This window comes from Pelophylax lessonae, assembly GCF_965119305.1.
Source record: "Pelophylax lessonae genome assembly, chromosome: 6".
Lineage (NCBI taxonomy): Eukaryota > Metazoa > Chordata > Amphibia > Anura > Ranidae > Pelophylax > Pelophylax lessonae.
In genome coordinates this window covers 178974601-179118779 of record NC_138773.1, presented here as the reverse complement: position 1 = coordinate 179118779, position 144179 = coordinate 178974601, and the positions used below count along the sequence as shown (strand labels likewise).

The following is a 144179-nucleotide window of genomic DNA, read 5'->3' as shown; positions in this document are numbered from 1 at the left end:
CCCTCCAATGCGACTGGATTCTCTTAGTTTCTTTTATAGTCGCTCCCACTGTAGGATGTTTGAGAATAGCGTCTTTAGATTCGAACACTGACCATGGGGCTGGGGGGGTTAACTGTCCTGTTTCCTCATTCTCTAAATCCACCCATCGTTTGGTACGTTTATTGCAGTGCCAGTCTACCACCCTTCCTAAATGGACCGCCCTATAGTATCTCAGGATATCTGGGAATCCAATCCCACCTCTTACTTTGGGTAAGGCCAACGTCTGCATCTTAATTCTAGGTGATTTGTTTGCCCAAATATAGGCGCGGAGTATGCCCTTAATTGATTGAAAAAATTCTTTTGGAACTGCTATTGGAATTGTCTGCATTAAATACAAGATACGGGGTAACACATTCATTTTAATAACGCTACTGCGCCCAAACCACGTCACTGCCAACAGCTGCCATATTCTGAGATCTGCTTTAATCTTTCCTACAAGCGGAAGGTAATTCTTTCTATAGAGATCTTCGGGATCTGCCGTTAACTGTATCCCTAAGTATTTGAGGGTATCTGAGGCCCATTGAAACGGAAACGCTATTCGAAGTGCTCTCTCTTCTTGGTCAGGTAACGATACATTGAGTGCCGCTGATTTAGTTACATTAATTTTATAGTTAGAGAACCCACTGTATGTTTTCAGGGCGTCTAGAATATTTGGTAGTGAAAGAGAAGGGTTAGTAGCAAAAAACAGCAGGTCGTCCGCAAACGCGACCACCTTGTGTTGTTCCCCCCCGCTTTGGATTCCCGCTATATCCGGAGAACTCCGAATTCTACACAGTAGGGGTTCCAGGCACAACACGAATATAAGCGGAGATAAAGGGCACCCCTGCCGTGTGCCATTAGAGATAGGGAAGTAGCTTGACCTCCATTCATTTACCCTAACCGCAGCCGTAGGGATGGTATAAAGTGCCAGTATAAATTGCAGCATTTGTGGTCCCAGGCCTATATATGACAGGGTGGCCCGGATAAAATCCCACGCCACCCTGTCAAAGGCCTTCTCCGCATCTGCTGCGAAAAGAACCATCTTCTTCCGTGATGTACGTGCCAGATGTATTAGATCTATGGCTCGAATTGTATTATCCCGGGCCTCCCGGGTAGGAATAAAGCCCACTTGGTCAAAATGGACCAGGTCTGACATATATGGTAAGAGCCGATTTGCTAATATTCTTGCGTATAGTTTCGTGTCTACATTTATCAAAGATATCGGGTGATAGCTACCACAACACAGGGGGTCCTTCTCTTCTTTAAGTAATAAAGTAATATGTGCCCGTAGGGAATCCAACGGGAACGCCGCTCTTCTTCCCACTTCATTGAAATGTGATAGTAGGGGGTTCTTTAAACGCTCCCCAAATTTCTTGTAGTAACTTAAAGTAAAGCCATCTGGGCCAGGTGCCTTATGTGCCTTGGTCTGTGAGATCGCAGCGGCCAGCTCTTCCCCCGATATCTCGCCTTCCAATGTCAATACTTGGTCTTCTGAAAGAGTACGCATGCCCGAGTCTCTAAAATACTCCTCTATCTGCTTCCCCTTTTCTGGACTTTTCTTACTCCCCATTTCCGGTAGGTTATATAGTGACTGATAGAAAGAGCAGAACTCTTCTGCTATGTCAGCTGAAGTGTGAACCTCCCCACCTTTTGTATTTCTAAGACGTAAAATTTGAGTTCGTCTTTTTGGGCCCCTCAATGCTCGTGCCAGCATCGCCCCTGGTTTATTTGCATACTCATACAGGTGTCTTTTCAACCATAACATATTTCGTACTGTCTTTTGAAAAAGTATCTGATTCAATTCCTCTCTTACCCGCATGAGAGGGATCAAGTGAGCTTCCGCAAGCGTTCTCTTATGCTGCCTACTCAGCTGTTCAATTTTAGTTAGATGTTCTTTAATTTTCGCCTCCCGCTCTCTTTTACGCTGTGCACCCAACTGTATCAGTACCCCTCTTATCACGCACTTGTGCGCTTCCCAGACCATAGAAGGTGAGAGTGACTCCGATGTATTTTCTATAAAGTAGTTGTGTAACGCCTCATCTATCTTCCCCTCCGCTTCCGGGGATTGTAATAAGGCCTCATTTATACGCCATGATCTTGGACTAAAGTTTTTCGATTCCCATTCTATACTCACATACACCGGGAAATGGTCAGAGATTGAAAAATCTCCGATATCTGAGTCTGTCACTAACGGCAGGTCTGCCTGGGTAACCAGAATTCTGTCTATCCTACTATATGCCTTGTGGATTGGAGAATAGAAAGTGTAATTTCTCTCTCCCGGGTGCATAAACCTCCATGGATCGATGAGGCCCAGGAGGGAGATCTCTTTTTGCAGCCTTCGTAATTTAGCAAATGACATATATGAGCTTCTTTTGGAGGTATCTAACAGAGGTTCTGGGGCATAATTAAAGTCGCCTCCCATCACTAAGTGCCCTTCCCGGAATTCCAAGACAACCGGAATCATTTTCTGTAAAAACATTACATGCTCATAGTTGGGAAAATAGACATTTACGAGGGTTACCTCGACCCGTCCTATCCACCCCTTCACCAACACGTACCTACCCATTGGGTCAGCCAATTCTTCTTTTAGGGTCCACTTCACAGCACTTGATATTAAGATGCTCACACCCTTTGATTTGGCAATAGGGGATGTAGCGTGGTAAACAATTGTACAATTTTGGTACGGCATCTTTGCGGAAGTAAGTCTCCTGAATGAAAGCTATTTGTGTAGCATCTCGTTTTAGATCCCCCATAAGTCTCCTACGCTTCTGTGGGGTTGATAGTCCCCTCACATTATAGGTCGTGATCTTACAACCTGCTGTCCCCCCCTGGGTCGCTCCACCTCCAGCCACCATTGTAGACGGTCCCCCGCCCCCCACGGCCACACAAGCTATGCAAGGCAAGAAAAAGCAGGACAGATAGGAAAAAAAATAAATAAATTTTTAGCAAGAAAAGAAAAGAAACCCCCTTCACCCACACAAGTATGTATATACTATTTAATTCCCACTACCCCTACCCCCCTCTAATGGTTATCTAAACCAGCGCAACCAGGCGCTATCTACTGAGGGGGCCGTGGTTCCCAAAACCCCGCGAGCAAGCCACTGTACCTGGACACTCTCCTTCAAAAACAAGAGAAGATAAAAAAAAAAAAGCTAAGCTCCAAAAATTGGAGCTAAGAAAATGGGCTCTACTCCCTCTCACCCCTACCGTGGTGTAAGGATGTAGTCCCTATCCTCTCACTGACGGACAGTAAAATTATAGGTTTTAAGTGTCCAGCTAGAGGAGCTCTGTCTTGGTGGGCGATCGCCTCCTTTCACATAATGTCAATGTCCTACTCCCCCCCCCCGCCCCAGAGACCCCCTCTTACACCTCCCAATCTAACGGACCCTAAGTATGATAATGAACGCACTCTAGATTTGACTTTCCCAGCCTTTCCTCCTACAAAAGGTGGCGCGGCCCTATACAGCCAAAACGTCACCCCTCTCCCCTAGGGGAGCTGTTCTCTCGAGGCCCATATGCGCCCCTGGGTTGGAGTACCCAAACTACCCCGAGCCAGGTCGCAGATGAAGGGGACTTGATTACTACATGGTCAGATCCCCTGCTTGTACCTTCTATTCCTATCCCTCTATGGGTTCCCCCCCCTCCCCCCCTCCCCCCCCTCCCCCCCTCCCCCCCTCCTGAGGGCCCCGGGGCCCACTCACCCCCCCCTTCTACAAAAACATTTACCCTCCCCTCTACTCCATCTTAACCCTTCGGACTTGAGCTAGTTCCTGGGAAGATCTCTCTTACTCACTTCTAGTTGCTGTTAACCATAGCTATTCCCTGAGTCACTATACCCTCTGTATACACCCTAATAGTGATTTAAATTCGGTATATTAGGTCTCACATATCTTCTTTTTTGTATTTTAAGCGTGTCCCGCACAAAGTGAGGGAACACTCTCAAGTTACCTCTACCTCAGTGCCCCTTTCCCTCATGACCCTTAAGATCGTGCCCCGGCCCTCCGTGGCTGGCGGGGGCACGAACACAAGCATAAAAACAGAAAGAGAAAAAAAAAAAAAAAACCCCCTTGTGAAATTATAGTTGATCTCTACGAATACAAATATATAATATCTAATTTTCCTGTGAAGCAAAAAAAAATCCAAAAACACACACCACAGTTCCCCCATAAGAAAAACACGATAAAATAAAACACATCACACAAAAAGTAACCCGCACCCCCCCCCCATCCCCTACGAGGGTGACTCAGATGGTAAGGACGTATAAAAAATAACACAAAGAAAATACAAAAAAAAAAAACGCCAATTTCTCAACACAGCAAATGTTCGGGGTGGGTGTGGGGATACCAGGGACCTCCACACATCTTAACTTTCCCCCCTCCCAAAAAAAGGAGGGAGAGGAGGAGATAGGGAGAACCCCAAAAACGAAACAAGGCATGGGAAAAACCGGGAGGAAGGAAAACAAAAAAAAACCCAGAAAAAAAAGACCATGGAATAGGCCAGGAACCTATATGCAACACTTTTAGGTTCGTTATATTATTGTCTCCTTGTCCTGAGCGTCTGTTTTGCTACCACACCTATCTACTCCAAATTTCACCCATGTTGTGTGGTTCAATTCATGTTGTAGTTCACGGAGTTTCCTAGGACATCTAACCAGTCACTCACATGGATTGGGGCACACCCCAAAAATGTAAAGAGCGCGGGAAGCTGGTCTGGCCATTTCAATAAGAACGTTTCTCTGTCTTTCACCACTTTCAAATGGAAGGGGTGTCCCCAAAAATAGGTTGCTCCCACTTTTCTTATGACCTCTAGGAGGGGTTTAATTGCAGCTCTCATCTTTAGGGTCCCCCGTGAAAGATCTGGCAACAATTTCAACTGAGAGCCTTCATACTCGATCTGCCCTTTTGCCCATGCTTATCTCATTATGTCTTCTTTAAGTGAAAACAGGTGAATCCTAATCAAGACATCTGGGATTAGATCTGTTCCCGTCCTTCGGGGCGCTTTAACCCTGTGCACTCTGTCTATTTCCATTTTTTCCATTTGGGGTCTCTCCAACAGACCATTCAAAATACCCACTACCGTGGTTCTGAGCTCTGGGCCCTTTACGGATTCCGGCAAGCCCCGCAGCCGAATATTATTCCTCCGACTGCGGTTCTCAGCATCATCCTGCTGCAGCCGCAACCAGGTGACTTGTTTTTGCAGCTGTGCTCGTGAACTTTTGGATTTAAAAAAAAAAAAGGTGAGAGCTGTGGATTGGGGGTAGCTTTAGATGGGGGGCAGAAGGGAGGCAGAGATAATATGGATGAGGGTGCAGAGGTGAGTTGTGGACGGGGTGGGGGGGGTAAGCTGGAGTTAGAGGGGTGCAGAGTTAAGATGATGGGGGGGGCAAAGATGAATTGTGGAAAGGGGTGCAGAGTGGAGCTGTGAACAGGGAAAAGAAGAGGTGAGCTGTGGATGAGGGTTGTAGAGGCTAGTTGTGGATGGGGACACAGAGGTAAGCAAAGAGATAAGCGGAAGTGAGGATTTGATGGTTACTATTGGGGGGATACTTGATTGGGGAGACCAGGGACATTTTCTGGGGGACAGTAAAGCATACAGAGTTAGTGACCAAGAGTATGTAATGTATGGCACAGCGTGCAGGGTCCAGTGGTGAGAATTTTGTAACACCTTGTATATTACATACTCAGAACTGCTTTACTCTAAATGCTGTGCTGTATGTTACATATGGCGCTTTTCCACTGCATGGAACCGAACGGTTCGGCTCGCTTTTGTGTTTTTCCACTGCTGGTACCGCATGGTACGGTGTAGGAACGGTTCGGTACGGTGCGGCGACGCTTTTCCACTGCATGGAACCGAACGGTATGGCTCTCTAAAACAGTACCACCTCGATTGTGGTTCCAAGAGGTACCATACCGGTACCATATCCCACAATCCTTTGCATGCAGTCACTACTAGCCACTGATTGGTCAGAGAATGGTTGTTATCCCACCCACTTAACTTTAGTACTACTTTAGTGGAAAAGCAAACCATACCAAACCGTACCGAACCACTCCAACACCGTACCATGTGGTACCAGCAGTGGAAAAGCAAACTGGGCCAAGCAGGGCCGAGCCGGTACTTGCAGTGGAAAAGTGCCAATATTAAAGGCCTCTGGATTGTACTCCTTAATGCTCTACTCTGAACAATGGCTTTTGATTACATACTCCTGTGTCCTGCACTCTGTATGCTGGACTGCATATTACATATACTTTACCACGGCTATCTGTGTGCTGGGCTTTATGTTACATATTTCTGACCCCTCCACTGCACTCTGTACACAGGGCTAGATGCTCCATGTTTCTGAGAACAAGGGACGCTTCGCATTCAATAAAAGTACTATCCTGTTTGCTGATTTTTTTATTTCTGCGCCTTATTCACTGCACACAACTGCACAATAAACACGTTTGAGCCCAGTGTGTTATGAAGTCCTGTACTTGTGTGTTACACATCCCTGAACCTTGTGCCTTGTGTGACACGCCTTTCTAAGCCTCCCCTTATTATTTGGGGCCGCTGTACTGCTCTCCTCTAGGGAAGGTGTGTCTGGGGGTGGAGTTTGGGCGTGGCTGAGGGTGGGTTTGGGCGTGGTTGGGGGTGGGGAGAGTGAGTTCCTGCACCTATTTTCTGAGAAAAAAGCCCTACTTTAACCACTTTCATACTGGGCAATTTCTGGCACTTCGCTCCTACATGTAAAAATCATCATTTTTTTTGCTAGAAAATTACTCAGAACCCCCAAACAATATATATTTTTTGTAGCAGAGGCCCTAGGGCAGTGGTCCTCAACCCTGGTCCTCAGGGACCACTAACAGGCCAGGTTTGCAAGATAACTGAAATACATCCCAGGTGATATCATTTGCTGCTCAGCGATTGCAGTACTCTAGTCTTCATCTACCCAAGGTAATCCTTAAAATCTGGCCTGTTAGTGGGCCCTGAGGACCAGAGTTGAGGACCACTGCCCTAGGGAATAAAATGGCAGTCATTGAGTCATTGCAACTTTTTATGTCACACGGTATTTGCACAGAAATTTTTCAAACGCTTTTTTTGGAAAAAAAAAAAAAAAACTTTTGTGAATTAAAAAAAAAAAATACTAAAGTTAGCCTAATGTTTTTGTAAAATGTGAAAGATGATGTTATGCCAAGTAAATAAATACCTAACATGTCATACTTTAAAATTACGCACATTCGTGAAATGAGGTCAAACTTTCGGTACTTAAAAATCTCCATAGGCGACGCTTTAAAATCTTTTACAGGTTACCAGTTTAAAGTTACAGTGGAGGTCTTGGGCTAGAATTGTTGCTCTCGCTCTAACGTTGGCGGCGATACCTCACATGTATGGATTGAACGTCGTTTACATATTTGGCTGCGACGTACGCATGCGTTCGCTTCTGCGTGCGAGCATGCGGGGGACGGGGGGCACTTTACATTTTTTTTATTGTTTATTTTTGCAAGAATGATCAGGCGGCTGAACAGCCGCTTTGATTGCTCTTATGGTCAAGGGAATCGCCAGCTGAAAAAAATGATATCTGAAGGATGCCTGCAGATGCAGACATCATTCATATATCCCCACTTAAAAGCCAGGACGTCATATGACGTCCAGCAGTAAGGAAGTGGTTAAATTATAAATCCAGCGGGTTTCAACGGCACTCTAAATGCCTCGAAATGCTGTGTTTGGGAAATCCCTTCTTAATGTTGGCTACATGCTCCCCAATCCTGACATTCGTAGCCCTTATGGTCCGTCCAACATAATGGAGGCCCCAAGGACAGATGAGCATGTAGACACGATTACGGGATGTACAGGTGATGAATGTATCAATATCAAACACTTTAAGGGTGACTGCAGATTGAAATGGGCTCACCTGTCTATGCTTGAGGCTATTAACTTTACAAATCCCACACTTGCAACATGGAAAAAAAAACCTTTCAATTTATGAAAGACTGAAATCCTTTTGGGGGCATTCAAAATATTTGGGGCTACTTGAAGTTTCAGAGGAACCACCCCCCGACAAATCACTTCAGGAGAATCAGGAAGGGCCTAACACACTATAATTTTTTAATATCTTCCAGTGTCTGGCCATAATCATTCTGATATCAAAAGGTTGTCTAGAGTAAGTAGTTATAAAGGCAAAATTATGTTCTTTCATTTTTCTTTTTTGTGACCTCCCTTTTAGGATAACAGCTCTATCCTTATTTTCTATTTCGACAATTGCTTTAGAGCAATGGGAGAGCATGTGGCCAGCATAAAGAAGGGATTTCCTAAACACAGCGTTTCGAGGCATTATTTAGAGTGCCATGAAAAAGTCCAGCGGGCACCACTTTCATTGCCATCGATAGAGTTACCCCACACTGGAGGGGGGGAGTTATGCAAAATGCAAAATCTTGAGGATTTATAATTTAATGTGTTACGTTCCCCATGGCCTTAATGTTGAATGGGACATCAATTGCATTATTAACCACTTTAATACAGGGCACTTTCCTCCCTTACTGCCCAGGCCAGTTTTCCCCTTTTAGCGCTGTTGCATTTTGAATGACAATTGCGCGATCATGCAACACTGTACCTACACCAAATTTATGTAATTTTCCCCCACAAATAGAGCTTTCTTTTGGTGGTATTTGATCACCTCTGGGTTTTTTCCTTTTTGCTAAACAAATAAAAAAAGACCGAAAAGTTTGAAAAAAAAAAAAAAAGTTTTATTGTTTATGTTATACAATTTTGTAACTAAATAAGTTTTTTCCTGCACTGATGAGCACAGATGAGACTGCACTGACAGGCACTGATATGTGGCACTGATAGGTAGCACAGATATGCAGCATTGGTGGGCACTGATAGGCGGCACTGCTAGGCGGCATTGATGGGCACTGATGGGCACTAATGGGCACTGATGGGCAGCACTGATGGGCACTGATAGGCGGCACTGGTGGGCAATAATGGGCACTGGTAGGCAACACTGAAAGATGGCAATGATGGGCACTTGTGGGCAGCACTGATAGGGAGGGCACTGGTGGCAGCACTGATGGGGAGGGCAATGGGGGCTCCCTGAGCCCTGATTGCCATCCCTGGTGGCCATAGTGGGCATCCCTGGGGTCATAGGTGGGCATCCCTGGGGTCATAGTGGGCATCCCTGGTGGTTCTAGTGGCATCCCCCCCCCCCGAGGGTCTGCACTGGTAATCAATGATCTGATTACCAGTGCCGACCCCCCCTCTGTCAGGGGAGCCGCCAATCGGCGCTCCTTTATTCGTGCCTGTCAGGCACGAACTAAGGAAAGCCGATCAACGGCTGTTCCTGTTTACTATGTGACCAGCCGTGATTGGACAAGGCTGATCACATGGTAAAGAGCTACGTCAGTAGTCTCTTTACCGAGATCGGAGATGCAGGGTGTCAGGCTGACACCTCGCATCACCCCCGGGGGGCGCGCAGAGCTGTATTATCCTGCCGCCATCATATGACGTCCGGTCAGGATAATACAACCACATTCCCGCCGTTAATCTGTTATAGGGCGGCGGGAAGTGGTTAAGAATAACTGAATATATTCTCTCATTGATGCATTTTTTCTTAATTGATATTTGATTGTATATGAAAATGTAGCTCGGATATGGTGCATAATTTTAACTAATGGATTTACAGGTTTGTTTTTATATATATATATATATATATATATATATATATATATATATATATACTAAACAGGCAAAAAATTTGGGGGAGCATACCCATGTATTTCCAAAGCTGCTGCAGCTATGAACCAAAAGACATGTATATTAAAAAAGAATAGCGCGCAAATGCAAAAGAAATTACTACCAAATCTGAAGAGAGTCCATAAATAAAAATGAGGGTTTGGTCCCACCATATGGCCATATCGTGCTCAAGCCCACTACTGCGTCAAAGTACCCCATTATCAGTGGGTCCTACACTATCCATGAAAAAGAGATGAATCCAGCCTTTCTAACCCTTGGAGATAATACTCCTTGCTGGGAAAAAATGTGCAAATGCACTACAGGGGACTCCTCCTATATCCACTTGATGGTGGACACTGATTGAGTACAGGTGTATGTGGGGGGTGGGGAGGGCTGCTCAACCTCGATAGTCTGGTCAGACCAAATACATAATAAACAGGCAAAAAATTTGGGGGAGCATACCCATGTATTTCCAAAGCGGCTGCAGCTATGAACCAAAAGACATGTATATTAAAAAAGAATAGCGCGCAAATGCAAAAGAAATTACTACCAAATCTGAAGAGAGTCCATAAATAAAAATGGGGGTTTGGTCCCACCATATGGCCATATCGTGCTCAAGCCCACTACTGCGTCAAAGTACCCCATTATCAGTGGGTCCTACACTATCAATGAAAAAGAGATGAATCCAGCCTTTCTAACCCTTGGAGATAATACTCCTTGCTGGGAAAAAATGTGCAAATGCACTACAGGGGACTCCTCCTATATCCACTTTACTATATATATATACACAGTATTGAATCTGGCAGTAAAATGTTTTTTAATCTTTGTCCAGTAGATGGAGACTTTTATAGTGTTTCTTATGAAATGTATTTTTCCTGGCCCACCTCACGTCAGCACACAACGGGTTAACAGGACCACCTCTTCCTAGCTAAAAAAAAACAGCCCCTCCCCCAGCTGAAGTGTTCTTCTTTTTTGGTCATGCTCCAGGCCACCTGTGGATTGCGGTTGGTAAGTGATTTTCTGCAAGGATATCCCCCCCTGCCGAACCTACCCCTCGATGTTCAGCCTCTCATGGTGCTGGGAGACCCAGAATGCTGAAAGTAAATCTTTCTAAAAACTGGGTGCCCTGTGTGCCGGGCGCGGGCAAAATTATGCTTAAAGAGCATTGATATTGTACAGGTGTGGTATTATAAAAGCTCTGCAATGTCATCATTACCTCTCCCTTGAGTTTTTTTTTTTTTCCTTTCCTGTCTTGTATATGTAGTGTACCGCACTGCTCTCCCGGCTTTATTTTCAGTCTGAGAGAGGCTGTGAATGATGTCACAGCGAACAGGGAGATGGGGCAGCACAGGATGGTATCCGCCAGGCGCCAAACAATGGCGTAAACACTCTTGGAGGTCTGCAGGGGAAGGGATTTCTCTCCCTCTCTCTCTGCAGTCCTGCCAGGTAAGGACTTGTTGCTGTTGCTCACTGCTGCAGTATGTTCCAAGAGATGGGACTGTCTGACTGGTTTTGTTTTAGATCCTGTCTGCCTCTGGCTGTGCTGTGCTATGCTCTGTATTCTGGTGGGTTTGACGATCTGACTGGTTTTGTCTCAGATTACATAGTTAGTGAGGTTGAAAAAAGACATCAGTCCATCCAGTTCAACCTATGATGTGTGTGTGTGTTTGCTTTTAACCGTACATTGTATACCCCTGTATGTTGTGGTCTTTAAGGTGTCCATCTAATAGTTTTTTGAAACTATCAATGCTCCCTGCTGATACGACTGCTTGTGGAAGAGAATTCCACATCCTTACAGTGAAGAACCCCTTACGCACTTTAAGGTTAAACCGCCTTTCCTCAAGTTTTAGTGAGTGGCCACGTGTCTTATTGTATCTCCTCTCTCTGAATAGTTTGTTCCTTATGCTTGGGTCACCAGTACAGTATTTGTACATTGATATCATATCCCCCCTCAATTGTCTTTTCTCCAGAGAGAAAAGGTTCAGTGCTTGTAGTCTTTCCTCATAGCTGATGTCCTCCATTCCCCTAATTATTTTTGTTACCCTTCTCTGGACTTTCTCCAGTTCCAGCACATCCTTCCTGAGGACCGGTGCCCAGAACTGGACAGCATACTACAGATGTGGCCGGATCAGAGTCTTGTAGAGTGGAAGAATAATCTCTTTATTTCTGGAGTGAATCCCCTTTTTTATACATCCCAGTATTCTGTTGGCTTTGCTTGCGGCGGCTTGGCATTGCATGCCACTGCCAAGCCTGTTGTCTACCAGTACCCCCAGGTCCCTTTCCATCCTAGACTCACCCAGAGGTTCCCCCCCTAGTGAGTAGCTTGCTTTCTGGTTTCTGGCCCCCAAGTGCATTACTTTACATTTTTCAACATTAAATCTCATCTGCCATGTAGTTGCCCACCCCGTTATTTTGTTCAGGTCCGCTTGCAAGGTTTCCACATCCTGCATAGAAGATATTGGCATGCCTAATTTAGTATCATCTGCAAATACTGAGATTGTACTAGATATCCCCTCCTCTAGATCATTTATGAATAAATTAAACAGGATTGGTCCCAGGACAGAACCCTGGGGGACCCCACTTTCCACACCCGCCCAATCCGAGTACTCCCCATTAATCACCACACTCTGTACTCTCCCCTGGAGCCAGTTCTCTATCCAGGTACTCACCTTATGGTCCATACCTACCTTCCTTAGTTTGTACAGTAAGCGTTTGTGGGGAACGATGTCAAAGGCCTTTGCAAAGTCCAGATACACCACATCCACAGGCTTACCATTATCTAGGTGGCAGCTCACTTCATCGTGGAAGGTTAATAGATTGGTTTGGCACGAACGATTTTTCATGAATCCATGCTGATTACTACTTATAATACCGTTTTCATTACTAAAGTCTTGTATGTGGTCCCTTATCATCCCCTCCAAAATTTTGCAGACTACTGATGTTAGGCTGACCGGCCTATAGTTACCCGGGATATATCTCGGCCCCTTTTTAAATATTGGTACCACGTTGGCTTTTTTCCAATCAGCTGGCACCATACCCGTCTGTAAACTATCCTTAAAGATCAAGAATAATGGTCTGGCAATCACCTGGCTGAGCTCATTAAGAACCCTCGGGTGCAAGCCATCTGGTCCCGGGGATTTATTTATGTTAAGTTTCTCTAGTTTAGCTCCAAGTCTATCCTCTGTTAGCCATGGCGGCACTTCCTGAGGTGTATTATTTAGTTCGGCCTTACAAGCAAGGTTCGTGTAGCCCCCCGATTCCTTTGTGAAGACTGAAGAAAAGAAATTATTTAACACTTCCGCCTTTTCTCTGTCCTCTGTGGCCATTTTTCCTTTATCATCTTTTATAGGGCCAATGTGCTCTGGCCTCGCTTTCCTACTGTTTATATACTTAAAGAACTTCTTGGGGTTCTTTTTACTCTCCTCCGCTATATGTCTCTCGTGTTCTATTTTAGCCGCCCTGATTTTGTCTTTACATTTCTTATTACACTCTTTGTAGTGCTTAAATGCTGCCAATGACCCCTCAGTCTTGTATTTTTTGAAGGCCTTTTCTTTAGCTCTAATATACATTTTTATGTTGGAGTTTAGCCACCCAGGGTTTAGTTTTGCTCGTTTAAATTTATTTCCCTGTGGAATGCACTGGCCCACCCCCTTGTTAAGTATGCTCTTGAAGCACCCCCATTTTTCCTCCGTGTTCTTTGTTCCCAGGGTTCTATCCCATTTAATATTTTCTAGCAGCGAGCGCAGTTTAGGGAAATTGGCTCTTTTGAAATTCAGTGTCCTTATATTACCCTTGTGTTTCCTATTACTGTAATTAATACTGAAACCAATTGACCTATGGTCACTGTTCCCTAAGTTGTCCCGTATTTCTATATCCGTGAGCAGGTCTGTATTGTTGGTAATCAGTAGGTCAAGTACCGCATTCTTTCTTGTCGGTGCATTCACCATCTGACCCATGAAATTGTCCTGCAAAACATTTAGGAACTGCCGAGCCTTGGCTGAGTGCGCGGTTCCTTCTGCCCAGTCTATATCAGGATAATTAAAGTCCCCCATTATAATGACATTTCCCATCCTTGCTGCCAATCCTATCTGTAACATGAGGTCCGCCTCACCCTCCTCCCTCTGGTTGGGGGGCCTATAGCATACGCCCAATATTACCTTCCCCACCGTGCCTTTTCTTTGAAGCTCTACCCATAGGGATTCTGCCTCGTCCATAGCTCCATTATTAATATCATCCCTCATATTCACCTGTATACTGTTCTTAATATACAAACATACCCCTCCCCCTTTTTTACCTTCTCTATCTCTGCGATAAAGGGAATACCCCTGAATGGTCGCCATCCAGTCATGAGAGCTGTCAAACTAAGTCTCAGTTATCCCCACAAAATCTAAGTCCTCCTCAAACATCAGCAGCTCCAGCTCTCCCATCTTGTTGGCCAGGCTTCTGGCATTGGTATACAAGCCTCGTAATTTTGATCGGTTACATTTATCCTCATTTGATGTTTTTAGGCTGCTCTCTTCATTTTTCCCCGTACCCACCCTGGGTTTAGGAGCTCCGAACACCCTACCGCTAATGCCCCCATTTCTGCCCTCTGAAAATTGCTTTCCACTGGCTAATTCTACATCTGTACCCCCCCCCCCATTCCCTAGTTTAAAAGCCCCTCTAACTTTTTGCCATCCTCTCACCCAGTACGGCTGCACCCACCCCATTTAGGTGCAATCCGTCCCTACATAAGAGCCGGTGACCGACTGAGAAGTCGGCCCAGTTCTCCAGGAACCCGAAACCCTCCTTACTACACCAGCTCCTCAGCCACTCGTTAACTTCCCTAATCTCCCGCTGCCTCTCTGGTGTGGCTCGAGGTACAGGTAGTATTTCGGAAAATACTACCTTGGAGGTCCTAGTCCTCAACTTAGCGCCTAAGTCCCTGAAATCGTTTAGGACTCTCCGTCTTCCTCTGCCTATGTCATTGGTACCCACGTGTACCATGACAGCTGGGTCTTCCCCAGCCCCACCCAATAATCTGTTCACCCGATCCGCGATGTGCCGACCCCGAGCGCCCGGCAAACAACAGACTGTTCGGCGCACACGGTCTTTGTCACAGATTACACTATCTGTCCTTCTAATAATTGAGTCCCCTACCACCAGCACCTGTCTTTCCTTTCCCTTTCTCCCGGCCTCACTGGAGGAGTTCTTCCCCTGGCAGCTAGGGGCGTCACTCTGCTCCAGCAATGCTGGTTCCTGACTGGTTTCCCCAACATCACACAACGGGGCGTATCTATTGGGGTGCTCCAGCCCAGGATCAGCCTCCTTGCCTTGTCCCCTTCTACCCCTCCTAACTGTCACCCCTCTACTCTGCTCTGATGCCTGCACCTCCGATACTCCGCCCACCTCTGTGCAGACCCCTGTCTGCACCTGACTGGTAAGATCCTGGCTCTCCTCCGGTATGGACATTCGTCTCAGTGTTGCCAGCTGCTTCCCTAGATTCAGGACCTGAGCTTCCAGGGAAGCAACATGCTTACATTTTGCGCATTCGTATTCGCCCTCGATCACATGTCTGAGAAACGCATACATATCACAAGATGTACACCGAGTCGCATCTCCACACCCGCCGGGCATTGTACCTACTAATCTAATCTAATGGGGATACAGCGATTTAAGTCTATCCTATGTGGCTATTTCCTAGCTTCCTAACGCTACCTTCTCACCCTCTGGTATTCCGCTCCACTCACTTGACACTCAGTTGCACAACACTCACAATCTCACAGCCCGGTCAGACGCACAACACTAAGTCGCACAGCCTGGTCAGACGCACAACACTCAGTCGCACAGCCCGGTCAGACGCACAACACTGAGTCGCACAGCCCGGTCAGACGCACAACACTGAGTCGCACAGCCCGGTCAGACGCACAACACTGAGTCGCACAGCCCGGTCAGACGCACAACACTGAGTCGCACAGCCCGGTCAGACGCACAACACTAGGTCGCACAGCCCGGTCAGACGCACAACGATAAGTCGCACAGCCCGGTCAGACGCACAACACTGAGTCGCACAGCCCGGTCAGACGCACCACCCTGAGTCGCACAGCCCGGTCAGACGCACAACACTAAGTCGCACAGCCCGGTCAGACGCACAACACTCAGTCGCACAGCCCGGTCAGACGCACAACACTCAGTCGCACAGCCCGGTCAGACGCACAACACTCAGTCGCACAGCCCGGTCAGACGCACAACACTGAGTCGCACAGCCCAGTCAGACGCACAACACTGAGTCGCACAGCCCGGTCAGACGCACAACACTGAGTCGCACAGCCCGGTCAGACGCACCACCCTGAGCCGCACAGCCCAGTCAGACGCACCACCCTGAGTCGCACAGCCCGGTCAGACGCACAACACTAAGTCGCACAGCCCGGTCAGACGCACAACACTGAGTCGCACAGCCCGGTCAGACGCACAACACTCAGTCGCACAGCCCGGTCAGACGCACAACACTCAGTCGCACAGCCCGGTCAGACGCACAACACTCAGTCGCACAGCCCGGTCAGACGCACAACACTCAGTCGCACAGCCCAGTCAGACGCACAACACTCAGTCGCACAGCCCGGTCAGACGCACAACACTCAGTCGCACAGCCCGGTCAGATGCACAACACTCAGTCGCAGCCCGGTCAGACGCACCCACTCACAGTACACTCAGGTAGCACTAGGTACTCACAGATACTCAGGTACTACCCCCTCAGTCACTGTTCAATCTAAGTCACCAGTCTTACTTACCTAGTGTGTGTCCCTTTAAGCCTATCACTAGCAGTTCCTGACGGTGAGTCAGTCAGTCTCCTCACAGCACCCCGCCTCCCTCGGTCAATCCCTGTCAGCTAGTCTCCTCTGCTCCTCTCTGTGGGGAGGGGGGGGTTCCCGCACGCCGCCCGCAACAAGGGGGGGGTCTTAGCACCGGCCGCCGCCACCGCACAAGGGAGGGGGGGGTTAACGGTCCGCTCGCCGCCCGCTTCCTTACAGGGGGGGGGGTTCTAGCCCGGACGCCGCCGCCGCTCTTCTGAGGGGTGGGGGGTGGGGGGGTACTCAGTCCTTTAGTCCTCCTCTGCCGCCGCTCAGATGATCTGCCTCTGCCGCCGCTCAGATGATCCTCCCCTTCTGTTACCGGACCCCTCGGTTCCCGGAGATCTCCCGTACCGGCTCCCCGCAGCACCTTCTCCTCCTCCTCCTCTCTCTGCACACACGCACGCACACACACAGTCCTGCTTCCGGTTTCAGCAATCTCCTTCCTGCTGGCGCAGGATGCTCATTGAGGGGAGGAGGTTGAGCACAAGAAATCTTCAACAGGACAGAAGAGATCTGGTCTGCCTCTGGCTGTGCTGTACTATGCTGTGTATTCTGGTGGGTTTGACAGTCTGACTGGTTTAGTCTCAGATCCTGTCTGCCTCTGCTGTACTATGCGGTGTATTCCGGTGGATTTGACGGTCTGACTGGTTTTGTCTCAGATCCGGTCTGCCTCTGGCTGTGCTATGCTGTGTATTCCGGTAAGTTTGACGGTCTGACTGGTTTTGTCTCAGATCCTGTCTCCCTCTGGCTGTGCTGTCCTGGCTCCTGTGTTATGCTGTGTACTCCTGTGGGTTTGATGGTCTGACTGGGTTTGTCTTAAGCTGGATACACACTGTACAACTTTTGTTGTTGGATTTCCTTTAGATTTACCTTCAACTATGTAGTGCATGGGCCTGCCTGATTGCATTCAAATTGAAAGTGTTTAGATTTGATCTCATATTATGTGGTTTTGGTAAATCTGAGGGGAAAAAAAATCTAGGGACAATTGCATAGTGTGTATGGCCCATTAGACTCTGACTATGGGCTCTTTCACACGGGCGGTCCGATCAGATCCGCCTGTCAGTTTCTTAGGCGGATCTGATCGGATCCTCCATGCAGCTCTATGGGGCAGCGGGTGTCAGCGGAGGTCACCTCCGCTGACACCCGCTGCCATCCGCATCCGATCCTGTGCTGAAATCTGGACGGATGGAAACCCTATTTTTCCATCCGTTCAGTAATCGGAGCGGAGCGGATCTGATGAAAGCGGACAAGCGGTCCTCTCTCCTCCGATGCCCCATAGAGGGCAGCGGGTGCTGAGACACCTCCCTCTCCGCTCTGCAAGCGGAGACGGAGCTGTCATCCGCCCGGCTCAGCGGGGATCGCGGATCGATCCCCGCTGAGCAACACGGATCCGCCTGCGGAGGCGGACCGTGTGAAAGAAGCCTTAGTCTGCTGTCTGCCTCGGGAAGTGTTGCTTGGGCTCACCTGATGCTGCTTCTGAAGTAAGTGGATGAAGGCAAATGAGTCTTAAAGAGACAGCATACATGTTTTTGGTGAGAAGTAATATATGATTTTGCTCTATATATTTTGTGCAAATATGAGCTTGTCACACCTGTTAGTGGCACCGAAGACTAGCAAAGGTAGGAGGGGGCAACGTGGGACATGTTTTTAAAAGAGTGCTCAAGGTACTGCAAAGAAAGATGTTTTGCATTATTGTGGGAGCAGAGACCCTGAAAGCAAATGCTCCAAAAACATAAGACCCGCCAACGATCTTCTCCTGCCCAGGACAAGCCACATCCAATGGAGTCCTCCACCGGGCGGCTTTCATGCTCCCCAAGCACCCCATGTGGCAATGGCTCCCATGCGTTTTTCAGCATGATAGGAAATGTCTCGGGCAGCTCAGGGTGCATTGTGGGCCTGCATGCAGCTGCAGTGGCAGAGAAATGAGAATGCACAAATTGCCTCACAAGGATGTGGATGTGCAAACTTCTAAGCCCTAATAAGGAGGCTATAGCAGAAAGTACGCTGCAGATGCCTTACCACTACAAAAGCATGAAGATATTTCCAAGGGCCTTCTTTTCTTATGACACAGCGTAAAACGCTCGTTAAGGAAGGATGGCAGAGACCTCTCCAGAAGACCAACTTACAGTAACGGGTTCTCTAAGCTTTATCCAAATAGGATGGCTGATGCATGTTTATGCACTGCACTTCCAGGAGTGGATACTGCCTTCTAACGTCTGGCACATCAAGTGTTTTTGCCTTTTTATAACTCAGTTGCCTTTATAGAAGACTTTAATCCCAGAGAGAAATTGGGAAATTTTTTGCAGATCCTATGGATGGCAAAGTGGACTTGTTCATATCAGATGCAATCCAGTACATTTTTATTCTGCTGGATGAAGGCATGGACAGTGTTTAATTTCCAATTCCAGTACCTAGTTCACACCAGTGCAGTGCATTCTAGTGTAGGCAACAAAGTAAAAAATGTTACATTTTACATTGTTTCTGTATTGAACACATCTGGAAAGCGGCAAAACGCATTGAACTGCATCAAAAACACTTATGCAGAAACACATCTGGAACGCAGAAGTTGTGGTGATCTGGCAATCATGCTTGTAGAGAATCTATACAGTGACCGTTTTTCCTGTCAACCAACAAGGTTTGGCACGGTTTCTGGAGGAGTTCAACCTGGTAGATGGCTTCTGGTTGATGTGTGGATAGACTTAGTACAAGCCTGGCACACTCTGCCACACCCATGAGAGCATTGTGATTACCTCACTGGAGGGCAGATATAAAGTCCACACAAGCCTTCAACACATTCTATAGTGGGAGGTTGTTTGGTCAAACACTGAACAACGCAATTAAGTGAATGACCGGAAGAAAAGATGGGAATGTGGCCACAGACTAGTATGAGAAGGTAGCCATCTTTGACTCAAGCCTATTGAACTTCAGAAGCTTGCAGGAGGCCAAGTCTTATAGGACAGATCACAGTGGAGGTATCTCAGTTACTCTTTACATAAAAGTCCAGAGCAAGTTGCTAAGATGGCTGAAATGCCTTTTTGAAGGTGGGCTCAGATAGTCTTTCCCAGTTGGGGCCAGGAGGCCTGAGTGAAGTTGATGATTGTAGCTTCCTTCTGGAGGGTTTGGACAATGATCCTTGAAGACAGTTAAGTAGGAGTACAATGGAAGATTCCAACGTTGACCACTGAATAAATTTCATTTATGACCAACAGATCTCAGAAAAGAGAATGTTTGGTTTGCAAGATTGTGTTTAAGAATTTATACTGCTACAAGACCATCATGCCAGGGATACCAAAGACATAGAATCCTTTGGGTGCTTTTCTCCTTGGTTTTTCTAGTACTTAAAGCGGAGTTCCGGGCACGAAATTCATTTTCTAATAAATACTGGATTGTGTTCCTTACCCTCCGCTGAGTCCGAATTGGATATTCCCATAGTTTTTTTTTCTTCACTTACCTGTATACAGAGGTTTGTATACTCACCTTTCAAAGCACTTCCTCCCTCCTGCGCCTCGGCTCTCCTCGTCACTTCCGCGCCGCAATGCGTCCTGGGAGCTCTTCCTCGGCGCTCCCATGATGCACTTTGCAGTCACGTGGGCGGCCGACCGCTGTTCTCATTGCGTTATTTCCAAACAGGAAATGACGCGATGTTAGGCGGAGCCCAGCGCGGACGGCGCCATTTTTAAACCTGAAAACAAACTGCTTTGCCAGTAATTCCTTTGTTATGGTTAGACAAAGAGAGAGAGAGAGAGAGAGCGGGTCCTAGCGTTCGGCGGTCCAACTGCAAGCTGCACTAATAAAAATCCAAAAGGTAAGTGCAATGTAATGTAATGCAATGTAAAGTGTGTTACCAATGTAAAATTTGATTACAGAAAAGGGGACAATAACTTTTAATTTTATTTGTAAAAATGGGGCAACAAATTTTTTTTTTTAAAGGGAGAACAACTTTTTATTTTTTTTATTTAAAGGTGACAATAACAGTTACTGCGGAAAAAACTTTTTTTTTTTAAAGGGGACAAGTATTTTTTTTTTTTTTAAAGTGAACATCAACCTTCTTTTTTTTTAAAGGGGACAAGGACTGCAATTTTTTTTTAAAAGGGGACATCAACTGTTACTTTTCTTTGTAAAAAAAAATTTTAATTTTTTTAAAAGGGGCCATTTTTTTTTTTAAGGGGACAACGACTGAAAACGACTGCAATGTTTTTTTTAAAGGGGACAACAACTGTTACTTTGCTTTGTTTTTGTTTTTTAAAAACGTAATTTTTTTATATTTAAAATGGGACAAAAAAGTTTTATATTTTTTTTTAAAGGGGACAACGACTGCTATTTTTTTTTTTAAAAGGGGACAACAACTTGTATTATACATTTTTTTAAAGGGGACAGCAATTGGTACTGTTTATTTTTTCTTTGTCTTCATTTACTACACCCCAAACAAATTGTCAGACCACCTCCACGAAAACAAGTAACAAGGACAAAGAAATAAAACAATGGCCATCCCAACACCCTCCCCCCCCCCTCCCTCCAACACCCACCTCACTCCCCTTCTTATATATTAAAATGGCTAACCTTGCCAAATAAGGACAATCAAGCACGCTGTTGAATGTCAGCATTATACTATTTTCATTACAACATTGCAGGTAAGAAATACAATTTAACATTTTTTTAGACAAAATTCATTTTAATATTCAATTTCTTTTTTTTTTAAAGTGACATGTTTAAAATAAAAAAATATAATATTAAATTATATCATTTTTAAATTTACGATACAATTATTATTGAACCTCCAGACCTATAGCTTTCACTATGTTTTTATTAATTTGTACACACCCACAGAAATACTAAATACACAACCATAGAGTCAATTATTTCACAAATTTTTATTGTCAATGTTTGTAATAAAATTTTACTACTTTTAATTATGTTATTTTCACAATTAGAGGGAAACACGCTTTCCATCCTACAAATACACTGATTTTAATACGCCTCTTCAGGTAAGTAAATGAAATATTTTATTATTTTATTTATTCTACATATTTTATCTAAAAAAATTTAATTGTTTTTTATTTATTTTTTTCTTATCAGATTATCAACACATAAGAAGGAAATACATTTATTTCTAAATTGTCTTTCCTTTGTATTTGTTCTCTTTCATATATTCTTTATAAATGTTTTTTATGTGTCTTTTAATTGTTATTTTAATGTCAACATATTAAATAAAATTATTATATGTTCACAAATTATTGTTATTGTTGTGCGTCTTGTCATTTTACATCTTCTATATATTTATATGTTTTTGAACAGCACCCTTTTCATTCTTTGTCTACATACATAAGAAAATTTTATATTATATATATATATATATATATATATATATATATATATATATATAATTTTTTAAATTTTGAGTGTGTATATAAATATATTTTATTAGTGTGAATAAAATATATATATATATTTTAGCATGTTTGTGTATATATAAATTTATATTTTTTATACTAGTGTATATATATATATATATATATATATATATATATATATATATATATATTTATTTCCTAAAATATTTATGTGTTTGATTATGTGTGTCTATAAATCTTTTTTTAGATTATTATATATATACATACATACATACATACATACATACATACATACACACATATTTTTAATTATTTTTTGTAGTCTAAAAAAAATTATATATATATATATATATATATATATATATATATATATATATATATATATATATATATATATATATATATATATAATTTTTTTTAGACTAAAAAAAATAATTAAAAATATATGTCTGATGTGTGTGTGTATATATATATATATATATATATATATATATATATATATTACCAAGAAGACAAAATCAGAAGACAAAAAGCTGAAGACATGACATGAAATTGTATATATTTATTTATTATAGCATAAAATTTAAGGCACAATAAAGTTTAATAAAAGTTTAAAAATTACATGAAAAAAAAACAATTGGCTATATAAAAAGTTAGAGATATTATATATACACTATGCTTTATAAAAGTTTAAGACCCCCCCTCCCCCCCTTTATTTTCAAGCATTTAATATAATTTTTTTCAAATGCTCATAAATTAGATACAAGGGAAAACCTGATGCAAAAATTTTTAATGGGTGAATGACCTAAGAAAAGTCTGTCTTGATTTATCACAATATAACACAAATATACATCAACCATACAACCCTAAATAAAGCGGCAATCTACTAATCTACAAATTAAACCATTTTTATTTTCTTTATGGAACAAAGGATGAACATTAAAATTTTGCCAAGTTAAAGTGACGGAAAATAGAAACACCTAGATCTATGTTTTGGTAAGTAAGTGTCAAAACAAAAAGATGCATTGTCCAAACTAATACAAACTTTCTCGATTATAGAAATGCCAAAGTGCTTTGTGAAGACATGCGGTTATGTCAACGGACGTAAATCCACACCAGCCAATGTTTCTTTTTTCAAATTTCCAAAACAACCTACTCGCATCCAAGTTTGGTTAGCAAATGCTGGAATGGATGAAAACACGATTCCAGATTTTACAAAATTGATATTGGAAGATGAAAGAGGAGACAAGTTTAGAATCTGTTCCATGCATTTTGATAGGGATTGTTACGTCATCAAAGGAACCAAAAAAATTTTACTGGCAAATGCTGTGCCGACTATTTTTCCACAAACCAGTTCAAGTATACTTTCTGATGACAGCTGGGAAAAAAGACTGTCAAAAAGAAGAAGGACTGAAGACAAAAGCGGTGAACCATGCACATCTCAGTGTAAATGTCCTTGTCATCAGTCCTCACAGAAGATCAAACTCTACACAGATGTGAGTACCCAAACAGTTGACTTTGAATTGGAATGGGAAAAATCCGAGGAAAGTTATTTCAAAGTAGCAAAGGAGGAGAGCATAATTCATGATCACCCATATGTCCAAGAATTTACATATTTTATACAGCCTCTGCATGAGTCCACACCACTCAAAGATATGTTTCCTTCTTCGTCGAAATGCAAGGTCCCTGTCCAATCAATGGACATTGAAGGTCCATCTGCTTCTGTACAAACACCTATAAATGTTTTGTCAGACAATGAGTCAGTTAGTGATTCACCCCTACCAAGCATTTTGATTGAAAAAAAAAAAAGGAAATTAAAGTATGAGCAGGACTCCAGTTTTCACATTTCCGCATGTGAATCACCAGAAAAATTTGAGCATGAGGAATTGTTAGCAAGTCAAGATCCAAACACAGTAATAAAAGAAAAAAAATACATTGTCTTTGAAAGTTGCCTCGACCCCATCTTGATGGAAATGAGATGCCCACGGAGAAGTTGCTCAGCTAAAATTACCAAACTCGATAAAAAATATGTGGGATCGATGGTAATTGTACATTCCATATGCCAATCACAACATAATTTAAAGCTGTGGCAGAGTCAGCCAAAAATTAAGAATATAACCGCTGGAAACATCATCATTGCTGGATCAATAGTTCTTTCAGGATCTAGTTACGCAAAATTTAAGGAACTATGCGATTATGCTGGAATTCTTATGTTTGGGAAGTCTTCGTTTCATAGCAGCCAGCAACGTTTTGTATTTCCAGCTATAGACATTGCATGGAAAAAGGAACATGAAGAGGTCCAGAGCTTGGTAAAGGAAAACCAATTGTTCCTGGTGGGCGATGGGCAATGCGATAGTCCTGGATTCTCAGCCAAATATTGTACATACACTTTTATGGACAGAGTATCCAAAAAAATTGTCGATTTAGAGGTGGTTCAGGTCACACAGACCACTTCATCTGTTGCCATGGAGAAATTTGGGTTCATTAAATGCTTAGACAGAATACTGGAGAACAATTTGGAAGTCGGCACAGATCGACATACCGGAATTAGAAAAGTGTTAAGTGGTCCACGTTATCAACCTATCAAGCACCAATTCGACATTTGGCACTACGTGAAAAATATAAAAAGAAAGTTGCTTCAATTGACCAAGAAAAAGGCCTACAGACCACTAACACCGTGGATTGGGCCTATTCTAAACCACTTTTATTGGTGCAGCAGAACGTCCAAAGGAGATGGGGATTATTTTAAAATGAGATGGGAGTCAATACTTTATCATGTCCTAAATGTACATACATGGAAAGTTGGAGAGGAGGAGTATGGGTGCTTACATGAGGCAAGTTTTCCTGAATCTGAGGATCTCCAATGGCTTCAAAAGAAGAGCCCAGCTTATGATGCCCTATCTCAGTTAGTGAAAGATCCCCAAATCCAGAAGGACATACCTCACCTTACATATTTTTGTCAAACAGGAGCCATAGAGACATTCCATAGTATGATGTTAAAATATAGACCAAAAAGAATACATTACAGGTTTGACTCTATGGAGGCACGGACAAAAGTGGCAGCTTTATGCCACAACAAAAATATTGTAAGGAGACCTGCACTAATAGAAAAAAAAATGGAATCAGGCGAAACAGTTCAATTACAAAGGATGAACCTGGAGTTTCCACGTGGTCGGAAAAAGTGGATAGCCAGACATGTGTACGAAAAAATGACTTTAACACATGTCATTCCAATTTTAGGGGACATGATAAGATTAATTTCTGGACATGTTCATTCCACATGGGTTACTAAAAATAAAGAAATGCCGTGCAATATAGCACCTGAAGAAAGACCGGATACATCTACTGTCATCCAGGAACATCGAACAAGATTTCCACATCTGATAACATAATCTGTGGTGAGTAAATACGCACAATGTAACTAATATCTATGCACCACATCTATCTATCTATCTATCTATCTATCTATCTATCTATCTATCTATCTATCTATCTATCTATCTATCTACCAAACACCACCTACCCACACACCCTAAACACTTCAATAAAAAAATGTATTTAAAAAAAAAAAGTATGTAAATTTTGGGACTAAATATTTAAAGCAATGTTGACAATTATGCTGTGATGTCAACATTGAAATGCAAAGTGGATAATATACACACGACCATAGCAAAAATTAATGAAACAATAATGAATTAGAAATTAGTTCTTTGCAATCTAAATACAATTTATTTGAAAAATATAATAAAAAAACTACTCAGATGCCATTTCAGAAGCATCGTAGTCATTACTACACATGAAACCCACATATGAATCATCAGGATCAGGAAAAGCATGTCTGACGGCATTCACTGCACATGATGGAACTACTCTTCTGTTTCCTTTGCCCAAGTAGCCATATATCCAAGCAGTGAAGCTCCTGTACGCAGTCTTTCTTAGTCTCCTAAAAAAAAAAAAAAAAAAAAAAAAAATATATAAATATAAAAAAAATATAACCACTCTAATAATTAAATTAATTATTTTCAAAAAAAAAAAAATGAAATAGAAGAAAGATGGAATGAAAAACAAATAAAATAAATGTGCATAGAGAACATTGAATTACTTTACATTATACATCATATATAAAAAAGTTTACAAGATATATTATGATGCAAATATTTGACATATATTAAAATTTAATGTTATACCTGTTGTTTTCAGGGTCTATAGACGGTGGATATTGATGGATGGCTATGCAGTTTATTTTTACTAGGTTCTCAGTGGTGCAGAAAAGTTTGAAGGTTTCACACTCTATGATGCAATCTTCACCATCTGGGATGCTGCCCTCCACCTCATTTATCTCCTGGCAGCATACAGATTCCAAAGGAGTAGCCATTGGGATGCAGTTCCCACACCTGCACCAGTCTTTGTTGCCAAGACGAGAGATGTCGCCCTCCTCTTCACTCTCGGATGTGTGTTGGCAAATCTTCTTTTTTGGATTCACTGGAAACGCTGGATCCTGTTCAATCGGTGCATATTCCTTCCAGATTTTATCGATAAGCATTTTGCTCTTTTTTAACCCAAAAACAAAAAAAAAATACAAAGGGTTAACATTTTTTATATTTTATCATTTAAATTTTTATTTCAGATATGATGTGTAATTTATAATTATGTTTGTAAAGATTTTTTTAATCTTTTTTTTTCTAATAAAATTTTGTTTTATAACACATTATAAGCATCTTTATTGAAAAATATAGAGCAATAGCAATATTGATAATTTCGTTATCTATCTATAATATAAAAAATTTTTATAAAATTTTTTAAAAGTTATGCTTACTCTCTCCTCCCAAGTTGCCTTCCTGGAACCACTGCAGGATGGCTTTTCACCTTCCATGTTAGAAAATCTAAAAGAAAAAAAAAATTAAATTCCCTTTCAACTTTTATATTTTGGATAGAGATATTATATATATATATATATATATATATATATATATATATATATATATATATATATATATATATATACATATACATATATACACACATACACACATACACACACATAGGAGAAGGAGTAGAGCCCTTACAGATGTTATGTGCATGTTTTTGTTTGGGGTTTAAATGTGCCCCTTAAATTTCAGTCCAATATAAGCAGAGTGCCCCTTAAAATTGATCCCAATATAAACAGGGTTACCCTTAAAATTGATCCCAATATAAGCAGGGTTCCCCTTAAAACACAGCCCAATATAAGCAGGGTTCCCCTTAAAACACAGCCCAATATAAGCAGGGTTCCCCTTAAAACACAGCCCAATATAAGCAGGGTTCCCCTTAAAATTTATCCCAATATAAGCAGGGTTCCCCTTCAAATTGATCCCAATATAAGCAGGGTTCCCCTTAAAACACAGCCCAATATAAGCAGGGTTCCCCTTAAAACACAGCCCAATATAAGCAGGGTTCCCCTTAAAACACAGCCCAATATAAGCAGGGTTCCTCTTAAAATTGATCCCAATATAAGCAGGGTTCCCCTTAAAACACAGCCCAATATAAGCAGGGTTCCCCTTAAAATGTATCCCAATATAAGCAGGGTTCCCCTTAAAATTTATCCCAATGTAAGCAGGGTTCCCCTTAAAACACAGCCCAATATAAGCAGGGTTCCCCTTAAAATTGATCCAAATATAAGTAGGGTTCCCCTTAAAATTGATCCCAATATAAGCAGGGTTCCCCTTAAAACACAGCCCAATATAAGCAGGGTTCCCCTTAAAATTGATCCCAATATAAGCAGGGTTCCCCTTAAAACACAGCCCAATATAAGCAGGGTTCCCCTTAAAACACAGCCCAATATAAGCAGGGTTCCCCTTAAAACACAGCCCAATATAAGCAGGGTTCCCCTTAAAATTGATCCCAATATAAGCAGGGTTCCCCTTAAAACACAGCCAAATATAAGCAGGGTTCCCCTTAAAATTGATCCCAATATAAGCAGGGTTCCCCTTAAAACACAGCCCAATATAAGCAGGGTTCCCCTTTAAATTCAGCACTTTATAAGCAGGGTGCCCCCCGAAATTTCGTCAAAATATATGCAGGGTTCCACCTAAATTTCACACAAAGATAAGCAGGGTGCCCCTTTAATAAAATTTGTGATGCTGGGCAAGCAATATAAAACATACCTGTGTCCTGTAAATGATCGGTGGTGCGCTCGCTCTCTGTTTGTTTGTCTCTTTGTCTCTATGCTCCTCTCCTGCACGTTGTTGGAGCTTCCGGGAGGCGTGGGTGGATTTATAGGGGCGGCAACTTCCTGTAACATTGCCGTCCCTATGGAAACCAGTACTATGCCGATCGCATAGTACTGGGCATGCGCGAGAATTCGCGCTCGACTCACAGGCCTACGCCCACTGGAATCAGGAAGAAGGGAAGACATTTCCCCAGAACGGACTCGGCAATCCACAACAAAGATGGCGCCGCACAGCAGAAATTATATAAAGTAAGATTTTATTCTTGCAAACTGATTATTTCACCATTCTAACCAGGATTAGCGGATGTATCGATTTGTAAGGGTGATTGTTAGGGGGAGATTAAAAAAAAAAAAACGATTCTGTGCCCGGAACTCCGTTTTAAGGCAGGAGCCTTCTGGTCGTTTTCAGTTTTAAGGAATTGAATGTGTATATATATATATATATATATATATATATATATATATATATATATACACACACACACACACACACACACACACCAAGAGGTTCAAGATGGAGGCCATGCAGACAGTCACAGGGATAGTTCAGCTGGAAGACCAGTTATGCCCCGTACACACGTGCAGATTATCTGAATTTACCTTTTCTATGTAGTGCAAGGGCCTGCCGGATTGCATACAAGTTGTAAGTGTTTAGGTTTGACCTCATATTATATGGTTTTGGTAAGTCTGCAGACAAAAGTCTTCAGATAATCTGCACGTGTGTACGGGGCATTAGTGTTAATTGACCTGCCGACTCATACTCTCAGTTGCAGATCAAGGCCGCGCTCCAGAGGCATGTGGGAATTGCAGGGCCAGATGTCCATTCCAGTTCAGGTCTCTGCCCTTTACAGAAGTGGCACAGCCCCAGGAATCGTTTGGAAATCTTGTTGGCAGCGGTGGTACCTTGGGCCTGGTGGCACATGAGGTAATTTTTAATTTACCTTCTTTAGTCTATAAGCTGGGCTGTCTATGGATCAGAAAATCTTTGTGCCTGTACAAATTCAGCAAGAACTGAAAATTTGGACATCGCTACTGTACTTTTAGGGCATGCCTCTCAGCCCAGGAGATATGATGATTCTGATGGCAGATCCCAGTCTTTGGGGCTGAGGAGTACACAATCTGAAGAAACCAATGGAATGCAGACTCCCCAATTATCTGGAACTGAAGGTAACCTTTTCTAGCATTGCAAGCCTTTCAGTATCTACTTCAAAGGGGCCTGAGTGAAGTTGGTTGACAACAAGACAGCAGTAGCCTAGATTTCTTCCCAGGGAACACCAGAAGCCTTTTCCTGTTATATCTTGCAACAGAATAATTTTGCTGGGCAGAGAGCCACTTACAGTTCGTTAACAGTGGCCTTCTTGCCAGGAAAGCAAAATCAACCAGTGGTTTGGTTAGGCAAAAGATTTTTCAACAAGTGCCTCAAACCAATATTGGCAAAAACTGAATTTTTGTAAAATCTTACCTGTAAAATTCCTTTCTCTGAGTCCTCCGACAGTCGCCGCCTCCTCTAAGTCATCACTATTGGGTATTGACTTCCGCTCCGCAGGAGTAGCTAGGCATAAGACTTAGTCAAAAGAACAAAGGCATTTGCATATACACACCCATGGGGTCTGTCCCACTGGTCAATACCCCCCTGCAGTGACCACTCCCTACTCAGTTTGGTAGCATAGCAGTAGGTAATAAGAAAAGAACCCCAAAAGAGGGGCGGGGGCGGCGACTGTCGGAGGACTCAGTGAAAGGAATTTTACAGGTAAGATTTTACAAAATTCAGTTTTCTCTTACGTCCTCCGACAGTCGCCGCCTCCTCTAAGTCATCACTATTGGGATGTCCCAAAGCAGTGTAGACATGAGGGGTGGGAGACGCAACCGTAGAAAAGGCAACGCAGTACCCACATCAGAGAAAGGAACCTTACACGCACAGTAAGAGAACCTTCTGGGCAACAGAAAACAAGGCTCAACAGGAGCAACAGCCCAGGAAAGCAAACACCAACAGCCAGGGACCCACAAAAAAACACAAGGGTCCTTCGTGGCACTGCCGCACTGAGAACTTTGCGGCCAAAGGAGGCATCAGCTGATGCCAGAACATCTACCTTGTAGAATTTGGAAAAGGTGTGCACCGACGACCAAGTCGCAGCCTTGCACACCTCGGCCACCGATGCATGATGCCAATAGGCCCAGGACGCACTCAAAGATCTGGTAGAGTGCGCCTTAACAGGGAAGGGTGGAACCCGTTCCTTCAAAGTATAAGCCTGTTCAATGGTGTCTGATCCATTTGGTAATAGTCGCTGCAGACGCAGCCATGCCCTTCCGAGGTCCCTCAGGAAGGACAGAGTGAATCCGTCCTCCGAAAGGATTCCATAGACGACAGGTAAACCCCGATCGCCCTAACATCCAAGGAGTGCAAAGCAGCCTCCTTAGGATGCTTAATCTTCGTACAAAACGAGGGCAGGACAATGTCCTCATTAAGGTGAAACTCAGAGACCACCTTAGGAAGAAAAGAGGAATGTGGACGCAAGACCACCTTATCCTTGTGAATTACCAAGTAAGGAGAGCGGCAGGACAACGCCGCCAGCTCTGATACTCTGCGAGCCGAAGTGATCGCCACTAAAAAGGCAACCTTCTTAGACAGCAGAGGCAACGATATCTCCTGGATATTTTCAAAGGGAGCACGCTGTAACACGGACAGAACCAAGTTCAAGTCCCATGGAGGTAAAGGCTCCTTCCTGGGAGGAGCCAAATGTCGCACACCTTGAATGAAGGTGCGAATCAAGGAATGAGACGCCACAGGGCGTTGGAAAAGAACAGCCAGTGCAGACACCTGGCCCGTTATCGTGGCCAGCGCCAGGCGCTGGTCCACCCCAGACTGAAGGAAAGCCAACACTCTCAGTAAGACACCGAGTAAGAGCGAGGGGAGAACCCCCTGGACTCACACCAGGCGAAATAAGCTTTCCAGGTACGGTGATAGATTTTACCAGATGAGGTCTTCCTAGCCTTGATCAGAGTAGGGATGACCTCAGGGGAGAGACCCCTGTCCCTCAAGACCTGGGTCTCAACAGCCAGGCCGTTAAAGCCAGCGACTGTAAAGCAGGATGGAAGATCGGTCCCTGAGACAGTAGATCCTCCCGAATTGGCAGCCACCACGGAGGCGCCACTGCCAGGTGAACAACGTCGGCGTACCAGGACCGGCGTGGCCAGTCCGGCGCTACCAGAATCACCAGGTGCAGTTCCGAGGCTAACCTGCGGAGGAACCTGGATAACAACTTAATCGGAGGAAAGGCATACATCAGACGATACTGATGCCAAGGGGCCACCAACGCATCCGAGGCATCTGCCAGAGGATCGCGCGTTCTTGCTACGAACCTTTCCACCTTTTGGTTTAGACGAGACGCGAACAGATCCATGTCCAGGGATCCCCACTTCGCACACAGCATTCGAAAGACCTCCGGGTGTAGGGACCATTCCCCCTGGTCCAGAATCTGGCGGCTCAGATAGTCGGCCTGCCAATTCTCCACACCCGGAATGTGAACTGCTGAAATTGCCGAAACATGAGTCTCGGCCCAAGACAGAATGTCGGTCACCTCCCGGGCCGCCCAGGCACTCCTGGTGCTCCCTTGGTGGTTGATGTAAGCCACCGCGGTAGCATTGTCCGTCTGTACCCGAACAGGACAGCCCGGAAGTCAGTCCGACCACTGGAAGAGACAGAGCTTGATCGCTCGCAATTCCAGCACATTGATCGGAAGGGAGGATTCCTCCTCCGACCAAGTGCCCTGGGCAGACAGGTTGCCCAGGACTCCACCACAGCCCGACAGGCTGGCATCCGTGGTAACCACTGTCCACAGTAACGGACAGAAGGACTTGCCTTCCGACACCGCCGGGGACTGGAGCCACCACAGAAGATCCAATCTGGTCTGGCGACTCAATGAGACACTCAGATCCAGTCTGTCCCACCTGGCCAGAATCTCCGCTTGGAGAGACCGTGTGTGAAACTGAGCAAAGGGTATTGCCTCGAAGGCCGAAACCATCAATCCCAGGCCCCGCATACAGGTCCTGAGTGACGAGGACGGATTGTCCCTGAGGGACCAGATCTCGTCCTGCAAGGTCCGGAGCTTGTCCTCCAGCAAGAACACCTTTGCCTGAGCAGAATCCAGGACCATTCCCAGATAGGGAAGACGAACCGATGGAGACAAAGTCGACTTCTGTACGTTGATGGTCCATCCGAACTCCTGGAGCGTCTGTACTGTGGTGGACAGATCGCGCAGTAGGTCCTGGCTGGCACTCGATCTTAGTAGGAGATCGTCCAGATACCCCAAGACCGTAATGCCCCGTGCCCTTAGCAGACCCAGAACAGGTGCCAGCACTTTAGTAAAGACCCTTGAAGCCAAAGCGAGACCGAAAGGTAACTCCACGAACTGATAGTGGTCCTCTGCGATAGCAAACCGAAGGTACCTCTGGTGACCCTCGAAAATGGGGATGTGCAGATACGCATCCTTCAGGTCTATAGAGGCCAGGAATTCCCCTGGGCTCAGGGAGGCCACCACCGAACGGAGAGATTCCATACGGAACTTCCGAACGCGCACGAAGCGGTTCAGCGCTTTCAGCTCCAGAATAGGACGTACCTTGCCCTCCTTTCACGGCACAGTGAACAGATTTGAATAAAATCAACCCCTGAGCAAGAAGGTCCTGCACCGCTTGATGCAGGTCCTGCAGACACCCTGGAGGCAAATGAAGATTTGAGGGAAAAAATCTGTCTGCCGGCCGGGAAAGGAATTTGATCTTGTACCCTGATCGAATGATTTTCTGAACCCCACCTGTCCGAAATTCCGAGCAGCCAAGGTTGGAGGAAACCGTGCAAACGTCCCCCCACCCCTGAAACGGGTGAGGGCGCCCCTTCAGGCAGAGGCGGATTGACCCGCCGAGCCGGCATTGCTAGACTTCTGCTTGCCTGCCCAGGGCTTCTTCTGGCTACCTTGGCCCTTGAAGGGCTTGCCCTTGGTTTGGTTCCGAAAGGAACAAAAGGACCCCTGAGTCGAACGAGAAGTGGAACCCCGCTTGCCGCGAAAGGGCTTGTTCTTCGGGTTCTGGGGCAGAAAGGTGCTCTTGCCCCCCCCCCCCCCCCGTGACGCCTTTTACCAAGGTATCCAATGCCTCGCCAAAAAGGCGAGAACCATAGGGAAAATTAGCAACTGTTTTCCGTGATGACTGGTTAGCCGACCAGCTCTTCAGCCAGATCAGTCGACGGTTAAGCACGGCAACACTAGATAGGCGTGCTACCAAAGAGGCCTCATTTAAGGCCGCATCACACAAATACATGACTCCTTGGTGAATTTGATCCACCATAGCCAACTCCTAAGCACCTTAGTCCAATCAGCCACCGCCTGAGCCACCAAGACGGACGCGAAAACAGGCTTGAGCAAGGAACCCGCCACCGTGTAGGACTGTCCGTCTGTCCGTGGGATCACGAAAAATCGGGGTCTCCTCAGTAGGAATCAAGGTAGCCTTGTTTAACACGGCTACAGTGTGATCCACCTGTGGAGGTACACACCATTGCGATTCTGTAGCCGGTGCAAAGGGATAAAGTAATTTAAACCGACTAGGTACCAGGAATGGACGTTTTAAAGTGCGCCACAGTTCATTCACAGTGTAATGAAACTCAGCGGGGCAGGGAAAAACCTGCGCTGACTTGCGGGTCCTGTGTGTCCCAAATGAGGACACAATGCCTGGAGGATTGGGCTCATCCTCCAAATGTAGTGTTTCCTTTACAGAAACAATCAACTAATCCATGGTCGCGCGTTCTTCAGGCGACCCCGGGGGAGAATCATCAACCCCCTCCACCTCCGCTCCGCCATAGACCCCAGCGGGTCTAAAGATGAGCGAGACCCTGAAAAGGGGCACGCCCGCCGCAGCAGCCATATCACCATCTGAATCAGAGGAGAGAGATAATCTGGGCCTCTTTCTAGCAGCACGTTCAGCCATCAGCACCTCCATTTTGGACACTAAGGACGCCACTACAGCGGCCAAATCAGGCATAACAGGGGCCACAGCAGGACTGGGGTCCCCCACCAGGGCTGGAGGGAATTTGTTGTCCTGAGAATCCATTGCCCAAGGTGAAAAAAATAGTGCAATAAAAAAAGGGTACTGTCCCTTTAACACCGCTGCGGAGTGGGCAGCCCGCCGCTATATGAACAGTGACAAAAGACCCCCAATAGGATAAGAAAACTGAGCCAGAAATGACAAAACAGAAGGTTATGGAAGAGACAGTCTGCAGAGCCCCACAGAGTGTTACCACCTAGAACGCTGCTTCAGAGGAAAAGGAAGTGAGGTCATAAGAGCCTGAACTATAAGCTGCAAAGGACTCAGGGAAAATGGCTGCCCATAGAACTGAATGGGAGACTTCGGGAAAATGGCCGCCAAACATGTGCGGAACGATCGTACTGCCACACGCAAGATGGCGCCGGATGGCGCCAAAACAGCATGTAATTCAGCCCACAGTGAAGCCAAAATGCTTGCCCAAAGTAAAGATGGCGGACCGCGCGTTTTTTTTCCCCGCTGCGGCCGCCACACACACAGTCTGCACCCCCAGTGAAAGCACCTAAGTGACACAGGGAAAGGGCTCCCACAAACACACAGCACCATAGCGCAGCGTATGTACAAAAGACCCCCGCAGGGATCACAACAGGGAGGCCCACACCGGCACAGACATGGGGGACACACAGCGACACAGGACTGCCACCCCAGACAGAGGCCCCACACAGAAGTACTTACCTGTACCAGATGACGTGGGGAGCCTCTCAGAATGGAAAGCCGCTGTCCTCATCTGACAGGGAATGCCGTTAGCCAAGGACATTACACTGCAATATCGCAGATGTGTCCAGTGAGGTAGCCACCTCATGGCTGCATCCCTGCTGCAAGCAGGGATGGGTCGTTCATAATGCCAGCACGAACCATGGCTGAACGCTCGATGGCGGGCTGGGGGTCCCTCTGACCCTGGAGAACCAGGGCGGTCAGTCCGATTCCCAGCTCCGCATGAATCCATCTTCATCCAAAGAATCGACTAAAAACTAAAGCTGACAAAAAATGGATTTTTGTAAAATCTTACCGTAAAATCCTTTTCTCTTAGCTCATTGACAGACGTAGTCCTCGGTGATTCAACACCCTCGGGTTATGCTGCCCTCTACAGGAGTAGGACTAGACAGGAAAGAAAACGTTCTGGCCACACCCTAGGGGCAGTCCCAGAGGGTATATCCTCTCACTTCCTGCTCTAGCAAATCAGTTATGTCACAAAGCAGTGTTTAGAGAATTTAACCCAACCCAACTCAAAAACAGAGGGGCAGATACTACGTCTGTCAATGAGCTAAGAGAAAAGGATTTTACGGTAAGATTTTACAAAAATCCATTTTTCTCTATCGCTCATTGACAGACGTAGTCCTCGGTGATTCAACACCCTCGGGACGTCCCAAAGCAGTACCACAAATGAGGGGTGGGAAAATGGAAATCAAATCCAATCTAGAAGGCCCAACCGGTGCCAACTAGAAGTTTACAATGCTAGAGAATTTAACCCAACCCAACTCAAAAACAGAGGGGCAGATACTACGTCTGTCAATGAGCTAAGAGAAAAGGATTTTACGGTAAGATTTTACAAAAATCCATTTTTCTCTATCGCTCATTGACAGACGTAGTCCTCGGTGATTCAACACCCTCGGGACGTCCCAAAGCAGTACCACAAATGAGGGGTGGGAAAATGGAAATCAAATCCAATCTAGAAGGCCCAACCGGTGCCAACTAGAAGTTTACAATGCTCATCCTCAATGATGAGACTCAACAGAAATTTTTCAACAGAAAAAAACCCCCGAGGTAGACCACCGGTCTCCTCAAATTGCAGCCTGCAAAACCTTGCGGCCAAATGAGGCATCCGCCGATGCCATCACATCAATCTTATAAAATTTTGTAAAGGTATGTACCGACGACCAGGTGGCCGCCTTACATACCTGGACCACTGACGCCTGATGGCGATAGGCCCAGGAAGTACTGAGCGCTCGAGTGAAGTGCGCCCTAACAGGGAACGGAGGATTCCGACCCTTAATAGAATAAGCCTGTACCACCGTCTGACTGATCCATGTAGATATGATCGCGGCAGACACAGGCAACCCCCTTCAAGGGCTATCCGTGATCACAAAAAGTGAGTCCGTCTTACGAAAACAAGTTCGTAGTAGTCAAGTGTATCCTTCTGAACCCCATCCAAGGAGTGTAATGCAAACTCCCAAGGATGGCTAGTCTTAGAACACGGGGAAGGTAACACAATACTTTTATTCAGATGAAAAACTCTGAAAACCACTTTAGGATGGAAGGATGGATTCGGAAGAAGAACCACCTTATCCCTATGAACCACCAGATATGGGGAACGACAAGATAATGCGGCCAGTTCTGACACCCTGCGTGCAGAAGTAATGGCCACCAAGAAGGCCACCTTCTGGGATAATGTAAGCAAGGGAATCTCCCTAATATCTTCAAAGAGAAGTTTCTGAAGAACCGACCACACTAAATTAAGATCCCAGGCGGTAAGGGTGCGCGCACTGGCGGAGCCAGTTGTCGCACCCCCTGGATGAAATTCCGCACCAAGGAATGATTAGCCAAAGGTTTCTTGAAAGAAGATTGCTAACGCCGAAAACCTGACCCTTGATCGTGCTCAAGGATAGTTTCTGCTCAACCCCTTGTTGCAGACAGACCAAAATTCGGGTCACCGAATAGGTATGTGGGGGAAATCCAATAGATTCACACCATGCAATATAAGACTTCCATGTGCTGGAAGTCGCTTTCCTTGCTTTAACTGGAGGTAGGAATAACTGAAGCTGACACTCCCTTGTCCTTCAGTACCTGGGTCTCAATGGCCAGGCCATTAAGCCAGCGACTGTAAAGCAAGATGGAAGATCGGTCCCTGAGACCGCAAATCCTCCCTGAGAGGAAGTCTCCAAGGAGCGTCCGCGACTAGCCTCACCAAGTCGGCGTACCAGGCTCGACGAGGTCAGTCCGGAATTTCCAGAATAACTGGAATTCCCTCCACCTCTATCCTGCGAAAAAGTTCCCGCAGCAACTTGAGAGGATGGAAGGCATGCCGTAGCTGATACTGCCCCCACGGGGCGATCAGCGTTTCTGCTGCGTCCGCTAGAGGATCGCGGCGCGAGCTACAAACCTCCGCACCTTCCTGTTAAGCCAAGGTGCCAACAGATCCACATCCGGGATGTCCCAATGAAGGGACAGCTAGTGAAAAACCTCTGGATGAAGAGGCCATATGCGATTGGATCCGAATCGGGCTGCTCTAGAGCTGCTCGATCCAGTAAATCAGACAAAATCTGATCGCTCTCAGTTCCGATACCCTTATTGGTAATCTGGATACTATCGGAAGAAATGACTTCCCCTGGTTGAGCATCGGAGACTTCCTGGTCCGCTCGCTCAACCGGATCCGATTGTCTAGGGAATCGGAATTCTGATTCCATTAAAAAAGAATCTCCTTCAGGAGAATTCGGGTATGAGACTGGGTATACGGTACTGCCTCTAAGAAGGCCACCATCAGTCCCAGCCAATTGACGGACAGCAACATCCGAATCGTTGACTGAACCTTCTGGAGTTTCTCCGCAAGGAGAAACTCTCTTGCCAGGATGTATCCAACCTTAGGCCCAGATAGTTCAGTCTCCTGGTGGGAACCAGGGATGATCTTTGGGAAAGCGAAAAAACGCTGATGTCCTGCGATGATGGGGATATAAAGATAGGCCTCCTAAATGTCTATGGACGCCAGGAAATCCCCCTGATACAGGGAGGCCACCACTGTACGGATGGACTCTATTTCTTCCCAAGTCCAGATTTGGACGCACCTTGCCCTCTTTCCTGGGCATTGTGAATAGGTTCGAATAGAACCCCTGAAACCGTTCAATGTTAGAAGGGAAGAATCGCACCGGTGGAAGTGATCGAAACTTGATCCTGTGTCCTCCAGAAACCGGTGAAGACATCCCCCCCACCCCAGAGATGGGTAGGGGCGCATCAGGCTGTATCTTCAGGTTTGGCTGAGCCGGACTTTTTGTTTAGCCGACCAGCGCCCTTTGAAACCCCTCTAAAGGGGCTTTGGAGGGTTTTGCCTTATCGCCCGCCCTCGCGGAACGAACAACTCTTTATGAGCAGAAAAGGAAGGTCCTCGTTGTTACGAGGTCCTTTTATCCTAACAGTCTGTGGCAAGACAGCAGGTGGTACCGTCTATTCTATAAAGAGGAATTCCTCAAACGGATAGCACCTAGCCATGCATTTGGAAATAACAGGGGTTCGTTTCAAAACGACCCCATTTGGGTAAAGGAAAATCCTTCGCCCTTTTGGTAGGCTAACAAGTACCAAAAAGGAATCTCAGTCTCAGCTACCTCTGCCGGTGTAACCTCAAGACTAAAGGTTTCCCGGACGGACACAACTAGTGCATCCACCACTCTTGTGCTATGGCGGAGGCAGAAACGTGCTCCTCACTGCTGAGGAGATATTACCTGAGACAACAGCCCCTGAAGTATCTGATAAACAATAGGGGTAGGCGGGGGTCGCTTCTTGACCCCCGTCCCTGACAGGCCACCTCCACCCGGGATACCAAAGACTCCAAAACTGCCGATAATGCATTAAAACCAAGTGGGGTACTGGAGGGTCCTGCGGCCACCTTGAGGGGATCAGGTGGGGATACCTATGCGCCAGGGTCAATGATTATACAAGACACTTGCCAGCGACAAAAAATGACAAAGTAAAAAACTTTTTTTTTTTTTTTTTGTGTCCCCCAGTCGCAACAGCGCCCCTCAGTGTTACCTGCCTTTTTGGACCCGAGAGAGAGAGACCCCAAGGCTCATCCCTGAAGCACAGAAGTTTTCATCAGCTTGCTCAGTGCTTGTCTTGTTACAGACAGGAAGTCTTTGGCCCTATTTCCTGGGTAAAGGAGGCGGCTCCGCCCCTTAACACGCCTGCCGGCGCCTCCCCCTGGCTCCATGAGGTGTTTGAGTCACCTCAAACATGGCCGCCCCCATGCTGGAGACACGAGGCTACACCAAAATGCCGGCCTCGTGCGATCTACCAGACAATGGCTGCGGCCTGCACAGAATAGCGGCATGTCTGCAGAAGGATCTCGGCCTCACAACCCTTCACCCTCATGGTGGTCAGCATGGTCGGCGGTACCGGACCCTGGCGGGCCGTATGCGGTCCGTGGCCGTCGGGAGGCATCTGCTTAGCTGGAGGAATGATCTGGAATGCAGTATACATGTATAGACATCGCCCTGTGGCTTCTGACAGGTAGGATACCTTATACTATCACAGTAAAGTTCCAGTACTGCCACTGACTACAATCATTTTCACATTTTTACAAGTAGATTGTCAGCTCCCAAACCAAGCCTCCTGGCTTCTTGTACACAAAAATCACACTCAATTAGGGGGATCTGTGACATGTTATAGGATAGAGGGGAACCCATCCTTACCATTACAGAGAGGGGCCCGCGTTCACCACAAGACCCGTCAGGGGGAAAGGGGGAACATACTACTCACCATACCGGAACCAGGCGGGCGCCAACTCCTGACAGTACCCCTCTCCACCGAGGTAGGAGGGCTGTCGACCAATACGGAAGCCGTGACTCATGGTCTTTGGCGTTTCAGCGAGACGTTTTTTTTTTTCAAATTTTCTTTATTAGAAAGAGAACATCCAAGCATACCATATACCAACAACAGGTACAATCAAATTTCAGGTGTGGTGAGCAGATAACAAATTATAAACAATACAGGCAGCATTCCAAAATTTTTTAACGTAGCACTAAGTCATCCATAGAGCACATCAGAAACAGAATGTAAACCCTCCGTGAAGCCCACGGTCTAAACTTCTAGAACCGAATAGTGAACAGAGAAAATCTCAGGACACCTTCAGGTAGACCCCCCCCCCCCCACCGGCATCCATCTCATGGCCGGCTACCGGGGAAGGGAGGCCCCCCCTAAGCGCCCCAGAATGCCGCGGCAAACACCCGAGGGTCCACTGGCATTACTTCCCCCAAAGGGGCGTCGCACTGCGTTACTCCTGGAAACCGACTGAACGACCTTACAGGGAGCCCGTAGTAGAATAGCTAATGCCCAGAAACGGTAGAGAGGATGAAAACACCTATAGACGGTATGTCTATAGCCTAGATAGAGAAGAAGGAGCTATGGAAAGTAGACAAAGAAAGAAAGAGGGGGAGGAAGGGGACCAGGGTGAGAGGAAGGGGTCAGGGAAGAACCAAAGAGGGGGGTGGGGGGCGGCCGGCCGGCCCCCGCCCATCAACCATCAGCAGGAAATCAACTCCGTGTATTCTGAAGTATATTTAAATTCATGCCAGTAGAACCAGCGTTTCAGGAACTTGTCTCGTGAACCGTGCTCAGTGGCTACTAGATCTTCCATCTCATTGAGGCAAGAAACCTTGCGGAGCCACATAGCTACCGTAGGAGGCTGCGTCTGCTTCCAGAGCGGAGGGATGCAGCTTTTAGCTGCCGTGAACAGAAGTGGTAGAATTGATTTCCGATAGGACGCTCTCGGATATTCATGGTGATGAAGGAGGAAGAGGGCTGGGTCCAAGGTGAGGGAATGGTCTGTAAATTTCCTAGCAATTCGTAAGACCTCCGACCAGAAAGATTGTAATCTGGAACATGACCAGAAAACGTGTAGGTAGGTGCCAACCTCCTCCCCACATCGCCAACAGACATCCGGGCAGGCCGGAAACATTCGATGAAGTCTAACTGGGGTATAGTGCCAGCGGGTTAAGCACTTGTAGCCCACCTCCTGATACCGCGAGCAGCGGGAGGTCTTGTAAGTGAAAAATAAAATTCTCTCAACCTGATGGTCCGTAAAAGATACATTCAGGTCTCTTTCCCATTTGGCAATAAATGGGGGACGGTAAGATTCGTCCGGTGAGGCCAGTGCCCGGTAGACCAGGGAGACCGTGTGGCGAAGAGGGGAGGTGTCAGAGCACAAATCTTCAAAGTATGTGAGGCGTCTCGAAAACAGAGACGCCGAAGGAAGAGCTTGTAGAAAATAAATAAGCTGGATCAGTTGCCAAAAGGACAGGGGGGCAAAGGGCGCCGTGGTATTCACGTGAGAGCGCGAGATCCAAGCCCCATCCCTCACAAAGTGCCGGGCCTGGTAAATCCCAGCGGTCTTTAAAGACCTAAAACCGGGCTGATCTACCCCGGGCCCGAAGGCCGGGTTATCAATCACTGGGAGGAGAGGCGAAGGAAAGGGCGCCAATTGGCCATTGTGGCACAGGCGTCTACCCACCGCCAGCGTGGATCCTATGGTTGGATGGGCATCCAATTCCCTGGGAACAGGGTCCGAGCTCCAGAGAGCGGATTCCAGGGGAGTCCGTACGGACATACGTTCAAGTCGGACCCATTGCTTCATGGGACCATGGCGGTACCAGTCGACTATGCGAGAAAGATGACACGCCTCATAGTAGAGGACTGCGTCAGGCATCGCCATTCCCCCACTCAATTTAGGCAACCGGAGCACCCGCAGCGCCAAGCGGGGGGAGCCCCTACGCCACAGGAACTCCCGAAACACCCTGTTCACCCTTCTGAGGAAGGAGGACGGAACCTTAATGGGCAGTGCCTGAAGCACATACAAGAGGCGGGGCATGATGTTCATCTTAATGATATTGCAACGTCCAAACCAGGAAAAAGTCCCCTGGCGCCACCCCTCCAGATCCTGCTTTATACGAGTCAAAAGAGGTGGGAAATTACAGTCGAAGACTTTCTCCGGGCAACTCGGGAGAGATATCCCCAGGTACTTAATGTGAGACAGGCCCCATTTAAAGGGAAAGTCCGCTTTCAGTAGAGCCGACAGAGAAGTCGGCAGACCCACCGCTAGTGCCTCAGACTTTGATTGGTTGATTTTGTAAAACGACAATGACTCATAAACCCGAAATTCCCGCAAGAGATTCGGAAGGGAAGTGAGAGGTCGTGTCAGGAAGAAGAGAAGATCGTCCGCGTATGCCGCCACTTTAGGCGACTCACTTGCACTCACCGATAGTCCGGCCACATCCACATTCGCCCTCACAGTCCTCAAAAAAGGTTCCAGAGCGAGAACAAAAATCAACGGCGAAAGTGGGCACCCCTGACGAGTGCCATTTGCTATGTCGAGGGAGTCTGAAAGAGACCCATTGACCTTCACCCTAGCCGAGGGCCTGGAATAGATGGCCTTGATCCAGGACAACTGGCGCCTCCCCAGGCCCACATGTGCCATGGTAGCCAGAAGAAAGTCCCAGTTCACCCGATCGAACGCCTTTTCGGCGTCCGTCGACAGGACCAGCATTGGGATTCGGCGGCTATTAGCATAATGGATGAGGTCAATAGCCTTGGCGGTATTATCCCTAGCCTCCCGGGCAGTAACAAAACCCACTTGATCATCGTGGATCAAGCTCGGGAGCAGGGGAGCCAGTCTGGAAGCTAGGTTTTTGGTGAAGAGTTTCAGGTCGATATTTAGAAGGGAAATCGGCCTGTAGCTAGCACACAGCAGCGGGTCCTTGCCCTCCTTGGCTAAGACAGTGATATGAGCGCGCAAGGAATCCACTGGCAGGGTCGCCAACTCGCCAGCCGCATTGTATGCGAATAAAAAATGTGGTGAAAGGACCTCTGCAAAGCACTTGTAGTACGCAAGGGTGTACCCATCCGGACCAGGCGCTTTCCCGGGTTGCATGCCCCCCAGGGCTGCAGTGAGTTCACCCGAGCGTAGAGGTGCGTCCAACTCCTCCACATCCTCCGGAGAAAGGGTGGGGAGGCCGGAGGCCGAGAGATACGATCGAATCTCCCGGATCCTAGCGTCACGTGATGTCGGCGAGGGGTCAGAGGACAGATTGTACAAGGAGGAATAGTACAGGCGAAAAGCCTCAGCTATGGCCGTCGTTGACTGAACCGTACGGCCAGCAGAGGTAGAGATCTCTGGGATAAACGCCCTAGATCTCTGCTGTCGCAGCGCTCTGGCCAGTAATTTCCCACACTTGTCCCCGTGCTCATAAAAAGCTCGGCGACATTTAGCCAGGGTGGCCTTGGCCTGGAAGAGGACCAAATCACGGAGCTGATCGCGAAGAACAATGAGCTCCTGGAGGACAGTAATTGCCTGCGACCGTTTGTGAACCCTCTCTAGGTTGCCAATTTTCGCCAGGAGGGCAGACATCTGGGCACTCCTTTCCCTCTTTCTCCGCGACCCGAGCTTGATCAGGACCCCGCGCATATAGCTCTTATGGGCCTCCCAGACCATCATGGGTGAGCTGTCAGTCGTGGCATTGGATGCGAAAAAGTTCCTCAATTCCGTACCGAGTTCCCCCAGGATAGCAGGATCCTGGAGAAGGGTGTCATTAAGCCTCCACTGCCACTGTGACAGCTCAGGGGAACGCAGGTCTAAGTCGAGGAGAACGGGAGCGTGGTCTGAAATGGTAATAGAACCAATGGAGGCAGCGGAGACCCTGGACAGCAAGGACTGTGGCAACAGAAAAAAGTCAATACGCGAATATGAGTCGTGCGGGGGGGAGAAGAAAGTATAATCCCTATCCCGGGGATGAAGAACCCGCCACGGATCTACCAGGCGAAAAGCATGAATCAACTGCTTGAAGCGACGTAGAGCAGCATAGGACAGCTGGGAGGAACCCCTAGAGGTGTCCACCAGTGGTTCCAGAGCCAAATTAAAATCCCCACCCATAAGAATCTGTCCCGTAGCGAAGTCTGCCAGCTTAGAAAGTACTGAGTCCATATAGGAAATTTGTTTCGTATTGGGCAGGTAGAGATTCACCAAGGTAACAGGGGTGGACCCCAACTGGCCCTTCACAAAAAGGGCCCTGCCAGACTCGTCATTCCACACATCCGAGAGCTTCCAAGGAGCATTACAATGAATCAAGATGCTAACCCCTTTCGTCTTGGAATCAGAGGAGCAGCCATGGTAGACCGTAGGAAAACGCCTGTTTCCCAATTTGGGGATCTTGCCCAACTTGAAATGCGTTTCCTGCAGAAAACCAACATGAGCACGGAGACGATGGAGTTCCGACAGAACAATGGAGCGCTTCTCAGGGGTATTGAGCCCCTTCGCATTTAAGGAGACCAAACGGATCGGGTCAGGGCGGGGGGCGGCCATATCTCTCCCAACCAACGGGTCCAGCCCACCGGTCAAAAACTAAAGACCCAGAGGAGGGGAGGAGGGAGAGGTAAGGAGAGGGGGGAGAGGGAGAAAGAGAAAAAAAAAAAAAAAAAAAAAAAAAAAAAAAAGGGGGGGGGGGGGAGAGCAGTAGGGAGGTAGAGGGGAAGGAAAAGGTGAAGGGAAAAAGGAGATAAAGAGAAAAGAAAAAGGGCGCAACTCACGCGCCTAACTACAAAATACTAAGGTGCCGAAGCACAAGAGAGAAGTAAATCTCAAAGGACCCAAGAGCCCAGCCCACCACCCCCGCAAGCAGGGGACAATGGACGGGTACCCAGGGATCACCCTATGTGGGGAACGAGGAGAGCCACTAACCGAGAGAGGAAGGTGACCGCTCCCCGGCCCCCCAAACCGGCCCACAGATATCACAGGGGGCGGGAAGGAGGGGGGAGAAGTGGAAGGGGAGGGGAAAAGGGGGAAATGGAGGGGAAAGGGGGGGGAAGGGGAAGCGAGGGGGGAAGGGAGGAGGGGGAAGAGGGGAAAAGGGGGGGTGGGAGAGGAGGGGGAAGGGGAGGGCAAGGGGAAAATGGTGGGGGAGGGAAGGGGGGGCAAGAAGGAGAAGGGGGGACGGGGGGTAAGTTGGCGGCGCCATGTAGGAACTAAAGGGGAACCATAGACCCCCAGCTAAACATGCAGCACCATCCAGCATGGATAGGAGAGCAGCACCCCGTCTAATCCACCGCCCGTTACCGGCCCAGTCCGGCCACGGCACCGCCGGGAAGGAAACTAGGGGGAAACCCCACGAGCACACCCCGGGCCATCAATATACTGTATATGTTGAGCCACATGCAGTAATCACATTACAAATGGTATAATAGCATAAGACACAGGTAGAGGCATGCAAGCATCTCGCCATCCGGCAGGGGCAACATCTTCCATCACACAGCGCACTCCAGCAGGGCACCCGTGTAGCCAAATGCGACGGGAGCTCCCACTGCAGCACCCGGGGCGATGCGGGGGCCGTAGTTCCAGTCCTGAGAAGGGGGCCGCCAGGGTAGCGGAACAGGGCACCCGCCCAGCAAGGACAGGGGAGAAGAACACGGGATGAGTCCACAGGGCCCATGAGGGGGTGTAGTCAGAACCATTGCGGACATCGGGTAGGGCCAAGCAAGGGAAACATAGCGGCTCAGTCAGAAGCGGGGGCAGAAGCGGGGGAACTGGAGGGGAGATCGTTGGGAGCAAGGGAGGGGGCCAGAAGGTTACTCACAGTTCCAAGGCAGTCCGGGTTTAGTCCTCCGGGGAGGCCACTGAAAAGTTGGAGGAGCTCAGCCCGGGGGCACGGCGCTGACGGCGCCGACCAGCGGAACCCGACCGCGACGGCCCACCACCAGGGGACCGAGCGTCACGCTCCGGGAGCCTCGCCAACCAGTCCGGGATCGCCATCGGAGTCAAATCTGCAAACCGGAATAGAGCCTGGAGATCAGAGTGCCTACGGAGGACAAATGTCGATCCATTTCTGCGGACTACCAGCTGAAGGGGGAAGCCCCATCTATAGGTAGCGTCTTGACCACGGAGACGTTCCAGGAGGGGCTTTAGCATAGCCCTACGTGTCAGGGTCCCCCGCGAGACATCTGGGAATATATGGATCGTAGCCCCATCGAAGTCCAGAGGGCCCACCGTCCAAGCAGCTCTCAGTACCTGCTCCTTGACCGCATAACGGTGAAGGCGACAAATCACGTCTCTGGGCCTATCAGCATCCTGCGGCTTGGGGCCTAGGGCCCGATGAATCCGGTCAAACTCCAACACCACCGGGGGTTCCGACGGGAGTATCCTGGTAAGTATGGCCCGGACCGTCTCAGGCAGGTCCTCGTGACTCGTAGCTTCAGGAAGTCCGCGGAGCCGCAGATTATTCCGACGGCTCCGATTTTCAATGTCCTCCATAGCAAGCTGGTGCACTGCAAGAATGTCCGTGTGGGCCGCCTGGGTCCGCTCCAGTTGGGTCACCCGAGCCTGTAGATTACCAATAGCGGACTCCCCAGACGCCACCCGCTCCTTCACCTGGGTCACCTCTCCCGACAGAGCCTGGAAGTCCCTCCGGTGTTGTTCCGTGACCTGAGCCACCAGGGCCTCCATGTCCATTTTGGTGGGGAGGGATCGCAGCAATGTCCAAATGTCTCTGTCCCCCCCTGAGTCCCCGGTAAGAGAGGACTGGGACATCCGCGGAGGAGTCGGGGAGGCCATGGAATGCGAGGGAGCCGGGGATGAAGAGGCAGCGGCCGGATCGGAGTCCCCACGTGGACTCCGTGCGAGCGCCCGGGGAGCCGGAGCCGGTGATTCCTGAAAAAACGGACGGATCGGAGCCGAGGAAGTCACCCGGGGAGCAGGTTTGGCAGATTTAGTCTTCCTCCGTTTGTAAGAGCTCATGACAGCCGGTAAATGTGCATTTAAAGCCGATCAGGGAGGCCAGGGAGCGGGAGCACCATAAGAAAACGTCCTCACACCGCCATGACCTAGCCACGCCCTCTCAGCGAGACGTTTAACTCGCAGGGTCAGTCCCCGTCCAGTGGGACTATGTCGCGGCCGACCCAGCGCAGAGCTATGGCCTGCACGCGCTCGTAGGCTGAACTGGGGTGACCACTGGATCTCAACATCCAGCCCGTCGCCCAGTTCAGCTTTCTTGCTTGAAGATCTCACAGGAACACTGGAGAAAAAAGCTGTCTAAAAAATCTTTTCTAAGAAAAAAATCCTGCCAGGACCGAAGATCCCAGCAAGGTATCTAGGTCCTTACTCCTAACTAGACAGAAAAAAACGGAATTTTTGTAAAATCTTACCTGTAAAATTCCTTTCTCTGAGTCCTCCGACAGTCGCCGCCTCTTCATATTCGTCACATATGGGGGGTATTAGACTTTGCTCCGAAGGAGTAGCTAGGCAACAGAATATGTTAACATTAAAGCTTTTAACATATTCCACCCTCAAGGGGTGGTCCCCTCAGTCAATACCCTCCTACTTCCTGCAACCATCTCAGTTTTAGTGGAATAGCAGTAGAGTATACAACCAAACCCCAAAAGAGGGGCGGGGGCGGCGACTGTCGGAGGACTCAGAGAAAGGAATTTTACAGGTAAGATTTTACAAAAATTCCGTTTTCTCTTACGTCCTCCGACAGTCGCCGCCTCTTCATATTCGTCACATATGGGGACGTCCCAAAGCAGTGCAAACATGAGGGGTGGGAAACGCATCCGCGCCGAAAGGCAACGCAGTCTCCGCATCAAAGAAAGGAACCTTACCAAAGGAAGGAACCCAGCTGGGCAACAGGAAAAAACAGGTGCTCAACAGGAGCAACAACCCAGGAAAAGACAAATAACCAGGGGATAAAAGAACTTATCCCAACAGCCAGTGGTCCCCATAAGGGACCCTAGGGAATCGCCGCACTAAGAACCTTGCGGCCAAAAGAAGCATCCGCCGATGCCTGAACATCTACTTTGTAGAATTTTGTGAAAGTGTGCACGGTCGACCAAGTCGCCGCCTTACACACCTGGGCTACAGAAGCCCCATGACGACAGGCCCAAGACGTACTCAGAGATCTAGTAGAGTGCGCCTTCACAGGCACAGGGGGAACCTTCCCCTGCAAAGCATAGGCCTGTTCAATGGTCTGCCTGATCCATTTGGCGATGGTAGAGGCCGACGCCGCCATGCCCTTCCGAGGACCCTCTGGAAGAACAAACAAGGAATCCGTCTTTCGAAAAGACTCAGTCGATTTAAGGTAAACCCTTATCGCCCGAACAACATCCAAAGAATGCAATCTCACCTCCTTTGGATGTTTTGGCTTCGCGCACAGTGAAGGCAAGACAATATCCTCATTAAGATGGAATTCCGAAACACGTTTCGGAAGAAAAGAAGGATTAGGTCGCAAGACCACCTTATCCAAATGAACAACCAGATACGGAGACTTGCAGGACAAAGCTGCCAGCTCCGACACTCTGCGAGCCGAAGTGATCGCCACCAAAAAGGCAACCTTTTTGGACAACAGAGACAACGAGATCTCCCTGATCTGTTCAAAAGGAGCACGTTGCAACACAGATAGAACGAGATTCAAGTCCCAAGGGGGCAGAGGATCCCTCCTAGGAGGAACCAGATGCCGCACACCCTGAATAAAAGTGCCAACCAAGGAGTTGGAAGCCACGGGACGTTGAAACAGAACGGCCAGCGCAGATACCTGACCCTTTATCGTAGCCAGCGCCAAACGCTGATCGACACCCGTTTGAAGGAAGGACAGCACTCAGGAAACCGAGTATGTGCGGGGAGAAAATCCCCTGGACTCACACCAAGCAAAATAGGCCTTCCAAGTACGGTAATAAACCTTCCCCGAGGAAGACTTCCTCGCGTTGATCAAGGTATGAACGACCTCCGGGGAGAGACCCTTCTCCCTCAGGACCTCGGTCTCAACAGCCAGGCCGTCAAAGCCAGCGACTGTAAAGCAGGATGGTATATTGGACCTTGAGACAGGAGATCGTCTCGAAGAGGCAGACGCCACGGGGCGTCGACCGCCAGATTCACGAGGTCTGCGTACCAGGACCGGCGAGGCCAGTCCGGTGCCACAAGAATCACCGTGCTGCGTTCCGAGTGTAACCTGCGAAGGAACCTGGACAGCAACTGAATTGGTGGAAACGCGTACATCAGCCTGTACTGATGCCACGGGGCCACTAACGCGTCCGACGCGTCTGCCCGAGGGTCGCGCGTCCTTGCCACGAACCTTCTCACCTTGTTGTTGAGACGAGACGCGAACAGGTCCACATCTGGAAGACCCCACTTCGCGCACAACATCTGGAAGACAGTCGGGTGGAGAGACCACTCCCCCTGATCCAGGGTCTGGCGACTCAGATAGTCCGCCTGCCAGTTCTCCACCCCCGGAATGTGAACCGCCGTTATCGCCGGGACATGAGTCTCGGCCCAAGTCAGAATGTCGGCCACTTCTCGAGCCGCTCGGGCACTCCTGGTGCCCCCTTGGTGGTTGATGTAGGCCACCGCCGTGGCATTGTCCGTCTGCACCCGAACCGGGCAGCCACGCAGCCGGTCCGTCCAGCGATGAAGACAGAGATTTATCGCACGCAATTCCAGAATGTTGATCGGAAGGGAGGACTCCCCCTCCGACCAAGTCCCCTGGGCGGACAGAACGCCCAGAACACCACCCCAGCCCGACAGGCTGGCATCCGTGGTGATCACCGTCCACGAGATAGGACGAAACGACTTGCCTCCGGACACCATCGGGGACTGGAGCCACCACAGAAGGTCTCTTCTGGTGCGATGACTCAATGAGATTTGAAGATCCAGAGACTGAGGTCGCCCGTCCCACTTGGACAGGATCTCCGCTTGGAGACCCCGCGTGTGAAACTGGGCGAAGGGAATCGCCTCGAAGGCCGAGAACATCAATCCCAGACATCTCATGCACGTCCGCAGAGACGAGTGCGGAAAGTCCCTGAGGGACCTGACTTCCTCCTGAAGAGTTCTGAGTTTGTCTTCTGGCAGGAAGACCTTCGCCTGTACCGAGTCCAGAATCATTCCCAGATAGGGAAGACGAACCGATGGACTCAGCGTCGACTTTGGAAAATTTATCGTCCAACCAAACTCCTGCAGAGTTTGCATCGTGACAGACAGGTCCTCCTCCAGACCCTGGCTGGTCGCAGACCGAACCAGAATGTCGTCCAGATACCCCAGGACAGAAATGCCCTGGGCCCTCAACAATGCCAGAACCGGTGCAAGCACCTTGGTGAAGACCCGCGGAGCCGAGGCGAGACCAAAAGGCAACGCCACGAACTGGTAGTGATCCTCCGCAATGGCAAATCGAAGGTACCTCTGGTGACCCTCGAAAATGGGGATGTGAAGATACGCATCCTTCAAATCGATGGAGGCCATGAATTCCCCCGGAACCAGGGCAGTCACCACCGACCGCAGGGATTCCATGCGGAACTTGCGAACCCGCACAGAGCGGTTCAGAGCCTTCAAGTCCAGAATTGGACGAACCTTGCCCTCCTTTCTGGGCACGGTGAACAGATTGGAATAAAACCCCCGAAATCTGTCCCGATGAGGCACCGGAACCACCACTCCCTGAGCCCTCAGGTCCCGCACCGCCAGGTGTAGGTCCCGCAAACGCTCTGGAGACAGTTGAAGATTTGAGGGAAAAAATCTGCTCTCCGGCCGAGAGAGAAACTCGATCTTGTAACCAGATCGAACGATCTCCTGAACCCATCTGTCCCGCACACGGGCCAACCAGGGCTGAAGAAAACCGAGCAAGCGTCCCCCCACCCCAAAACTGGGTGAGGGCGCCCCTTCAGGCCGCACTGTTATGGGCAGCGGATCCGGATTGACCGGACTTCTGTTTACCAGACCAGGGCTTCTTCTGAGAGCCTTGACCTTTGAACGGCTTGCCCTTGTAGTGCGGCCGAAAGGCACGAAAGGACCCCTGAGGGGGCCGAAAATTAGCATGCTTCTTCCCAGAAGCCCCCTTAGCCTTGGGGAAATGGGGCAAGAGAGTGCTCTTACCACCGGTGATCCCCTTAATCAACACATCCAAGGACTCCCCAAAAAGGCGAGACCCATCATAAGGCAGATTGGCTAAGGTCTTACGCGAAGACTGGTCCACCGACCAACATTTCAACCAAACCAGGCGGCGAGACAACACCGCCACGCTGTGCACACGTGCAGCCAACGGAACCAGGTCCAGGTCCGCATCACACAGATACATGACACCCTGGTGGATTTGATCCACCATATCCAGGGTCGCCGGCGAGGCCGAATCGGCCACTAGGACGCGCCTAAGCATCTGCGTCCAACTTGCGATCGCCTGGGCCGCCATGAGAGAAGCAAACAGAGCCTTAAGCATAGAACCCGTAACAGAATAAGTATGACGGGCAAGAGACTCCAATCTCCTATCCGTGGCATCACGGAACACAGGGGAATCCTCTGCAGGAATCGCAGTGGATTTGTTTAAAACCGCAATTGCGTGATCCACTGGGGGAGGCACACACCACCATTCATCAGTGGAAGGCGAGAAAGGATAACGCAGCTTAAACCTACTTGGTACAGCAAAAGGTTTGCGCAGATTGCGCCATTGTTCCTTCACAGCGCGCTGAAAATCATCATTGCAGGGAAAAACCTGCGGCGTCCTGCGTTTTCTCTGCGTCCCATAAGCCGCCAAGGCAGCGGGGGGACACACTTCATCCTGCAAACGCAGCGTTTGCTTTATGGAAGCAATCAATTCATCCATGATTGCAAGCTCTTCAGGCGAGCCAGGGGGAGAATTATCAACCCCTTCAACATCAGCCTCCACCTCGGACCCCACAAGATCCAGGGAGGAGCGGGACCCTGATAAGGAGGCCCCCGCCATAACAGCCCCATCACCTTCACCCTCAGAATCAGAGGAAAGAGTAACTCTGGGTCTTTTAGTAGATTGAGCAGCCACCAGCATCTGCACCTGAGCAGCAAGGCCAGCCACAATAGTGGCTAAATCCCCCCCTGGGGGGGAAACAGCGGTCCCCTGGCTTTCCACCAAGGCGGTAGGAAATTTGCCCTCCTGAGAATCCATTGCCCCTATAACAATGCCGGATAATAAAGGGTTAACTGCCCCTTTAATCAAGCGCGGCGAGCGCAGCCCACCGCACCTCACACAAGCACAATGAGACCCCCACAGGGAATATTAAACTTAACACAGGCAATGGATAGCAAGAACAGAAGGATAAAACCTGAGGAGACCCTCGCCGCTGCTGCTGCCTCGATTGGTGTTCCTGGAGAAGAGGAAGTGATGCTGCCAGGGCGCTCTATGAAAGCCTATGGGAGGCTACAAGAAAATGGCCGCCATGCATGTAGAACATGCGGCAGGAGCGAGTGTAGGCAAAATGGCGCCGTTTGGCGCCGAAACAGCCGCTCCACAGTACAGTAATGCACACATATCAGCCATGTATAAAAAAACACATGTCAGATCGCCGCAGCGATCGCTGTATAGTGCCCAAACATGCCACAAAACATGCCCCACAGCACACAGCTTCTCACACTGACAAGGCTGACACACACAGTGTCACACAGCTCCCCCCCCCCCCTTGCAGCCCACAGCATGCAGCCGAGAGATAGGGAGACAAACAGTGTGAATAGAGGCAGGTTACACAGTCCCAGACTGACACCCCCCCAGACAGACAGGTCCCCACATAAATACACTTACCTCACATGGCGTGGGGGACCCGCACTGGCGAACAAGCCGCTGCACATGAGGCAGGGAGAGTCGCATACAAGACGCACAGAATGAGGGTTAAGAAACCGCACAGCGTCCAGTGAGGTAGCCACCTCACCAATCATCCCTGCACCAAACAGGGATGGGTCGTTCACTGTGCCAGGAGTGTTACCTGGCTGAACGCTCGATGGCAGGCTGGGAAGCCACTGACCCACGACCTGCGACCAGGGGGATCAGCCCGAGACCCAGCCCGCATGATCCTCTTCATCCGAAGAACTAACTAACGCTGACAAAAAGAACAGCTAAGTAAAGGTAGAGAGAAAACTCAAACAAAAAATCAAAAAAGAAGACAGAGTCTGGGGCAGAAAGCCCCAGCACAGAGAGAGCCAGCCACTCCTGACAAGCTAGACATTAAAACTAAGATATGGTTGCAGGAAGTAGGAGGGTATTGACTGAGGGGACCACCCCTTGAGGGTGGAATATGTTAAAAGCTTTAATGTTAACATATTCTGTTGCCTAGCTACTCCTTCGGAGCAAAGTCTAATACCCCCCATATGTGACGAATATGAAGAGGCGGCGACTGTCGGAGGACGTAAGAGAAAACTGATTTGCTAGAGCAGGAAGTGAGAGGATATACCCTCTGGGACTGCCCCTAGGGTGTGGCCAGAACGTTTTCTTTCCTGTCTAGTCCTACTCCTGTAGAGGGCAGCATAACCCGAGGGTGTTGAATCACCGAGGACTACGTCTGTCAATGAGCGATAGAGAAATAAACAGCTAGTAAATCAAAGAAAAAACTGACATTTTCAAAGAAAATCAAATAAAAAAGATTAGAAAGGCTGAGACTGTAGCCCCAGCACAGGGAAGCCTAACTACTCCTGACGCTAGGCAGAAAGAAACTGAGTTGGGAGTGGTCACTGCAGGGGGGTATTGACCAGTGGGACAGCCCCCATGGGTGTGTATATGTAAATGCGTTTGTTCTTTTGACTAAGTCTTATGCCTAGCTACTCCTGCGGAGCAGAAGTCAATACCCAATAGTGATGACTTAGAGGAGGCGGCGACTGTCGGAGGACGTAAAAGAAATAGGCTTTCCAGCAGTAGTTCACAGGGAGACTCCATTGAACATGCAGCTTCGGACATTTGCAACAGGATACCAATTGCAAAGGCTCTGTCATATAAGATAGGTTCACAGTGCCATGGAATTTTGTGTTTGATCTTTTGTCTCTTGCCAATGTCCTTGAATATAAAGATGCTTCTGGAAATTTGGACAGGACAAGTCCATGCCATATAAGTCACTTCCACCTACCGAGAAGGCCTTGACTTAGACTGCTCCCCAGATGTCATCAGCACCACCAAACCCATTTCTGGTCAAATGAAATCTTTTTGGCAAGGTCAGTGACAGCACCCTAATCCAATGAGACTACTTTAACAGCCTGGCTATAGAATAGGCCAGACTAGAGGTGCAGGGATTCTCATCCAAGCTTGCTCAGACCTTGGTGTCCAGAGTACTGACCCTAAATATGAGAGGATATGAAATGTTTGTTTTGTTTGCTCAGCCAAAGCTTTCTCTCCTGTGTTCCCTGCTCTAGCCAATATCCTGGGCATTTTACAGTCAGCGCTAGAGGTTGGTCTGGCATACAACTCCATTTAAGGTACAATTCTTCACCTTATCTTTCACAGGCTTCAAACTGGTGGACGAGCCAGTTACCAGATGCTTTTTGCAGGCGACAATCTACAGTATACATGACCCTGCAGGAGATCCTTGTTCCATCTGTAGGATTTAGGCTTGGATCTGAGAGCACTAGGGCGCCCTTTGCTCCAATAATTTCAATTCCATCAAAATTCCTCACAGAAAAACAAGTTTTTCTGCCAGTAACTACTTCAGACAGAAGGTTTGACAATTGCAACACTTTTCCTGCAGGGGCCCTTTATGTCCTTCCTTTTTTACCAGAAAGAGTGATACTATGTCTATCTCCAGAGTTCAATTTTAAAGTGAGATCCAGTTTCCAGCAAAACTGGGAAGTAGTCCCTCTGAGTTTCACACAAGTCACTGGATGCACAGCAGAAAGACTTCAGTTCCTTACACATGGGCAAGTTGCTGTGTACTTGGTCAAAGAGGAAAGTGGACAATCCTTCTCATTTAGCCATCAGGTCCTCAAGAGTCATCCACTGATGGACTTCTAGGGTGATTACATTGGCATGCTGGAAGTACACTTTTCTGCTCTGAAATAGTTGCAAGCTTATTAGACGAGAGGGGCGGTAGCCTTTGGGGCAATTGTGCCAGGATTTCTTGGAAGGTCATTGTAAGGCGGCTAGTTTTAAGTTCTTGTGCGGCCTTCAACCCTACAAACGAGATGTGCGATCAGCAAGTTTGGGACTAGAGGGATTCATTCTTTTTGGCTTTAACAACTTTTCTTTGAGTGTATCTTTTCAGGTGTTCTCTCCCGCCCTATATTCAGCTTGGGTATATCCCGTTGTGAGGTGGACCAGAAAAATTATCATACTTACCGTAATTTTCCTTTCCTGGCCTATCCTCACGTCATCACAGGACTCCCTCCCTAGTGGCCTGTCGCAGGCTAGGTTATCGAACACTTCAGCTGGGGGAGGGGCTGTCTTTTATTTAGCTAGGAAGAGGTGGTCCTGTGGGCTCCAGAGGAGGTGTTAACCCGTTGTGTGCTGACAGGAGGATAGGCCAGGAAAGGAAAATTACGGTAAGTATGATAATAATTTTCCATTATTTTAACACATAATGGTTAATGAAGAGGTTTCCTTAAAGCTTTTTTTTTTATTTTTTATTGGTTCGGGATAAGGGGATTCCAATATCTTTATTGCGTAGGCAATTACTGAATAGATCTTTTTATGTTGGAACGCCTATTCACTTCTGGCATGACACGGAAGTAGCAGGGACTTGTGTGATAACAAAAGTGATGCAAGCTCCGGCGCTGACGTCAGTTCCAGATATTCCCTATAAATGGGCATGCTTGTATAGCCAAGTCACGCCTCTGACGATGGTCTATTGGCCGAAACTAGTCAGGCATCTGTGACGCTATGCAAGTACGCTGAAGCAAGTACCTGTTAACACTAAATTCACCCTTTTAATACAGACTTCACTATGAGGTTTTTCATTTAATTTTGGTGATGCTCGTGGTTGAGTGGAGTGTAAGAGGATCGGAATCACTGGAACTATACATTGCTATTTCCTGAGAGGCTGCAGGCTCAGATCTAGTGCTTGAGCATTCATATTGCTTTACCATTCTGAATTGCTGCAAATTTGGTTGATATCCAGTTGCAAGATAAATTATATACTGCTCATCGCATTCCATAGTCTGGTAAGGAGATTGGAGTGCTTTACAGTGGTGTACTGTACTCTTCTCTGCACTGAAGTTGGTGGAGGAACTTTCATCTCTGCATTTATTTAGACTGATGCGTGCTGCTAGCGCTGCATATGGACCCACGTTGATTATATTTGTTTTTAAAAATTGATGGTGGCTGCTTGGTGATTACATACAGTGCCTTGAGAAAGTATTCGCCCTCCTTGAACTTTTCGACCTTTTGCCACATTTCAGGCTTCAAACATAAAGATATAAAACTGTAATTTTTTGTGAAGAAACAATTGGGACACAATCATGAAGTGGAACGAAATTTATTGGATATTTCAAACTTTGTTAAATAAAAAACGGAAAAATTGGGCGTGCAAAATTATTCAGCCCCTTTACTTTCAGTGCCGCAAACTCTCTCCAAAAGTTCAGTGAGGATCTCTGAATGATCCAATGTTGACCTAAATGACTAATGATGATAAATAGAATCCACCTGTGTGTAATCAAGTCTCCGTATAAATGCACCTGCACTGCGATAGTCTCAGAGGTCCGTTTAAAGCGCAGAGAGCATCATGAAGAACAAGGAACACACCAGGCAGGTCTGAGATACTGTTGTGGAGAAGTTTAAAGCTGGATTTGGATACAAAAAGATTTCCCAAGCTTTAAACATGCCAAGGAGCACTGTGCAAGCGATAATATTGAAATGGAAGGAGTATCAGACCACTGCAAATCTACGAAGACCTGGCCATCCCTCTAAATTTTCAGCTCATACAAGGAGAAGACTGATCAGAGATGCAGCCAAGAGGCCCATGATCACTCTGGATGAACTGCAGAGATCTACAGCTGAGGTGTAGGACAACAATCAGTCGTATACTGCACAAATCTGGCCTTTATGGAAGAGTGGCAGGAAGAAAGCCATTTCTTAAAGATATCCATAAAAAGTGTAGTTTAAAGTTTGCCACAAGCCACCTGGGAGAAACACCAAACATGTGCAAGAAGGTGCTCTGGTCAGATGAAACCAAAATCAAACTTTTTGGCAACAATGCAAAACGTTATGTTTGGCGTAAAAGCAACACAGCTCATCGCCCTGAACACACCATCCAAACATGGTGGTGGCAGCATCATGGTTTGGGCCTGCTTTTCTTCAGCAGGGACAGGGAAGATGGTTAAAATTGATGGGAAGATGGATGGAGCCAAATACAAAACCATTCTGGAAGAAAACCTGATGGAGTCTGCAAAAGACCTGAGACTGGGACAGAGATTTGTCTTCCAACAAGACAATGATCCAAAACATAAAGCAAAATCTACAATGGAATGGTTCACAAATAAACATATCCAGGTGTTAGAATGGCCAAGTCAAAGTCCAGACCTGAATCCAATCGAGAATCTGTGGAAAGAACTGAAAACTGCTGTTCACAAACGCTCTCCATCCAACCTCACTGAGCTCAAGCTGTTTTGCAAGAAGGAATGGGCAAAAATTTCAGTCTCTCGCTGTGCAAAACTGATAGAGACATACCCCAACTTACAGCTGTAATCGCAGCAAAAGGTGGCACTACAAAGTATTAACTTAAGGGGGCTGAATAATTTTGCATGCCCAATTTCAGTTTTTTTATTTGTTAAAAGTTTGAAATATCCAATAAATTTTGTTCCACTTCATGATTGTGTCCCACTTGTTGATTCTTCACAAAAAATTACAGTTTTATATCTTTATGTTTGAAGCCTGAAATGTGGCAAAGGGTCAAAAAATTAAAGTTACTTACTGGTAACGTCTTTTCCAGTAGTCTTTCAGGACAGGCACTTCTGAGAGAACCTGGCTCCTCCCTTCTTAGGAAACACCGCCCCAATTTATTGGATTTAAGCCTCCCTCCAGCTGGCTGCTTCAGTTCTTTACGAGTACCTCCGGCCACTGGGGAGACACAAAGATATATCATACTAACCTCCATCCTCTGATCATCTTATATTCAGACCTTCTTCGGGTGGGTATTAGTGCTGTCCTGAAAGACTACTGGAAAAGACGTTACCAGTAAGTAACTTTAATTTTCCCTTATCGTCTTTCAGGACAGGCACTTCTGAGAGGATAAGAGAGTACTTACTTTCAGGGTGGGACTACCGCTTGCAGGACTTTTCGCCCAAAAGCCTGATCTTTAGCGGATAGCAGGTCCAGTCTATAGTGTTTGGAAAAAGTTGTGTAGCTGGACCAAGTTGCTGCCCGACAGATCTGCTCCGGGGTAGCACCAGCTCTTTCCGCCTGAGAGGCCGCCATTGCTCTTGTAGAGTGCGCCTTAATACCCATAGGGACCTCCTTACCGGAAAGCCTATAAGCATCACAGATGATTAATCTAAGCCATCTGGCTATTGAACGCCTGGACGCTTTAGTACCCTTCTTTGAACTATTAAATAAAACAAAAAAAGAGTCTGACTTCCTGAACTCCTTCGTGATGTTTAGGTATTGCAGAATGCATCTTCTGACATCTAAACTATGAAAACGAATTTCCTGTTCCTTCACAGGCTCTGAACAAAACGTCGGTAGCACTATCTCCTGGTCTCTATGGAACCTTGAGACTACCTTGGGTAGAAACGCTGGATCGGTTTTAAAGATAACCCGATCTGCAAAAATTTGTAAAAAAGGTGCTTTAACCGAAAGGGCCTCTAGCTCACTAACCCGCCTGGCGGTCGTGATTGCCACTAAAAAAACTGTCTTGAGGGTTAAATTTCTCACCGAACAAGACTCCAATGGCTCAAATGGCTCTTTAATGAGAGCCTGCAAAACTAAAGACAAATCCCACATTGGAAATGGGAGATGTCTTGTTGGTCTTTGCCTATTCAGGGCTTTGAAAAAACGGATCACCCAGGGATCTTTTGCTAAAGGTATTTCGAGGAATACGCTAATGGCTGAAATTTGGCCTTTTAGGGTGCTGATGGCTAACCCTTTGTTAGCCCCCTCTTGTAGGAACTCGAGTACTGATACTGTACTTCCTGCGTCTAAAGAGCTTGCTTTGCACCAGTTTCTAAAAAACTTCCAAGTTTTTAGGTAGATGCTCTGTGTCTCTTTCTTCCTGCTTCCTAGCAGAGTCTGCACCAGTTGGCCCGAGAAACCCTTGCTCTTTAACAGTTCTTCTTCAGTAGCCAAGCTGCAAGGTTCCAATGTTGTGTCTGAGGACAGAGTACTGGGCCCTGGGAGAGGAGATCTTCTCTCACTGGTAGCAACCAGGGGGGCTCTACCGCTAAGCGATTTAGGGTCGAGAACCACGGTCTCCTCGGCCAATGTGGTGCTATAAGTATTAGCGTCGTACTTTCCTCCTGAAACTTCCTCAAGACCGCTGGTATTAGCACTGGTGGGGGAAAGGCATAGGATTTGGGGAACACCCAGGGTTGAGCTAGAGCATCCACCCCTAGAGCTCCGTCCCATCTGCTCAGGGAAAAATATTGAGGTGTCTTTGTGTTCTGCCGTGAGGCAAACAGGTCGATGTTTGGCATTCCCCATCTCTGGGTAATTCCATTGAACACCTCCTGATTTAACGTCCAGTCTCCTTCTCTTACCTTCTTTCTGCTGAGAAAGTCGGCTAGTTGATTTAACTCTCCCTTGAGATGAATTGCCGAAAGAGAGAGAACTTGGACCTCGGCCCATTGCAAGATCTTTTTTGCCAGACCCCATAGGAGATTGCTTCTGGTTCCCCCCTGTCGGTTTAGATATGCTACCACTGTGGCATTGTCTGACCGTACCTGAATTCGGTGTCCCTGCAAGTCCTCCTGGAAGGCTCTGAGGGCTAACTCTACCGCCCTCAATTCCCTCCAATTGGAGGATTGTTTTGCTTCCTCCAGTCCCCAGGTCCCCTGGGCTAGCTTGGATCCCAGATGGGCCCCCCAGCCTATGCCGCTTGCATCTGTGGTGATGATGGTGGAGGCTATCTGAACCCAACAGAGGCCTTGTGATAGGTTTTCGGCTTTTCTCCACCACCACAGAGATCTTTTCACTGCGGTTGGGATCTGTATGAAGGAATCCAGGGAATCCTGGCTGCGGTCCCAAGCTTCCAGGATGAATAGTTGCAGGGGACGAAAGTGCAGGCCTGCCCACTGAACTGCTGGGATGGCTGCTGTTAGTAACCCCAGTATGGACATGGATTGTCTGACTGAGATCGCTTGGTTTGCTTGCAACTGTCCTACTGCCTTGTTTATTTTCTGCTTTTTGTCCGGGGGTAAGAAGATTTTTTGGACCCTGGAGTCTATCTCGTACCCCAAGAACAATATCCTTTGTGTTGGTACTAAGGAGGATTTTTCTAAATTTAGTAGCCAACCCAGGTCTTCCAGAATCCGTGTTGCATCCCGGAGATCCCTGGACAATTGTTCTTGGGAGTGGGCGAACAACAGCAGGTCGTCTAGGTATGCGATTACCGACAAACCCTGTAGTCGCATAAAAGCCAAGGTCTCTGCCATTACCTTCGTGAATATTCGGGGGGACGAGGAGAGGCCAAAAGGGAGGGCCTGAAATTGCCAGTGCTGAATGTCCTCCCCTGTTTTTACGGCTAACCTCAGGAATTTTTGGCTTTTCTCTGCAATGGGAATGTGCAGGTATGCATCCTTGAGATCTATCGAGGCCATATAGCACTGTGGGGGGAAGGATGGTTCTTATCGAATAGATAGAGTCCATCCTGAACTTCCTGTATCTGATTGAACGATTCAGGGGTTTTAAGTTTAAGATTAACCTGTAACTGCCTGAAGGCTTTATCACCACAAAGATGTGGGAGTAAAAACCTTCTCCCACTTCCTTTGCTGAAACTCTCCGAATGACGTTTTGTATTTTTAGTTCCTTGAGAGAGGAGAGTATGGCCCTGGACTTCTGTTTGCATTTTGGCAGATGGGTGATTAACATTCTGGCAGGAGGGGGGCTTGAGAACTCCAGCTGATAACCCTGTCTTATTATCTGCAGGATAAAGGGGCTGGAGGTGATCTCTTCCCACCGAGGGAGAAAGGTCCCCAGTCTTCCTCCCACAGTGGTGAGGTTGTCATTGAGACTTCTTGGGCTGTTCAGGAGGGCGAAAAATAGCCCCCCCGCGGCCCTTCCCTCTTTGATTCCAGGATCTTTTCTGTCCTTCAGATTTCTTTGGAGCCGAAAATTTTTTCTGGGGATAGGACTTTCTATTGAATCCCGTCTTTTTCCCCTGTTTAATTGGGAAGGATTTCTTTCGGTCTGCCGTGTGATCCAGGACTGTTTCTAATCCTGGACCAAATAAGCGGTCCCCTGTAAATGGCATCCCACACAATTTGGCTTTAGAGCCCCCGTCTCCTTGCCAAGTTTTTAACCAGAGGGCTCTTCTAGCCGAATTGGTTAAGGCCGATGACCTGGCCGTCATGCGCACCGACTCCGCAGAGGCATCCGCTATGTATGCTACTCCCCGTAGTAACATGGGAAATGAGGATAATATGGTCTCCTTACCAGTCTCAGCCTCAATATGTGCCTTTATCTGAGTTAGCCAATACTCCATGTTTCTGGCTACTACCGTAATTGCCATGGCAGGCTTAAGATTTCCTAGAGCTGAGTCCCAGGCTTTCTTCAGGAGGGAGTCTGCTCGCTTATCCATGGGATCAGGGAGTGATCCCATGTCCTCGAAAGCCAAGTCCGTATGCCTGAAGACTCGCGAAAAGGCTGCGTCCAGTTTAGGTGATTTGTTCCAGACCGCCGAATCATCCTCAGAAAAAGGAAATCTTCTTTTCAGAGCTCCTGAAAAGAAGGGTTTCCTTTCTGGATCCTGCCACTCGCTTTTTATAGTGTCTACTAGGACTTCGTGTACTGGAAAAACCTTTTTCTTTGGTTTGCCCAGACTTGCATACATTTGATCATGCAAAGATAATGTTTTCTTCTCTTCCTGGATTCCTAGAGTGGTGTGGATAGCCGCTATCAGGCCTTCCACCTCTTCCAGAGACAGCTTGTATCTAGAGGTTCTTTTGGATTCCCCATCCGACCCCTCTGCCTCAGATTCCCCTGGGGAATTGGGGGGTGTGCTATCGCACTCTTCCCCTTGATGTACAGAACCCGCAGGTGCCTCCCCACTTGTAGAGGGTAGTAACTGCGGTGTTGGAGCATTTTCCTGCCGTGCCGACTGGGGGGAACTCTGTGGAAGCTGGGTGTTAGCAAACAATTCCTTAAAGGATTGGAAAGTGCTAGCAAGCTCCTTGACAGAGGTGGCTAAATCTGCGTTTTGACTTTCCGTGTGTTCCTTCACTAAACTCTCCAGACATTCTTTGCATAAGGGTTTAGTCCAAGTTTCCCCCATATTCTCTTTGCAGGAAGGGCATCTCTTCTTGGAAACATGGGCTGGCTTTTTCTCTGAGGCTTTCTGTAATTTCAAATATAAAAGGCATAGTTTAAAATCCACTACCTAATGCTCCCCAGCCTGCACAGCTTGCCCCACCAGAGGGTGTTGCTAGGGACGACCATCACCAAGAAGATCCCACAGTGTGACCCTCAGCCTCCCTACTCCCCTTAACTCTAAGGGAACAGAAAATGGAGCTAGTGGGAGAAGTAAGGGAGAACCACCCCAGGCCTCCTTACCTTATGGTGGCTGGTGCTGTTATCTCCCGGAGCGGTAACTGAGGTATGTGCCTCCGACATGCTTCCTGGAGTGGCTCTTCTTAACCTGGCAGCTGTCCCCCAGCTTGCAGGACGCACCAGCCTTTCATATCTGGCGCGCTCACCGCCGCGACCCGGAAGTCGCGGTTTGCCGCCGGAAGTGCCCGCCCCTACCGGAAGTGACGTCCCCCGTCATCCGGCCCGGCTGCTCCACACCGCCGCAAGCGGGGGGCGGAATGCACTATGGCGGACGCTCTCCCCGAGCGTGGTGAGCGGGCCCCCCAGCCAAGAAACTCCGCTGAGCGAGGCTGTGGTGATAAAGATTTTCTGCGGCCGACAGGTAAGCGGGTCCCCCCCGGTGCTGTCTTTCTTGGCCGCCTTCTGAGAGTACCTGACTCCCTCTAACTTCAGCCTCCTGGCTTCAGCTAAGGCTCCTCTTGGACGGTGTCTCCCCGCTGGAGGAAACACCAGAACTGAAGCAGCCAGCTGGAGGGAGGCTTAAATCCAATAAATTGGGGCGGTGTTTCCTAAGAAGGGAGGAGCCAGGTTCTCTCAGAAGTGCCTGTCCTGAAAGACGATAAGGGAAAGTTCAAGGAGGGCAAATACTTTCACAAGGCACTGTACATATAGCATAGCGCTGATTGCTCCCTTGACATTTGCCACTCTGTAATCTCAGCCTGTGATTTCAGATGGTCTAGAGCCTGAAAAAAAGATTTTCTCTTTAACGGATCTGCCGGTATGTTGGACCTTAAAAACCAAGGAGGAAACACCTGGAGTTCTAGCTTGTACCCCTGCAATACTGGACATAATCCAGCTGTCCTGAATCACTTCTACCCAGGCATTCAAGAACCTCTAGTAGCCCCAACACGAATGAGTAGGGGCACCTCTTCATAAGGTAGATTTAGAGCTAGGCTTCTTGGTAGGCCTCTAGACCCAAGGTTTCTTCTGCCCTTGCCCAGGAAGTTTGGCTCTAGATGCAGACGGCTGAGGCCGTCAAAACTGCCTAGGATTAGAAGCACTGGGTACCTGAGCATTAGACAGCTTAAAAAGGACATTTACTCCACCTCTTAACCGCTTGCCGTCCACCGGTCACTCGGCGATCGTCGGTGCAGAGGGAGAAAGGCAGGCGGCTGATGTAAACAAGCAGCCTGTCATTCTCCCCTGTGTAGGAATAGTGATTATACGGTTCTACTATGTGGGACCGTTGATCACAGTTCCTACACCTCAAGCCACAGCCATTACAGTTAGAATCGCGCCCCTGGGGACACACATAACCCCTCCCTCTAAAAAAAAAAAAAAGTTAACCCCTTCACTGCCAGTGTAATTTTACAGTAACAGTGCATATGTATAGCACGGATTACTGTAGAAATGTCACTGGTAACCCCAAAAGTGTCAAAAATGTCAGTCAAGGGTCCGATTTGTCCGCCACAATGTCGCAGTAGCGGGGGGGGGGGGGGAAATCACACAGGTGATCATATACCACCAAAAGAAAGCTCCGTTTGTGGGAAAAAAAGGACGTCAAATTTGTTTGGGTACAGTGTCGCACGACCTCGCAATTGTACCTTAAAGTCACGCAGTGCCGAATCGCAAAATAGGCCCTGGTCAGGGCTTAACTGGTAGAAGTGCACTCTTCCCCCTGAAATCCTTTGGAATATATTCATCCAGATCGTCACCAAATAGGCGTTCCCCAGGAAAGAAAAAAAAAAACAACTAGTAACTTCTTACTAGGTTATTCCACAGACCAATTCTATACCCACAGGATTCTGCACCTATGTACTGACAGAAGAGCAAAACGTGACACCTGCTGAATGGAGTCCTTAAGAGCATATACTGCAAAACACAAAGCACAAGGCAAATCTGCTAATTCTTCAGCAGACTCCCCCTGAGCAGGAATACTCTTGGCTACCTGCGCAACCACTTCTGGACCGGAAGATTTTCCCCCTTAATGACCAGGCCATATTTTGCGATACGGCACTGCGTTACTTTGACAATTCGTGCGCCACTGTACCCAAATAAAATTGAGGTCCTTTTCCCCCACAAATAGGCTCCTTTCAGACGGCCGCTCCGCTGCTTAAGTCCGCTGCGGGACTTTTTTTTTCCATGGAGCGGATGACATTTGTGTCATCCGCTCCGTGTGCCCGCATATCATCCCATCCGTTTGCGGATGATATGCGGACATAATGTAAGTATATGGCATTGCGGATGTCAGCAGATGACACCGCTGACCGATCTGGTTTTCCTTCCTTTCCGTTTTTGGAACGGATGGAAAAATGGGGTTCTGTTCCATTCGTAAAAACGGAACAGAACTGAAAGGAGGAAAATCGGATGTCAGCGGATGGTATTCCACTGACATCTGCAGTGCCATTCACTTACATTGATGTCCGCAAAAAAATAGGATGATTTGCGGACACACGGAAAGCAGCGGAGCGGCCGTGTGAAAGGACCCATAGAGCTTTCTTTTGGTGGTATTTGATCACCTCTGCGTTTAATTTTTTGCACTATAAACAAAAAAAAAAAAAAAAAAGGGACCGACAAATTCTGAAAAAACAAAAAAACTAAATATTTTTCACATTCTGCTAAATAACATTCCCAAAAAAAAAAATCTAAATTTAACATTTTAGGTTAAATTTTCTTTCTGCTACATTTTTTTTTTTTTTACCAAAATTTGGTATTTTGATTGGTTTATGCAAAAGTTGTTGCGTCTATTAACTAGGGGAAAGATTTATGTAATTTTTATTGTTTATTTATTTTTTTTACTAGTAATGGCGCCGATCTGCGATTTTTTGCGGGACTGCGGCGGACAGATTGGCTCTTTTGGGGGGGACCAGTGACATTACTACAGTAATCAGTGATAAAAATATGCACTGTTACTATAATAATGACACTGGCAGGGAAGGGGTTAACACTGGTTCTAAGTCATTTACGGCTACTTCTTCCACATCCTCTGCCCAATCCAGTATCAAAACAAGGGGGGCTCAGGTGAGGGGGATCTATCACGTTTCCTTCCTCCTTGTGATACTGAAGCAATCATGCCAACAATTTTTCCCTTAAGGCCGGGTAAAGCCGACGCCAAATCGTCCTTAGTGACGTAGGCGGAGACAGACGCACTAGATGTAGCTTTAATGCCTGCCAACCGTAATGGCTCACATTGGCCAGTTGCCTCTGAGGGGAGGTTACCACAGAGGATGCTCGGCTAAGATCTTCCATTCCTGACGGCGGCACACTTGTGCTCCTTCCTGCTGTGCCCCACCCCCCTCTACTGCCTTTTCCGGGAGGACATTGTCCCAGACAAGAAAACATGGAGGTACAACTTTAGTGCAATCAATGCGTTTTAAGCTGTAATCCGCTTATCACAATACATAGCAGTTACCCCCATAGTAACAGATCCTGTCAGTGCCTGCATCCATCCACCCAGTGACTCATGCACCCAGCTGCAACTACTCTGTGTACCATCCAGCTCCTTACAGAAGCCCGGAACACTTCCTTAAATGCTGTGATGTCTCCGCCCCTTACTGCGCCTGTGCTAACTGCATGCCCGCTCGCCACGTGCACACTCGATGCGTCACAGACACGCCCCTGGCACCACGTGCCCGATCGTACAATAGGGCTGTATCTGCACGCGCGTGCCCCTGCAGCCATATGCCGCAGCGGGGAACGGCCACCAAAGGCACCAGGTAAAAGAAGGCACCAGGTAAAAGCAGAATATAAGTCCCGCTGCCCGCCAGGCTTTCCAAAAAATGTGAAGAATTCAGGTATGCATACCACAGCTGAATAAACATCACTGCCTCTAGTGAAGACAAATCATGGCACCCGATATCTGTTAAATGTCATAAGTAACAGTGCACCGCATTTAAAGTAACCTTACGTACAAATCCCACCGCAGGACTCTGCTTATAGCTAGAATCCAACCTTCACCCATCATGGCGGGTCCTGTCACTTGTAGACCTTCAAGGACTGGGTCCCCCTATAATCTTGGGGCCACTTGCTTGGACCTGTAGGGCACCCTGCCGGATCGCCTTTGGAGTCAGTCCTTACCAAGAGTCCTCATCCCAGGGCCCAGCGTCTAGCTTTTTCCCTTTGTGTGTAAAGCATTTTTGCCCGTGCTGAGCAAAGTCGCACATTTTGCAGAGTACTTTGCGACAAGCGTACATCCCTTTAAGAGGAAAAAGGCATAATGGGTTTTGTGTACTATTGGGCAAAAATGGTAAAGGGAAACGTACCACTTAGACAACTTTTACAACTGCTCTACTGACTATGTGGTCTATTGCCTTATCTGCCCCTACAAGCTACTTGTTGGTTGAACCATCAGGCCCCCGAGACAACGCTTCAGTAAACATCATCATCTCGTGGAGGGGGGGCTGCGACGAACATGGTGTACCATGACACTTCTTGGAGATCCACAACAAATCTAATGTGGGCCTCCAGGTGTGGGTCATAGGGTCTATATCCAGGGAACTGTCTGAAGCAGAACGTTTTTCCAGAGATTGTGGTAACGGGAGACTTTTTGGATATATACTTTAGAAACTCTTGCGCCTCGAGGCTTAAACGAGGAACTAGATGTCAGTACTATATTATAATTAGTTTTTTTTCAATATTGGTTATGTTAGTATTAGTTTTTTTTTTTTATTGAAAAAAAAAAAAAAATTATATTATATTATATTATATTATATATATATATATATATATATATATATATATATATATATAATCTCTATATCTATCTATCTTACATCTACCTACCAGATTTCTTAGTCCCACCCCTCTGGTTTATATTTGATATAAATGGCTGCCTATTATAGCTACATATTACATCCTTAAGTGTATACCATTTAATTTTTAGATTATTTTTATCCTATTTTCGTTCAGTTTTTTTATTTTTATTTCATATTCTCCTATTTTGTACAGTTTTAGTATTCAATATTGTACTATGTACGGTTTTACAAGTATACGTTTTAGCATTAAAGATCTTTAACATATTGGTCTTGCTCTTCCCCACATATTGCCTCTGCACACCATCAGCTACTTTGTGCCTCTTTCCCCGCCCATTAATCAATTACCTCTAGTATTTGTATGTGGCCCTCACTCTCCTATGGTACATTTGATAAAGGAGCATGCATGCTCAGTACAAGCCTCACGCATGCTCAGAAATGGGTTGTGTCCTGGATCCTTGGTGACGTCACACACTCCTCCTGTGCTGCGCTCCACCCTGCGGCTCAACACAGAACCCGGAACGATCAGGATGCTGCCAGCATCGCTTCCTGTCCTGACCGCGGTCTCTGCATAGTCGGATCCACGTGGCTGCACTCTTCACCTGTAGCAGATCCTTCAATCCTATCTGATGGGATTTTTATCTACTCATCACGTGAGTTGCCAATTGTCACTGCTGTATACATACATACACACACACACACACACACACACACACACACACACACTTTACAACTGCGTAACACATGACTTTAAAAGAAAAAAAACAAAAAACACACATAAAAAGAACTCTGCAGCAGAGTTTCCAAGTTTTTCCTAACATTTATTAAAGCAGGTATTTACATAATTAAACGGTCAAAGTTGTCTGGAATGATTACATAGAAACCATAACTGCAGAGCTTTAGTTCAAATATTTTCCCAAAATGTCACCATCTCTGAATAAGTAGTATTCCTGTGTAAAAATAATAAAAAAAATTGTTATCAGTACAGCTAATTTAGTCATGATTACGGGTGATAGAAAGACTTGAATTATAATTTGCGTTACATACTTTATCATCTAGCACAACTTTAGTGCCGCCATATTCAGGAAGTAATACTTTTTCACCAACACCTACACTGACTGGATGAACGTCTCCATTCTACAAAAACAAAGAGAAAAATTAGTGTATATACAATCATTTTGACAATAATTATAGAACAAAAGATTTTACATAGGGTATACCAGAATGCTTTTTAAAAACCAGTTTCTAGTACGGTATTACATTAATCAATCTTAAAATAGAAGTAAAGGATACATATAAAAGTATACTTAAAACCAGTGGTTCCCCTTTTCCTACCTATGCTGTATACTGCTGGTAAAAAATCAATCTGTAAATACCTTATTTCACTTCGCTCCAGTCACATCATGTGGAAACTACAGCTCCCCTGTGTCATGGAGCGCTTGTTGTCGGCACTCCCTCCTCTCCCCTGCAGCAGCTGACCCACAACACAGGGGAGCTGGAGCTTCTGCATACAACAAAAAATCCTCTTACCGTAAAATCCATTTCTCTGATGTTCATTGATGAACACAGCTCCTCATCTTCTTGACTACGTGGATTATACTGCCCCCTACAGGAGAAGGATACTAGGCAGAAAATAACTTGACTACGCCTATGGGGCAGTCCCAGGGGCTATACTCCCACTCTCTGCTATAGGTACTTAGTTTTATTACAAGCAGTGTCAGAAGAGAAAAACCCAATTTCATAGAGGGGGGAGTTCTGTGTCAGTCAATGAACATCCGAGAAAAAGGATTTTACGGTAAGTCAAAAATCCCATTTTCTATTTCGTTGACGGACACAGCTCCTCGTCTTCTTGACTACGTCCCAATGCAGTGTCAAACATGAGCGGCGGAAACAGCAAGAAAAAAAATAAATAAAATACTTCCCAAGGTTAAACATAGACAACCCGGTAACATTGAGTTTAACCACTTAAGCCCCGGAAGATTTTACCCCCATTCCGACCAGGGGGTATTTTGCGATTCGGCACTGCGTGACTTTAACGGAGAATTGCGCGGTCGTGCGACGCTGTACCTAAACGAATTTGGCGTCCTTTTTTTCCCACAAACAGAGCTTTCTTTTGGCGGTATTTGATCACCTGTGCGATTTTTTGATCACGCGCTATAAACAAAAAAAGAGCGTCCATTTTGCAAAAATAGCAATATTTTTCCCTTTTTTTTATATGAAATTCCCCCCAAAAAAAATGTAAAAATCAAAATTTTTTAAAATTTTCGGCCAATTTGTTTTATGCTACCTATGTTTGGTAAAAAAAAAAAAAAAAAAAAAAAAAAAAAAAAAAAAAAAAAAAAAAAAAAATCGCAAAAAGCGTATTTTGATTGGTTTGCGCAAAAGTTATTGTGTTTACTAACAAAGGGAAAGATTTTTGTCATTTTTGTTGTTTTTTTTTTTAACGCGTAATGGCGGCGATCTGCGATTTTTTTTGCGGTACTGTGACATTGCGGCGGACAGATCGGACCCTTGACTGACATTTTTGACACTTTTGGGGTTACCAGTGACATTTCTACAGTAATCAGTGCTATACATATGCACTGTTACTGTAAAAATACACTGGTAGTGAAGGGTTAACTTTATTTGAGAGGGAGGGGCTGTGTGTGTCCCTAGGGGCGTGATTCTAACTGTGATTGGCTGGGGCTTCAGCTGTATGCAGAGTGATCAACGGATCTACATAGTAGATCCAGATGATCAGCTCTCATACAGCGAGGAGAATGACAGGCAGCTTGTTTACACAAGCTGCCTGACTTTCTCCCTCTCCCCCGCCGATCGCAGAGTGGCCGGCGGACATCGGGTCCGCCGGTCACACGCGCGGGGGGGGGGGGGGGGGTCCATGACCACTTGGGAGCGGGGGCGCGCGCTCGCTCCCTAGACCCTCACAAGCTAGTGACGTAGACCTACGTCACTTTGCCTGTGAGGGGCTGACCGCCGACGTAGATAGTCGTGCGGCGGTCGGCAAGTGGTTAAACCACAAAACAGCTGAAGCTCGCCTGAAAAAAATTAAAACACACTCAAAGAGGACCAAGTCCTCTAAACAGCAGCCTGCAAAACCTTGTGACTTAAGGAAGCATCCGCAGATGCCAACACATCCACCTTATAAAACTTTGTGAACGTGTGCACAGACGACAAGCTAGCCGCCTTGCAAAACAGCATCACTGACGCCTGATGATGAAAGGCCCAGGAGGCACTAAACGCTCGAGTAGAGTGCGCCTTAACAGGGAAAGGGGGAACCTGACCCTGAGGAAGAAGAGTACTTTTTCACCGTGTTAGGCCTTTGATGTCATCCAAGGAAGCTCCAAACAGGCGATCCCCCACAAATGAAAGATTGGATAAGGCCTTCTTAGAAGCTTGGTCCGCAGACCAGAATTTTAGCCAGATAATACGCCGCAGGACCATCGCTGAGACTAGAAATCAGGACCATCGCTGAGACTAGAGTCTAGAAATCAAGCGAGCTGCATCCATAGAGGCCTCACAAACTGTAGCCCTTGGACCAACTGATCCGCCAGCTCCGCAAAGGCAGGGAGGAGCTGTTCCCCTTCCAGGTCCTGGTGTAGAAGTTTTGCCCATTCCATCATAGCTTGCGACACCAGGGCAATAGTAAATTCCGGCCTAAGTGCCGAACCAGCCACAGTGAACATATGGTGGGTCAAGGCCTCTGGTGACCGCAATATGCAGTGACAGGTACTCTTTATGGAGGGATCGAGGGTCTAAAAAAGACCCTAGACCCCTCCAGTACAATTCCATGTATTGTAAACGCCAAAAACTGCATTTTTGAATATACTGGTTTTTTGAATCTGCCGCCTTTTGCAGCAGAGTAACCCGGACGTGACGTCATGGACGCCGCCTCCGGGTTACGCCATCGGAGACCGGATCGAAGCCGCATCCGGCTTAGATCGGGACTCCATGCAGCCGGCGGACGTGCCGGCTGGGTGCTCGGGTCTCCCGAGGGATTATATATATATATATATATATATATATATATATATATATATATATATATATATATATATATATATATATATAGTATAAAATTTATATTAACATATTTCATTTTTTCTATGGTCACACCTGAGCACATTTCACACTTTAGAATTGCAGGGAATTGTGATGAGAATTTTAAACTTTAGGCAGAAGTAGTGCAGCTGAATGGGAGAATTATTCCAACTCTGCTACTTTGGCCTTAAGTTTGAAATTCCCTTTTCAATTTCCTGTAATTCTCTCTTTATTGAGTAGACCCTATAATCTGATAAGTAGGCGGAGATTATGCAGAGTGGGCGGAGCTTCGTGGAGGTGGGTGTGTGAGAAATTAATAGCTGTGCTGCAAAGTGTCCCTGGAAATTTTTTTCAAATGTTGGCAACTATGCAAAAACACTGCTTCAACTGGTAAGTAGATAAGCCTCTCATATGGACATCACATAATGTACATCATATGTATTCCAACAAAAGCAAAAAAATAAAAAAGTCCCATTATGTGTGCACAATACATCCAGCAAAAATAATATATTTATAATGTTCTCGTATATAGTTATGCGGGCTGATCAGCTAACAAAACGATCAACAACCATGGCTCATGTACTGATAGAAGCTGTCCATAAATCCTCAGATGATGCATTAGATCTTCCTAATATCTCCCATGTAAAGATGTTATTTTTAATTCGATATAATGAAAATAGAATAAGCGTGAATCCTTCCAGGTCTGTCCTGTGTGCTCTCTTCTCATTTGTTGACAGCTTCATTACTTTAAAACAAGTGGCTCTAAAAGAGAACAGGGAGGGGAGGACTGGGTGGAGATAGAACTACCCCAATACACACCCCTTACCTGTCAAAGAAAAAAAATAGTTCCTATAAAGAACTTTCTGTAAAGGAAATGATTACATCACTTCCATCAGATTGTAGCACCTATTTTTCAGGTTCCAATAAAAATGAAGAACGGGCTAAGCAAGATGGCATTTGGATAATGTGAAAAAGATATTGCAAAAAATGAAACAGATTTGCAAGTATGCATGCACACATTTTAACTTGCAATTATAGAGGGTTTGCATTCCAAAAAACGGAATTTTTGTAAAATCTTACCTGTAAAATTCCTTTCTCTGAGTCCTCCGACAGTCGCCGCCTCTTCATATTCGTCACATATGGGGTATTAGACTTTGCTCCGAAGGAGTAGCTAGGCAACAGAATATGTTAACAATAAAGCTTTAACATATCCCACCCTCAAGGGGTGGTCCCCTCAGTCAATACCCTCCTACTTCCTGCAACCATATCTCAGTTTTAGTGGAATAGCAGTAGAGTATACATTCAAACCCCAAAAGAGGGGCGGGGGCGGCGACTGTCGGAGGACTCAGAGAAAGGAATTTTACAGGTAAGATTTTACAAAAATTCCGTTTTCTCTTACGTCCTCCGACAGTCGCCGCCTCTTCATATTCGTCACATATGGGGACGTCCCAAAGCAGTGCAAACATGAGGGGTGGGAAACGCATCCGCGCCGAAAGGCAACGCAGTCTCCACATCAAAGAAAGGAACCTTACCAAAGGAAGGAAACCAGCTGGGCAACAGCAAAAATAAGTGCTCAACAGGAGCAACAACCCAGGAAAAGACAAAAAAACCAGGGGATACAAAAAACTATCCCAACAGCCAGGAGTCCCCAACAAGGGACCCTAAGGAACAGCCGCACTAAGAACCTTGCGGCCAAAGGAAGCATCCGCCGATGCCTGAACATCTACTTTGTAGAATTTTGTGAAAGTGTGTACGGTCGACCAAGTCGCCGCCTTACACACCTGGGCTACAGAAGCCCCATGACGGCAGGCCCAAGACGTACTCAGAGATCTAGAAGAGTGCGCCTTCACAGGCACAGGGGGAACCTTCCCCTGCAAGGCATAGGCCTGTTCAATGGTCTGCCTGATCCATTTGGCGATGGTAGAGGCCGAAGCCGCCATGCCCTTCCGAGGACCCTCTGGAAGAACAAACAAGGAGTCAGTCTTACGAAAAGACTCAGTCGATTTAAGGTAAACCCTTATCGCCCGAACAACATCCAGAGAGTGCAATCTCACCTCCTTTGGATGTTTAGGCTTCGTGCACAACGAAGGCAAAACAATATCCTCGTCAAGATGGAATTCCAAAACCCGTTTCGGCAGAAAAGAAGGATTAGGTCGCAAGACCACCCTATCCAAATGAACAACCAGGTACGGAGACTTGCAGGACAAAGCCGCCAGTTCCGACACTCTGCGAGCCGAAGTGATCGCCACCAAAAAGGCGACCTTTTTGGACAACATAGACAACGAGATCTCCCTGATCTGTTCAAAAGGAGCACGTTGTAACACAGATAGAACGAGATTCAAGTCCCAAGGGGGCAAAGGATCCCTCCTAGGAGGAACCAGATGCCGCACACCCTGAATAAAGGTGCCAACCAAGGAGTTGGAAGCCACTGGACGTTGAAACAGAACGGCCAGTGCAGACACCTGACCCTTTATCGTAGCCAGCGCCAAACGCTGATCGACACCCGTCTGAAGGAAAGACAGCACACGGGAAACCGAGTACGTGCGGGGTGAAAACCCCCTGGACTCACACCAGGCAAAATAGGCCTTCCAAGTACGGTAATAAACCTTCCCCGAGGAAGACTTCCTCGCGTTGATCAAAGTATGAACGACCTCTGGAGAGAGACCCTTCTCCCTCAGGACCTCGGTCTCAACAGCCAGGCCGTCAAAGCCAGCGACTGTAAAGCAGGATGGTAAATCGGTCCTTGAGACAGTAGATCGTCTCGAAGAGGCAGACGCCAAGGGGCGGCGACCGCCAGATTCACGAGGTCTGCGTACCAGGACCGGCGAGGCCAGTCCGGTGCCACAAGAATCACCGTGCTGTGTTCCGAGTGTAACCTGCGAAGGAACCTGGACAGCAACTGAATCGGTGGAAACGCGTACATCAGCCTGTACTGATGCCACGGGGCCACTAACGCGTCCGACGCGTCTGCCCGAGGGTCGCGCGTCCTTGCCACGAACCTCTTCACCTTGTAGTTGAGGCGAGACGCGAACAGGTCCACATCTGGAAGACCCCACTTCGCGCACAACATCTGGAAGACAGCCGGGTGGAGAGACCATTCCCCCTGATCCAGGGTCTGGCGACTCAGATAGTCCGCCTGCCAGTTCTCCACTCCCGGAATGTGAACCGCCGATATCGCCGGGACATGAGTCTCGGCCCAAGACAGAATGTCGGCCACTTCTCGAGCCGCTCGGGCACTCCTGGTGCCCCCTTGGTGGTTGATGTAGGCCACCGCCGTGGCATTGTCTGTCTGCACCCGAACCGGGCAGCCCTGCAGCCGGTCCGTCCAGCGATGAAGACAGAGCCTTATCGCACGCAATTCCAGAATGTTGATCGGGAGGGAAGACTCCCCCTCCGACCAGGTCCCCTGGGCGGACAGGACGCCCAGAACACCACCCCAGCCCGACAGGCTGGCATCCGTGGTGATTACCGTCCACGAGATCGGACGAAACGACTTGCCCCCGGACACCAACGGGGACTGGAGCCACCACAGAAGGTTTTCCCTGGTGCGATGACTCAACGAGATCTGAAGATCCAGAGATTGAGGTCGCCCGTCCCACCTGGACAGGATCTCCGCTTGGAGACCCCGCGTGTGAAACTGCGCGAAAGGAATCGCCTCGAAGGCCGAGACCATCAATCCCAGACATCTCATACCCGTCCGCAGAGACGAGTGTGGAACGTCCCTGAGGGACCTGACTTCCTCCTGAAGAGTCCTGAGTTTGTCTTCCGGCAGGAAGACCTTCGCCTGCACCGAGTCCAGTATCATTCCCAGATAGGGGAGACGAACCGACGGACTCAGTGTCGACTTTGGAACATTTATCGTCCAACCAAACTCCTGCAGAGTTTGCATTGTGACAGACAGGTCCTCCTCCAGACCCTGTCTGGTCGCAGACCGAACCAGAATGTCGTCCAGATACCCCAGGACAGAAATGCCCTGGGCCCTCAATAATGCCAGAACCGGTGCAAGCACCTTGGTGAAGACCCGCGGAGCCGAGGCGAGACCAAAGGGCAACGCCACGAACTGGTAGTGATCCTCCGCAATGGCAAAACGAAGGTATCTCTGATGACCCTCGAATATGGGGATGTGAAGGTACGCATCCTTCAAATCGATGGAGGCCATGAATTCCCCCGGAACCAGGGCAGCCACCACCGAGCGCAGGGATTCCATGCGGAACTTGCGAACCCGCACAGAGCGGTTCAGAGCCTTCAAGTCCAGAATCGGACGAACCTTGCCCTCCTTCCTGGGCACGGTGAACAGATTGGAATAAAACCCCCGAAATCTGTCCCGATGAGGCACCGGAACCACCACTCCCTGAGCCCTCAGGTCCCGCACCGCCAGGTGCAGATCCCGCAGGCGCTCTGGAGACAGTTGAAGATTTGAGGGAAAAAATCTGCTCTCCGGCCGAGAGAGAAACTCGATCTTGTAACCAGATCGAACGATTTCCAGAACCCATCCGTCCCGCACACGGGCCAACCAGGGCTGAAGAAAACCGAGCAAGCGTCCCCCCACCCCAAAACTGGGTGAGGGCGCCCCTTCAGGCCGAACTGTTATGGGCTGCAGGTCCGGATTGGCCGGACTTCTGTTTCCCAGACCAGGGCTTCTTCTGAGAGCCTTGGCCTTTGAACGGTTTGCCCTTGTAGTGCGGCCGAAAGGCACGAAAGGACCCCTGAGGGGGCCGAAAATTAGCATGCTTCTTCCCAGAAGCCCCCTTAGCCTTGGGGAAATGGGGCAAGAGAGTGCTCTTACCCCCGGTGATCCCCTTAATCAACACATCCAGGGACTCCCCAAAAAGGCGAGACCCATCATAAGGCAGATTGGCTAAGGTCTTACGTGAAGATTGGTCCACCGACCAACATTTCAACCAAACCAGGCGGCGAGACAACACCGCCACGCTGTGCACACGTGCAGCCAACGGAATCAGGTCCAGGTCCGCATCGCACAGATACATGACACCCTGGTGGATCTGATCCACCATATCCAGGGTCGCCGCCGAGGCCGAATCGGCCACTAGGACGCGCCTAAGCATCTGCGTCCAACTTGCGATCGCCTGGGCCGCCATGAGAGAAGCAAACAGAGCCTTAAGCATAGAACCCGTAACAGAATAAGTATGACGGGCAAGAGACTCCAGTCTCCTATCCGTGGCATCACGGAAAACAGGGGAACCCTCTGCAGGAATCGCAGTGGCTTTGTTCAAAACCGCAATTGCATGATCCACTGGCGGAGGCACACACCACCGTTCATCAGTGGCAGGCGAGAAAGGATAACGCAGCTTGAATTTACTTGGTACCGCAAAAGGCTTGCGCAGATCGCGCCATTGATCCTTAACAGCGCGCTGAAAATCAGCATTGCAGGGAAAAACCTGCGGCGTCCTGCGTTTTCTCTGCGTCCCATAAGCCGCCAAGGCAGCGGGGGGACACACTTCGTCCTGCAAACGTAGCGTCTGCTTAATGGAAGCAATCAACTCATCCATGATTGCAAGCTCTTCAGGCGAGCCAGGGGGAGAATTATCAACCCCCTCAACTTCAGCCTCTACCTCAGACCCCACCAGATCAAGAGAGGAGCGGGACCCCGATAAGGAGGTCCCTGCCAGAACAGCCCCATCACCTTCACCCTCAGAATCAGAGGACAGAGCAACTCTGGGCCGTTTAGTAGATTGAGCAGCCACCAGCATTTGCACCTGGGCAGCGAGGCCAGCCACAATAGTGGCTAAATCCCCCCCTGGGGGGGAAAACAGCGGTCCCCTGGCTTTCCACCAATACTGTAGGAAACTTGCCCTCCTGAGAATCCATTGCCCCTGTAATGCCAAACAACCAAGGGTTAACTGCCCCCTTTTAGCAAGCGCGGCAAGCGCAGCCCACCGCACCACACTCAGGCACAATGAGACCCCCACAGGGAATATACAAACTGAGTACAGGCAATGGATGACAAGAACAGAAGGATAAAACCTGAGGAGACCCCGCTGCTGCTGCTGCCTCGATCGGTGTTCCTGGAAAGAGGAAGTGATGCTGCCAGGGCGCTCTATGTAAGCCTATGGAGGCTACAAGAAAATGGCCGCCGTGCATGTAAACCATGCGGCCGGAGCGGGCGCCGGTAAAATGGCGTCGTTTGGCGCCGAAAACGCCGCTCCACAGTGCATAAAAACACACACATTACATCCCAATATAAGGATACATGTTAGATCGCCGCAGCGATCGCTGTATATGCCCAAACATGCCAAGAAAAAACATGCCCCACAGCACACAGCTTCTCACACTGCCCAGCCTGACACACTCAGTGTCATACAGCTCCCCCCCCCCCCCGTTGCAGCCCACAGCATGCAGCCGAGAGATAGGGAGACAAGCAGTGTGATTAAAGGCAGGTTACACAGTCCCAGACTGAGACCCCCCCAGACAGACAGGTCCCCACATAAATACACTTACCTCACATGGCGTGGGGAACCCGCACAGGCGAACAAGCCGCTGCACATGAGGCAGGGAGAGTCGCAATTCAAGACGCACACAATGGAGGTTAAGAAACCGCACAGCGTCCGGTGAGGTAGCCACCTCACCAATCATCCCTGCACCGAACAGGGATGGGTCGTTCACTGCGCCAGGAGCGTTACCTGGCTGAACGCTCGATGGCAGACTGGGAAGCCACTGACCCACGACCTGCGACCAGGGGGATCAGCCCGAGACCCAGTCCGCATGATCCTCTTCGTCCGAAGAACTAACTAATGCTGACAAAAATAACAGCTAAGTAAAGGTAGAGAGAAAAACTCAAACAAAATATTAAAAAGAAGAAAGAGTCTGGGACAGAAAGTCCCAGCACAGAGAGAGCCAGCCACTCCTGACAAGCTAGACATTAAAACTGAGATATGGTTGCAGGAAGTAGGAGGGTATTGACTGAGGGGACCACCCCTTGAGGGTGGGATATGTTAAAGCTTTATTGTTAACATATTCTGTTGCCTAGCTACTCCTTCGGAGCAAAGTCTAATACCCCATATGTGACGAATATGAAGAGGCGGCGACTGTCGGAGGACGTAAGAGAAAGATACTTTACTTCTGCTTTAGAGCTCACTCACATGAGCGTTTAGCAAATACAGCATTAAAACCCAGCATTTTTGGGTGCACAGGTGTAGCATGCATGAGTACTTCTCAGAGCAGCCTCCAGCCGTGGCATATTTCAGCCTGCTCATTATGACATGCAGCTGGCAGCAGGCTTTAAACTGCATCTGTTCCTCCAGGCTGAACAAGCTAAAATTCCTGTGTGCATGAAATCTCAACAGCTGCTGCTGGGTAATAAGAGGGTTGTAAGGTTTCTGTGCCATGTGTCTGCAAAAGTCCCACTGCCATATATAAAATGGAGAGATTTGCAGGCTTTCTGGAGGAGGCTGCAATGATCAGAGGTCTGACTTGGCCCAAATTACTGCAGTAATAGTGAAGTAGACCTAACCGGCTGTTTGAGTCTCAGATTTAAAATTTATGTTGCTCAGTTTGAAATCCCACACAATAAGGCTCTGTTCCAACCTATGCAGGTGCGATTGCGTGCACGTATTTTTTCCGCATCCCTTTACAGCAGTTGAGTCATTTCAATGGGCTGCCTTATGTGCAAAAGTTACACAAAAGACACGTATGATCCTTTTACTTTCTTTGTTACTATGCATTTTTGCACGTTTGCACAATACATTGGGTGTCATTAAGAATTAAGGGCACCGCTGCATGCCTGCAGCATTTCTGTGTTATAGGAAATGTGCATGATTTTGTGCGCATTGCCGCAACGCATAAATGTAAACCTAGTCTAAGACAAGGCTAAGGTTTGGCCCCAATTTTTAGATCTTCTCTCAGAACACAGGAGTCTACAATACCTATATAAATTATATGGAAAAAAATGCATTTTTTTTACCTTCCCCCTAGAGCCTTCTCCAACTGCTACTACTGTTGCTTGCAAGACTTTGCCTTGAGCTTTTTCAGGAAGCATAATTCCTCCTTTGGTGACAGTTTCTTGACAAAGCCGCTCCACAAGGACACGATCAAATAAAGGGAGAAAGGCTTTGAATGCTTTTCCTGCCTGTTGATCAGAAGAGAGAATACAAAATGATTTTTCAATGAGAATAGTACACATAGAAACAGTATCCAACTAGAGGCATTACATTTAAAGAAAAATTCCAGGTATGGTAGATTTTTGCATAGTTTCATTAGTCCTGCTTGGACCAATATAGCCATGTATATACCGTACCTGCCCCCCCCAAGCTGGAAATCACGGTACTTCAGTGATCCCCACTTTCTTTCAGGTTCTGTGCTGGGCAGACGGCCTGGTGCACTGTGACTGCAGGTGGTCAGCCGGCCAGCACAGTGGACAATGCAGTGTGTGACGTCTCAGTTGTTAAGTCATTAAGGCTGGCCAATCAGATGGCCGAAGATGCTCAACCTGGAAGATCAGCTGTGACGACACTGTGGCTGTTGCACCGCTGTGGGGGGTATTTCTGCCACAATGTGCGAATATGCTGTGCATGCTTGCATATTTTGGCAAAAACCCTGCACATCAGCAGCTGAGTTTAATTCTGATTTAAATTTATCCCAGTACCAAGGCATGCTGAGAATGTATATTTGGAAGAAACATTGCTGGCAGGCAGAATAGGAGCTTTTGTAGTAGAAAAGTCTCTTTGTTTAAAGCCTACCCGCCAGCAATGGTTCATTGCTGGACTGTTATTTGGCCTTAAATACAGAAATTTACAGTTAGAACACTTCTTACAAGCTAAATCATTTTCATGTGCATACTATAACAATAAAAAAAATGTGAAGGACAGTCTGCTTACATGCTGAGAAGGATCAAGGGCAGCTTTGCTTCTATCATTTGGATAACAAGGTCTCATCGTCATCAACAGTCAATGTCAAAGAATAGCCCTAGACATCTGAGCAGCTCAAGGGGAAAAGGACTTCTCTTCTATCCCAACAATAACAAGCATATGAATCAGATTATGCATATGATTTATATGGTGTATAAAAGAAGGAATACTACAAAGTGGTGGATATAAAAAATGAATTCAGAATATTAAAAAGATCTTCTACCTCTTGGTCCTGAAAGCTGTCCTACAGCAAGGCAGCCATGCCAACAAACCAAGCAGTGCCCCAGTTGGCACACCACACCAAAGCATGAAGTAAGTGTTTGTGCTAAAACGTGAGTGCACTGCAATGTCTGAATGCAGACACTGCTGGATTCATTTGGCTATCCCCAACAACTTCATTAAATTTAATGTAGAATGGTTTTTGGTCCATTTCATTCTAAATATTTTGAACATTTGGGGCTCATGCACACGTTCTCCTGTACAGTGTATTTTCGTAGGTGCGTTTGAAAACGTATGCCTGTTGGCATGCGCTGTTCAACGCAAGTATCAGTGCATAGCTACATATAGCCACCTTCAACCATTCATTTGTATGTGTGGCTGTACACAGCACCAGGAACTCTCAGGCAAAAAAAAAAAAAATGCAAATTTGTTTACACTGTACTGGAGAATGCATACATGTGCATGAGCCCATAAATGTTCAGAAACTGAGCTTTTATATATAATTTAATTATTTTAAAGGATGGGTTAACCTTAGGGAACCCTAAAAACAGGTGGAACATATAACATGTTCCCAATGCTGCAGCCACTGCCCATCCTCCCTGTGGCAGCAGTACTGGAAGAAGTTCCCTGTATTAGCGGTCACTTTTTAACCACTTTAGCCCCAGAAGATTTTGCTGCTCAATGACCAGGCCATTTTTTTCAACTTGGCACTGCGTGATTTTAACTGACAATTGCGCGGTCATGCAATGCTATACCCAAACTAAATTTACGTTCTTTTTTCCCCACAAACAGAGCTTTCTTTTGGTGGTATTTGATCACCTCTGCGCTTTTTATTTTTTGCGATATTAATTAAAAAAAGAGCAAACATTTTGTGAAAAATTGACATTTTTTACTTTGACTGTTAAAAAATATCCAATATATTCAATTTTTGTCATATATTTAGGCTGAAATGTATTTAGCTACATGTCTTTGAAAAAAAAATTCTCAATGAGTATTTTTATCCACTTTAAGACCGGAAGATTTTACCCCCTTCCTGACCAGGCCATATTTTGCAATTCGGCACTGCGTTATTTTAACGGACAATAGCACGGTCGTGCGACGCTGTACCCAAATGAAATTTAGGTCAATTTTTTACCCACAAATATAGCTTTCTTTTGGTGGTATTTGATCATCTGTGCGGTTTTACATTTTTGAAAAAAAGAGCGACAATTTTGAAAAAAAAAAAAAAAATATTTTTCACTTTTTGATACAGAACATTCCCAAAAAAAAAAAAAATGTAAAAATCTAATTTTTTTAACATTTTCGGCCAATTCGTTTTCTGCTACATATTGTTGTTAAAAAAAAAAAAAAAAAAAAATCGCAATAAGCATATTTTGATTGGTTTGCGCAAAAGTTATTGCGTTTACTAACTACAGGAAAGATTTGTCATTTTTATTTTTTTTTTACTAGTAATGGCGGCGATCTGCAATTTTTTGCGGGACTGTGACATTGCGGCAGGCAGATCGGACCCCTGACATTTTTGACACTTTTGGGGGGACCAGTGACATTACTACAGTAATCAAATATGCAGTTACTGTAATAATGACACTGGCAGGGAAGGGGTTAACACTGTTGGTGATCAAGGGGTTAAATGTATGGCGCATGCTTACTGACGTGTGGGGGGAGGGGGTTCTATAACACAGACAGAGATCGCAGGTTCACCTATACTGAATCCTGTGATCTCTCCCTGTCTGTCACAGAGAAGATCCGCCTGCTTTGTTTACACAAGCAGGCGGATCTTCTCACTCCCCCCCCCCCACCCGACGATCGTGGAAGAGAGGCACCTCTCCTCCTCCGGCCCAACTCCCACTGTGTCTAAACACAGAGGGAGCACGCCGCCGAGACAGCTAGGAGTCCAGCGACGTAGGTCTACGTTGCTGGACCCTGGGGAGCCGCTGTGCTGCAGTAGCTGCACAGTGAGCGGTTGGCAAGTGGTTAAAACCAGCGCGGCCACGTCATTCATTCACACAGCTGTGTGAATGAACTACAAGCCCCGACATCCTTTGCGGTTGTTGGCTTGTAGTTCTCAAACTACAACGGTGCTGTGAAGCAATGTGGTATTTCATTGATTTCTTCCTATCAGTGTATCTGCCTGTCCGTACAGGATGTATGGGTACACAGATATACTGACAGATCTGAAAATAATAAATGCACATTTTTTTTACCTGCAAAAAAAAAAAAAAGTGCATTCATTATTTTTTTTTTCTAAGGGTGAACTTATCCTTTAAAAGTGTTCTGTAAACATGAAATGTTGTATTAAATTCTAATGTACTTATATTGCACACATTTACATCAGGAAAAATTGTGAAATATGAATATTTGTAGAACAGATCACAAAGCCAACATATGTAGTGTACTTTACAGCTTTTGATAGTATTACTAAGATCAGTCGCTACCCCAGAGGAGCTTACAATTTAGGATGCCTGTTGCTGTCAGTTTTGTTTCATATTGGGGGGGGGTTTAAGAACTCAGGGAAAAGCCATAAAAACAAGCCTAAAACAAACATACAAAGTCCATGCACACAGTGTCCTTGGTGGAGACAGAACCCAGGACTGCAGACCTGGAAAGGCATAGGCTGCATTTATACATTGGGCAACCACAGAGCAGATCAGTTCTGCATGGCAAAATGCCATGGAGAAAGCTATAGAATCAGCTGACTTTTCACTGCAGAACAATATGTATGTTCACTGATCAGGTCACACAAAAGCTGCTGCCAAAGGATGGGACTCCAACCACACAAAACAGAGGAAGGATATCATAGGTGAGCAGAAGAGGTTGTTGGCCTGTGTGACATCAAGTCATAAAATTTAGAACGGTCCATATGTTGGGGGGACCCTCCATTTAGCCCGTTTTCTTGTTCGATGCAACTAATAGACAGAAATGTCAAGCAGGAGATCACCATGGGGGACTGCAGCACTGTTGGGAGACTGAACAGTTAAAAGAAAAGTTTGGAATTTTTTTATTTTTAGGCCTCATGCACACTGGACGTTTTATAAAAAACGCCAGTAGCTTTGTAGAAAGTTTAGCATTTTTCACCTTTTTTGCATTGCCAGTTTTCAGCGTTTTTAGCTAAAAATCATCTCTCTGCTATTTTAGTAACTGACTTTCCCACAATGCAATGCTTGTCAGAATTGCTTTGCATGGGTGTTCTGTTCACACCCATGTGATAAGATTTAGGTGCGGGGAAAAAAGGGTCCTACAACATTTTGTTGCAAATGTGGACCCTTTTGTTCCTGCATCAAAAATGCATCGCATGGGTGTGAACACCCATGCAATTCGATTCGGTCAAGCTCACTTGCATTTTGCAATCGGTTTTGGAGTGTCCTTCATGGAACATTAAGCCCCTCATTCACATCGGGCAGATTTGAAATGCGATTTGATGTGTCAAATGGCATGTCAAATCAGAGCCTATTGCCGGCAACATTATCCGAATTGATGCAACCCTGACTTTGTGGTGCCACACCGATTCCCAAAAGTAGTTTCTGCACTTTTTGGTGACTTCAGGGCCATTTCATTAGAAATCTGTGCATGAACCCGTACAGATGTCTGCCAAATCGCCCCCCAACTCGTACTGACAAGCGAGTTTGAAATCGTGCGCGTTTAGCTGAATGATTTCAAACCTGCCCTCAGTGTGAACCGATGCCGTTGCCGGCAATAGGCTCAGATTTTACATAATCGCATGCCAAATCAGCACAATGTCAACTTCATGTTCTGTAAACAATACCGCAAAACGGATTGCAAAATGCAGTGCGCTTGCACCCATGCAATGCGATTAGGCGTGGGGGGGGGGGGGTCCTACAACATTTGAGTGCAAATGTGATGCATTTTGAGCCATACATATAGCTCAAATTGCATCGCACAGACACCTAATGTGATGTGCACAGGATTGCGGTGCATTTTTGGTGCAAATCACATGCGGTGTTCAGCATGCACCAGTGTGAACCCAGGCTATCTTCCATGAATGACACCTTGAAACAGAACCCAGGCTTAAAAAAAGTAACGCTGCTAATAGGCATTTGTTGACTTTTTTTGGCATTTATCAACGTTTACCAACGCTAGAGCATTTTTACAGCTGAAAAACGCCACTCAAAACCCACTAGTTTTCAGGGTTTTTTTTACAGCCAGAAACTGCTGATAACAGCCTATGTGTGCATGGACATTGACTTGGAGGTAGCTTGTGTTGGCGTGTGAGTAAATAGTAAAGGATGAAGAGCAATCGACCAAAATGAGAATGTAGTAAACATTAGTATAGAAGACTGGAATGAAATGGATACTGGGCACCTGCACCTATATGACTCAGTGGTATAGCTATAAAGGCTTGTAGAAGCATAAAAGTTAAATCACCTACTCTTTCACCAGGTAAAAGTTAGCAAACGTAAAAAAAAAAAACAAAAACAAAAAAAAAACCCCACATTATGGTAAAAAGGCCCATGGAAAGAGGACAGCAGGCATGCACCCCCCTGCCATGCGGGCACCAGTAAAACAGGGTTACTCCTATGGATGGATAGGCATTAAACTCTTTGGCACCCTACAGTGGCCTAGAGAGGGTGTCAGGAAATAGATTTAGGCAAGTATACATATGGGGGTAGGGCAAGTAACTTAAAATTTTAATTTGGAGAGATGATACAGAAGAGGGAGGCAGAGATTGAAGCCAAGTAGAATCGTATTGGGTAAAATTGAAAATGGTTTTTAAATACTATATTATATATATATATATATATATATATATATTTTTTTTTTTTTTTATTTATTATATCTATCTCTCTCTACACACACAATTTTTTTTCTTCAGCCTGAAAGTTTAACTTGTCTCCCTACAGCCACATGAAAAAGGAATGTAAATCTGGTTAGTTATAATATAAATCCCTTTCTTAAACCCCCCCCCCTCCCAAAAAAAATGAAAGTATTAAAAAAGGTTTCATGGTTTTAGCATTGCAGATTAGTTCTGTTAATTCTCCAGCAGACAGAAGATCACTAGTTGACCATCACTATCCTACACAATAGGGAAACAGTTACCACTCTGTAACCTTTGACGACCTTGAAAGTTACATTGCTAATAAAATCTGGGATCTTCATTTAAGTATACTATTTCTAAAGGGCAGGTGGGCTTTTTATGACAGTATGCTGTACATTTTATTTACTTTTCCATCATTTCTTATTTTATTTCATTTTAATTGTGCACATCCACACCCATTTACTCTTTTTGCTATCCATCCTCCTGGCAGGTTATGTTGAACGGTTCTGTTTGCCCCGTTTTTCCCCCCATCTGTCCTGTTCTATGCTGCCGGCTCATTTTGGAACCTTTACCCACAGCTTCCGGGTCAGACGTCTCCAGTGGCTGCCGGTGAGATTTTGGCACGCAGCATCCTGCATTTTTGTGAGTACGAATCCCTTAGTCCGATTCCCACATTCCAATCTACCTGATACATTTCCATGTTTATTACTATGTTATTTTTTTTATGTAATTTTACTTTATAGATTATGTCTATGCATCAACCCCTGAAGAGTGAGACTGAACTCACGAAATGTGTCGGGTCACCACAGATGCCATGACGCATTATTTAATTACTGTATGTACCAAGGTAATGGATTTGTATACTTCGGCCAACTATTTGGCATTATGACACCTTTTCTCAGTTTTATTGCTGGCATATACTCAATAAACGTGTACTATGTTTTTATTACTGGTTGTGTGGCGCTTCATCTACATTACCAATGAGCAAAACTCAGCAACTGTATACTGTACATTATGGCTAATAGCTCTGGAGGCCCAAGCTGCAAATTTCTATACAGGCCACAGAAGCACACCATATCTCCTCACCCAGCTGGTTTCCCAGATCTTCATGCATGTCCTTCATTTGCCTGTAGAGGTTATTGAACATCCCAGAAACATCTGCCTAACTGGTCAGGAGTCCGCCTTTATTCTCTTTTGCTGGACCACAAATGTGCGAACAATTGGGTTTCTGCTTGACAAATGCTGCACAACCATTGTCAAGATAAGTTCATGTAAAATTTGCAAAGGGCTTTATTGGTAAACTGCACAATAGACACAGTGTAACTGCACTTTTATTCTGCCCAGACATGAAAATCATGTAGGCCTCAGTACCACCCCCTCCTCACTAAAACCCAATAATCTTCAAAAATGCAGCAGCATTTAGCCGTGTAACCTGCACAGATTTATTATATATAAAATCCTGTATGACATATGTGGGCCCTTAAGATGGGACAGCAGCCAGACTGACCTTTTGATAAATTGATGATTGGGGACAGCAATATTCTAGGGATAACCAGAGCTTAAATCCATGCATGAGAGGAGCTCTTGCTCAGAACAAATCAGGACAGCTGGTGACAGGCCATGCTGCTTAAGCTAACATTTGCAAAAGATAAGGTGGTGGTATTTTAAGGCCAGGGATGGGGGCTTTTGGGATAGAGAAGGCAAGAGATTTGTTGGGGTTTTATTACTGCCAACTGGGGTCCATAATTTTTCGGTTACTACCAGCACTCCAGTTTACCAGTTACATCTTAAACATTCCTTTCCCAGGGTCTCCATCCAGACTCTTCTTCTGTACGTCATCTCCATTCATTGGTACAGAAAGGCTGTTTGTCTCCTTTCCATATGAATGAATGTGCACGGAGTCCAGCCAAGACAACATATGAAGTGGCCAGAGAAACACACAGAAGTACTTCGGGATACATGGACAAGTAAAACACTTGGGAAAGGTGGACGACTTTTAAGCCTTTATTTACACTGGTCTGAGAAATAGATCTTGCAAGTGCAAACAAACTTTATACTTCCAAGATCAATTTTTTTCTGCATTTAAGACCTTATGCACAAGGGTGCCTGGGGCCGCAGAGTGCAAGACAACAATGCTGAGTAAATATAATAAACAGATAAATGTTTAAATTAAAACTCTTATATAAATATATACTCCACCGCCGTGCTCAAATCTTCTTAAACAAATGAATTTGTGCCACCAACACCAGGTGAATTAAACACTCACCTCACTCACTAATACACACGGTGGGGCACCCTTCCCTCCACTGATGCACACGGTGGGGCACCCTTCCCTCCACTGATGCACACGATGGGGCACCCTTCCCTCCACTAATGCACACGATGGGGCACCCTTCCCTCCACTAATGCACACGATGGGGCACCCTTCCCTCCACTAATGCACACGATGGGGCACCCTTCCCTCCACTAATGCACACGATGGGGCACCCTTCCCTCCACTAATGCACACGATGGGGCACCCTTCCCTCCACTAATGCACACGATGGGGCACCCTTCCCTCCACTAATGCACACGATGGGGCACCCTTCCCTCCACTAATGCACACGATGGGGCACCCTTCCCTCCACTAATGCACACGATGGGGCACCCTTCCCTCCACTAATGCACACGATGGGGCACCCTTCCCTCCACTAATGCACACGATGGGGCACCCTTCCCTCCACTAATGCACACGATGGGGCACCCTTCCCTCCACTAATGCACACGATGGGGCACCCTTCCCTCCACTGATGCACACGATGGGGCACCCTTCCCTCCACTAATGCACACGATGGGGCACCCTTCCCTCCACTGATGCACACGATGGGGCACCCTTCCCTCCACTGATGCACACGATGGGGCACCCTTCCCTCCACTAATACACACGATGGGGCACCCTTCCCTCCACTAATGCACACGATGGGGCACCCTTCCCTCCACTAATGCACACGATGGGGCACCCTTCCCTCCACTAATGCACACGATGGGGCACCCTTCCCTCCACTAATGCACACGATGGGGCACCCTTCCCTCCACTGATGCACACGATGGGGCACCCTTCCCTCCACTGATACACACAATGGGGCACCCTTCCCTCCACTGATACACACAATGGGGCACCCTTCCCTCCACTGATACACACAATGGGGCACCCTTCCCTCCACTGATACACACAATGGGGCACCCTTCCCTCCACTGATACACACAATGGGGCACCCTTCCCTCCACTGATACACACAATGGGGCACCCTTCCCTCCACTGATACACACAATGGGGCACCCTTCCCTCCACTGATACACACAATGGGGCACCCTTCCCTCCACTGATACACACAATGGGGCACCCTTCCCTCCACTGATACACACAATGGGGCACCCTTCCCTCCACTGATACACACAATGGGGCACCCTTCCCTCCACTGATACACACAATGGGGCACCCTTCCCTCCACTGATACACACAATGGGGCACCCTTCCCTCCACTGATACACACAATGGGGCACCCTTCCCTCCACTGATACACACAATGGGGCACCCTTCCCTCCACTGATACACACGATGGGGCACCCTTCCCTCCACTAATGCACACAATGGGGCACCCTTCCCTCCACTAATGCACACGATGGGGCACCCTTCCCTCCACTAATGCACACGATAGGGCACCCTTCCCTCCACTAAGTGGAGTATCCCTGTGTTGGGTTTACCTTGTATTGCATATACTCACTTGTGAGCCACTGTATCTCACATCAAGCCATGCATGTTTTATATATGCCTTTTGCCAGTTTGTTGTGTCTACAATCAGTTTAATACCAATTTTTTATGTCATTTTGCCATCACACCATTATGTTTTTTGATATTTTAATGAGTATGTAATAAAAAAATGTAATACTTCAGCTCACATCTATGACTTGTACCTGTAGGTCGTTATAGTCCCACCCTGTGGGGAACTTCTTTTCTTCCTTTCTTGTTTACTAGGGATGAGACCTACTGTATAATCCAAACCTATATTTCCCCCATTGCCCTCCTTTTTGCATCCTGTAACTGACTTCCATGGGTGGCTGTAAACATCAGCTGCACCTCCCAATGGGGAAATACACTCAAATTTTACCCTATTCAGCTCCAGCTATGTGTTTAGATGTGTTTGACAGTATCGAATCTTTCCCTGGACACATATTGCTATTTCTTTTAAAAGCAGATCCACTGAATGCATCTTAACACAAGTACACAGACTACAGGGAATTTACTAATACTGGAGCAGCCGTGTATTGCATCCAATCAGCTTCTAGCTCCAGCATGTTCCATTAAAGGATGAGTTAACCCTTTAAAAAAAAATATATATATATTTTTTTAGATAATAGAAATGTGCATTTATTTATTTTTTACTAGGAGCCTGAAAAGCATTACACCTGTGATCAGCAGAATGCAGGTGCCATGCAGGACCTCTGCAGACTTGTCAGTGTGTCTGTCTGTACAGCCAAGCCGATACACACTGACAAGAATGAACAAACTACAAGAGCTCTCAACAGCTCCATGATAGGCTGTCCAGACTTGTAGTTTTCCATTCACAAAGGACTATGAATGAATGAATGGATGGATGTGGCTGGGTGGGTGGAGCCCCGCATGGCCACATTTTTTCCAAACAGTGACAGCGGCGCCCCAAGAAGATGCCCACCCGCTGCCACTAGGGAGAGAGGAGGAATGGCTGCAGCTGCTGGAATATGTAACATGTTCCAGAAGGTGAACTTATCGTTTAAGCTTTGAAAATTAAAACTAGAAGCCGATGGTGGCCATGTACAGCTGCTCCAGTCCCAGTAAATCCCCCCCCCCCCCCCCAGAGGTATTTGTTCTATGTAAAATTATTACATTCATTTATACGTGTTTAGAATTGTCCAATATATGCCTATAATGCAGGGGTATTGAATATAATTGTACAGAGTAACGTTTTCTTCCAGCAGAGGTCTGAATCACAAGTCTGTGCAAAGACTCCTTTAAATCACAAGCTTACATCAGTACCCCCTAAAGTACTGCAGATGATTGGTGTTAGGATGCAGGGCGGTTAAAGTGGTTGCAAACCCACTTTGTTGACATTTACCTATAGGTAAGCCTATATTAAAGCGGTAGTATCCCGCTTTTTGACACTTACCTGTAGGTACAAATAATATCTCCTAAACCGGCACGGTTTAGGAGATATTTGCGGTGCATGCGCTCTGAAGGTCCGGGGGGACCTTCAGTTTTGCTTGCCGGAAAATCACTCCCGCGCGCATGCGCGGGAGTGACGTCATCGCGGCTCCGGCCAATCACAGCGCCGGAGCCGCCGAACCCGGAAGAGTCGCCGAGGGATCATGGCAGCGCCCGCAGCGATGTCCGGGGGTCCGTGTCGGGGCTTCGTTCTAAGGTAAGTAACACATAATGGGCTAGTATGCGATGCATACTAGCTCATTATGCCTTTGTCTTGCAGGTTTTTTTTTTCTTTTTTGGGTTTACAACCGCTTTAAGGCTTACCTGTAGGTGCTATAAATATCTCCTAAGCGTGCACAAGATATTTTACAAAGCATGCAGCCGATGGCGTAATCAGCGCATGCGCTCTGAAGGAACGGCCCACCCGTGCCAGTCTGTCAGAGCCCAGTGCCGTGAACGGCGGCTCCCGCGTGCATGCGAGGGAGTGATGTAATCGTGCCTCCGGCCAATCAGATGGCCGGAGGACGCGATCCAGGAAGCCATCCTGTCGGCACTGCGGGGGCTTCGTTTTTAGGTAAGCACTTCATAATGAGCTAGTATGGGGAGCATACTAGATCATTATGCCTTTGTCTTTACAGGGTTTTTTTCACATTTTTTTTCAGCGGGTTTACTTCCTCTTTGATATGGTTAATATAAAAAGTTAACAGTCGGCAGCTCCCGCTCCCATCCAATGCAGAGCTGTGCCTCCCACACTTGACTGATTACCATCCTGCCTCCTGACATGCAGAGAATGACAGTGGCCGTGGATGAGAGATATAAGCGGCTCCTAAATGGTGCGAATGCGCATCCAGATGGGACAGTGGCTCGGTCCGGATACAGACCGCAGTCCGCCAATTAGTGATGCCTGCTATAATGATACAGCTCTGTGGAGGTGGTGTAAAAAAAAACAATTAAAATAAAAGACTCCTCAAAAACTCTATAAAATATGAAATGTCCGAAATGATACAACTTGGGCTACCTAGACTCAAAAGAATATAAAAAATGAAGAAAAGAGAAAGTAAAATAGGTTTTCTAAACACATGTAAAGGTCACAGAGGACATTTATAGGCCCCCATGCATAGTTCTGATTGGCTCACAGGTGCTTGCACCGCCCCGCCCCTTTAATTATCCCATGTGCTCGGTAAAGGGATAATGATAAAGAATATCTGGTAATGTCTTATGTAGAAAAGCAGCACAGCTACAGGCAGATGGTAAGGGGGGAGATTTACTAAAACTAGAGGGTGCAAAAGCTGGTGTGGCTGTGTATTGTAGCCAATCAGCTTCTAACTTCAACCTGTTCAATGAAGCTTTGACAATAAAATCTGGAAGCTGATTGGTTTATATGCAGAGCTGCACCAGATTTTCCACTTTGGCAATTTTCTTTTAGATTTACCTTAAACTATGTAGTGCAAGGGCTGGCCTAATTGGATGCAATTGAAAGTTGCTTTGTTTTTACCTGGTATATGTTTTTTGGTGAATCTAAAGGAAAAATGTACAAGATAAATGAACATGCATAGCCATACATATTCAATTTTATGTTAGATTTACCAAAAACCATATAATATAAGGTCAAAACTAAACAACACTTTCAATTGTACCCAATTAAGCAGGCCTTTGTACTACATAGTTGAAGGTAAATCTACAGAAAATGTTATCATGTATGGCCAGCCTAAGTGTCCCACACCTGAGGAGGTCGGTGAGATGAAGAGATTCACCCCAAGGGGTACACAGGCATTTACTAAGGAGGAAACTAGTACCCTAATGAAGTAGAACAATGTGTACTCACCTACAAAGAGAGCAATATAAAGAAAATACACCCCCACCTCACTTACCATATCGAATAATCCTCCTTCCACTTCTCACTGCTAATGCGGGACTGAGAGCTTCTCCGGTGTTCCCCACGTGAATACAGAGCTCCCAGCGCGCATGCGCGACCTGCAGGAGGCGTGTCCCAGCTTCAATGTCACCCAGAACGTTCTAAATTGTCACTTGTATGACAGGACGGCGCACGGCATTCCCTGTGCCTGCAAACGGCGAGCGTGTCGAGTGAAGAAAAAGCAGCAGAGAAGAAATCTGGGGGAGCCATCGCGATAGCATCCGGGTTGAAGGTCTCTGTACCTCCGACCTTGAAAAAGTAAGGCAGTTCCAGAAACTTCTGGAAGTCTGGCCCCGAAATCGGCATGCGGCATAATTAGGAGCGGAAGTGGCGCTGTGGGGAGGCGCCCAGGGTAGTGCAGGGAATAGGGAGGCGGCTATACATGTTCTGGGGCTAGGCGGTGTTCTGGATTGACGGGCACACGTGACTGGAGGAGATTTCAGAGTGTTGCAGCGTCCGCTCTGCTTCAGTGTGAGACACGTGTGTGTGAGTGAGAGACAGGACTGCTACTGCTCTACAACAGGTAATACCGGGGACGGAGCATATATAACACTTTATTACTTTCTTCTTTTTATTTATCTGCTTACACAACCCACCCTTCGTCTACCTCGTGTGGGGTTAGCTGTGCCATTCACTCTCCACACCTAACATCCTATGGGGGGGGGGATTTACTAAAACTGGAGAGAGCAAAATCTGCTGCAACTGTGCACAGAAACCAATCCGCTTTCAGCTTTTATGGTTAAACCTTCATTGAACAAGTTAAAGTTAGACGCTGATTGGCTGCCATGCACAGCTGCACCACATTTTATACTCTCCAGTTTTAGTAAATGGATTCTTACATGTTAGATCCCTGGAAAGGAGCACATGGTCCTAGTATAATCTGTGTCGATGACAGAGTGTCCACTCTGCTCACACACGCATATATATAGAGGCACTTAATTGCCAGTGAGATTGACATACAATATAGTAGTGTTGCATGTCTCCTCTTTTTTATATACATATTTTTATTCTGTATGCAAAGGGGTTTTTTTTTTTTTTTCTTTTTTCTAAACGTGCATATTTTTCTGTTGTCTTTTTCTAGACTTCATCATAATGCTGCGTTTGTCCACCGTACTTCGCCAAGTGCGCCCAGTATCCCGAACCCTGGTGCCGCGCCTGAGCCGAGCCTATGCTAAAGATGTGAAGTTTGGAGCCGAAGCCAGAGCACTTATGTTGCAAGGCGTTGACCTTCTAGCTGATGCTGTTGCAGTCACTATGGGGCCAAAGGTACGTGTGTGTCCTGATATGATGTCCATGCTCCTTTGCTGAGTGCCCAGTTTACGTTAAGCCTAAGTTTTTATTTAAAAAAAAAATGTGGATGATTGTAAATGATCGCCAACCCATTCAGTTTAAAATATTATTATTTCATGTTCTTATATAGCGCTGTCAATTTATGCAGCACTTTGCATATACATTGCACATTCACATCAGTCCCTACCCTCAAGGAGCTTACAATCTAAAATAGAAAAGAAAGTAAAGCATTTGTGTGTAGACATAAACAATAATATTGGTTTAACCAAAATAACCAAACATTTTTTATAAATGATCACATTCCCTCTGTTCTCAGCTGCATAAGAGCTGGGGGGAGGAGAAGCAGCAGCACACTGAGCTTCCCAGTGAATGGCAGTGCAGGGGGGTGGGGGTGTCAGGACAAGTGATTATTGCAGGAGAGCACACTGAGTTCCCAGCATAGCTAGAGAACTGATCATGCTGTGTTCTCTTGCTTAGTGTGGTCAGCTTTTAATAGGAAAGCAGAGGAAAGCACATTCCCTCTGTTCTCAGCTGCATAAGAGCTGGGGGGAGGAGAAGCAGCAGCACACTGAGCTTCCCAGTGAATGGCAGTGCAGGGGGGTGGGGGTGTCAGGACAAGTGATTATTGCAGGAGAGCACACTGAGTTCCCAGCATAGCTAGAGAACTGATCATGCTGTGTTCTCTTGCTTAGTGTGGTCAGTTTTTAATAGGAAAGCAGAGAAACTGTCAGGAACACCAGGGATTTAACATAAAGGAAGCAATACAAAGAACAGGAGAGTTTCTCATACACATACATGGTATACTGGGCACATATCAGGACTATGAAGTGTTGGGGTAACACGCTTGAAGCACAAATTACATTAATTTTCTTCAACAAGATGTGTCCTTTGTGCTGCTGTGTCCTAGTATAGCAGAAATCTTCCTTCTCGGGTGACCTGGCAAGGTTGGAGTTAAAGTAGTTGTAAACCTCAGACATGAAATCTGAACAAAGCTTATCCCTCTATAGTGTGTACTTATCTCATTTAAGAGCACGATATGTCATTTCTGTCTGCTGCTTTGTTCCTCTGCTATCAGCATGAATTACTTCCAACAAGTTTTCCTGACACAAGAAAAAAAGGTGACTAGCAGATTGACAGCCGCAGCTCTGTTCCTGTGTGCTGTCTGAAGGGGGGGGGGGGGTCTTCCTTCCAATTGGCTCTCCTCACTCAGCGGAGTGTAACTTCAGCTCTCCACCCCTTTTATCTGAACTCTCAGACAAGCTTTAAAAATTCAGTACTTTGAATGGATGAAGACAAGATACAGGTACAATTTATGTAGGATCATGTGTTTCATCTCTGTGTCACCTGAGGATAGTCACTTCACTGGGTATATGGAAGGGTTCACAACCACTTTAGGGCCCTAGGTAAAATAAAGAACAGGCACAAGGGACATTACTTATCTTCAACAAGATGTGTCCCTGTTGCCTGCTGTATCCTGGTTGAGCAGAAATCATCCTTCCCAGATGACCTTCTGGTGTAGGTTAAAGCGCTATTCAATCCAAAAGCAAACCTTTATTATATTGCAGATTACCAATTCTTACATGTGTTGGCTGCATTTTTTTTCCTTTTTAGGCTTTCATGTATTTTCACCTGGTGATACAGCCAGTAAGTCTGTTGTTTTTCAAGGAAAAAAACAAGATGTCCTATAAATGTAGCAGCTTAGAGTGTTAAAGAGGTTGTAAACTCGTATAAATTTTTTTTTTTTTTTTACACCCTGCAAAAGAAAGACATAATGAGCTAGTATGCATCGCATATTAGCTCATTATGCAATACTTAGCTCAGAACGAGCCCCCGCCGTGCCGCTCACTCACCTCTATGACGGGCGACATGTCTAGTCGCCCGTCTTCCGGGATCGCGGCATCCGGCCATCTGATTGGCCGGAGCCGCGGTGACGTCACTCCCGCGCACGCGCGCGGGAGCAGACAGTCACGGCACGGGGCTCTGAAGGAACGGCACGATCAGCCGTTCCTTCAGAGCGCATGCGCCAGTGACGTCACTGGCGACATGTAAGGTAAATATCTCCTAAACGGTACATGTTTAGGAGATATTTACAGTACCTATAGGTAAGCCTTATCATAGGCTTGCCTATAGGTACAAGTTGTAGAGGAGGGTTTACTTCCTCTTTAAGGCAAACCATTTACCACCGTCAGTGTTTATAATCCTCTTTTATTCATTCATGTAAAAGTTTTATTCTAAAAGTAAAAAAAAAAAGATTGTTCTTACTGCAGTATGAGCTGGATTAATACTTCAATTTGTTAGTGTATCTAAATCTGCTAGTACATCTTACACTCCCCTTCCCCCAGAACGGCAATGCTGCTGTCCAAAGATGCTCCCTGTGCTCCTTCATCCAGAGTGCAGGCACCCTAATACAGGAGGCTTGTTACTGGCCAGATTACCAGGTGAAAACAAAGGGCAAAAAACCTAAACAAATGCAGCACCACGTTAAATGATTGGTAAGATGAAATATATTACATTTTTGGTTTTGGATTTAATAACACTTTAATATAACTAAGGGGACAATCACAAGCAATCATCAAGAGTGCCCAACTATGCCAACTTTTTCCACCCAGTTCCTCCTTTCATAGAAGTCCTACAACAAAATCCATGAATGCAACATGATCTCTTATTGGAGGTTGGGCAGCTGATGGAAAGATCTGCTCCCTCAATTTAGGGATCATGTTTCATTTCATAGAAGTTGTAGTATGATGTTATGAATGGAGGAGGTGGGTGGAAAGGGCAGGTATTGTCAGGCACCCTTGATTTGCCTGTCTGTCTATGGCTCAGTGCAGCTAAGCCGTAGGTGCACTGTGCTGCTTCCGCAGTGCGGGTAAACCGCAACGCGGAAAACCAGCCTTATAGGGGCTCAAGGCAGTAAGTGGTCTTTTACATTTGTGGTTTGTGGTGGTAAAACCCCATAGTTTATTGTGGCCCACGACTGGGTATCAAATTGCTTAAGTGGCCCTCACTCTTCAAAAGGTTGAGCATCCCTGTCCCAGGGTAACGACCCTGTTCCTGCAGAGGCAAAGATTCTGTGCCCTTTATAACCCCTTGGACAGGAAGACCCATACTGGTAGGATCAACAGGTGGAATCTTAAGGGAAAGGAAAAACGCCCACCTCAGTACAGTCTAAGTATATGGGAAGGAAGGGCTAAGCATAAAATTTAAAGCTTTAAGTCTCCTGTGTATACTTATGTATTTAAAATATTCAAAAGTATTTCATCAAGTGCAAAAAATCCATTCAATTAAAATAGTCCCATCATGCTGAAAATGTTATTGTGACTCCCTTCACAGTGTAATACACTCACCAGATAATAAGGTTCTTTAAACCTGAAGTATAATCACTTTTGAAAACCAATAGCCAAAATCTCCAGCACAAGTAGCGGCAGAGTTAATCTCTTCTGCCTGAGAATCCCACCACCGGCAGCTAATCTTTCTAATCCTGGGATGAGATCACATGGTTCAACTCCATACAAAGACATTTGATTCACCATATTGTTGAGGATATGCTGCCCATCAAAAAAACATATAGAAGGGAAGCTGCTTCAGTGTAGCATTTATGAAAACATATAAAAAAAAAGTACATGAAATTGTGAAGCCGGCAATAATTTGTACACCCTGCTCAACACTGGAGACCGCAGTGTGTGATGTCAGTAAGTGCAACAAGCTCAGCTCTGCATGATTTGTCTAACAAGACATCATCAGGGGCTGCTGCACTGACTGACGAATCAACAATTTGAACTGTGGACTCCTGATCTATGGTGGGCCCATGATGTCCTGACATTGGGCTTTACTCAACCTAGAAGATCGCATGTTGCATACTAGATGATTTGTCTAACAAGACGTCATCAGGGGCTGCTGCACTGATGACTGACGAATCAACAATTTGAACTGTGGACTCCTGATCTCTGGTGGGCCCATGATGTCCTGACGTTGGGCTTTACTCAACCTAGAAGATCGCATGTTGCATACGGGATGTGGCAAAGTACAGAAAAGTTCTCTAAAGTCCGTGATAAAGCATGCCAATAGTATATCCAGCCCTGGTTTTGGAAATGATTGCCGTACACAGCTTGATTGTTCGGTTGTTCAGCCTGAACAGGAGAAAATCATTTGATAGCCTCATCTACATCCCCCCTGCCTTCTGTTGTATTTAGGCACCCTTGGCTGCTGGAATAAGATGGTTCTGCCAAACAGTAACTTCATCTTTTACAGTGCAGTCACTGTTAGGGTGACCATATCTAATAGAAGGTAACTGGTACAGTATTACGTTAATTATGAAATAAATAATAAAAATGGTTACTCCCATCATATTTGCAGGCAAAGCAAGGCTCAGAGATTGTCAGCAGGGCGCCACTGTACAAGGAAACAAGCAGATGTCTGAAATGGGGGCCCGCGCACACTAGCTATACTCCAGTGTGTGTGACTCCAGGAAGTTCCGTGATATCACTTGCAAAGTGAAATCTTGATTAATGTGGCTACATGTTTTGTGGGATGGCCCACTTTTACTTTGTTGGGGTTGTTTAACCACTTCACCTCTGGGAGGTTTACCCCTCTTCTTGACCAGGCCATTTTTTTATTTTCTGCTCTATAAATAAAGGACCGACCATTTTGGAGAAGAGAAACGCCTGTAAAAAATCTAATTTTTTTTCATCAATTTAGGCCAATATGTATTCTGCCACATATTTTTGGGAAAAAAAAATCCCAATAAGCGTATATTGATTTGTTTGCACACAAGTTATAGCATCTGCAAATTATTCAATATTTATTTTTAGTTTGTTTTTCACCAGTAATGGTGGCGATCAGCGACTTAATAACAGACTGCGATAGTGCAGCTGACAAATCAGACACCTAATTAACTCTTGACCCTTTTTTTTTTTTGGAGACCAAGTGACATTACAGTGATCAGTGCTAAAAATATGCATGGTCACTGTACTAATGACACTGGCAGGGAAGGGGTTAACATCAGGGACAAGCTAAGGGTTACCTGTGTGCCTAAGTTGTGCTTACTCACTGTGGGAGAGTTGCTTTGACTAGAAGGCCAAGATCCATGTTCCTGCTTTGCGGCAACACAGAATCAATGCCTTCCTTACTGACAGAATGACAGTCTTGTCTTGTACAGACCCAGAAGTGTCAGATCACATCCTAGGTACTTGATCTGGCGTAGAGCGGCCACCCTGCAGCAATAAATGTATGGTGGGTGGTCCACAAGTGGTTAAAAGCAGAAGTGGCGCTGCTTCTTATATGATCAAATTCCTGCTGGGAATAAAGGGATATGTCCTACTGCATATGTTAGCAGATATATACATAAGTTAGACCATTCCTAAACAAACTAATATATAAATAAAAAAAATCATATGCATACAAGGGTACTTGACCACTTTCGGCCCACTCACCGTCAAATAACAGTGGATCGGCTCTTGTTCTGGGGCGACATCCTATGACGGCACCTAGTTAAGTCGCGATTGCCGTGTCCCAGGACCCTGATCTTAGCAAAGAGCCACAGCTCTTTACTTTATGTGATCAGCGGTGTCCAATCACAATTTGTTTCACAATTTTCGGTCTTTTTTGGCTTTTCTTTTTTTAGCAAAAAATAAAACCCAGTGTGATTAAATACCAAATTAAAGCTCTATTTGTGTGAAGAAAAAAAAATAAAAACTAATTTGGGTACAGTGTTGTATGACCACGCAATTGTCATTCAAAGTGCCACTCTGAAAGCTGAAAATTGGCCTGGGCAGGAAGGGGGTGAAAGTGCCCAGTATTGAAGTAGTTAATGCAGTGCTCCAAAATTCATATATCAATTCAAACACTCAAAACTTTCAAGCAGTGCATCCAAAACAGTACAGTAAAAAGTTTCCACAACAAAGTGATATAAGTGCTATGTCCGAATTTGTGGGAATTCATACATGTGGGAAAAAAATAACAAAAATACTTCTACTACAATGCAAACAATTTGTTACTGTGCAATTACTTGACAAGTGGAATTGGATCCAAAACAATAATGGTAACAAGTGCTATATCGAAGTGACCGCCACTAAAAAATTAGAAGGCCATAAATAGTGCTGCATAGGGTCACAATTCATGCGATGTGCCAGTGCTCTCCCTAACTTGCTGGACTCACTAGAAAGCTTTCCCCTATTATGGGGTAACTAGCCTTCCCAGCACACTTGGGATGTATAACCAGTGAAGATCCAGGGCTTGTCTTTCCTTCCTCCTCTGTTCCTGTGCCCATCAGTCTCATTCCCATACGGGAATAATGGAAAATGAGCCACATAGTGTAAACCCGTATATAAAGCATTTATTAAAACATGCGTATAAAATTGCACTTGCATGGTTTAGAACGATCAAGAAGCAGTAATGAGCGTGTACACCAGGAAGTCCGGGACGCAATGCGCTTCAGAAGTTCAAACCAGAAGTGAGGTGATGAGGCTAGATGCTCCGTCCTACATGTTTCATCATACTGACATCAGGGGCTGCGCCATCTTGCTACACTCTCTGGCTTATATCTAATGCAGCAACCTAGCAACCCAGTGACATGTAGTTAGTGGCCATCTTTACGATTACCGGATCATAAATTGGCCATATCTCGCTAGATTTACTTAACGCCTTGTTTAGACCTACAGCTTCCAATCCATAGGGGATATTGTGTATAATTATCTGGCTGGTTTAAATTAGTATTTCAGGGTTGTCAGGGTGCCGATACACGAGTCCATTATAAAGAATCATTATAAACCCATTTTACTTTAGCCCAGGGGTTTTCAACCCGTGGCCTAGGGGCCAAATGCCCTTGCTTGCTTTTATGTGCCCCTTGGAGCATTTTTATAGCCATTGATGCAATACTCTATTCCTCCTACTGACACCAATAAAGAGGCATAATTCCTTTTGTGAACATCAGCAATGGGGCGCCATTCCTCCCGCTGACACCCGTTGGTGGTGGCGCCATTCCTCCTGTTGACACCCGTTGGTGAGGCGCCATTTCTCCAGTTCATCCCTCCTGCATTCACCAGAAACTGAAATGAAGAACTGGCATTTGACTACCTGCATCTCCGGTTTCTCCAGGCCACTTCAACCCAAATGCATAGACTTCTCCTGCACCTCAGGAATGTCCTTCCTGCCATAGATTTTTTTTTTTTCCCATTTCTCTCCGCATCTAACTTGATCAGACTTCTTGGAGTGCACATCCTAAAGTTCTAAGACCTTGACTGCCTACCTTTATTGGGATCCAAGCAACAGTGTTGGATCTCTTGGGCCCCCTGTGACTTCACTGCTGGAAACTTGGAACTCTGCAATCCATGCTTGCAATATCTTGTCTCATGTTAGCCCACTGACCTGACCCGTCAAGACCACCCCCTTTCTCGCCAACCCTGTATTTACCGAGTATTTGATGTGGGCCCCAAGTTTGTGAAATCCAAACCCTCCCCAATAATGCAAGCTATGAATACTGCTGGTCTTTCACACTCTGGCAGGTGACTTGAATAGTTTCTAGAATCTAGATCTATGCACTCTAATCCAGGGTTTGACAAATTTGCCTGAAATCTAGGAGCCAGCTGAAAAAGTTAGGAGCCAGTTTTTTTTTTTTTTTTTTTTAAACTAACAACCAAGCTTTATTTAATAAAACGGATACTAAATTTACACATAAATACGACTAGAACCCCACTCTCCTCTATAGCGCAATTGGATGGAAACAGACTGTCTCTTTCCATCCGATGCCATCTGATCCGATCCACGGGATGGATAGAAAATAGAACCACCATCCGTCTGTTTTTGGCGGACAGGATCAGATGGCGGCAGATTACTGCTCCATATAGGAGAATGAAGGGTCTGATCAGGTCTGCCTGAAATACTGACAGGCGGACCTGATCAGACAGCCCATGTGAAAGGGGCATTCAGCTGTGGCACGGCGATGAGGGAAAAAAAAGTGTGTGTGTGTGTGTGTGTGTGTGTATATGTATATATATATATATGTATATATGTGTTTTTTTTAATAAGAATTGGAAAAAAAAAATGTATTTTTTTTTTTTACATTTAAAAAATAAATAAATAATATTAACCACACTCCCTGTCCACTTACCTTTAAGCAAAGGTAACTGGACAGAGAGATGAAGCCTTAAAAAAAACTTCCCTCTCCTCTCCTCTTTGGAAGGAGATGGGAAGGCATTGAGAGCATGCATTACTCCCGGCCACCACAAGAGGGCGCCAGTTCCCCAGCCTCTCTCATCTCACAGAAGAAGGCCGAAAAGCCGGGGCCTCAATTTTTGGACGGCGCGGAAGTCTGTGCACTCGAGGAGGAGGTGAGGGGCGCAAAATGGACAGGACACCTCCTGAAGGGCACCCCAGGCGCCAGGTCGCTAATTCTAGTCGCAAATGCGACCTGGCGCCCGGGGATTGTCGAACCCTGCTCTAATCATAGGCATGGGATGGCTGGAGACTCCAGAGGTTTGTGGCTATTTGTAAGTGTGTGATATATATTACAGTATATACATTTTTTATTTTTTCATAAAACCGTATATTTTTCTTATTCATTTTTTTTTTTTTTTTTTTTTTTTTTTTTTTTTTTTTTAGGGAAGAACTGTCATAATTGAGCAGTCATGGGGGAGCCCCAAAGTAACCAAAGATGGTGTCACAGTAGCAAAAGCAATTGATCTAAAAGACAAATACAAAAACATTGGTGCAAGACTAGTTCAAGATGTTGCCAATAATACAAATGAAGAAGCGGGTGATGGCACAACTACAGCAACTGTCCTTGCTAGAGCAATTGCTAAAGAAGGTTTTGAAAAAATTAGTAAAGGTGCAAATCCAGTGGAAATCAGAAGAGGTATGTATTGTATGACATTTTCCCCATTGATACAGATTATTGTGAAATTCACTATCACTCTTTCCCATCCAGATATCCTGCATTTGTTGGTAAACAGTCAGTGCATATTGGTTGCGGGGTATTTTAAAGTGGTGTTATACAATTTTCACTAATAAATATTTCTTATAAGGCCTAGTACAGCTTGTACTTGCGAAGTGATGCAGTATACAAAGGCCTACTAGACACTGGTGACACTCCAGAGCATGGAACTCTTGCATAATTCTCCACTAGCTCAGGCTGCCATGGGTAAATAGGAGATAGTACAATTTAATATCTCCCTAATTCAAAGAGTTTTGTACTGAACGTACATAAAGATGGGAGTTGCAAAGAAAACGAAGATTCCCCCTTCAAAAGACCTGTTTGTCACCGGAGTTTTATTGGGCTGGGTTGTATGATTAAAAATTACCTGTTAAAAGGAATTGTTTTATTAGGACATCAAAAATCAATGGATAGCCTCTTCACTGACCAGTACTTTGCCCGTTCTTTGAAAAGTTAATGGTTTAGATCTACTGCCTTAGTGTATTTTTGTGATTTGAGATAATAAATCATTAACTTGCAGAATTCCAGGCCTCTATTTAATGTTCAGCTAAAATGTGCATTATTAACTTGAATTTGTTTTTTTTCTGTTCAGCCATAATTGTAATCCACACACCTCTTGACGGGCTGCCAGGCAACTGATGATACTATTTGCTGGTTTAGCTTTGCAGTTCTGTCACCTCTTTTCTAGCAGGCTTTTCAGTAAAAGATATAATAATGTAATATCCATAAACTGGACCCTGCTTCCAAATGCCAAAAATGTATCACAAATGCACCCCCTCCAGATTCAAGGGAAAAATTGATGCAGGGTACAATGAATCTGAGTCCAATACTGACCGTCCAGATGACATAGAGAAACTGAAACTAATGAAGGACATAGTTGTGGCTCTTTTAAAAACCTCTGTTGCTGCAAGTTGGGGAGCAAAAGGGTACCTGAACAGAGTAACAAATGGAAGAAAAGGACTGCAAAGCTTACTTTTATATGTAAATTGTCTGCGCATGTTTCCAATTTAATGTGGAGTCCCCTTTCCATTGCCTTTCTTCTTCTTCAGAACTGTTATGTTTCTTCTGTAGCTCTCGTGTACTCGTGCTTAACAGGTAAATGCACAAAAACTACTTTGCTTTAAATATTGTCCTGATCTGGTTTTACAGGTGTTATGTTGGCAGTTGATGCCGTAATTACAGAGTTGAAGAAACAGTCAAAACCTGTAACAACACCAGAAGAAATAGCACAGGTAATTTATATTCCCTCTTATGCTAAAAACCACAATGTGACAATTAAGATTGGTAAAGGCAAAATGCCAGGTTTTGGATTTATTTTTATTTTTTTTTTACTTCTTATTCTGCTGCATTTTGGGGGCCAATTTATTAAGAGTTAAATAAAAATGCGGTAAAATAACACTTGCGCAAAATCAGCTATAAAAGTGCAATTCACTAAAAATTCTGCATTAAATACTGGATGCGGTGGGGTTTTTTTTTTTTTTTTAACATTTAGCTGTCGGGTGTGTTCGTATTGCTCTCCTGCTATTCACAGCATAGCAGTAAGATATATCTGCATTTTGCTAATCTATTTTTTTTTTTTTTTTTTACAGGTAGCTACAATATCTGCAAATGGAGATCACGAAATTGGCAAAATTATTTCGGATGCCATGAAAAAAGTTGGTAGAAATGGTGTAATAACTGTCAAGGTCTGTATTGTCTAATGCAGTAAATTTTAAAGCTAAAGGATTTAAACTTTGCAGAATGAATTTACTATAATAGGGTCAAATGATTTAAATTTTGTTTTACCAGTATATGCATTCTGGATTGTTAATTTCTTCCTGTGACTTTTGCCACGAACAGCATAAATGTAATAAGTACTATAAGAGACTGGCTTTAGTTTTGTTATTAAGCAAGATACTAAATGTCAAATTCCTGTGTATACCTACCGTAGTACTCAGTTTTTTTGTTTACTCTACTGCTTTTAGCTTTCTATTAGTCTGGCTTTATCCAACAGCATAAGTGTCACATTAGAAAGTAGTTCTGTCTGTCAAAATTACAATCTTCCTGGTTTCTGCCATTGCTACATGGCAGTGTCTATGCTACAGGTAGGGTTGCCACCTCATCCCTTTAAAACTGAACACATATTTATTACACAGGTTCTGTGGCTAATTAAGGTGGTAATTAAATTCACTTAGTGCCTTTTCTGCATTAAATTTGCTCCAGAACCTGTGTAATAAATGTGTTCTGTTTAAAGGGATGAGGTGGCAACCCTAGCTACAAGTGAAACTTCAGCTCCCTTTTTATTTGCCACAGTAAGCACTGGACAGAAAGTGTAGTACCCCTAATCTTGACCCTGCTTCCATATGCCAGAAATGTAGCATAAATGCACCCCCTCCAGTTTTAGGAGGGAAATTGATGCAGAATACAAAACACTGAATGTTGAGGCATAAAAACTTTGACTGATGTATCAGGCCTTCTGTGCTCTAGAAGTTTGTATTGTACAGCTGAATTTCCTTGCCAATATACTTCAGCATTATTCGGACACCCTCCATCTATCAGATTTAGCCAGTTAGAGGAACAGGACAATAACCCATCTTCACCTCCCAGTTTTTTTGCTACCCTTCTGCAAATTATTTTTTTTTTTTTTATTTCTTCGTTACCTAATTAAAATGCTCAATTTCAACCACCATTAATGATCCAACATAGTATGCGTAAGTGAAGTCCCCTTTGTGGCAGCACTTAGCTTTAGTCATGTGTTTGGGATTTCAGCCATATGCAACTGAACTAAAACAAGATAACTGGCAACAAGAGTTTACATTGCTTGGTGGCTTGAGTTCTAGATTATCCATGTAGCTTAGCCCTCCATATCTAGCACCCATGATAGAAGTACTCCTGCCTGTTTCTTCCAATTTATTTGGAACACATTTACATATGCCTAGTTGAATTTATATTGGCTGTATACTATTTGAAATATTGAACAACAAATAATAACCTAAAAAATTATTTGGTAATTGCTGTATTTTACTTTTTTATAAGTGAATACCTTTGAAAATTTTTACAGGATGGAAAAACCCTTCATGATGAGCTGGAGATAATTGAAGGTTTGAAGTTTGATCGAGGCTACATTTCTCCCTATTTTATAAACACTGCTAAAGGTAGGGTGCTTTTCTTCACTTTTACTTTGACATGTGTTCAACAAATTCAAACGCTGCATTCAGAGATCTTGAGCTATGTCGATTTCACATAAGATGGTCACAAGAACAAGCCCTTTCTTTTTAACAGTTCAGTATTGCTCAGAGCAGCAATTTAGCAGCAACAATGTTCTAATGGTAGGAAAAAAGCAAGCTGTGCGAATAGCTGTGCTGTCCAACAATCTCTGCAGTTTGCTTCCCAGGAGAGGACAACTTCAAAGCAGACTACATCAGCCACCCCTGCCTATATCAACTTGAGTTGGCCTTCACTCAGACATCCTCAATCTGATGTCAGAAATATCAGACTCTGAATGTAGACATCCTAGCTTTTAGATTAAACAACCAACTACCTCTGTTTGTAACTAGGACCAAAGATACTCTAGCGCTGGCCTCAGATACCTTGCTTATTCCCAAGTCTTGGTTAAGGCTGATCTATACCTTCCCTCCAGTGTGAATTCTCCCTTCATCTGCTCAGAAGGATTTAGCAATAGAGGAAAACCATGATTCCCATTACAGGAAACTTGCCAAGAAAAACCTGGTACACAGACATACTCAGACCTCTAGCAGATGACCCCTGGCCTCTTCCCAACGACAAGAACTGCGGTCTCAGGGTCCCTTTATCCCATCTAGTTTTATTAACATGGCTATTGAAGCCCAGATCTTAAAAGATAGGGTCTCGGAGTCCTATTCCCACCTTGCTGAAGCATGAAAAACCACTTCTAAGATTGCTATCCTACGTGGAAGTCCTTTTATGCCCGGTGTAACCATAGGCACTTCAATCGCAGAGATTTCTCTGGCTTTTCTCCTGGCTTTTCTACATATCTAGTCTTGACCAGAACTTGGCCTTAACCACTTGCCTTTTATTAGACCTTTTGACATTGCTCTCCGTTGTAAAAAAGTTTCCTTAAAGTGTACACAAAACAGGGTTTGCTAACAGGTAAAGCTGTTTTGGCACAAGATATACCGGTACTTGCAAAAAATGTCTGCTAGATTTCGATTTTAAATGCTACGTGTTTGTGTGTTTTCCCCTCAGTTCTTATGTCTGATATTTCACACATATTTCTTTCGTTCATTGATGGACACAGCTCCTGAGAAACTTGACCAGTGGGTTATACTGCCCCCTATGGGCAGTCTCAGGAGGTATACTCCCACTCTCTGCTGTAGGTACTTGGTTTTTTTCTGCCTAGTCAGGACCTAGTTCCTTGCTGGGATCTCTGGTCCTGGCAATTTTTCCCTTTTTTTTTTTTTTTTTTTAGATTTTTCTTTTTTTTCTTTTTTCCTGTAAGATCTACAATCAACTGCCAGCCTGGGCTGGATAAACTGGATCTAGTGGTCACCCCAGTCTGGCCAGAGCGCAGGCAGACCACAGCTCCACGCTAAGTCTGCCGTGACATAGCCCCACTGGATGGGGACTGGTCTGCGAGGTTAAAAGTTTTGCGAGCTCGCATACGACCAGGTTACGGGCCGCATCACAGCATTCCTCCTGGCCCACAGCCACCCCATTTCGATGATGAGGGGTTCCTGTATGGTGAGTAGCTGTTCCCACTGGAGGGTTCTGGGGTGGACGCGTGCCCCTCCCTGGAAAGTTCGGGCCCCTGGGATGGTCAGGCCCCGTGGTTCCCCCTCCTTCCCATTAGGCCCCCCCTGTGCCTTGGTGGTCCCTGTGGGTCATCTAGTCCCCCATCTATCCACCCCCTACCCTCCCCTCCTATTATGGGTTAGTGTGGCAGCCTGGGCTGCTTGCTGGAGGCACGGCACTGGGGGCGGGGGGGGGGGGGGCGATCAGCTGGGGGGAAGACTGTACCTGATCTGGTTTCCTGCCCTGTTCTCCCCTTTTTCCTTTTTGTGCCTTGCCTGGGTCCCTAGGAGCTGCGCATGGTCGCTATTTTGTTGTGGCCTGTATTGTGTATAGGCCAGCAGCCATGTTTGTGTAGACTGGTGGCCATTTTGCGTTGGTCTGGCATTGAAATCAGCAGTGGCCATTAGAGGAGCCTTCTGGGCCGTGATTTCGGCTGTGGGGGCCCCTCCTTATCCCCTGGTGCTGACTGTTTCCTTCCTGGACGTCACACATGTAGTGCTTTTATCCTGGTGCTGCCGGTGACTGGTGGGGTGGGGAGTCTGATGATAGCCTCTCTGCTGCAGGATTATGGGGTGCTCTGATTGCTGGTGACCGGGTGGTGTCAGCTCCGTAGAGGTGTCCCCTAGCAGTGTTTTTTTTTTTTTTTTTTTGTGGGATGCCCAAATCCCTAATGGATTCTTTGGAGCACATTTCCCCACCTGACCCCCTCTCAGAGGCTGAGGGGCCCACCAGGTCCCAACCTTCCATTATTGCACTGACGGTGGTGCTGGAGTCCTTTGTGCCCGGGTGGAGATGGCTTTTTGGCGGCGGGCTAGTAAAAAATGTTGCCTCATCCGTCTCCTCAGATCCTGAATCTGATTCAGCCGCTGCGCACAGGACCCGCCCTGATGAGTTTGCGTCCACGCGCCCTAATTTCTCAGAAGGTGAGGATTTCTCCACAACTGTAGCCGTGCACGAAAAGGTGCTGGTGGACGCTCTTTCTTGCTTGAGACTTTAAAAATGGAGGACGCAGCTGAAGCTGCGACTGAGGCACCGTTTTCCTTTGGCACTCACAAGCTGTCAAAAGCGGTGGAAGTGTTTTCCTTCCTCCTATTTTCCCCTCCTATTTTAACAGGTTTGTCACAAGAGTGGGAACGTCCAATACGTCCCTTTTTGGTCCCTAAATGATTTGCAATGGAGTACCCCTTTGAAGAGTCCCTCAAAAAGTGGGTTGTTCCACTGGTGATGGATCCCCCGGTTTCTAGATTGAATAAGCAACCATGATTCCGCTTGAAGAATCGCCGGCCTTTAAGGATCTGGCTGACAGAAAAGTGGAGGCTGTGGCCTGCAATATGTTCACTGTTGCTGGTTCGGCATTTGGGCTGGTTTTCGCCATTGCCCTGGTGTCACCAACTCTGACCGAGTGGAATAAGATTTTAAGCCGGGACCTTGAGGGAGAACAGCTCCCCCTGCTTTTGCTGAGCTGGCGGACCAGTTGGTCCAGGGGCTACAGTTTATCTGTGATGCCTCTTTGGATGTGGCTCCCCTGATTACTAGACTGTCTGTCTGTTTCAGCAGTGGTCTTTAGGTGCGTTTTGTGGATCAAGTGTTTGGACCAGACCTAAAAAAGCTTTAACTGATCTTCCTTTTCAGGGAGATCGCCTGTTTGGAGCTACCCTGGATGACCTAATTAAGAGCCTCACAGGGAGGAAGAGTACTTTTCTTCCGCATGCTGGTAAGGGTAAGGAACCTTGTCGTAGAGGTGGCCCGACCTAAGCTCACAAGAAGTTCTTTCGTCCCTCAGGGTTGGCTGACAAGGGTTCTTCGGGAAGATCCAAGCGACCTTGGTCTGGCAAGCCAAGAGTGGGATTCTCCAGACCCGCAGACAAAGCTCCTTCTGCACGAAGGTGCGCCCTCACCCGTGCCTGTGGTGGGGGGACGTCTTCGCTGTTTTGCGGGCCTGTGGACCTCCTTGGTGCAAGACAAATGCGTCCACGAAGTGATACCGTCCGGTTACAAGATTGAGTTTCATGCTCTCCTTCCAATTTGCATCTGCCCCCAGATAGGCTGCAAGCTCTTTGAGCCTGTACAAGACCTGTTACTTCAGGGGGTGATTGTCACGGTTCTGACCTCCTGAACGTTTTAGGGGTTCCATTCAAACCTGTTTACGGTCCCAAAGAAAGAGGGCAAGGCGCATTCCAAGGATCCTGGATCTCAAGGCCGTGAACTGCTTTGTGTTGGTACAGAAGTTCAGAATGGATTTTGTTCACGTGGTGGTGGCATTCCTGCATTGGGGGGATTTCCTTGCCTCTATCAACATCGAAGATGCTTACTTGTACGTTTAAATCTGTACCCGTCTTCAGCGCTTCCTCCGCTTTGCCATTGGAGAGGAGTATTATCAGTTTGTTGTGTTGTGCTTTGGTCTCGCCTCCGATCCTCTGGTCTTCCCAAAAGTGTTGCCCAGGTGCTGGTATTGTTACATCAGGGGGGATTGCAGTACTGGGCTACCTTGATGACCTTCTGGGGGGGCGGAATCCCCTACTGCTCTGGTGGAAAAGGTGGAAATCACTATACGGACTCTACGGTAATTGGGCTGGCTTCTGAATTATCAGAAGTCTGCTCTGATTCCTTCCACGAAGTTGGGACTATCTGGGTATTAATCTGGACTCGGCTCTAGCCAGAGCATTCCTTCCTCTGGACAAACTCCAGAAATTGCATGCTGCCATTCATCTATGGCTGTCCAGCAGGTGGGGATTCCTTCGGACTTGCATGCAGGTGCTAGGCCTGATGGTTTCTACCTTCGAAGCGGTCCCGTTTGCACAGTTTCATGAGGTCCATGCAAAGGCAGATCTTGGCCAAATGGGACAAGTGTCCGAAGTTTCTGGACAATCAGATCTGGCTGAGTTGGAAAATAAAAGGGTCTCTAGTCTGATGGCTTTGCTCTCCTCCAGTCGTTAGGGCAAATCCTTTCTCCCCTTGTATTGGACAGTGGTCACCCGGATGCTAGTCTGTCCAGGTGGGGAGGTGTCCTGGGCCAGAGCTCTGTTCTTGGTGTTTGATTGGGAGTCTGGACTCTACCAGTGTCCAATGTCCTGGAACTCTGAGTGATCAGACTGTGCCTGAAGTACTGGACAGATCATCTTCAGGAGTGTGAATCCAGTCTGATAACGCCACGGCCTTATGTCAATCACCAGGGTGGAACAAGAAGTGTGTTGGCAGCTCTGGAGGTAGCTGGCATTCTACTGTGGGCAGAACGCTTCGTTCTGTCCCACTCTGCCATACACATTTCAGGGGTGGAAAATTGGCAGGCTAATTTTCTGTCGGCAGGCGTTGGACCAAGGGGGAGTGGTCCCTTCATCTGGAGGTGTTTTATCAGTTGGGTCTCTGGTGGGGCACCACCGAGGTGGAACTGTTGGCGTCTCGGCTCACCAGAAAAGTGCAGAGGATTGTGGTACGATCACTGGATCCTCTGGCGGATGCCACAGATGTGCTGGTGGCCCCATGGGGCCAGTATCGTCTGCTTTATGCCTTACCTCCTCTCAAGCTTCTGCTGAGACTCTTGCGCAGGATCAAAGTAGAAAGTATTCTGGTTATTCTAGTGGCCCCTGGACTGGCCTCGGCAGTCTTGGTATGCCGATCTTGTGCAGCTGGTCGCTGATGTCCCTTGGAGACTGCCTCTTAGGGAGGATCTGTTGTCCCCAAGGACCGATCTTCCATCCTGCTTTACATGCACTGGCTTTGACGGCTAGGCTGTTGAAAACCAGGTTCTGAAAGACCGGTTTGGCTGGGTCAGGGATTCCAACACTGTTGAAAGCTAGGAGGTCTACCTCTAGGAAGATCTACCATCGGACTTGGGAAGCGGACATTTTGTGATGCGAGTCACTTGGGGGTTCACCCTCTCACCCTCGCTCTTTCTCGGTGGCTCGTGGGATCAAGGGCCAGGTTTCGGCCTTGGCAGTCTTCATTCAATGACCCTTGGCCACACACTCCCTCCCCTTTTTATTCAAGGGGTTTGATATTTGGCTCCACCAGTGCACTCTCCACTACCGCCTTGGGATCCAAACTTGGTGCTTTCAGTCATCCAGAAGCCTCCCATTGAAAATATTCGGGAGATTCCCCTGCTTGCGCTGTTCCAGATGGTGATTTTTTTTTTTTTTTTTATGGTGGCTATCACCTCTGCGCGCAGGGTGTCTGAATTGGCGGCGTTGTCTTGTCACACCCCTTGGGCGATCCACGAAGATCAGGTGGTTCTTCGCCCCTGTCCGTCATTCCTTTCAAAAGTTGTCTGATTTCCATTTGAATGAGGACAATGTGTTGCCTTCCCTGTATTCCAGGCCAACACATCCTAAGGAAATTGAGTTGCATGCCCTGGATGTGGTTCGGGCAATTCAGGTGCACCTGGCAGCTATGGAGTCTTTTAGGATGTCACTCACTATTTGTACTCACTGGTGGGCCTCAAAGCAATGTCCACTTCGTCTGCGACTATTTCTAGATGGATCAGACAGACGGTGACTCAGGCCTAGTCTATCAAGGGTCGGGTTCCTCCTTTCCCTGTGAAGGCGCTCAGAGCTTCTTGGGCCTTCCCGCCGTCAGGCGTCAGTGACGCAGGTGTGCAAGACCTGGTCGTCGGTGCACACGTTCACAAAGTTTTTTTAAAGTGGATGGATGTTTGCATCTGCGGATGCCTTTTTTGGCTGCAAGGTTTTGCAGACTGCTGTTTTAGAGGGTCTGTTCCCTCTTTCGGGGGGGGGGGGGGTATTTTCAGGTGGGCTCCAGTTGTTTTTGGTTGAGCTCCTGTTACCTGGTTGGCTACAGTTCAGCCTTGGGGAACTATTTTTTATTTTTTTTTTTTTTTTTTGCTGTTCCCACCCCTCCTGTTTTGACACTCCTTTGGGGCGTCCCACTGGTGAAGATTTTCAGGAGCTGTGCCAGTCAATGAACAAAAGAGAAAATAGGAATTTTGATTTACCATAAAATCCATTCCTCTGTTCGTTTACCGACACAGCACCCGCCCCTCTATGGAGTTGTAGTTATGATTTTTTAAAAATGATAAAAATCAGAATTGTCCAGGGTTTTTTTTTTTTTATACTTAATATTTTATGCAACAGTAAGGGTAGATTTAGATGTGTTTTTAAATCTCCCTTTCCTCTGAAGCCCAATCTGTGCTCCAGAGGCTATTGACAGACCGTCAGGATACGATGCAACTCAGCCACAACTGTGTGTATTGCACCTGGGGCCAGTCATTTAAATGGGTATTTGAATAACCACTTTACGCTGGTCAAAGAGGGGTAGATTTTCAAATGAAAATTCTTTGCTATTCTAATAGTGGGTAAAATTGACATTTGTTTTCGACCACAGTGATGAGAAAATTTGAAGGAAAATGGAAATTTTTTTCTTGATCGAAAAAATTTCTAACTGTATGTGGTTTTCGTTTGGTAAAGTCCATACATTCCAAAATGTATATGTTTAAAAGCAAACAATCTTTTGAATGACAAATGTTCTGAGAATTTTAAATCAAAATTCTGTTTATCTATGGCAAGCTTTAATGATGTAATTTCATGGCAAACAAAAACCACCTTCTTTTTTATTTTTCTTCGCAGGTCAAAAATGTGAATTCCAAGATGCATATCTTCTGCTTAGTGAAAAGAAAATTTCTAGTGTTCAGTCTATAGTTCCAGCTCTTGAGCTTGCCAATGCCCACCGCAAACCTTTAGTCATCATAGCTGAAGATGTTGATGGGGAAGCTTTGAGTACCTTAGTTTTAAACAGGTAAAGGAGGGAAAGCTATAGTTTACCCACATTGATGATTATATTCAGTTGCTGATTAAATACAAACTGGTATAGATGTATTGGGTTGTCCCAAGTGCATGTGTGTTCAAGACAGTTTGTTCCTCCTCAAAAGCAAATGTATTAAAACCATTTGTCTCATGTATACCTTCATGAAGGGGGCATATATGGACCCCCAAAACACATTGGCTACTTTTTGTTGTCCCTCAATTTTCATTGCAATAAGGTTGTGGTGGTGGGATGCTTCAGATTTCCATTTTTATTACATTATACTACAAGCCTATGAGACAATGAAGCTGCTCTGGGGTGTAGAAGCCCACCTGCCCAGGAACTAGATTATTTACATCAACAGTGCTGGGTCCAGCGCTATTTTCTTCACTTTCCTCAGCAATAAAAACTTGACAAGTGGTCGAATGCCTCACCACTCTAATCAAAGGTTTTGCCCTTACTTATAATCTAATATATACTAGGGAATATTTGATGAGGGTTTTGTTTTTTTTTTTGTTTTTTATGTGTATATGAAATAAACCACAATGGAGGTCAATTACTTTTGTCACTTTGAAGTAATTTGAGAAAAAAAAAATTGTGTTTTTTCTTTTTTCTTGGGAAGGTACCAACAAATTTTGGCCACGGCTGTTAAAATGTATGTATTGTATGGTAATATATATTTGACTGTAACATTTTCTTTTTAGGCTGAAAGTTGGTCTTCAGGTAGTTGCTGTGAAAGCTCCAGGTTTTGGTGATAATCGAAAAAATCAGCTTAAGGATATGGCCATTGCTTCAGGTGGAGTTGTAAGTTGGCATAGCATTTTGGAAAACCTATTTGAATTGTGGTGTAGTTTGTTTACCAAATTCAAACACTCATTGGAATGTGCCCTCTGCTTGACCTAGCTAGGAATATCTCCATACATGACCCAGACAAAAAAGGTCTCCTGGTCTTCCATGTTTTTGGGTGGTTGGGCAGGGAGGCGGAGGGTAACAGTTTTATCCTGTTTAACTACTTTGAAACTGGCATGTTACACCCCTTTCCTATCCAGCTGTTTTTTTACTTTTTAGTACTGTGGTAGTTATTACTCTGCCATGAAACTGCTTTCTCTTGGTGGGATCTAAAACCTACTGTTTTTAGCAGAAACGCCTCAATTTCTCTTGGTAAGGTGGTTAAAGGTTTACAAGAAAAGCACTGAAGTAATTTGATTAGTCTTAGTGCTCTGCTTTTACTTAAGGGATTGGAAGGCTGCTAAGCTAAAATATTTTCTGAAATCTGTATTATGGTGTACCTCTTATGTGAGGCAAGTCCATTTTTTTAGAAAATGCAGCTCTGTGGTCCCAGAATATAGGATACAGCTAAACAAGACTTTACTTTCCTCTGCTCTTCGTTTTAAAAGAGGATTGTTTGAAGAGATCTGATTATAGAAATGTTTTATGAGGGGGTGTGGCTTGATTTCGGACCGAGTGGCTGCTTGATCCCGTGGCTCCGACTCATCTAACCTATCCTGACAGGGATCCTGTACTGCATTGCCCTATGAATGGCACCAGCTGTGGGCTGCTCCTGGCATTAGCATAATGGTGAAATTCGAGCCACCAACAGCCCCATTTGCGGCGGAGCAGCTGGCTCGTTTTAAGAGCCAAGATGGTGCGGACTCCAGATATGCCTGCAGACACGCTGCAGCCCTCCCTCTCCACACACACACACATACACACATACACACACCTGCGCTTTCCCCAGGATCTCCCTTCCAGCTTAGAGCCTGACCATGATCCTACAATTCATAACACAGAACCTACTCTGGCACAAATTATGCATGCCATACAAGATTGTAAAGCCTCTTGCTACACAGAGACAAGCCATATCAATTTCTCTCTGTTAAATCAAGATGTGCAAAATTTGCGTGAAAGGACTGGAGCAGCCGAGGAATGTATTCTATAGAGGACACCCTCCACCCTTTATCTTCCACAGTACGCTCAGCCACGGATGGAATGGCGACCCTCAAAGCTAAATTAGATGACCTAGCAAACTCTTTCTGCAGGAGCAACCTACGCTTTGTGGGGTTCCCTGATTGCCCTGAGGGAACTCGCCCGGAACTGTTCCTTCATTCTTTGTTACGGGGTGCATTGGGGGCAGGAGCCCCTCCACTATACTTAATCGCACGGATCCTTAACTTTCAAGATAAGGTCCCTATTCTCCGCCTTGCTAGAGAGGTCCACTCCGCTACAATGGCAGTACTGTCTCTATCTGCCCTGATTTCTCTTTCGTTCATTGATGGACAAAGCTCCTGATCTTCATAACAATTGGGTCTTACTGACCCTTACAGTAGTAGGACACTAGGCAGAATCTGGCTGCGCCTATGGGCAGTCCCAGGGGGTACACTTCCCTCTCTGCTATAGGTACTACTTTTTTTTTTATGCCTAGTCAGGAGTAAGGACCTAGTTCCTTGCTGGGATCTCTGGGCCTGGCAAACTTTTTTCCTTTTTTAGAGGGAAATTTTTATTTTATTTTTTTTTTCTCCTGGTTTTTTCCTGGGAGATCTACAATCAACTGCCGGACTCGGCAACGGGCTGGATAATCTAGATCCAGTGGTCACCCCAGTCTTGCCAGCGAGCACGCACAGACCTCAGCTCTGCGCTAGGATGGCCACGACATAGCCCCACTTGACGGGGTCTGGCCCATGAGTTTGACTTTGAGGTCGCATACGACCGGGTCTCGACCGGAGTGGCAGTGTTCCTTCTGGCCCACAGCCCTCCCATTTCGATGGCGAGGGGTTCTGTCTGGAGCAGTGGCCGCCTGGTTCCTGGTATGGTGAGCAGCTGTCCCCCCTTTTCCCCCCTGGAGGGTTTTGGGGTGGACGTGGGCCCCTCCTTGGGAAGGTCGAAACCCGGGTTCCTATTTTACCCCCCCCCCCCACACACACACACACACACTTTTCCTTTCTTATGCTTGCACTGTGTGGGTGGTCTGGTCCACCTCCTGGGGTGGGGGCAGAGCGCTATGCTGGTGGTGGTCATGACAGTGGAGCCCCGTGAGCAGCGATTTTGGCGGAAGCTCCTCCTCATCCCCTGGTGCTGACTCCTGGATCTTTTCACTTTGGTGCTGGTTTTTGCTGGGTGGTGAGTCTGGTGGGGTTCTCTCCCTCTGCTGTGGATCGATTGGTGCTTTTGAGTCTGGCGACCCGATGGTGCTGCCAGCGTGGTGGGCGTTTATCCCTTTGCAGTGTTACACTTTTTATGGGGTCCCCCTGGTGACTCATGGAGTCTTTGGAGCACATCTCCCCACCTGACCCACCTCTCTGAGGCTGCGGGGCCCTCTGGGTCCCAACCATCCATCAGTGCACTGACGGCGGTCCTGAAGTCCTTCATGTCCCAGGTGTAGGTGGCTTTCGTGAGACGGGCTAGCAAAAAACGCCCCCCGCCTTCCCCTACCTCATCTGTCTCATCAGATACTGAACCTGGTTCGACAGCAGCAGACGTGGGTCACCCTGCTGGGTCTGTGACCACGCGCCCGAAATCCTCAGATAGTGGAGGACGCAGCTGTGACGGAGACTCAGGTTCCCTTTGGCACTTATAAGCCATTCAGAGCGGCAAAGGTGTTTCCTTTCCCCACCTATTTTAACAGAATTGTTGCTAAAGAGTGGGAACGACCAATGCGTCCCCTTGGGGTCCTTAAGCGCCTTACTAGATGTTACCCCTATGAGGAGTCCCTTATTAAAAAGTGGACCCTCTGGTTTCCAGATTGAACAAGGCAACCATGTTTCCGGTGGAGAGTCCCCGGCCTTTAAAGGATCCAGCTGACAGAAAGCGGAGGCTGTGGCCTGCAATATGTACTCTGGCTGGTTCGGCACGGAGACCGGTATTCACCATTGCCCTGGTATCCCAAACTCTGATCGAGTGGGCTAAGCTTTTACGCCGTGACCTGGAGCGAGAACAGCTCCCCCTGCCTCTGCTGAGCTGAGGGACCAGCTGGTCGTTGGATACCAGTTCAAGGGGGGGGGGGGGGAATCGCCTGTTTGGGGCTACCCTGGATGACCTAATTTAAAGGTCTCAAGGAAGGGGGAAGAGTACTTTTCTTCCATGGGCTATGAAGGGCAAGGAACCTCTTAGACATGGGCTCTCCTCGGCTCATACGTTTTTTTTCGTCCCCCAGAGTCGACTGACGAGGGCTCAGAGCCTTTCAGGGCCTCCTCCTAGAGGATCCAAACTAGCCTGGTCTGGCAAGTCTAGATCGGGCTTCTCCAGACCCGCATACAAGGCTCCTTCAGCATGAAGGTGTGCCCTCACCGTATCGGGGGTGGGGGGACGTCTTCTTTGGTTTCCGGACCCGTGAACTGACTGGTACAAAACAAGTGGGTCCACAAAGTCATTCAGACCAGCTAAAAGATCGAGTTTCGCTCTTGTCCCATGGCAAGGTTCTTTCCTTCCAACTTGCGCCTGTCCCCCGGACCGTTTTCAGGGTCTATTTGGGCAGTACAATACCTGTTGCTTCAAGGGGTGATTGTCCCGGTTCCAACTACGGAACGTTTTCCGACCCACCTGGCTGGGTTGGCATTTCCAATTTTTTTTCTTCTATTTAGCCTCTCAGTTAGTCCATATCCGCGACTGGTTGCATTCAGCCTCTGCCAATGCCTGCACAATCGGAGGCGGCCATTGACTCATCCCTAGAAACTCTCCACAATATTATCTATAGAGGCTGTGTTCCAACCCGACCAGTTACGTCACTTCTTCTTTTCAATGTTTTTATTGAATATTCAATATGGGAAAACAAATGCACAATGTTGTACAGACAATGTGATAAATGAACATGGCTGTCATATGACAAAACAATGTCATTAGCGCTGAAGGAATATATATGGGTTGACCTCGATGGGGATAAGCATAAAGGAAATACCAAAGATTATGGGATTATGTTGGGAAAGACCAACCTAAAAGAAAGCTAGAAGGGGTGGGAGAGGAAATGGTGAAAAATGGCGTGATAAAAAATGATGTGCAGAAAAAAAGTGCAGATTAGATGAAAATACTTCAGGACAGATTGGATTAGGATAAACAATGTAAATTACATTGCATTACATTACCAGCACGCTTGGAGTTGGCCCACATATGTAGCCTATAACAGTCCAGCTCAGGGATCCCCTTCCAGATACGCAATCCACGGGCTCCAAACCTTTTTAAAAAGCCTCACCTCAACATATCGACAACGTGGGGGTGAAAAATCTTCTGCTGCCTCCAACCCTGCCTCCGCTTCTTCATTTCCATCTAGTCCAGTTAGCTGCGTTCTCCAGGACCAGCATATTGGGATCTGACTGGTTGAGAAACAGGAGTAGGAGAAGAGGCAGAGAGTTTTCTGAGCTCTGGACCATGATGGCTAAATTAAGACTAATCTCTCATTGGAAATGTGGCATAGATGCAGCAAAGTCTGCTTTTGTCATGTAGGTAGCTTAAAGCGGTAGTATACTCCGCTTTTTAAATTTTACCTACAGGTAAGCCTTATAATAAGGCTTACCTGTAGGTAAAATTATCTCCTAAACCTGCATGGTTTAGGAGATATTTACCCTGCATGCAGCCGCTGACACCAGCGGCGCATGCGCTCTGAAGGTCCAGCGGACCTTCAGAGCTTTTTTCCGGCTCCCTGCCGGTGTAATGTTAAACCCTACCCTGTGAAAATTCCCTACCCTCATCGCTTCCAGTGCACGTACGTCATGCATCAGCTGAGCCGCTTTCCAGTGCGCATGCTCAGGCAGTAAATGATCGGCTCACACCGGAAGTGACAAGGGTAGGGAATTTCCACGGGGTAGGGTTTTTTAACCTTACAACGGCTTCCCGTGAAATAACCCTACCCTTGTCCCCAGTGCTTAAAGCGTTGGCTTAGCAAATGATGTCGGCTTCCTGTGGAAATACCCTACCCTCGTTCCCCGGCGGGTCGAGGAAAATGTAAAAGTGTCTAACGGAGGAAAATGTAAAGTATATACATTTTTTTTATTTATTTTTTCATTCCATTTCGATTAATATATATACATTTTCTTCCTTTAGGAGGCACTTTTTAATTTTTCTTGACCCGCCCGGGAATGAGGGTAGGGAATTTTGACGGGAAGCCGCCACTTTAAGGACTGAAGGAGGGTAGGGTTTTTTCACGGAAGCCGAGATCATTTACTGTGCGCACATGCACACTGGGAAGCGGCTCAGTTGATGACTGACGTACCCTAACCGAAAGAGACGACGGTAGCTGATAGGGTTTTTTAACGGAACACTGGAAAGTGAACTCCCGCGCGCATGCACGGGAGTGACGTCATCGTAGGTTCCAGCCACTCACAGCGCTGGAGTCGCCGAACCCGGAAGAGCCAACGAGGGAACATGACAGCTCCCTCAGCAGTGTCTGGGTGACCTGGTCGGGGATTTGCATCACATATTAGCACATTATGCCATTGTCTTGCAGGGTTTTTTTTTTTTTTACCTGTCCGGGATACTACCGATTTTAAGTGCCTGAAATGGCGCCAGAATCAAATGCTGAGACCATTGTCTTGCTCTGGTGCAAGGGATGGCTTGTCACTCTGAGGTTAAGTGTTCTGCTGAGCTTCAGCAGAGCAAATGTTCACTGCTTGATTTGCGCCATTGTTACAAGTGAGGGTATTTCTCTTTGGGGTGTTTGTAGAGTGTGGGAGATGGGCTAACCATGTTCTAAAAGAGTACGCAATAACCTAGGTGTTAAATCCTCATGGAAAAAGCACAGGAGAAAAAGCATGAGTGGTGCAATGTTACACCAGATCAGCCACATGAGCCTGAGCTCTGGTTGAATTTTAGCATCAAGTTTGAAATGTATTCACTTTAGTGTAAACTTTTCAAACGTAGCCCAGTTTTACACCAACGGTCAGAGATGCAGGGTGACCCAGTCTTGAATGCTGGACTATTTATATAAAGTCCAGGCGTTGCAGTGGGCCTACACTCGAAAGGGTCTTCAGGGACTGGGTTCCATAGCAATGGTCCTAGATCTGTATAGCCTCTTGTGGCTGTCAAGGGTAGCTCCCCATGCAGCATCTGGTGCATGAAGCAATATTCATTAGTTACATAGTCAGGTTGAAAAAAGACAGTTCATCAGCTTGGCATTGCATGCTATTATTAAACTTATGATCTACCAGAACACCCAAATCCTCCTCTGCTATGGATTCCCCCAGTTCTACTCGGCCTAGTATGTATGATGCATGCATATTCTTAGCCCCAAAGTGTATAACTTTACATTTATCAACATTAAACCTCATTTGCCACATAGTTGCCCAATGAAACAGTGCATTGAGGTCAGCTTGTAAGTTGGAGACATCCTGTAAGGAAGTTATTCCACTGCAAAGCTTGGTGTCATCTGCAAAGACTGAAATGGTACTTTTAACCCCAGTCTCTATATTATTTATAAAGATATTAAAAAGTAAAAATCATTAACCACTACTCTCTGAATTCTATCTTTTAGCCAATTTTTTATCAAATTACAAACCTTTAAAAAAAATTAAGGCTAAGTTTTACAGAGGTTACACTGATCTGCCCAGATGTACTGCTTCTGCACAGGCTTTAGAGGATAGTGAGGTTGAGTGAAGACTTGGGAGATGACTAAAAGAAAACAAAACTTGTTCATCTACCACCTACAGATGTTTGCAAAAAGCTGAGGACTCATGTATGATCAAAAATATTTAAGTAGGCAAGTCATTTTTTGGAGCCTTCTGTAGATGCAGTCATTAATACGCACAAAAATGCATGCTATCCTATATTCTGCCTTATATTCTGCATGCTGCCTTGAGGAGGGGCAGGATCTGACTTTAATGTTTACAAAAAGTGGTACTGGATTTGTAAGCGATCCTAGAGATTGAATAAAACTTTATTTATATATATATATATATATATATATATATATATATATATATATATATATAATCTAGGGTTGCACATGCGCATATAAATATTCTATTTTATTATACACAGGTTTTTGGGGAAGAGGCTCTCAACTTGAGTATTGAAGACATTCAGCCACATGACTTTGGAAAGGTGGGAGAGGTTATAGTTACAAAGGATGACACTATGATTTTGAAAGGAAAGGGAGACAAGTCACAGATTGAGAAACGAATTCTAGAAATCCATGAGCAGTTGGAATCTACAAGCAGTGAATATGAAAAAGAAAAATTAAATGAGCGACTGGCTAAGCTTTCTGATGGTGTTGCTGTATTAAAGGTAATTTATTTTGTGTGTGTGTGTGTGTTTAATGTTTAAACTTTGAGCAGCCATTAATTTTATATATTGAACACACTTTAGGTTGGTGGAACCAGTGATGTTGAAGTTAATGAAAAGAAGGACCGAGTAACGGATGCTTTAAATGCCACACGTGCAGCAGTAGAGGAAGGCATTGTATTAGGAGGTGGCTGTGCGCTGTTGCGTTGTATACCAGCGCTGGACTCTTTGACACCATTAAACGAGGATCAAAAAATTGGTACCGTACTTTATGTATTGACTGTATTTTTCCCTATTTTGTCAATTGCTAATTTATTTGGGAATGTCAAATAGATTTTGGAAAACCGCAGTCATGTGCCAGAAAAATGTATGATGCATGTGTGTATATATAATGTAAGCAAAGAATAAAAATAGTACAGTTGATCTTTTACAGCAGACCAGCCTGGGACTTTTCAAATGCGTTGCTTAGACATCTTTCTATATATTAGAATACCCATTTACTTCCCAAAGCATGGTCTCTATGTACACATCTAAAAGTTATGAGCAATTTTAGAAGGCCTTTGAATTTACAACAGGCTTAATCATATTTGGGGGAAAAAAATGTATGTCTATAAACTACCACCTGAACGTTATACAGTATTGTTGGCATATAGCTACTTGCTTACGTAACTGGTCCTCTTCTAGGAGCCTGGACCCAGGGTGTTCCTTGTCTGCAGATACCAAATTGACACGCCTTGCTGTTGTGATGCAGTCAGGAGAGGGAAGGCCATAATGCTGGTTTAATAGTGGGGCTATTAAAAGCACTTGGTGTACATAGAGATTCCAGGTTTATGAATCTCTGGTTATTGGAGCTGATACTTCCTTTCTAATTTAATTATGGAAATGCTGCGCCACACTTTAAGCTGTGTGGTGTTGCATATGGCAGTGTCTTATAGGCAGATGTTTGCCTGCAACTGTTAAAGAAGGTCTAGGCCCAAATACTAAAATCTTATTTGCTTTAGCATGTTAATGTAACTTCAAAATTTTACTTTTTCAGGTGTTGTGTGTTTTTTTGTTTTTTTTTCTAACGTTTTCATTAAAGTACCTGGTAATGCTGCAATTCAACTGTTTGCCCAAACAATACACTTCCTGGTGTGTGCACCTGGACCCTTTTGTGCCAACATCCTCACAGTTGTATATCTAGAGTTTGAGATCTGTGGCACGGCTCTCTCTGCCTGCTGTTCTCTGAAGATTTTTGTGTGAGGTTTGAAGATGTAACTACTGTGCTATTCATTGTTCTCCTTACTGGAGGGTCTGACCTGAGGAAGCAAATGTTTTCCAAGCAGGATTTAGATCTACTTTGTCCAATCCCCAGGGAAGAATGCTAGGGTGCATTATTGAAATTTGTGTTGGGAATGGTAACTACTGTTAATGTTTAACCACTACTGGGCCGAAAGGCTTTACCCCATTAATGACCAGGCCATTTTTTGCAATAGGGCACTGCGTTACTTTAACTGACAATTGCGTGGTCGTGCAACGCTGTACCCAAATAAAAATGTATTTTTGTGGTACTTGATCACCTCCTGTGGTTTTTATTTTTTGCGTTATAAACAAAAAATATGGCGACAATTCTGGAAAAAACAATATTTTTTTGCTTTCTGCTATAAAACACTGCCAAAAAAAGACACATTTTTTTCATCAATTTAAGCCAATATGTATTTCTGCCACATTTTTGGTAAAACAAATCCCAATAAGTGTATATTGATTAGTTTGAGCAAAAGTTATCGCGTCTACAAACTAGGGGATAGATTGTCATTTATATGTAATGGCGGCGATCATCGATTTTTACGGGACTGCGACATTGCAGCAGGCAGATCGGACACCTGACATATTTGAGGGGACCAGTGACATTACAGTAATCGATGCTAAAAATATGCACTGTTACTGTACTAATGACACTGGCAGGGAAGGGGTTTACACTAGGGGTGATCAAAGGGTTAAGTGTGTCCCTAGGGCAGTGATGGCGAACCTTGGTACCCCAGATGTTTTGGAACTATGATGCTCAACCACACTGCAGAGTACATGAGCATCATGGAAAATGTAGTTTCTTAACATCTGGGGTGCCAACGTTTGCCCTCACTGCCCTAGGGGATGCTTTCTAACTGGGGGAGGGTTGTATTTACTAGAGGAACATAGAGATCTGTGTTCCTAAATGGCAGGAATACAGGATCCCGGTGTTCATCTGACAGAACAGCGGTCTGCCTTGTTTACATAGGCAGACCGCTGTTCTGTCTCTATGGGGAGAGATCGCAGGTGGGCAGCGGACGTCACGTCCGCCGGATGGTGGCGCACGCGCCCCCCAATAGCTATTACTCAAAACGACGTCCAGGTACATCGTTTTGCGTAATGGAGCCATAGTGCGACGGCTGGTCAGCAAGTGGGTAAATTAAGCCTGGGTTATAGGGAGAACCTGTTTCGTACATCCTGAGCACTTCTTGGTTATATCTTGGTTCTGCAATGTATATATAGATTGGGTATCTCTCGGTTTAATTATTTTTTAATTTTTTTCCAATAGGAATTGAAATAATCAGAAGAACACTGAAAATCCCTGCAATGACGATAGCAAAGAATGCTGGTGTTGAAGGATCATTGATTGTTGAGAAAATCCTGCAGAGCCCTGTTGGCATTGGATACGATGCTATGCTTGGGGAATTTGTTGATATGGTAGAAAAAGGCATCATTGACCCCACAAAGGTAACCTTAGAATATTAACAATCTTAGACTTTTTTTTTTGCATTGAGCTGTAAATTGAGTTACTGGAAATATTTTATTTGAAGAACATATGGGCATTAACGATTCTTCCCAGCTTGGCAACTAACATTTTCGGAAATTAGTCAGCAATAGCCTTCACGATTTTTCTCATAAGATTTCAGTTTTAAATCTTGAGATGCATACTAACAAGTATTCTTTAAGCATTACCAGTGCAGTATGGGTTTTGCTGCAGACAAATAAATTGCAGCATTTCATATACATTGTAGCACTATTGTTGCTAAATGAATTAGCCTGGCTCAGTATACTTTATATGGCTTGTAAACATTCACTCTTAAATCAGTTGATCCTCATTTGTAGTGGTGGTTGTTTGGGTTTAATTTTTCAATTAGACAAAGATTTATAGAAGTAAAGCAGGGAAGATGGCTGAGAATTTTACATACTGTTTTTTAAAATAAAGGTTGTCCTTAAGGCTGCAAGAAACCACCCTTGCATGTGTTCTCACAGCCTCTCTTATGCTTACCTGAGCCTGATCTCAATCTAGTGATGTGCAAGAGAACAGCGGCTCTCTCTCCCTCCTCTGACAGATTGATAGCAGCAGGAGCAATTTTCAATAAAATTCTGTGATGCTGGGGCGGGGCACATTATGAAAGACCTTGAAACAAACCATCCAGTGGTGTGCTGTCACTGCTGCTGAGGCTTCCATCTTTACCCAGTCTTCCTTCCAGGTTTGTGGGCTGCTGCCTCTTCAATGGCCAAGCCACAATGTCATTCCCACAGCACAGGGCTCTGAAGGAATGGTACAGATAAGGCGTTGCCTTCAGAGCACATGCGTCTATGTCAGCAGTTGCTACTCCCTAGAATATCTCCTAAATGGTGCAGTTCCCCCCACATGCAATATACTTTGCTAATACGACCCTACCTGGAGATCCTAGTTGTGCTGCAACCTTTTTAAAGTGGAAAGTCAGCCTGACTGGCCCACACAGTAAAGATTTTCCTATCCTATTCGTGTTGTGTAATTTCAATAATTTTGCTTTTATTCTAATCAACTTTTTTTTTTTTTTGTTAGGTTGTACGGACTGCTCTAATGGATGCAGCAGGTGTAGCTTCTCTCTTATCAACTGCAGAAGCCGTAGTGACAGAAATACCAAAAGAAGAGAAGGATCCTGGCATGGGTGGAATGGGGGGAATGGGCGGTATGGGTGGAATGGGAGGAGGCGGCATGTTCTAAAGGACTCTTGAATAGAGAGCTGTTTACTGACTGCAGCACCTACAGTTGTCCAGAAGTCATGAAGACCAGAAGATCCATAATGGCTGGCAAAAAAAGGGGGACATTGAAGAATTTGCAGTTTGCCTGTCATCATCATGCCTTTTGAATAATTTATTACAGATTCATCTTTGTACATTCCTTAGGTGTCTGTACCTGTATTTTGCAATATTGTAAGTTTTTTTTTTTTTTTTTTTTTTTTTGTTTTTTTTGTTTTGTTTTGTTTTTTTTTAAATAAATTTTTCAACAGTGATACTTGAATAGTGTAATATTGCTAAACTGTAGAATTTTACATGTCCATTCTTTTTCTGCAGAAATTACTATCGCCCTTTAAGTGTAACATAATCCCTAAATAAACACTAGCGCTTTAACAGATTATTCATAACTGCGTATTTGCATAATATTGCTCGTTTTTACCTGACATTACGAGCCTGCTATACAGTGGGTATAGAAAAGAATCGCCCCCTTTTAAAATAACATTTATTTCTCTATCGTTCATTGACAGACGCAGCTTCATATCTTCTTGACCATTGGGTTATGCTGCCCCCTACAGGAGTAGGACACTAGGCAGGAATAAAACTTCACCACGCCTATGGGGTAGTCCCTGCAGGCATAACCCCACACTCTGCTACAGCCCTCAGTTTTTTTTTTTTTTGCCTAGTTTAGGAGTGGGACCTAGTTCCCTGCTGGGACTTCGGGCTTAGCTGTTATTTTTTGGCACCTTTTTTTGGAATTTATTTTTTAAGTTAGTGTTTAGTTAGAGTTCCTGGAGAACTACAAGCAACAGCTAGGTGGGTTTTGGATTGGATATTCTAGATCCTTAAGGTCTCCCAGCCTGGCCAGTGAGTGTGAGCAGGTTCTAGTCCAGCAGAAGGCCTTGCCACGCCAGAGCCCCTTTGGACAGGGACGAGCCCGCGAGTGGACCTTCTTGCTGGGACTGGGGACACCCTGGGTTGCAGCATACCCCCTGGCTGGCAGCACCCCCCACCCTGGGTGGGAGGTGGTCTGTTCGGAGCGGCGCCCACCGGGTATCGTGGTATGGTATGTGGGCCACCTCCATGGAATGGTCGGACCCTCGGGTATCACTTGGTTCCTCTGGCCTCTTGGGTATACCAGGCCCCCTCCTCAGCATTGCCCCCCTCCCATGACAGGTTCCTACCTGCAGATATATTGCAGCCGCTGCAGCGGTTCTGTGGGGGGGGGGGCTGGTTGTTTTTCTGTTGGGGTTTCCTTCCGGAAACCCTTCAATGCCTTTTGTCTGCTGACCTCTCCGGGTGTCCTGGAGACTGCATTGCACGCCATGGGGGCCGCCATTTTGCTGTAGATCTTTTGCTCTGCATTAATGTAAAACTTTTCTTCATTGCAATGCATGGGCAACCATTTTTTGTTAGTTCGCCAAAGGTATGCATGGGGCAGCCATTTTCATGTAGTCCACGACCGCTGGACAGCAAAGGCTCTAGAGATGACACATGTGTTTTTCTACTCCTGTGTCAGATCATTCGTTCTTCTGCACAGAACATTCCTAGAAGCATCCTGTTCGGTTTGGTAATGTTTTGGGGTCCCTTGTTGGTATTCACTCACACTGCTGACAGACTGTGTTAGGCTGGGGCTTGCAGTACCGCTAGTGTAGCAGTGCGATCGCGTTTTTTTTACTTTTTTAAAGTGACACTGCATCTTTATTTTCTGTGTAAATGGAGTCCCTGGACAAAATTTCACCTACAGACCCCCTCAGTGCAGCGGTGGAACCCTATGGGTCGCAGTCCCTGTCGGCTTTTACAGCAGTTTTGGAAAGCCTGGTGTCAAAAGTGATTTAGTGTTGAAAAGTACCCCTGGCCGTAAGTGCCCTTTGCCTTCGCCTCCCTCTGTAGTATCAGATTCTGAGGCAGATATGGCTGCTGCAGACGCATCCCACCTTGGTGGCTCTGTGTCATCGCATTCTGATGGCGAAGTGGACATGTCCTCGTCTGCTGCCACGTGGGAAAGGGCATTGGTGGAATAACTTGGTTTCAGTGCGAGAAACTTAAAAAATGGCAGATTAGTCTACAGTGTCAGGAACGCAGGTGTCTTTTGGCACCCGCAAATCCCAGAAATGGGGCAAGGTGTATCCCTGCCCGGAACTTTTTGACAATATTGTCAATGAACAGTGGGGGCACATTAAGCACATGCTAGTGGTGCCCAAGCATTTCAAACACTGCTATCCCTTTGCGGATGCGGTTTCCACTTGGTGAACTGTGCCACCAAGGGTGGAGCATCCGGTTTCCAGACTGAACAAGTCTACTGTGGTCCCGGTGGAAGAATCCCCGACCTTTACGGACCCGGCTAGACAGATTGAGTCTCTGTCCCACCATTTACATGTGTTAGCGGGCTCAATATTGAAACCAATATTTGTGACCACCCTGGTGTCAGACCATCACTGAATGGGTGAAGTTACTTAAAGGTTACTTGCAGGGTTCGTACGGTCCTTGAAAACCTGGAAAAGTTATGAAATTTTGAGATGACACTTTCCAGGCCTGGAAAGGTCATGGAAAAGTACGATTTTACAAATGTATTGGAAAAGTGATGGAAATCTGGGGAGGAGCGGCGGGGGGAGCGGATGCTTAAAACTTTATTGCAAATGTATTTTATTTTATGTTTGTGCACATTGATTTCCGGGTCCGCAGCAGCCGAGGAGTAGATCGTGCACCAAGCACTGGCAGCGGGGAGGGCCGGCCCGCGGTTTGCCTGGATGTGACTGGCCAGCAGCAGCAAACCAATCACAGGCGGCGGAAGCGTCACTGGAGGGCGGGCCGCATGAACGTGATGATGACGCGGAAGGGGGCGGTAACCGTTTCGGTTACCGCACCCCCTCGTCATCACGTTCATGCGGCCGGCCCGCTCTCCAGTGTTGGTGAGCATCACATGTTGGTGAGAAGCGTGCAGTGCCTTGACCCGAGACGCATGGCTGGAAGTAGTAAGGAACTCTGCGTAACGCAAATGAGAAGGATGTTGCACATACTTGTTGAGGCTAAACATGTAAATGAGGCAGTGTGCGACGATATCCTTAGGGAGTTTCGAGAGTTTTGTGATTTGGCTGCTCTTCTTCAGGTGAAGTTCAGGGAATTTGACCCCAAAACTGCTCGAGTGGACACCCTGCTGTATGAGACAATGGGAACAAAACCATCACTTTCCAGAGTGTGGAATGTGGTGAAGCTTCTTCTTGTGTTATCACATGGTCAGGCAAGCGTTGAAATAGGTTTTTCAATCAACAAAGAATTATTGGTTGAGAATCAGAGGGAAAGATCTCTGGTGGCTCAGAGGCTCATTGTTGACCATGTCAGATCTGTAGGGGGCATAACCAAGGAAGAAATCACAAATGAGCTGCTCCTTTCAGCTGCAGGAGCCAGGCAGAAGTACCATGGGTACCTGGATGAAGAAAAGAGAAAGAAAGAACAACAAGCTGTTGACTTAAAGAGGAAGGCTTTAACAGATGAGCTGGAAGATTTGAAAAAAAAGAGGGCTAGGATGGAGGCGGACATTTGTGCTCTCGAGAAATCAGCGGATGAATATGCTGAAAAGGCTGAATCTTCAGGCAATCTGACCTTTATCAGCAAATCCAACAGTTTCCGCTGTACTGCAAAAGAAAAGAGAGATTCTCTGCTGAAAATTGAAAAACAGATTGATGAGAAGCTTTCAGAAATGAAAAATTAAATTGTGTTGATTGTTTTTTGGCAATGTTTAAGTTAACTGTGACTGTTATCGGGTCAATTTATGGCACTTTAAGTTCAGAACAGTGTTGCTGGACACTTTTTTTTATTTTTAGTTGCTTCCCCTTGATTTATGTTATATCTCCTGTGGATTACGTTAATCCATTTCTAAGCGGTTCTCAGGGTTTATGGTATGAAACTGTATCGTTACTGTGCAAACGTTATTTAAATAAATATTTCATATTCCACTGTACACTACAAAGCTTGTCATTTATATTAGTAAAAATATGCTGGGTGTGACATAGATTTTCTTCTTATTTAACACGTGTACATAGACATTTCATGAAACATTAGGTCATGAATATTTACGTGAAGTCGTGGAAAAGTCATGGAATTTCATTGGTGAAAATGTGTATGAACCCTGTACTTGGAAATGAAACCGTTTCTCTTACGTCCTCCGACAGTCGCCGCCACTTCATAATCTTCACTAATGGGGTATTGACCTTTGCTCCGTAGGAGTAGCTAGGCAACAAGATTTGTTAATATAAAAGCTTTTAGCATATCACACCCCTACTCAGTTTCTAATGCCTAGCTTAGGAGTAGCTGGCTGATCCTGTGCTGGGGCTCTGTCTCAGCCTTCTATCCTCTTTTTGATTTTATTTTGAGTATTTTTCTCTTTCTTTTACTAGCTGTTCTTTTTCTCAGCATTAGTTTAGTTTCTTCGGATGAAGATCGTGCGGAGCTGGGTCTCGGACTGGCCACCCTGGATCCCAGGGCTCAGGGCCAGGGGTTCCCCAGCCTGCCATCGAGCGTTCAGTCAGGTTTCCCTGGCATATTGAACGACCCATCCCTGTTCACTGCAGGGATGCTGCCTGTGAGGTGGCTACCTCACCGGACGCCATTTGCGGTTTCGCACCGCAGTTCCACTGCGTCCTGGCTGCAACACTCCCTGTCCTCAGTACAGCGGTTTGGTCACTGGAGAAGGCTCCCCACGCCATCCGGACTGGTAAGTGCACTTCTATGTGGGGACCTGTCTGTTTTGGGTGTCAGTCTGTGACTGTGTGACCCTGCATGTCTGTGTATGTGCTGAGCTCCCTGTCAGATTCCTGTGTGGAATAGCTGCCTTTCTGTGGGCTGCGGGGGGGGGGGGGCCTCTCACGCTCTGCTATGTGTGCTGTGTGAGCAGACTGGGCTTGGACATGCTGTGCGGCGGCCGCTATTGCGGTCCGCCATTTTTTTGCGGCAAAATTGTGGTGACCGGCCCTGTGTGGTAGGGCGTGGTGTTTTGACGCCAAACGCCGCCATTTTGGCGGCGATCGATCGTACAGCCACATGTCGGCGCCATTTTCTCATTGCCCATAAAATGCCTCAGCCGAGCGGCCATGTTTGTGTAGCCTGCATAGGCTTTATAGGGCGGTCAGTCATTGCATCACTTCCTTTTACTCTGGGACAGCGATCGGTGGCAGCAGCCTGTGTGGTCTCTCCAGGTTTTTACCTTTCCTTATCCTGTATTTCCCTGCTCAGTGTTCTTATCCCTGTGGGGGTCGGTACATACTGTAGTGTGTGGTGGGCTACGCTCGCCGCGATCTTAAAGGGGCAGTACTCCTTTTTTCCTATTCTTGCTGGGGCATGGATTCTCAGGATTGCAAGTTTCCTCCCACCTTGGTGGGGGGCCAAGGGGCTGCTGCATCCCCCGAGGGGGCTGATCTGGCTGCTATTGTGGCGAACTTGGCTTCTCAGGTGCAGATGCTAATGGCTGATCAATCCGCAAAACGGCCCAGATTATCTATTTCCTCTGATTCAGAGGGCGATGGGGCTGCTATGGCTGGAATGCCCTTCTCAGGGTCTCGTTCATCTCTGGACCTTGGGGGGTCTGAGGGTGAGGCTAAGGTAGTAGGGGTTGATAATTCTCACCCTGCCTCGCCTGAAGAGCTTGCACTCATGGATGAGTTGGTTGCTTCTATCAAAGAAACGCTGAGTTTGCAGGATGAACCATGTCCTCCTGCTTTGATGTCCTCTTATGGGACGCAAAGGAAGCGCAAAACAGCGCAGGTTTCTCTTACGTCCTCCGACAGTCGCCGCCTCTCCATATTCGTCACTATGGGGTAATTGACCTTTGCTCCGTAGGAGTAGCTAGGCAACAGAAAATATGTCAATATTAAAGCTTTTAGCATATCCCACCCCCAGGGGGTGGTCCCCTCAGTCAATACCCTCCTGCTTCCAGTATCCATACCTCAGTTTCATTGTCTAGCTTTCAGGAGTTAACAGGCTGTTTCTGTGCTGGGGCTTCTTGTCTCAGCCTTTATCTTCTTTTTGATTTTGAGTGTTTTTCTCTCTCTTTACTTAGCTGTTTATTTCTTCAGCTTTAGTTAGTTCTTCTGATGAAGAGGATCGTGCGGGCTGGGTCTCGGGCTGGCCCCCCTGGTCGCAGGTTGTGGGTCAGTGGCTTCCCAGCCTGCCATCAAGCGTTCAGTCAGGTTTTTTTTCCTGGCATGTGTGAACGACCCATCCCTGTTCGCTGCAGGGATGCTGCGGTGAGGTGGCTACCTCACTGGACGCCATGCGGTTTCGCACCGCAGTTCTGCTGCGTCCTGGCTGCGACTCTCCCTGTCCTCTGTGCAGCGGCTTGATCGCTTGGGCGGGCTCCCCACGCCATTCAGAAGGTAAGTGTATCTGTGTGGGGACCTGTCTGTTTAGTGGGTGTCAGTCTGGGACTGTGTAACCCTGCTTCTGTTCACACTATTGGGCTCCCTGTCTGTTTTTTTGCTGCCTTCTGTGGGCTGCAAGGAGGGGGGCCATCCTGCACTCTTCCTGTGTTTCAGACTGTGTGCTTTTTTTGCTGTGTGACAGGCTGTATGCTGCGGGGCATGTTGTGACCATGTTTGTGCATACATGCGGCGGCCGCTGCTGCGGTCCGCCATTATTTTATTATACTGCAGGCGTGTGATGGTGTTCACTATATGCGGGGAGCAGCGTTTTTGGCGCCAAGCGCTGCCATTTTAGCGGCGATCGCTCCAGCCTCATGTTATCACTGCAGAATCTCTGCCTTTACTTCCTCCCCCGGCGGACATTTTTTTGTAGCCTTCCATAGGCTTTATAGGAGCAGTCGTTATTGCATCACTTCCTTTTCCCTGGGCACACCGATCGATACAGCAGCAGCAGTGATCTCTCCAGGTTTTACCTTCTCTTATTCCTGTATTCATTGCCTGAAGTTTGTGCTTTTTCCCTGTGGGGGTCGGCTTGTGCTGGTGTGTGTGTGCGGTGGGCTGCGCTCGCCGCGCTTTTAAAGGGGCAGTTACCCTTTTTTTCCTCCTGCAAACTTTTGGGGGCATGGATTCTCAGGAAAGCAAATTTCCTCCCACTTTGATGGGAGGCCAAGGGGCTGCTGCTGTTCCCCCTGAGGGGGGCGATTTGGCTACCATTGTGGCTAACCTGGCTGCTCAGGTACAGATGCTTGTGGCTGCTCAATCCACAAAACGGCCCAGAGTTTCAATCTCCTCTGATTCAGAGGGCGATGGTGAGAGGGCTGCTATGGCTGGGGTCCCCTTATCGGGGTCCCGTTCGTCCCTGGACTTTGCAGGGTCGGAAGGGGAGGCAGAGGTTGAAGGGGTTGATGATTCCCCCCCTGGCTCGTCTGAAGAGCTTGCAATCATGGATGAATTGGTTGCTTCTCTCAAACAAATGCTGCATTTGCAGGATGAACCGTGTCCTCCTGCCGTCCTGGCTTCTTATGGGACGCAGCGGAGACGCAAAACATCGCAGGTTTTCCCTTGCACTGAGGATTTTCAGCGAGCGGTTAGTGAACAATGGCGCAATCTAAAAAAGCCGTTTGCTGTGCCAAGTAGGTTCAAGCTGCGTTATCCTTTCACGCCCGCCACTGATGAACGCTGGTGTGTGCCGCCTCCGGTGGATCACGCGGTGGCGGTTTTGAATAAATCCACTGCGATTCCGGCAGAGGATACACCGGTGTTCCGGGACCCCATGGACAGGAGACTGGAGTCTCTTGCCCGCCATACTTACTCGGTTACCGGTTCCATGCTGAAAGCTATTTTTGCTTCCCTTATGGCAGCTCAGGCTGTCGCGGATTGGACGCAGGTGCTCAGGCGCGTCCTGGTGGCTGATTCTGCCCCGCCGACAACGTTGGCTATGGTGGATCAAATTCATCAGGGTGTCATGTATTTGTGTGATGCGGAATTGGATGTAATTCCTTTGGCTGCACGTGTGCACAGCGTGGCGGTGTTGACACTCCGCTTGATTTGGCTGAAATGTTGGTCGGTGGACCAATCTTCTCGCAAAACTTTAGCTAATCTGCCTTATACGGGATCTCGCCTTTTTGGCGACTCCCTGGATACGCTGATTAAGGGGATCTCTGGGGGTAAGAGCATGCTCTTGCCCCAGTCTCACAAGGCTAAGGGTGCTCAAGGTAAGAAGCATGCTTCGTTTAGGCCCTCTCAGGGGTCCTTTCGTGCCTTTCGGTCGCACTATAAGGGCAAGCCCTTCAAAGGTCAAGGCTCCCAAAAGAAGCCGTGGACAGGTAAGCAGAAGTCCGGCCAGTCCGGGTCCGCTGCCCATAACAATGCAGCCGGAAGGGGTGCCCTCACCCAGTTCTGGGGTGGGGGGACGTTTGCTCGGTTTTCTTCAACCCTGGCTGGCCCGCGTTCGGGACAGGTGGGTTCAGGAGATCGTTCGGTCCGGGTACAAAATCGAGTTCCTATCTCGGCCGGCGAACAGGTTTTTTTCCCTCAAATCTTCAACTGTCTCCGGAGCGTTTGCGGGATCTGCATCTGGCGGGGCGAGACCTGCGGGCTCAGGGAGTGGTGGTTCCGGTACCTCATCGGGACAGATTTCGGGGGTTTTATTCAAATCTGTTCACTGTGCCCAGGAAGGAGGGCAAGGTACGTCCAATTCTGGACTTAAAAGCTCTGAACCGCTTTGTGCGGGTTCGCAAGTTCCGCATGGAATCCCTGCGCTCGGTGGTGGCTGCTCTAGTTCCAGGAGAATTCATGGCATCCATCGACTTGATGGATGCGTACCTTCACATCCCCATTTTCGAGGGTCATCAGAGGTACCTTCGATTCGCCATTGCGGAGGATCATTACCAATTTGTGGCGTTACCCTTCGGTCTCGCTTCGGCTCCGCGGGTGTTCACCAAGGTGCTTGCACCAGTTCTGGCCTTATTGAGAGCCCAGGGTATCTCAATCCTGGGGTATCTGGACGACATTCTGGTTCGGTCTGCAACCAGTCAGGGTCTGGTGAGGGACCTGTCTGTCACGATGCAGACTCTGCAGGAGTTTGGACGATAAACGTCCCAAAATCGACGCTGTGCCCGTCGATTCGTCTTCCCTACCTGGGTATGATCCTGGACTCTGTTCAGGCGAAGGTCTTCCTACCGGAAGACAAGCTCAGGACACTTCAGGACGAAGTCAGGTCCCTTCGGGACGTTCCGTGCTCATCCCTCCGGACGGGCATGAGGTGTCTAGGTTTGATGGTCTCGGCCTTCGAGGCGATTCCCTTTGCCCAGTTTCACACGAGGGGTCTCCAGGGGGAGATCCTGTCCAGGTGGGACGGGCGACCACAATCTCTGGATCTTCAGATCTCGTTGAGTCCTCGCACCAGACGGGATCTTCTGTGGTGGCTGCAGTCCCCGGCGGTGTCGGGGGGGGCAAGTCTTTTCGTCCGCTTTTGTGGACGGTGATCACCACGGATGCCAGCCTGTCGGGCTGGGGTGGTGTTCTGGGCGTTCTGTCCGCCCAGGGTACTTGGTCGGAGGGGGAATCCTCCCTTCCGATCAACATTCTGGAATTGCGGGCGATAAATCTCTGCCTTCGACGTTGGACGGACAAGCTTCAGGGCCGTCCGGTTCGGGTGCAGACGGACAATGCCACAGCGGTGGCCTACATCAACCACCAAGGGGGCACCAGGAGTGCCCGAGCGGCTCGGGAGGTGGCCGATATTCTGTCCTGGGCCGAGACGCACGTCCCGGCAATCACGGCGGTTCACATTCCGGGGGTGGAGAACTGGCAAGCGGATTATCTGAGTCGCCAGTCTCTGGACCAGGGGGAATGATCGCTCCACCCGGATGTCTTCCAGATGTTGTGCGCGAAGTGGGGTCTCCCAGATGTGGACCTGTTCGCGTCTCGTCTGAACAACAAGGTGGAAAGGTTCGTGGCAAGGACGCGCGATCCTCGGGCAGACGCGTTAGTGGCTCCGTGGCATCAGTATCGAATGATGTATGCATTCCCACCAATTCAGTTGCTATCCCGGTTCCTTCGCAGGTTGTCCTCGGAACCGCTCACAGTGATTCTGGTGGCGCCAGACTGGCCCCGCCGGTCTTGGTACGCAGACCTCGTGAATCTGGCGGTCGACGCTCCATGGCGTCTGCCTCTTCGAGAAGATCTTCTGTCTCAAGGACCGATATTCCATCCTGCTTTACAGTCGCTGGCTTTGACGGCCTGGCTGTTGAAACCGAGGTCCTGAAGGATAGGGGTCTCTCCCCGGAGGTCATTCATACTTTGATCAATGCTAGAAAGGCCTCTTCGGGGAAGATTTACTACCGTACTTGGAAGGCCTATTTTGCCTGGTGTGAGTCCAGGGGGTTTTCCCCCCCGCTCATACTCGGTGTCTAGGGTGTTGTCTTTCCTTCAAACGGGTGTGGACCAGCGTTTGGCGTTGGCCACGATTAAGGGTCAGATTTCTGCACTGGCCGTTCTTTTTCAGCGCCCTGTGGCGTCTAATTCTCTGGTTGGCACCTTTGTTCAAGGGGTGCGACATCTGGTCCCTCCTCGGAGGGAGCCTTTGCCTCCATGGGACTTGAATCTTGTTCTGTCCGTGTTACAACATGCTCCCTTTGAAAAGATCAGGGAGATCTCCTTACCTCTGTTGTCTAAGAAGGTCGCCTTTTTGGTGGCGATCACTTCGGCTCGCAGAGTGTCGGAGCTGGCAGCCTTGTCCTGCAGGTCTCCGTATCTGGTGCTTCACTTAGATAAGGTGGTCTTGCGACCTAATCCTTCTTTTCTTCCGAAAAGTATCTTGGAATTTCACCTCAATGAGAACATTGTCTTGCCTTCACTTTGCGCGAAGCCCAAGCATCCGAAGAAGTTGGCCTTACATTCCTTGGATGTTGTTCGGGCGATCAGGGTTTACCTGTTAACGACTAAATCTTTTCGCAAGACGGATTCTCTCTTTGTCCTTCCTGAGGGACCTCGGAAGGGCTTGGCGGCGTCGGCTTCTACCATCGCCAAATGGATCAGACAGACTATTGAGCAGGCATATGCTTTGAAGGGAAAAGTTCCCCCTATGCCTGTGAAGGCACACTCTACCAGATCTCTGAGTACGTCTTGGGCCTGTCATCATCGGGCTTCTGTGGCCCAGGTGTGTAAGGCGGCGACTTGGTCGTCCGTTCACACCTTCTCGAAGTTCTACAAAGTGGATGTTCAGGCATCGGCAGATGCTTCCTTTGGCCGCAAGGTTCTTAGTGCGGCAGTACCTTAGGGTCCCTTGTTTTTTTTTGGGCCCTTGGCTGTTTGGGATGTTTTTATCCCTAGGTTATTTGTTCTTCCTGGGTTGTTGCTCCTGTTGAGCAAAGTTTTTTTTTCATGCTGCCCAGCTGGTTTCCTTCCTTTTGGTAAGGTTCCTTTCTCTGATGTGGGTCCTGCGTTGCCTTAGGCGCGGCTGCGTTTCCCACCCTCATGTATGCACTGCTTTGGGACGTCCCCATAGTGACGAATATGGAGAGGCGGCGACTGTCGGAGGACGTAAGAGAAAACGGAATTTTTGTAAAATCTTACCTGTAAAATTCCTTTCTCTGAGTCCTCCGACAGTCGCCGCCCCCGCCCCTCTTTTGGGGTTTGTTTATGTACTCTACTGCTATTCTACTGAAACGGAGGTATGGATACAGGAAGCAGGAGGGTATTGACTGAGGGGACCACCCCCTGGGGGTGGGATATGCTAAAAGCTTTAATATTGACATATTCTGTTGCCTAGCTACTCCTACGGAGCAAAGGTCAATTACCCCATAGTGACGAATATGGAGAGGCGGCGACTGTCGGAGGACTAAGAGAAAGGAATTTTACAGGTAAGATTTTCCAAAAATTCATTTTTTTCCCTGCCCTACGGAATTTCAGCGCGCTGTTGATGAGCAATGGCGCAATTTAAAGAAGCCTTTTACTGTGCCAAGTAAGGTCAAGCTGCGTTATCCATTTACACCCACCACTGATGAGCGTTGGTGTGTGCTGCCTCAGGTGGATCACGCGGTGGCGGTGTTGAATAAATCTACTGCGATCCCTGCTGAAGATGCCCCGGTTTTCCGGGACCCTACGGACAGGAGATTGGAGTCTCTTGCCCGTCATGCTTATACGGTTGCCGGTTCTATGCTGAAGCCTATTTTTGCTTCCATTTTGGCAGCCCAGGCTATTGCGGATTGGACGCAGGTGCTAAGGCGCACGCTGGTGGCTGACTCTGCTCCGCCGACAACTTTGGCTATGGTGGATCAAATTCATCAGGGTGTCATGTATTTGTGTGATGCGGACTTGGATTTAGTCCCTTTGGCTGCACGCCTCTCCAGTGTAGCGGTGTTGAACCGTCGCCTGATATGGCTGAAATGTTGGTCGGTTGACCAATCATCTCGCAAGACTTTAGCTAATTTGCCCTACGCGGGTTCTCGCCTTTTTGGCGAGTCTTTGGATATGCTGATAAAGGGAATTTCCGGGGGTAAGAGCACTCTCTTGCCCCCAATCTCACAAGAATAAGTTTGTTCGCGGTAAGAAGAATACCTCGTTTAGGCCCTCTCAGGGGTCCTTTCGTGCCTTTAGGTCGCAATACAAGGGCAAGCCCTTCAAGGGCCAAGGCTCCCAGAAGAAGCCGTGGGCAGGTAAGCAGAAGTCTGGCCAGTCCGGGTCCGCTGCCCATGCCAATTCGGCCTGAAGGGGCGCCCTCACTCGGTTCTGGGGTGGGGGGACGTTTGCTCGGTTTTCTTCAACCCTGGCTGGCCCGCATTCGGGACAGATGGGTTCAGGAAATCGTTAGATCTGGTTACAAGATCGTATAAAGCATAAATATGGATAATATCCCCCAGATTGGGACTATAACGGGTAACGACACAGGTGGGTATAACCAAAGAAAAAGGTTTATTTGTTTTAAACACAATAAAAAATATATATATACATTAATTGGCAAAAGGGCCAAAAATATTACACAATTGCACAATTTTGAAAGACAACGTTAAAAATTGAGCGACTCTTTATATTGGTAGATCCAAAGATTATTTCGACATGGAGGAACCTGTAATGTGGTCTTGAAGACCCTACGCATTTCAATTATATTCTTCTTCAGGGGTATTTTTAGACCTTGGTTCCAATTGAATGTTTTATAACTATTTTACATTGTTCTACAAAGATAGAAACAAAATTGTTAATTTTATATCATAGTACAACTTCTAGTTATGTATCATTTGTTTTTAGTTGTATATTATTCATCATATCTCATCATATACATACCATGTCTTTTTTTGGTCATTCGATCTGTAAAGAGTCGTATTTAAAAACTTGATCGTTTTAGCCTTCCCCAGAATCACATGCCGGGAGATGTATACGTGGGTTTGTACTGAGAATTCAAACCATTCCTACTCAATCCAACAAGGGGAAGAGAGAGATGGGTGAGTCAGTACTGGATAGGAAGCCGAGATAGGGACAGAGACGTGGGACGGAAGCACTGAGTCACTACAAGGGGTCCTTACCCAAAAAAGAACACCAGCTTATTCAGTCCGCCATTCTAAAAAATTAAGTTAGAAAATATAAATGTTGTATTCTTATTTGTTGGTAACATACTTTCTTAGTTAGAAAATAACAGTATAAAGAGATGTATCTCTTAACCTATTTAAAATTTAAATCAGGTTTGTAGGATTTTAGGTTTACATATTCCTAGGTCTTGAGTAATCATTTAAATATTATAATAGAAATATGGGTTAAAAAATAAAACCAGATAGATATCATCTTGCAGGATATAGATTGTTCCCTTTGCAAAATACATTCGTGCTCTCAAAGGGATGCCTACCTTATACAGATATGTTGTCAAGAAAGGAAGGAGGCTTTGGAGGGTGCGACAGGTCAGATAATCACACTTGCCAGGTATTTTCAATGGCCATATAATTTCCAAAGAGACAGAGGAGACATCTATTTTAAATGTAAAGTTATGTGTCAGTAGGTAAGTATGCATTTATTCATACAACAAATTTGGTGTATGGTTGTAGTCTGTACTTCTAAAGAAGAAAGTCAGACCAGAAAATGCATCTGTCTATAAGTATCTTAAGAAGTGTTTATATTTCAAAGATTACCTCCTGGGAAATATCAGGCCGATTGCAGAGTGTGTGTCCCTCTCCTCCTGTGAGTGAAGAAATGCCTAAATGGTTGTGGGAGGGATGGCTTTTTATGTCTGAATTTGTGAGACTGGATTGACTGATCTAAAACAGGTGTATATGGTGGGAGGGCCCCCTGAGGGGGCGGTGCGGAGGGGGGTCCCACGGGATGCCAGCCAATCGGGGCCAGCCGTCATGATACGTCAGGATGGAATCCGACCGTCACCACGGCAACCCCGCCGTCAACAAACTCGGGATCGCGATCCGCATCGCTCCCCCACCGACGCACGAGAGGGGGAAACAGGGCGGTCAGTTTTGACCATCCTGACCCGCAAAGCCATCCATCTCTAAGGCATGGATTGCCAGAGATCGGATGGCTTACGTGCGCCGGGCAGCGACTGTGCGGACCGCCCACTTTGGAACCGTCCCATCTCCGCTTCCTCCAAGGGCGGATGTGATGTCACACGTTGTGTGGCTTACCCGATCTTTCCGCATACAAGTCCCAGAATGCCCCTGGGGAGGCCTACGATCTGTATGACAAATCATGGATTTAAAGAAAGCAAAAGGAGAGAAAGGAAGATGTAAATAACAACATACATTGGACATAATGTATTATCTAAACCATACAATGTATCTAACTATCGTTTTGAAGTTTGTTGGTATTTACATTATTGTTAAATATGTATAACAAAAGGGATGTATTTCCACATCATGCAGGTATATTGACAGGATTTCTTTGTTATTATTATACATTTACATACATTGATGGAGACAATATACATTCATGGATATTGATGCCAATAATATATCACTGAATACAAAAAATTATTCTATAATACAATATTGCACTTCTGATTTTATTTTGCCTATCGTATCTTGGGTCATGATGTCACGAATGATATCTTTGTTGTCACTTTCTTGAAACAGATATGCCTGCTACATTTAAAAATAAATAAAATAAAATGAAAGTATAGGATATGTAGTCATATTGTTCCCCAGTCACTACATAAATTCCCAGGAAACTTTTTGAGTAGATATAGCCCATGGCATCAAATGTTTAAAGCGTGACATCATCACCTAGATCTTTAGGCATAACACAGGCAGAGATAAAAAAAAAAAAAAAAAAAAAAGGGGAGGGGGGGGGGGAAGGGGAAAAAGGATTTTTTGTTTCTCTTTACTCTCCCTTCCTTTTCCTTCTCTTCATCGTTTTTAAAGAGAAGGGAAGGGAAGAGAGGGACATAGACCATGGGACCTAATATAGGATTTTTTGTTTTAAGTCATTTTCCACTCAGATTTTCCCGATACGAATCCCTCCAGGAAGGGCTTGTATGAGATCATCTCATTCAAGCCTGGAGGTGTAGTGGCTTGAAGTCTGAAGATCCATTTTTGTTCTTTTTGAAGGAGAATTTTGTTCCAGTCTCCACCTCGAATACCTATATGGACCCTATCTAAGATGATGAAGGAGATTTTAGGGAATCTCCCATCATGCATCTGGATGACATGTCTGCCTAGGGGCAGATCTGGATTTTTAGTTTTCATTGAATGGATATGTTTGTATGCTCTCTGCCAAAATTCTAACTTAGTTTTTCCTATGTAGAAAGAGGGGCATTCACATTTAAGCATATACACTACCCCTTGGGTCCTACAGTTTGCAAAGTGGTGTGGACGGTACAACTCTCCATTTGGCAATTTAATGCCCTTCCTTACATTCATGAATTGACAGTATTGGCAACCCCCACATTTAAAGGTACCATGATATTTACATGGATCCTTTGAGGGTCCAGTTTTAAATTCGCTAGCAACAAGCTTGTCTTTTAACGATGTTGCACGTTTAAAGGTAAAATGTGGTTTTTCAGAGACAAATTGTTTGATGTTTGGATCCATTTTGAGGAGGTGCCAATATTTTTCTATGATACGTTGGATATCTCTTTGCTGATTAGAGAAGCGCGTAATGATGCGAGGAGTGTCATCTATCTCTTTCTTTGTCCGTGTTTTGAAAAGGAGTTCCTGCCTATTTTTTTCGTTGGCTTTATGAAAGGCTTTTTTTAAACAGGATTTAGAATATCCTCGATCTGATAGGCTTTTTCTCAGATTATCAGCTTCTTTTTTGTAGTCTTGTTCACGTGAGCAATTTCTCCTGATTCTTAAATATTGACTGAACGGTATGGAATTTATAAGTGGTTTTGGGTGGAAACTGCTGGCGTGTAATATGCAGTTCCCTGCCGTTGGCTTTCTATATAGATTACTTCTTATAAAGCCCTCTGAGTCCTTGATTAGTTGAATGTCTAAGAAGGTAATCATCTCCGGATCCCAATTTGCAGTAAATTTTAGGTTGAATGTATTGTTGTTCAGTTTTTTAAGGAACTGATAGAGTTCAGTCAGATTACCGTCCCAGATCATTAGGACGTCATCGATATATCTTAGCCATATAATGGCATGTTCCATACCATCACTTCCAAAATCCCCCATATGTAGGGAGCGTTCCCACTCCCCCAGGTACAGGTTTGCGTACGATGGGGCACAACCTGTCCCCATCGCAACGCCCTGTACCTGGAGGTAGTGGGAACCATTGAAGGTGAAAAAGTTGTGATGTAAAATAAAGTTGAGAGAATCCAAAAGGAAATTGTTTAGAGGCCAATCATATCGACAATTTTGTGACAATATGTGTTGGATACAGGCCAAACCTTTGTCGTGGGGGATGGAACTGTATAGGGCCTCGACATCGATAGCCACCAGATATGTTTGTAGGGGAACTTGTATTCCCTCTACATTTTGAAGCAGATGAATGGTATCTTTTATATAACTCGGTAGACCTATAACGTATGGGCGTAAAAAATTGTCTATAAATTGGCTGAGATTTTCGGTTAGTGAGCCATTCCCTGATATTATTGGGCGTCCTGTTGGTTGCGATAGACTTTTATGCAATTTCGGAAGAGCATAAAACGTGGGAGTGCGTGGTATTTTAGTGCGCACGAATTCCCAATCGTTTTTGTTCAGGACATTCTTGGTTCGGGCAGTATCCACTAGGTGGTAGAATTCTGTGTAGAAATTTTTAATTTTTGATGCTGTAATTGGTTTATACCATTCTGTATTATTTAGAATTCTCATGCACATACTGACATAGATCTCCTTGTCCAGTACGACAATATTACCGCCTTTGTCTGATTGTTTTATGACAAGGTCGGTATTATCTGATAGGTCCCGTAGTGCTTTTTGTTCTTCTCGTGATAGATTGCCCGTAGATTTTTTTGGTTTAATCTTTTTTATTTCATTAGTGGTGAAATTGACAAAAGCTTGCACATTAGGATTGGTATTTAGTGCCGGAAAGAAATCTGATTTCTTTTTATTTTTATCGGTGGCTATCGATGTCGAGGGATCTCTATTTTGTGTGTCCTCACCCACTAGAAGGACTTCTAAATTCACTTGATCAATAAGGTCAGGGGGATCGTTTTCATCGAGGAGGCTCACTAGAGTATTTACTGCCTCTTCTTCTTTTTTATCTAGCTGGGTGTTTGGCTCTGAACTTTTTTTACTGTACATTTGTTTTAAAATTAATTTTCTGGCAAAAAGTTGAAGGTCCTTGATGACCTCGAAATTATCTATATCTTCGTTTGGACAGAAACTTAATCCTCGCATCAAAACGCGCCTCTCTATATCATTCAAAGGGTAACTCGACAAGTTTACAACATTTAAATTAGAGCTCATATCTTTTTTATCATCGACAACTTGTGTTAGCTGGGTGGCAGAGGGTCCACAAGAGAGCGGGAAAAACCCGGAAAGGAAGTAGACATAGATTCAGACGTGTTGCCTTCATGAATGGAAAGCGTGTTAGAATTGTGAGAAATAGGGGTGTCACTTCGAGACGGAGGTGGAAGAGATAGTGAGGAGGAGGCCAAACCACCAGTAGTATTACCTGTCACCAGTGAAGTTTTTGAAGATGGAGGTGCATGTGTTGCTTTTTCAGTGATTCGTTTTTTATATTGGTTTTCGTGCGAGCCCTCTTCCTGAGAGCTACGTTTCTTTTTGTTTCCGTGCTTTATACGTGTGGGAAGATCAGACCTGTTATAAAGAGAAGAAGTTGAAGATGCATCAGATAGAGAAGAGTAGTCTTCCTGTTTTTGGGGACCTCTATTTCTTTGAAATTGTTTTTTGATTGGATTTCTTATTGTATTCCATGTATATGCTCTTTCATCATTAAAGGCCTTTATATCTCTATGTAATTTTTTGTCTTTTTTGATAATAATATCTTTATTGTATTTATCTAGATGTTCATCAAGTTCTTTTTCAAGTCTTGAAAATGCAGGGTGGGTCTTTAGTTTTGAGAGTTGTTCATATACGGTCTCTAATTCCTTCTCAATCTCTTTCATTTTCTTTTTATATTGGACTGTCAGAAGTGCCATCATATCCTGAGAGCATCTTAATAGGATTGTTTCCCATTCTTTTTTGAAAGAAGAGTCTGGGTTTTCCAGGGTGGGGAAAATCTGTACTCTTAGTCCAAATGGTGCTACATTATTGAGATTATATTGCTCAAATGAATGTGTATGCCAATAATATGATGACTTTCTCTCCAGTAGCTTTCTAAGATTGAAAAATATTGTGTTAATTTCTGAATCTTTTTTCTCTTTGTTTGAGAAATCAAGGTAAGCCTGGGAGACAAAGGTCTCCCAGCCCTTACCTCTGTATCTCATCATTGTTCCAAATATATACTTCTTTGTATGTTGTAGATTAATTACTTATTTGCGCCAACAACCACAATGAAAAAGGAAAAGGGGGGTTTTGGGTGTCTTCCACCCGGTTATATAGATAACAAGAGGGGTTGTGGGAGTTGGGTAGGTTTGAAAAAGTGCTGGGTCGTTTTAAACCCTCATCCCTTTAGCTAGTATAAAGCATAAATATGGATAATATCCCCCAGATTGGGACTATAACGGGTAACGACACAGGTGGGTATAACCAAAGAAAAAGGTTTATTTGTTTTAAACACAATAAAAAATATATATATACATTAATTGGCAAAAGGGCCAAAAATATTACACAATTTTTTAGAATGGCGGACTGAATAAGCTGGTGTTCTTTTTTGGGTAAGGACCCCTTGTAGTGACTCAGTGCTTCC

The 144179-nt window shown here is 46.3% G+C and overlaps 2 protein-coding genes across 2 annotated transcripts; one reads left to right on the top strand and one right to left on the bottom strand.

Moving 5' to 3' along the window:
- Window positions 1-67877: 67877 nt before the first annotated feature.
- HSPE1 (heat shock protein family E (Hsp10) member 1) lies at window positions 67878-92189 on the bottom strand. Its single transcript, XM_082260855.1, has 4 exons — window positions 92053-92189; window positions 79028-79192; window positions 68116-68205; window positions 67878-68018 (listed from the first exon to the last, which is right to left on the bottom strand). Exons 1-4 carry the CDS (start codon window positions 92053-92055, stop codon window positions 67968-67970), a joined length of 309 nt encoding a protein of 102 aa, XP_082116981.1. The 5' UTR covers window positions 92056-92189; the 3' UTR covers window positions 67878-67967.
- Window positions 92190-92239: 50 nt separating this feature from the next.
- On the top strand, window positions 92240-125416 carry HSPD1 (heat shock protein family D (Hsp60) member 1). Its single transcript, XM_082260852.1, has 12 exons — window positions 92240-92354; window positions 93178-93362; window positions 101982-102234; window positions 103462-103544; window positions 103902-103997; window positions 105353-105446; window positions 112641-112809; window positions 113520-113619; window positions 120778-121023; window positions 121105-121279; window positions 123575-123753; window positions 124838-125416. The coding sequence occupies exons 2-12, from the start codon at window positions 93189-93191 to the stop codon at window positions 124997-124999; spliced, it is 1731 nt and encodes a 576-aa protein (XP_082116978.1). The 5' UTR covers window positions 92240-92354; window positions 93178-93188; the 3' UTR covers window positions 125000-125416.
- The last annotated feature ends 18763 nt before the right edge of the window (window positions 125417-144179 follow it).

Excerpts from the sequence above, each read along its gene's own strand:
- HSPE1 (XM_082260855.1), bottom strand. Across the intron at positions 68,206-79,027 it reads GAGAAGGCTCTAGGGGGAAG|AATGGAGACGTTCATCCAGT; the intron begins GTAAAAAAAATG and ends TTGTTTTTGTAG. Across the intron at positions 68,019-68,115 it reads AAGTTGTGCTAGATGATAAA|GAATACTACTTATTCAGAGA; the intron begins GTATGTAACGCA and ends ATTTTTACACAG.
- HSPD1 (XM_082260852.1), top strand. The coding sequence starts at position 93,189 with ATGCTGCGTTTGTCCACCGTACTTCGCCAAGTGCGCCCAGTATCCCGA. Across the intron at positions 93,363-101,981 it reads CAGTCACTATGGGGCCAAAG|GGAAGAACTGTCATAATTGA; the intron begins GTACGTGTGTGT and ends TTTTTTTTTTAG. Across the intron at positions 103,545-103,901 it reads CACCAGAAGAAATAGCACAG|GTAGCTACAATATCTGCAAA; the intron begins GTAATTTATATT and ends TTTTTTTTACAG.